This window comes from Erpetoichthys calabaricus, chromosome 7 (assembly GCF_900747795.2).
Source record: "Erpetoichthys calabaricus chromosome 7, fErpCal1.3, whole genome shotgun sequence".
Taxonomy (NCBI): Eukaryota; Metazoa; Chordata; class Cladistia; order Polypteriformes; family Polypteridae; genus Erpetoichthys; species Erpetoichthys calabaricus.
In genome coordinates, this window is record NC_041400.2 from 177,117,309 (window position 1) to 177,250,621 (window position 133,313).

The following is a 133,313-nucleotide window of genomic DNA, read 5'->3' on the forward strand; positions in this document are numbered from 1 at the left end:
GCTAGGTGGCAGTATCCCTGGTTGAAATTACCTGTACAGACACCTGCAAGGCATACTGGGAACTGTAGTCCCAATGAGGCAGCCATATCAGGTTCCATGGGTTGCTGCAAGGTGGTGCCGCATTGGTCTACGATCCCAACTGTGTGAGCTTCCACTTGACTTGAAAGTGCTTCCAATGGGCTATGTCCTAGAACTGTAAGTACTCCAAGGTCTAAGATAAAAGAAGCGGACCTCATCCAGGCAAGTTGGGAATTTGGTGTAAGATGGATAAAGCTTGTCTGGAGGGGTGGATTGTGATTACAAGGAAGCCCTTCACAAGTAAACCTTCTATTTGAATCTGGGACTTGTGTCATGGTGGTTGTGTCTGGGGTTTGGGGTGCTGCAATGCCCCTAGTGGTCACACTATGTATATTTCTATCTATTTTATAATTTCATTTGTGTTTATCTATCTATCTATCTATCTATCTATCTATCTATCTATCTATCTATCTATCTATCTATCTATCTATCTATTGTGGTCAGTAGGGGGTGCTACTGAGCCACAAACCCCCCCGACACAGCAGCACCAACATGGTGCCAGGTTCAATTTTGTTTTTATTTACAGACTACCTTATATCAGGTTCCTCCTTCCAGCCAACAGAATACAAATCAGTACAATTCTCTTTCCACATTCCTTTCACTCGTTCCACACAAGCCTTGTCCACCTCCTCCTGACTCGCACTCCCTGGTCGCAGTGAGATGGCTTCTTGTATGCTGGACCAGGGAGTACTTCTCACGCCACTGCGTTGCACAAGCCAAAGCCCTTCCAGGTCACATGGAAGTTCCATAAAGCAGGGAGGTCTTCTGCTGGCAGTGGCACCCAAAGACACTGACACTATAAATTCCACGTGGTGCCCTCCAGGCAAGGAGCTCTCCCTTCACGACGTGCAGGCCACAGGATCTTTCCCAAATCAATTTCCTCTAATTAACCAGTGACTTCTCTTTTACGACTGGGCTCACTAATTGAGTTTGTAAGAATCCCCCTCAATATCTTGTGTGTACAACGTAGTGTGGTATACCGGTTCCCTTTAACCCTGGGTGAGAGGAGTGAGGCGGTGCCAGATGGTGTGTGTGAGTGTATGAATGGACAAAACAGTTGGGTGCACATGTCTCTGCAGAAGACCTGAGCGACATGGCCGAACTGGTCACCAAAGATACCAATGGTCCTTTTTACTGCCACTCTGCTGGATCAACTTTTGTTTGTTCTATTCCAGGCATTAATAAATGCTGATGGGAGGCATGTCTGCATATTTACTGTATGAAAATGGGAAACAAAGACCTAAGAGATTCAGAAAATATTGCATTGCAAGCAAAAGAAGATGAAGGATGACAAAGTAAGTTTACACCTAAACGAGATCATTTTCCACAGGCCAGCAGACTTTGAAGTGACTCACAGGATTCAGCCTTGACTGCTGTTCTCAGTTCTCAGTAAGCACAGCCTGTTCGCTTCAATAAGTATGTTGTGTAGGACACCTGAAGTGAATCACATTCATAACAGAAGTGCTGCAAGGAAAACTCAAGGCCACTAGGCAACATGAATGTCGACTCTCTCGTGACAGCTGGAAACCATTAAGTGCTGCGGAGCCTGGCATGAAATTGAATTCTGTGACATTGGTGTTTGTCAAAGTTGACAGTAAGACAACGTAACCTTCATTTACCTGTTAAGCTAAACACTTCACACTGGGTCTTTCATTTGGTTGTGATTAACAGGCACGAAGCGTCCAATTAGATTAGGCAAAGCCAGCCTTCACTTTAGGACCACCCTGCCTACTCAATGAAGTTATTTGCTTTACAGCGAAAGCCACTTAGACATGCCAGTGTTTTGGCACAGCCAGGGTTGTTGCTCTGACTCCAGCTTATTTGTGGTCATTTAATCCTTTTGTTGTTATTTTAAAATAATGTTTGATATTACTGTGGTGGGCTGGCGCCCTGTGTTGGCTGGGATTGTCTGCAGCAGACCCCCGTGACCCTGTAGTTAGGATATAGCGGGTTGGATAACGGATGGATGGATGTTTGATATTATGTTATTAATTCTGTGTTTGGGCGGCACAGTGGTAGTGCTGCTGCCTCGCAGTTAGGAGACCGGGGTTCGCTTCCCAAGTCCTCCCTGCGTGGAGTTTGCATGTTCTCCCCGTGTCTGTGTGGGTTTCCTCCCGCAGTCCAAAGACATGCAGGTTAGGTGGATTGGCGATTCTAAATTGGCCCTAGTGTGTGCTTGGTGTGCGGGTGTGTGCCCTGCGGTGGACTGGTGCCCTGCCCGGGGTTTGTTTCCTGCCTTACACCCTGTGTTGGCTGGGTTTGGCACCAGCAGACACCTGTGACCCTGTAGTTAGGATATTGTGGGATGGATGGATTCTGTTTTTGGCTTTCTTTTATCTTTGTACGTATGTAATCTTATTAGTTTGTAACAGCTAACTCGCTCTCCCAGACTGGCAGCTACACCACCAAGACCTGTGGCCTGACAAGTTGAGGACGTTAGACCGAGAAGCCGCACTTCTTCCAAATAAACCTCCCGCAATCGATGATCAAAAATAAGTCAAAAAAACAAACAGTATATAAAATAATAAAGTGAGTATACTGTATATTGATAAAAAAAAAGAAATGAACAACTTCCAAACAATATATACAGTGCATCCAGAAAGTATTCACAGCACATCACTTTTTCCACATTTTGTTATGTTCCAGCCTTATTCCAAAATGGATTCAATTCATTTTTTTCCTCAGAATTCTACACACAACACCCCATAATGACAACGTGAAAAAAGTTTACTTGAGGTTTTTTGCAAATTTATTAAAAATAAACAAACTGAGAAAGCACATGTACATAAATATTCACAGCCTTTGCCATGAAGCTCCAAATTGAGCTCAGGTGCATCCTGTTTCCCCTGATCATCCTTGAGATGTTTCTGCAGCCTAAATGGAGTCCACCGGTGGTAAATTCAGTTGACTGGACATGATTTGGAAAGGCACACACCTGTCTATATAAGGTCCCACAGTTGACAGTTCATGTCAGAGCACAAACCAAGCATGAAGTCAAAGGAATTGTCTGTAGACCTCCGAGACAGGATTGTCTCGAGGCACAAATCTGGGGAAGGTTACAGAAAAATTTCTGCTGCTTTGAAGGTCCCAATGAGCACAGTGGCCTCCATCATCTGTAAGTGGAAGAAGTTCGAAACCACCAGGACTCTTCCTAGAGCTGGCCGGTCATCTAAACTGAGCGATCAGGTTGAGAAGGGCCTTTGTCAGGGAGGTGACCAAGAACCCGATGGTCACTCTGTCAGAGCTCCAGAGGTCCTCTGTGACAGAAGAGAATCTTCCAGAAGGACAACCATCTCTGCAGCAATCCACCAATCAGGCCTGTATGGTAGAGTGGCCAAACGGAAGCCACTCCTTAATAAAAGGCACATGGCAGCCCGCCTGGAGTTTGCCAAAAGGCACCTGAAGGACTCTCAGACCATGAGAAAGAAAATTCTCTGGTCTGATGAGACAAAGATTGAACTCTTTGGTGTGAATGCCAGGTGTCATGTTTGGAGGAAACCAGGCACTGCTCATCACCAGGCCAATACCATCCCTACAGTGAAGCATGGTGGTGGCAGCATCATGCTGTGGGGATGTTTTTCAGCGGCAGGAACTGGGAGACTAGTCAGGATAAAGGGAAAGATGACTGCAACAATGTACAGAGACATCCTGGATGAAAACCTGCTCCAGAGCGCTCTTGACCTCAGACTGGGGCGGCGGTTCATCTTTCAGCAGGATAACGACCCTAAGCACACAGCCAAGATATCAAAGGAGTGGCTTCAGGACAACTCTGTGAATGTCCTTGAGTGGCCCAGCCAGAGCCCAGACTTGAATCCGATTGAACATCTCTGGAAAGATCTTAAAATGGCTGTGCACCGACGCTTCCCATCCAACCTGATGGAGCTTGAGAGGTGCTGCAAAGAGGAATGGGCGAAACTGGCCAAGGATAGGTGTGCCAAGCTTGTGGCATCATATTCAACAAGACTTGAGGCTGTAATTGCTGCCAAAGATGCATCGACAAAGTACTGAGCAAAGGCTGTGAATACTTATGTACATGGGATTTCTCAGTTTTTTTATTTTTAATAAATTTGCAAAAACCTCAAGTAAACTTTTTTCACGTTGTCATTATGAGGTGTTGTGTGTAGAATTCTGAGGAAAAAAATGAATTGAATCCATTTTGGAATAAGGCTGTAACAACAAAATGTGGAAAAAGTGATGCGCTGTGAATACTTTCTGGATGCACTGTATATCATACCCCAACCAACCCCGACATAACATTCAACCCCAAAAGTGTCCGGCGGAAAGTAATAATAAAAAGAAAAAGTGCATCATAAAGTTAATAGACAGCACAAACCCTTCCTTGACTCCACACTGAACACAAACTCAATAAGACACGCAGAAAGCACGAGACGCACATAAAAGTCCAGAAGATTTAACAGATAGTGGATAATGTTTGTGAACCTGTTTCAGCTGGAAAAATAGTCCTATCGAAAGTACACGGATGATAATGATGGCTTGCTCCTCTCCCCAAACAACAAGAAACACTCACCGTGTTTATCCTCGGTACGTGGCGTGATCCAGAACCCCGGGGTCTTGCGGTGCAAAGCTGTTGTTGTCACACATTGAAAGTGGCAGGTAGACAAAGGTGTGAATGATTTGAAGCGGTGCTTCCTCCTGTCTCTGTGACGGAATGGCGGTCTAGTAGAACGAGATGTTTTTTCCTTCCTGCCCTTCCGTTTAAACAGCAAATGATCAGATGCAGGTGATGGAATTGACAGGACCGATTATCACGAGGGACCACAGTTCCAGTGTTCTCCTGCCCCCCATTGTCTCCAGGAGAGCATATTTACACAGATACACACACACACCATGTAAACAGGACAACATTAAGAAAGATGGGACTCAGCATAAAATACATTTACGATGACATTAATCATGTAGCACCGCTAGAAGTTTCATTGATGCATCGTTTAATAATTTAGTTGTTGTATTTTGTGCTCAATATGTACTTAGTGATTTTTTGCAATCTGCCCTGCTTCCTGTATGTGTAGCCAAAAGAGGCGGGGCCTCCTAAATAGCTGGCTGGGGTCCTGGCCGGTCCCTGCAGTATTTCAGCTGAAGCCATTGCATTACATATTGCATCTTTATTTTGAAACCTGTTGTTGAGTATTTTAATTCTTTTTGTTCTTAAATTCTCTGGTTTGGACTTTTATTGGATCTTTATGCTTTTGGTTCTTGCCTTTATGGCAAAACCATTTTTATCTCATGATGTGGATTTTATTTTAGATTTCTCAGCTTCTTCTTGTCCACTAAAAATAATGCATACAGTCAGTTGTCATTACTTGCAAGGATTAGGTTCCTGAAAAACCCAGCAGATATTAAAAACCAGAAATATTAAAGCATTGATCCTATTGAAGAAATGGGACTTGGTTCTGTCGGGACGCTGGCTTCAGGGTCGGACCACCAGGGTAGGTCTCTGTAATGACACTTCCACAGGTTCACCTGCCAGAGCCTTGTTAAGACTTTAACTTCCTCTATAGCCGGGTTTGTCTTCTGTGCACTCTTCCTTTGTGACCGCAGCGGGGCCTATCCGAGGGCTTGACTAAACCATCCAATCAGTGGTGTCTACGTGGGACTTGATTAGTGCGAGCTTATGACCCACACTTACTGGGAATTTCTCGTTTGTGGAGAACAACTGCAAGCCCCAGCCTCCATGACATCAGTCAGTGTTGCGCATCAGGCATCATAGACCTGTTAATGGCCAATCTCACATTTCACTGCTGCACGATTGGCCAATCAGAATTTCTGCTCTACTGTGCATGGCTGCAAATAGGCCCGAATGTTGCAAAATGGATCATACAAATTCACGGACAGCAAGGATTTAAAGTCTATCATTTTAGAGATCAAAAAAATATAATGTTCAGGTTGGATTTCTGATTTAAAATATTTTTGAAGATTTTATTTTTGAAGTACTTCTTGCCACTGTGCTGGTTTGTTTTTATTATGGGCGCTGCCATTATTTGCTGTTTGTAACCCAGCGTTGCCAGGCATTTGCTAATCAAGATGACTGGAATTGTGCAATGTCTGATTTCCTTAAATTTGTATTAACTGTTAAAAGTGCAATCAATCCAAAAAAAATTAAAAGAGCGAGGAACAGGAGAAAGAATGGAGGGCAAAGCAAGGGACAAAACCAAAAAAGAGAAACATCAGAGCCAAATTATAAACTGAAAATCAAAGTCAAGGGACAGAGCTCTGTTTCAAAACAATGGGAATCAAAACTCAAAGTAAGACGTATGCTAAATTTGGACTGGTCCCTTGTGACTATTTTAGGGTGATCTGCATACTGATGTCACAAACAGCATGACCCTGATGTATCATGGGAAATCCCCATTGAAAAGAACAACCCACAACTCAAATAATCGCATAGCCATCACCAAAACAAAATGGTGTCGGAAAAGACGGCAATGTAAACTTCCACACTGGAGCTCTAAACAAAATTTTGATTGCACAATTGGATTCTTTGAGGGTTAAAACCACCAAAAGGACACCGAGATGAGTTTTCTAGCTTCAGAGGAAACCCAAGAAAATTTTAAAAGAAGCTCAAATCATAGCAAACGTCCCTGTATGAAGTCAGTGTCATACACTTCCCGATTGTTCAGGTTTTATTATTACTTAAAGCTTTCTCTGGTTATGAATTTTTGCCTGTTCTTCAGCTGTGACTCACGTCTTACATTTTGTCTGTGGCTCGGTGAAGTATTCAGTTACTGACTCTTTCATTATATTTCCTAATCTTCGATTTTGCCTCATGTCCCAGCCTCCTGTTTATGACCTTGGCTAGTTTTTACTATTACAATCCATCGTCTGATTCGACTTTACTTTAACCTGCCAACACCCTGTACAGTCAAACATTTTTGCTCTTTTTTGACTTTCCTTGCTTTTTTTTGTTCTTTTGGATCATCTTTAAAATATCTCTTAAGACCTAAGGAATGTTCTTTAGTTTTCTTTTGCCAGGGGTTTCTCGCAGTTTTCCCTCTCTTGTTTTAATATTTAGGATTTTAAAACCTAAACCCAATTTAGGGCCTGTGTAGGCCACAAAGCCTGTTGTTTGAGTTAGAGATTGGCTGCCTGGGGTGAGGACTATTCCTGGGGTGCAGACCTGAATCAGGGTTGGTCTGGCCTTTTGTGTTAATTTTTGAAGAGCTGTGCCTGTATTTCTCAATTGGAAAACGGTCCTAGGTGGCTCAAAAATCTCAGAGTGATGCAAATTTGAGTATAAGCCAATTACGAATTTGCCTAATTTTAGGAAACTACTCCTAACTTCACCAGGATTTAAAATTGGTGTCAGCATCATACCGTGGGTTGCTTCTCAGCAGCAGGGACTGAGAGACTAGTCAGGGTTGAGGGAGAACTGAACAGAGAAACATACAGAGAAATCTTTAATGAAAACCTGTTCAGGAAAACCCTGGACCTCTAAGTGGGCCAAAGGTTCACCTTCTAACAGGAGGCAGGTCACTCCAAAATTTCCACTTAGCCTTATCCATGTCCTGTTCCAACTTTATGGCAACTCCATTTCAGCCAGTTAGGAGAACACAACATGCAGTGCCATCACAAACTATACAGGGCCCTTCAGTTGTTTACACATGTTGTTATGTGGCAGCCTTGTGCTAAAATCATTTAAATTCATTTCTTTTCTTCATCATGAAACACTCAGTACCCCAGAATGACAAAGCAAAAACTGTATTTTAAGATATTTAGCAAATCTATTAATAATATATAACTGAAATATCACATTGACACAAGTATTCAGGCCCTTTGCTAAAACACTTGAAGTGTGGCTCAGGTGTATCCCATTCTATTGACCGTCGTTGAGATGTTTCTACACCTTATTTGGAATCCACCTGTCGTCAATTCAATTCATTGGGCCTGGAGAGACACACGTGCCTGTCTGAAGAAGGTCCCACAATTGATGATACGTATCAGAGCACCTGCGGTGGGTTGGCACCCTGCCTAGGATTGGTTCCTGCCTTGTGCCCTGTGTTGGCTGGGATTGGCTCCAGCAGACCCCCGTGACCCTATGTTTGGATTCAGCGGGTTGGAAAATGGATGGATGGTATCAGAGCACAAACCAAGCTATGAGGTTGAAGAAATTGACTGCAGAGCTTAGAGACAGGATTATGTTGAGGCTCAGATCTGGAGAAGGCTACAAAAAACAAATCCTGCAGCACTGAAGATTCCCATGAGCACACTTGTCTCCATAATTCTTAAATGAAAGGTGTTTGTAACAAATACAGCTCCTACTAGAGCTGGCTACTCCACCAAAATGACCAGTCAAGTGAAAAGGGTAAGAGAGGCTGCCAAGAACCCAAGTTGCAGAGAACCTGCGTGGAGATGGGGTTACCACTGCAATACACGACTAATCTGGACTTTATAGAAAGGTGGCTAGACAACACATGAAAGCCAGCCTTCAAATTATGAGAAACCAGATTCTCAGGTCTGATGAAGCCGAGATTGAACTCTTCGACCTTAATTCTAGATGTCACGTTTGGAAGAAGCCAGGTACCTCTCAACCTGTGCACAATTGCATTTCAGGCGGTGATTCATGGTAGTGGTGGCATCATGCTGTGGGGTTGTTTTTCAGCACCAAGGACTTTGTGACTAGACAGGGTTGAGGATAAGCTGAATAGAGCAAAGTGCAGACATACACATAATGAAAACCTGTTATAGAGTGCTGTAGACCTCAAACTGGGCCAAAGGTTTACTTTCCGACAGGGCAATGGCCACAAGCACAAAGCAAAGATCACACAGGAGGGGCTTTTGAACATCTATCTGAATGTTCTTGAGTGGCCCAGCCGGAACTCAGACTTGAACCCAATCAAACATCTCTGGAGAGACCTGAAAAGAGCTGTCCATCGATGTTCTCCATCACAACCTCACAGAGCCTGAGAGGAACTGCAGAGAAAAATGGCCAAGAATTCTCAAATCCAAGTGTGTAAAGCTTGTGGTGTTGGACCCAAGAAGGCTCCCAGCTAGAATGGCATGCCAGAGGGGCTTCAGCAAAGTACTGACTGAAGGGTCTGAATACTTGTGTCAATTTCAGCTTTTCAGAACTTCTAGAATCCTGCTTTCACTTTGTCATGCTGAGGTACTGAGTGTTGTTTAATGAGGGAAAAAAATGAATTTAAATGATTTTAGCACAAGGCTACAACATAACAAAATGTGTAAAAAAGTGAAGGGGTCTGCATACTCTCTGAAGGCACTGCAATAATTTTGTTTCTTTCCTTTTTGACATGGAAATTATGTTGATTTTAAAAGTCATTTCATTTTTAAAGTGATTGAGATTATGGGTTTGATAATTGCATATGTGGATTGTGAGCTTCTGGTGATGAGGTTGAATGACTGCTGGATGGATGTATTTTTGTTTTAAATAAACAGAATTTTTTTAAAAGTACTCTTTTGCATTTATTGTTTTTTTTCCTGTCAGTACAAGCCTACCATTTGTACTTTCTCGTATACATAGGAGTATAGGAATTGTGAAAAAATGTGACCTCGAGATTTTGATGAATCTTGACGTTTAAGACCTTCCTAAATCCGAAAATATCATTTTTGAAATCCTGTCTGTTTGTGTGTCTGTGTGTAAACACGATAACCTCGGTCACCTGCTTTATATCAAAAATTAGGAATCCTATCAACTTTTGGGTCACTTCTGGCAGCTGGAAATGGTGCCTTAACTGAATACTTTTGTGAATTTTAAAGTAAACTATGGTTATAATTACGAATAGGTGATTCAAATTTTGTATAGATATTTATAATGATAAAAAGGAAACATAGGAAATTTGAGAAAAGTATTTCATTTACACAACCATCTGAATTTTTGTATCATGGAAATATAAATGTGTCTACTTCTTCTTCTTTTGGCTGCTCCCGTTAGAGGTCGCCACAGCGGACCATCTTCTTCCATATCTTTCTGTCCTTCGTCATCTTGCTCTGTGACACCCATCACCTGCAGGTCCTCTCTCACCACATCCATAAACCTTCTCTTAGGCCTTCCTCTTCTCCTCTTCCCTGTCAGCTCTATCCTTAGCATCCTTCTCTCAATATACTCAGCAACTCTCCTCTGCACATGTCCAAACCAACGCAATCTCGCCTGTCTGACTTTGTCTCCCAACCTGAGCTGACCCTCTAATGTCCTCATTTCTAATCCTGTCCATCCTCGTCACACCCAATGCAAATCTTAGCATCTTTAACTCTGCACCTCCAGCTCTGTCTCCTGTGTTTTGGCCACCATCTCTAGCCCATATAACATAGCTGGTCTCACTGCCGTCCTGTAGACCTTCCCTTCCACTCTTGCTGATACCCGTCTGTCACAAATCACTCCTCTTCACTCTTCTCCACCCTGCCTGCACTCTCTTTTTCACCGCTCTTCCATAATCCCCATTACTCTGTACTAATATAATATAAATATATAAAATATAAATGTGTACACGATATTAAAAACTGTATTCAATTTAACACATAGTCTTTCAATATCCATCCATCCATCCATTATCCAGCCTGCTATATCCTAACTACAGGGTCACGGGAGTCTGCTGGAGCCAATCCCAGCCATCACAGGGCACAAGGCAGGTACAAACCCTGGGCAGGGCGCCAGCCCACCGCAGGGCACACACACACACACACACCAAGCACACACAAGGGACAATTTAGGATTGCCAATGCACCAAACCTTCATGCAAGGGAGAACACGCAAACTCCACGCAGGGTGGACTTGGGAAGCGAAACCGGGGCTCCTAACTGTGAGGCAGCAGCGCTACCCACTGCGCCACCGTGCCACCCATTCTTTCAATAACCAATATTCATTTTATTTTAATTTATACATCATCAGTTTAACAATAATGTGTAAACATTGAACATGCCATGTAAATACAGTACATCCAGAAAGTATTCACAGCACATCACTTTTTCCACATTTTGTTATGTTACAGCCTTATTCCAAAATGGATTAAATTCATTTTTCCCTCAGAATTCTACACACAACACCCCATAATGACAACGTGAAAAAAGTTTACTTGAGGTTTTTGCAAATTTATTAAAAATAAAAAAACTGAGAAATCCCATGTCCATAAGTATTCACAGCCTTTGCTCAATACTTTGTCGATGCACCTTTGGCAGCAATTACAGCCTCAAGTCTTGTTGAATATGATGCCACAAGCTTGGCACACCTATCCTTGGCCAGTTTCGCCCATTCCTCTTTGCAGCACCTCTCAAGCTCCATCAGGTTGGGTGGGAAGCGTCGGTGCACAGCCATTTTAAGATCTCTCTAGAGATGTTCAATCGGATTCAAGTCTGGGCTCTGGCTGGGCCACTCAAGGACATTCACAGAGTCGTCCTGAAGCCAATCCTTTGATATCTTGGCTGTGTGCTTAGGGTCGTTGTTCTACTGAAAGATGAACCGTCGCCCCAGTCTGAGGTCAAGAGCGCTCTGGAGCAGGTTTTCATCCAGGATGTCTCTGTACATTGCTGCAGTCATCTTTCCCTTTATCCTGACTAGTCTCCCAGTCCCTGCCGCTGAAAAACATGGCCACAGCATGATGCTGCCACCACCATGCTTCACTGTAGGGATGGTATTGGCCTGGTGATGAGCGGTGCCAGGTTTCCTCCAAATGTGACGCCTGGCATTCACACCAAAGAGTTCAATCTTTGTCTCATCAGACCAGAGAATTTTCTTTCTCATGGTCTGAGAGTCCTTCAGGTGCCTTTTGGCAAACTCCAGGCGGGCTGCCATGTGCCTTTTACTAAGGAGTGGCTTCCGTCTGGCCACGCTACCATACAGGCCTGATTGGTGGATTGCTGCAGAGATGGTTGTCCTTCTGGAAGGTTCTCCTCTCTCCACAGAGGACCTCTGACAGAGTGACCATCGAGTTCTTGGTCACCTCCCTGACTAAGGCCCTTCTCCCCAGATCACTCAGTTTAGATGGCCGGCCAGCTCTAGGAAGAGTCCTGGTGGTTTCGAACTTCTTCCACTTACGGATGATGGAGGCCACTGTGCTCATTGGGACCTTCAAAGCAGCAGAATTTTTTCTGTAACCTTCCCCAGATTTGTGCCTCGAGACAATCCTGTCTCAGAGGTCTACAGACAATTCCTTTGACTTCATGCTTGGTTTGTGCTCTGACATAAACTGTCAACTGTAGGACCTTATATAGACAGGTGTGTGCCTTTCCAAATCATGTCCAGTCAACTGAATTTACCACAGGTGGACTCAAATGAAGCTGCAGAAACATCTCAAGGATGATCAGGGGAAACAGGATGCACCTGAGCTCAATTTCGAGCTTCATGGCAAAGGCTGTGAATACTTATGTACATGTGCTTTCTCAGTTTTTTTATTTTTAATAAATTTGCAAAAACCTCAAGTAAACTTTTTTGACGTTGTCATTATGGGGTGTTGTGTGTAGAATTCTGAGGAAAAAAATGAATTTAATCCATTTTGGAATAAGGCTGTAACATAACAAAATGTGGAAAAAGTGATGCGCTGTGAATACTTTCTGGATGCACTGTAGATAGATGTGTAAGGCACTATATAATAGATAGATAGATAGATAGATAGATAGATAGATAGATAGATAGATAGATAGATAGATAGATAGATAGATAGATATGTAAGGCAATATATAATAGATAGATAGATGGTCAGTTAAATTCATATAACATTTAGTAAACTGGTGACTTTACACTGCCCTGTTGTGTGTGTGTGTGTGACTGTACCCTGTAATGGACTTCATTCAAAGTTGTTTCCCACCTTGTGCTCGATGCTGCTGGATTAGGCTCTGGCAGGTGTGGACAAATTTGTTGGTACTCCTCCACGAAAAAAGAAGAACCCACAAATGTATCTTAATTTTGTATTTAACAAAAATCAGACATTGCTTTAGAGTTTTGATGCAACAGAATATTTCAAATAATAACACAAATGAAAATGGCGTGGACAAAAATGATGGGACCCTTAACCTCATAGTTTGTTAGAGGCCATCACTGCAAACCAGTGATTCCTGTCACTCTCCGTGAGATGTCTGCACCTGTCCACATGTCACTTGTCCTGAGCAATCTGCTCCAGCTGTGTCAGGGTTGAAGGAGGTCTTCTCCAGATGGCATGTTTCAGTTCTTTCCATAGATGTTTGACTGATTCAGATCAGAAGACCGTTTCAGAAGAGTCCAATGTTTTGTTCTCAGCCATTCTTTGGTGCTTTTAGCTGTGTGTTTTGGCTCCTTATTCTGTTGGAGGATCCATGACCTGTGACTGAGACGGAGCTTTCTGACACTGGGCAGAACGTTTTGCTCCAGAATGCCTTGATAGTCTTCAGATTTCATTGTTCCCTCCACAAACTCAACATATCCTGTGCCAGATGCAGCAAAGCAGCCCCAAAAACATGACAAAGCCCCCTCCATGTTTCATAGTGGGTTTGCTGTTCTTTTCTTTGAAAGTTTAATTTTTTTCGTCAGTGGACACAGAGCTGATGTGACTTGCAGTTTTGTCTCATCTGTCCAAAGGACATTCTCCCAGAAACATTGTAGCTTGTCAATATGCATTTAAGCAAATTCCAGTCTGGCTTTTTATACTTTTCTTCCAACAGTGGAGGAACTGAGGAACTTACTGTACGTGGACACATAACACCTCATCACTAATCAAGAAAGCCCAGCAGAGACTACACTTCGCTGAAGCGAGCAAGTCTTCCCCTTTCCATCCTCACCAAGTTCTACAGAGACACCATTGAGAGTGTTCTGACCAGCTGTATCACTGTCTGGTATGGCAACTGCAACAATCTGACCGCAAGCGCCTGCAAAGGATAGTGAAGACAGCAGAGAACATTATTGGGGTGCCTCTCCCTTCACTACATATTTTACAAACGCAGTGTCCGCAAGGCCTGCAGCATTGTGCAGGACCCTTTACACCCCTTACACGGACTTTTCACACTTCTGCCATCCAAGAGAAGATACTGCAGCATCAGAGCCAGATCTGCCAGGCTGCAGGAGAGTTTTTACCCCCAGGCTGTTAGACTCCTTAACACCAGGCTGCCCCCTGGGACCTTCCACACGGCCTCAACCACCTCTAAAAACAGAACTTTTATACATGCGAGCCCCTGTCCTGCAAAGACGAGTGTGCAGGGAGAGAAGAACTGAAGATCTCCTACTGACCTTTAAGTATTTTGACACTCTTGATATCCATCTGCTGTGAAACATTCTGACCTGTCATTGTTTACACGTCTTAAACAACTTTTATCATACACTGATCATTTTTGTATTAACTATATCTATTATTTATTTATTATATTACATATCTTACACATCAATATTGCTGCTACTTCTTTGTCATGTCTTTGCACAATGTCTTGTCTTGTTTGTGTTTTAATTTTAAATTTAAATTATAATTCTATTTTTAATTTATTATTTGCACGTCACATTGGACTGAGGACCCTGAGCTTCGCAATTTCGTCTATCTGTATACTTGTATATGGCTGAGATGACAATGAAGTTCACTTTGACTTTGACTTGAGCCAACTGTCACTCAAAAAGTGATGGATGGTGCAATCAGACACTGATGGACCTTGACCTTGGTGTTCAGCTTGTGTCTCTTTGGAAGTTGTCCTTGGCTTTTTGTCGACCAATCTCACCATTCTTCTGCCAATTCTGGGGTAAATTTTACTCTTGCGGTCACGTCCAGAGAGGTTGGCTACAGTCCCATGGAGCTTCAACTTCTTAACAATATTTTGCAACAGTTGTCACAGGAACATCAAGCTGCTTGGAGATGGTCTCCCAGCCTTTGTCTTTAACATGCTTGTCTTTCATTTTCTTTCTGACCTCTGCAAACAGCTCTTCCCTTTGCTTTCTCTGGTCCATGTCCAGTGTTGGACACACGATGATACCAGCAGAGTGATGACTTTTCTCCAATTAAATAGGCTGAATGGTTGACTGCACAATTGTAGACGTGTGATACTAATAATACAAAACAGCTAGTTTGAAAAATCACTCGACTCCCATTATTTGTGATCTTTTCTAGGGGTACCAACACTTCTGCCCAGGCCATTTTAGAATCTCTCTGTAGAGTATGCAACACCTGATCTCTTTTCATACTCTCTTTGCTTTACTTGATGACGTATCAAAGGCATGCGGGTGGACTTTTCATGTCATCACTTTTCAGGGGGCATAAGCTGTAAGGAGACCAACAAATTCAAGCCTATTGGACACTACTGGAGTACATAGGTTTAAAAATGAGTGAATTATAAAACACTGCAGCTGCACTGAGAAATACGGAGCTCACAGCACCACAGTAATGTGTTCTTTAACACTGTTTAACTGACCTGAGCTTATCGTTAACAGACCTCACTGCTTACCTCGGCAAGTATAACAACGAGATTCTGGGTCAGTGGCTACTGAGACCAGCAGAAGGATAAACAGCAAGAGGTAAGCCAGATATTTTATATTACAACATGACAAATTAGTGAGCTTTTAAAACATCTCATTCAGTTTGCCAATAGTTGAAAATGGAGGTTAAGGAGGAAGGAGGCAGGAAGCAGCGAGGAGAAAGCCGGTGCGAGAGAAGAGCGCGAGCAAGCACAGGCTCACGCTGTATGCAGGCAGCTGTGAAAGGCGAGCCCGAGTGGGGTGTTTGGCCGGCACCTAAGTGCCGACAGCAGTGGTCGCTCCTGCTGAGCGCTTGTTGGGAGCAAGAGTGACCGGGAGAAGGTTGGCTCGCCGCAGCGGGAGTCGGAGATTTGGAGTAGAATCCCCAGTGTGAGTGTCCTGGCCGTTGAGGGAAGCCAAGTCTCGGTCTGGTAGGGGCTGAACGAAGCCAGGGATCGGGAGGCCACCAGACCAGTCGAGCAGAAGAAGGTCAGTTGCATGTAGGGTGACTCCCCTGGTGCATAGCCTGGACGGGAGGAGCAGGGAGTATGGGAGGTGGAATGTGGTGTAGCGGGTCCACAGCTCACGTCAACAAGGCCACTTTTTAAAAGAAATAATCGCCTTAGTGAGGGGGCGCGGTGTGTGTGTGGCCGAGCGGTTCCCGGGGGAGTTTGCGGTCCGGTCCACGTTTAAGTGCACAGGTGAGGAGTCGTCCGCATCGGTGATTGTTCCCGGGAGCTTCTGATTGCCACAGCCGATCCACGTCCTCGTGATAAATAGAAGCGCGAGGCGGCTAGAGAAAAAAAAAAAATGAAAGAGAACGAAGGAAAACAAAGAAATAGAGGTTGCAGTAGAAGAAGACTGAAAGCAGGTAGAGGAAAGCCGGTGCAGGAGAGCGAGCGCAGGTTCGCGGGCAGCTGAGCAGTGAGCCTGGGTGTTTGGCCGGCACCCGAGGAGCAGTCGATTGTGGTCGCTCCCACTGAGCATTTTGACCGGAAGGAGGATGGCTCGCCGCATAAGGCCAGTGAAGGCAGCGGGAGTCGGGACTTGAGATGTGAAAGCCCCAGTGTGAGCGCCCTGGTCGCTGGGGAGCCCAAGTCGCGGTTTTGTCGGCAGGAGAAGGCAGAGAGAAGGTCAGCTGCAGGAACGGTGGCTCCCCTGGTGCATAGCCTGGACGGGAGGAGCAGGGGAGTCACCAGTAGAAGACAGGCACCGTGCGTTGCGTTTTAAAAGACTGCTTCCAGCCATTGTGTTAACCTCATTGTTTTTGAAAGATTTTTTTTATTGGATTTTAACCTTCACTAATTCACTCATTTTAATGGATTATTTATTTAATGATTTCTTGAGATGCACTGCACTATTTATTTGGACACCTTGTTTTGTTTGCTGTTTAAATAAAAGCACTTTTTGCACCATCCTCTTGCTTCATTGTTTGTGCCTCACTGTCCAGCTCACCGGTGACATTACCGACGGTGTCGGGTTCAAGGGCTCCCAGAAGGAAGATGAGAGCATGCAGTGAACCCGCATCGTCACAAGGGGGCACAAGCTGTAAGGGGACCAACAAATTCAAGCCTATTGGACACTACTGGAGTACGTTGGTTTAAAAATGAGTGAATTATAAAACACTGCAGCTGCATTGAGAAATACGGAGCTCACAGCACCACAGTAATGTGTTCTTTAACACTATTTAACTGACCTGAGCTTATCGTTAACAGACCTCACTGCTTACCTCGGCAAGTATAACGACGAGATTCTGGGTCAGTGGCTACTGAGACCAGCAGAAGGATAAACAGCAAGAGGTAAGCCAGATATTTTATATTACAACGTGACAAATTAGTGAGCTTTTAAATCATCTCATTCAGTTTGACAGTACAGTAGTCGAGTTATCGTAATACATTCTATTTCTAATTTCAAATGGGAAATGCACGCACAAGAATAATACATGGCATTGTCAAGGTGCATTTTATAAAAACCAAAAATGCCAAGGGGTTTTAAAAGGGTTCACTCACAATGGTACCCTGGTACTGATTTTTCATTTTGTCCTCAGAAAGAGAGCTGCTCCCACTGTAAACTCCTGACAGATGAACAAACATTAGGATTCGATACTGAAAGAGTTCAATCTTATATAGCCAACGACTAGATTCAATATCAGCTAAACTGCTGCAAGTGTACAATTGTATACAGTGATCCCTCGCTATATCGCGCTTCGACTTTCGCGGCTTCACTCTATCGCGGATTTTATATGTAAGCATATTTAAATATATATCGTGGATTTTTTGCTGGTTCGCGGATTTCTGCGGACAATGGGTCTTTTAATTTCTGGTACATGCTTCCTCAGTTGGTTTGCCCAGTTGATTTCATACAAGGGACACTATTGGCAGATGGCTGAGAAGCTACCCAATCAGAGCATGTATTACGTATTAAATAAAACTCCTCAAATATATTGTGAGCACAGGGGCTGTTCGCATCCCTAGAAGATACGGCCGCTCCTCAAAAAACGCTGAAAGATTACCTTCACATTGCTCTCTTCCTTGCTGGGCTTAAATATGGCTGTTTTGTCAAGCGATATGCTTCCTTCATGGTGCTTCACATACTTAAAAGCTCGAATGGCACGTATTGATTTTTAATTGTTTGTTTTTCTCTGTCTCACTCTCTCTGACATTCTGTGCTCCTGACGGAGGGGGTGTGAGCAGTGGGGGGGCTGTTCGCACCACTAGACGATACGGACGCTCCTCTAAAAAAAATGCTGAAAGGCTACCTTTACATTGCTCCCTTCCTAGCAGCTGCGTTGTCCGGCGGTGCTTCGCATACTTAAAAGCTCGAAGGGCACGTATTGATTTCTGATTGTTTGCTTTCTCTCTCTCTCTGACATGATCTGCTCCTGACGCGCACTCCTTTGAAGAGGAAGATATGTTTGCATTCTTTTAATTGTGAGACGGAACTGTCATCTCTGTCTTGTCATGGAGCACAGTTTAAACTTTTGAAAAAGAGACAAATGTTTGTTTGCAGTGTTTGAATAACGTTCCTGTCTCTCTACAACCTCCTGTGTTTCTGCGCAAATCTGTGACCCAAGCATGACAATATAAAAGTAACCTTATAAACATATGGTTTCTACTTCGCGGATTTTCACCTTTCGCGGGTGTCTCTGGAACGCAACCCCCGCGATGGAGGAGGGATTACTATATTTATATATATACTGTTCAAAAAAGTTAAAGGACCCCTTTTTAATGAGAGTATAAGATCAAGTCAGTGAAACTTCTGGGCTATTGATCTGGTCAGTTAAGTAGCAGAGGGGCTTGTTCATCAGTTTCAGCTGCTTTGGTGTTCATGAAATTAACAACAGGGGCACTAGAGGGGCAACACTGAGACGACCCCCAAAACAGGAATGAATGGTTTAACAGGTGGAGGTCATTGACATTTTTCCCTCCTCATCTGTTTTTCCACTAGTTTTGCATTTGGCTACGGTCAGTGTCACTACTGGTAGCATGAGGCCATACCTGGACCCTATAGAGCTGGCACAGGTAATCCAGCTTCTACAGGATGGCCGGCATATCAATGCGTGCCATGGCCAGAAAGTTTGCTGTGTCTCCCAGCACAGTCTCAAGGTCATGGAGAAGATTCCAGGAGACAAGCCGTTACTCTAGGAGAGCTGGACAGGGCCCCTCGTAGAAGGTTTCTTAACCCATCAGCAGGACCCACTGGTATCTGCTCCTTTGGGCAATGAGGAACAGGATGAGCACTGCCAGAGCCTATAAAATGACCTCCAGCAGACCACTGGTGTGAATGTCTCTGACCAAACAATCAGAAACAGTCCTCTAGTGGGCTCTGTGCTCACTGCCTGGCATCGTGGAGCTTGATTGGCATTTGCCATAAAATACCAGAATTGGCAGGTCCACCACTGGCACAGATAACAGTTCACCCTGAACACATGTGATAGACGGGAAAGGGTCTGGAGAAGCTGTGGAGAATGTTATGCTGCCTGTTACATCGTTCAGCATGACCAGTTTGGTGGGGGGTCAGTGAAGGTCTGGGGGGGACGCACAGACCTCTACAGGCTAGACAACAGCACCTTGACTGCCATTAGGTATCGCAATGAAATCCTTGGACCCACTGTCAGACCCTATGCTGGTGCAGTGGCTCCTGGGTTCCTCCTGGTACACGACAATGCCCAGCCTCATGTGGCGAGAGTATGCAGGCAGTTGCTGGAGGATGAATGAAGTGATACCACTGACTGGCCCCCACGCTCGCTCGTCTGACCTCAATCCAATAGAACACCTCTGGGTGGGACATTAGGTTTCAGTCCAGCCAATGCCTCTGCCTGTCCAGGAGCTCAGTGATGCCCTGGTCCAGATCTAGGAGGAGATCCCCCAGGACACCATCCGTCATCTCATTAGGAGCATGCCCCCCCCAATCCCCCCCCCCCCAACGTCGTCAAGTATGCATACAAGCACATGGAGGGCATACAAACTACTGAGTACAATTTGGAGTTGCTGCAGTGAAATTTTGGCCAAATGGACTCGCCTGCCTGCCGCATCATTTTTTCCATTTGATTTTTAGGGGGTCTTTTAATTCAGCCCTCTGTAGGTTGATGATTTTCATTTCCATCAAACGATGAGGCGTCCTTTCGTTCCTAACACATCACCATATCAGTCCAGAGCAGCAGAGATAGCCAGCAGGATTTTCTTATGCCATTGAGATCTGATGTGTTTTCAAAGCATTCCTTCAATTTCTTTGAGCAGTTTATTTTAAAAGCACGTTTCTGTTAATGGCTTACAATCTTAGCATCACCCACTTCTGATGAGGTTCTTCACACCATCTCCTCTGCTTCCTTTGTTTTAGCCAATTTTGGACCCATCTACCTGCCATTGCTCCATCGTGGGTATGGCATCAATCTGCATCCAGCCCTGCAAGGAGGTCATTCCAACTTGGGGGCCGGTGGCAGGATTGGCACTCCAGCCACTGTAAATTTTTTGGCGTAGTTTATATTACAGTGCCTTCCATAATGTTTGGGACAAAGACCCATTTTTCCTTGGTCTCCCCCTTTGCTCCACAGTTTAAAATTACAAATCAAACAATTCAGACATTGGGATTAAAGTGCACATTGCAGACTTTCATTTAAGGGGATATTTTCATACATTTTGATCCCAACAGATAGAAATGACAACACTTTTTCTACATGGTCCCCTCATTTCAGGACACCATAATGTCTGGGACAATTGGCATCCCAGGTGTTTGTGATTCCTCAGGTGGGTTTACCTTCGCTTGCTTCTACCCTGTGGTTGCCCTTGTTCAACATGAGGACAAGAGCTGTGCCGGTGAATGTCAAAGAGGCCATTGTGAGGCTGAAAAACAAGAATAAAAAACTTAAAGCCATCAGTAAAATCTTAGGATGACCAAAATCAACTGTCTGGAATATCATGAGGAAGAAAGAACACACTGGTGACCTCAATAATCACAAACGGACTGGTAGGCCAAGGAAGTCCTACACTGCTGATGGCAGACAAATCCTCATTATGGTAAAGACAAAGCCCCCAACGCCTGTGTGACAGACCAGAGACAGTCTTCAGGGGGCCGAAGTGTGTGTGTCAGAGACGACTATCAGCAGAAGACTTCATGAACAGAAACACAGAGGCCACACTGCAAGACGCAAACCACTAGTTAGCCACAAAAACAGGACGGCCAATTTAGAGTTTGAGCAAAAGGGAGCCTGCAGAATTCTGGATAAAGCTCTTGTGGACAAACGAGACAAAGATGAACCTCATCAGAGAAGTGTGGAGACAAAAAGGAACTGCCCGAGATCCAAAGGAGACCACCTCATCTGTTAAACATGGCGGTGCTGGGGGTGTTGCGGCTTGGGCATGTATGGCTGGCACAGATCCTGGCACACTTCTCTTCATTGATGATGGAACTGCTGACAGCTGACGCACGATGAATTCTTAGGTGAATAGAAACATCTGATCTGCTCAGTTTCCAGTAAATGCCTTCAAATTCATCGGACGGCGCTTCATCCTACAACAAGATAATGACCCAAACAGACTGCTAAGGCCACACAGGAGTTTTTCAAATCTATAAAATGGAAGATTCTTGAATGGCCAAGCCAGTCACCCCCCCTAACCACAAAACAAGCAGGCGCTGAAGATGGCTGCATTAGGGGCTTGGCAGAGCATCACTAGAGAAGACCCTCAACATCTGCTGATGTCTGTGAATCGCAGACTTCAAGCAGTCATTGCATGCGAGGGATATGCAACAAAGTACTGAATATGGCCATTTTAATGTACCTGCCATTGCTGGGTCTCGAAACTGGAGTCCTGAAGTGGGGGGGACCGTGTAGAAAAAGTGTTGTCATTTCTGCATGGTGACACCAAAATGTGTGCAAATCCCCTTAAATGAATCCTGCTGTGTGCACTTTAATCACATCTGAATTGTTTGATTTGTAAGTTTAAACTGTAGAGCAGAGGGGTACATCGTGGAAAAACGTGTCTTTGTGCCAAACATTACGGAGGGCACTGTACAGCGTGATTAAGCAAATATGCCCAACAGGTGCTAAGGATCAATGAATGATATGATGTGTAGGCTGAAGCAAAGCAATGAACTGAAACAGAAACAGCTGTGTATAAAGCTGGGGTGCCAACCAGGCCTCCCCATTTAATGCAACAGAAACAAACTCTCGGTGGCGCAACAGAAAACAGGCTTCTAATAAGCCATCTTAGCCAACTAGGCTTCATAGAAAATGGGGCTCATCTGAGCGGGTCAGCCATGGGCAGCTCTCACCTGCGGAGACTTCCTCCTGAAGTGAAGCACCTTCCTCTGGGAACGTCTCGGTGTTATGGGGTCCCAGTCCACAGGGGCAGAGCCTTTGGGACATTGTTGGCAGAGTTCAGTTACCCTCATGGGGCAGAAATGAAAAGAGACATCATGGTTAGTGACCATGCCCCCTCTTGTTCCAGGGTGGTATTACACACCTTAGTAGAGTCCAGAAGGTGATCCGCAGATGCCCATGTTTGACAACAGCCATGTTAAAAAGATGAGGTTGTGGTAGATGTGACCTTCAAAGTGCACATCATGGCAAATATGAACATCGTGAGGTGATCATCAGGTTCTCTCTCAAGCAGAAATTTCTGTGGTCCACTGTCATGCAGTTTCTGAAGGTCCTCATATGATTGGTTGTTCCAAGCCTCTTGAAGAATTTGCCCCAGTTCCATTCCAGTATTTTTTTCTCCATGAACCCGAGGTTGTCAACATATAATAACATAAATACAGCAAAACCCCCGTATCTGGGGGTGATACACTTGAAGACCTACTTACCGCAGGAGTCTGGGACGGCGGACAATAGCGAACCCTGTATATCAGTCGTTTTTCATTTAAATACATCCATCCATCCATCCATTATCCAACCCGCTGAATCCAAACACAGGGTCACGGGGGTCTGCCGGAGCCAATCCCAGCCAACACAGGGCACAAGGCAGGAAACAATCCTGGGCAGGGTGCCAACCCACCGCAGGACCATTTAAATACATAGCTAAGATAAAGTTGAATTGATAAACTACGCACAATAAGACATTACCGACATTAAATAATAATCGAGTACATTGTGCATTATTGTATTTGTGCTCTCTCTCTCTCTCGAATGAGCAGCATTCTGACCTTTTAGTTTAACCCTTAAGGGACAATGGAGCAATGAAAAATATCTTGTACACGTGCATAATTCAAACACGTTTTTAAATTGCATTTTTAGATTTATTTCTTAAAGAAATATCTTAACCTATTGTGGGTACTCACCGCCTTCTTCGTTCTTTGCTGTTTTCACTGATGGGGAGCATTTGTTGGCTTCTCTTAGGCTTTGAAGGACTGCCAGCATCACTATATGTACTTTCGCAGTTTGGGGCCATTATAAAGAAAAATTAAAGGTTATTTTCACAACGACACTAGGAATGTGGACAGTGGGAACGCTAGAGGCTAAAGGCTGGTCTTGTATTTTACTCGACATGTCAGCCTAGCGAAAATGATGTCAGACACATAGGCACGGCCCCTTGTGGTAGTGGCGCACATTGGATGTTGGCACAGAATGTGGCAATCATTTATTTCTATCTTTCTATCTCTTTGGGCCACGGTAAATAGCGAATAATTGAAACCTAGGAAATCAAAGTCAAGGATATGTGGGTTCTACTGGATTTATGTATTATGGCAACTTGCAGTGTCGCAGAGTGGTTAGATTGGTTGTCTCACAGACCTAGTATCCTGTGTCGGAGTCTCAAGTAAAGACTCCATTGGTGAGGAGTTTCCATGTTCTCCCCATTATTCCAATGGGTTTAACATCCACCACCCATGAGGTGCATATCAGGCTACTGGGCAATTTTAAATTGACCCTCTATGACTAAGAGTGGGTGAGTGTGTGTGTGTGTTGATGTGTGAGCGAGTTGACTCTGTGATGGACATTTGTCCCATCCAAGGTCGGGGTACTACCTTTTATCTGATGTTCCCAGGACATGCTATGATCCTCATAAACCTGAATTGGATTAAGTAATTAGTAAATATTTTTTTTCAAAGTATACTTGGAAATGGGGGCTGCATAGGAAATGAAGTTGTTATTAATGGTGAAAGTACAATAGACAACTGTGGACTTCAACAACAGCCATCTTGGAGTCCTTCAGTATCTTGTAGGACCACCCTTTACAGCCACCACTGCTTGACACTTCTGACACAGAAAGCCAAGAAGCCTCTGAATCTACACTTGTCAGGTGTCATTCTACTCCTACAGATGACCTGACGAAGATGCTGGCCATTGGCTGGTAGAGGTCACATCATATTGTGATCCTGGGCACCCTAAAAGTTCCCCATGAGGTTAATGTCAGCAGAGAAGGCAGGCCAAGGCAAATAACATTCATTCCTCAGGACAGCTGTGATCTGTGTGTGATCTGGCATGGTGCTGCTGTAGGGTCAGGTCACGTAGGAGAGGGGCCGCAGATGACCCCTGACAGATGACATTGCTGTAAGGCCAGCACTACAGCCTCTCCTGTTACTGTTTGCTATTGACATGTGTCTACCAACAGTTTCAGCAGAAGTATGGGTGGCAGATTTGACATGATCTTTAAGATAGACCAGTCTGTTGTGGTCACTCATTGGCTGCCTAATCATTGATGGTCATCTATCCTGCTGGTCTGCTAAAGCCCTGTCTGCCTCTGGAGACAGTGGACTTGTGTAACCCATTATATTTAGCAATGCAGCATGACAGCGGTCCTGGTAAAATCTGAGACATTCTGGATTGCTTAGAAAACTGATGAAAGTGTGGCCTTTGTCTTGTTGCGACCCAAGCTTTGTGAATTAAGGCCTTCTCAAACCTGACCTGATCAGCCATTGTTCCAAGTAGACCTTATCAGTTAAAGTGCAGTGTGTGATGGGCAAGTTACAAGGCCTCACTGCACAAGCTGGATTGTTGGTCAGGAGGTTAAAACAAATGATTAGCTTTTTGGTAAAGTACACAAGCTAGAACTAGAACTAGAGATTCTCATTTGAGAAAATGTTCTGTTTAGTTTTTCCAACATGTGAAAAAGGAAATACACCCCATGGAAACTGTTGAGTTTTTTTTTTTAACATATTTGAACAGGCAAACAGTAGATTTCCATACAAATAGTGCATACAGATAAAGGAGATATACTTGAATAAATGACACATACAGTTAGGTCCATAAATATTTGGACAGAGACAACTTTTTTCTAATTTTGGTTCTGTACATTACCACAATGAATTTTAAATGAAACAACTCAGATGCAGTTGAAGTGCAGACTTTCAGCTTTAATTCAGTGGGGTGAACAAAACGATTGCATAAAAATGTGAGGCAACTAAAGCATTGTTTTAACACAATCCCTTCATTTCAGGGGCTCAAAAGTAATTGGACAAATTAAATAACTGGAAATAAAATGTTCATTTCTAATACTTGGTTGAAAACTCTTTGCTGGCAATGACAGCCTGAAGTGCTGAACTCATGGACATCACCAGATGCTGGGTTTCCTCCTTTTTAATGCTCTGCCAGGCCTTTACTGCAGCGGCTTTCAGTTGCTGTTTGTTTGTGGGCCTTTCTGTCTGAAGTTTAGTCTTCAACAAGTGAAATGCCTGCTCAGTTAGGTTAAGATCAGGTGACTGACTTGGCCATTCAAGATTTTTCCACTTCTTTGCTTTAATAAACTCCTGGGTTGCTTTGGCTGTATGTTTTGGGTCATTGTCCATCTGTATCATGAAATGCCGCCCAATCAATTTGACTGCATTTAGCTGGATTTGAGCAGACAGTATGTCTCTAAACACCTCAGAATTCATCCGGCTGCTTCTGTCCTGTGTCACATCATCAATAAACACTAGTGTCCCAGTGCCACTGGCAGCCATCACACTGCCTCCCTCCACCTTGTTTTACAGATGATGTGGTATGCTTTGGATAATGAGCTGTTCCACGTCTTCTCCATACTTTTTTCTTGCCATCATTCTGGTAGAGGTTGGTCTTGGTTTCATCTGTCCAAAGAATGTTTTTCCAGAACTGTGCTGGCTTTTTTAGATGTTCTTTAGCAAAGTCCAATCTAGCCTTTCTATTCTTGAGGCTTATGAGTGGCTTGCACCTTGCAGTGCACCCTCTGGATTTACTTTCATGCAGTCTTCTCTTTATGGTAGACTTGGATATCGATACGCCTACCCCCTGGAGAGTGTTGTTCACTTGGTTGGCTGTTGTGAAGGGGTTTCTCTTCACCATGGAAATGATTCTGTGATCATTCACCACTGTTGTCTTCCGTGGACTTCCAGGTCTTTTTGCGTTGCTGAGTTCACCAGTGCTTGCTTTCTTTCTCAGGATGTACCAAACTGTAGATTTTGCCACTCGTAATATTGTAGCAATTTCTCGGATGGGTTTTTTCTGTTTTCGCAGCTTAAGGATGGCTTCTTTCACCTGCATGGAGAGCTCCTTTGACCGCATGTTGTCTGTTCACAGCAAAATCTTCCACATGCAAGCACCACACCTCAAATCAACTCCAGGCCTTTTATCTGCTTAATTGATAATGACATAACGACGGACTTGCCCACACCTGCCCATGAAATAGCCTTTGAGTCAGTTGTCCAATTACTTTTGAGCCCCTGAAATGAAGGGATTGTGTTAAAAAAATGCTTTAGTTGCCTCACATTTTTATGCAGTCGTTTTGTTCACATCACTGAATTAAAGCTGAAAGTCTGCACCTCAACTGCATCTGAGTTGTTTCATTTAAAATTCATTGTGGTAATGTACTGTGGGAGAACTTGCACAATTGGTGGCTGACTAAATACTTTTTTGCCCCACTGTACCAATTCAATTCAACTTTTGTGAGGGTTGTAAGAAGCTCCTATAGACTATGCACTAATAATTAGCAAATGGCTCTTATACCTTCTCAGAATTACTTCAAGGAATTGCTCTAAAAGTCTCACTACAGTAGGATAAGGAGGACATGTGAAGTAGTTATGAAGCATCCTACACTTACAAAGATGAGAAGGAATGACGTCACAATTTGACGGCACTCATGAAGTAATTTTGTAGTTTCCTTGGAACTCATGATGATCCTTTGGAACGCTTAAGGTTCTCCACAAAGATAATAATAAAAGTCAAAGACAAACAAGAAGAAGAAGTAGGAAAATGTAAGAAGATAGGATATAATAAGCTGCACATAATTTTGGTCACTTCTCTACAATATTAAGATTAACACTGTAATGAGCACGAGATGGAAAGACTGACACAGAATAAGTGTTAAGTCCAATAATGGGCACGTTTATTTGACAATGAATGATCCACAGCTGTACTTTTGGGAAAATTACCTTCCCACTGGCCACAGGAAACGCCAGTTATACAGACGCTAACCACAGCCATTCCTGCTCTGATTCTGAAGTTGCGTTCACTCCTCCAGTGTGTTGTGGCGTACTGTGCCAAGACCCTCTCTGTGATCCCCTCCTTATATTCTCCTAGGCTCTATTCATCTAATGCCCCAGAAGTCTCCACCTGGAATCTTGGACCTTCCCGGCCTTGTAATGCTTAATGTTCCAGGGGTTTGTGGAATGTAGAGTTCAGCGTATCTGTGTGACATTTCCCTCTCAAACATCCATCATCTATCTTCAGGGCAATATGCTGGCTACTACAGTACAGTTTGTATCCATGACCACCTGTGTGTTGATGCTATGATATCACCTGGGGCTCACATATACTGTACGTGGTCTTCCACATTTGAGGCAAGGATCTTTATGTGTGTGCAGATCTGTATGAATAGTCTGCCTTAGCATCCTCTCACGTGGAGAAGTTCAGAAATGTATGAATCTGTGTGTTACCTCTTGTGTTGTAAGGACTTTCAAAATGTGGTGCAAAATTTGAGAAACGTTTGGGTGTAACAGACCCAGAGTATCACTATTGCCAAGCTGCATTTTCCCCGGGGCCAAAAAACTTAAAGTTGCCAATACTTTCATTTCGGCTAACAGTGTATAGCTTCTCTGTGTAGATGGAGCAAATGTGTGACATACAAGATTTGTTACGAATATTATTCCATTTCTGTCAAACTGATATCTTTTCACAAGGTCGTTGTTGTCCTAGTTGTACAAAACATTCCGCCTTTCCCAATGTATGCATGCCGATCTCTGCCTGAGCTCAACCTTCTGGCAGCTCCTAGCAAATTAGGGAAGCTCAGAAGCTCTCCTACATCCAGATGAAGTTAGAAGTAGTTTCCTAAATTTGTAATATTGATACAATGCTATTACACCTGCTCCTGAGAGTAGGGCCATCACTCTGAAATATTTGACCCAGTTAGAACCATTTTCCTACTCTAAGAAGCTTGATTAATAATGGCATCGATTCAAAATTGCATTCATTTTATTTCTTCTTGATGTCCATGACAGGGGAGCTGACAATAACATCACAAAGAACATGAGCAGCACATCTGTGACCTTATCATCTGGAATGAACATGCCAATGGTGGGCCTAGGAACATGGAAGACCACTCCTGAGCAGGTAGTAGAAAGAATTAGGCTGAGCACATACAGTACATTTCACGCTCCACTGTCTCTGTCATTGTAGGCACTGACTTTTATTGTTTATTGTGCTTATGAATTTCCCATTGGGATTAATAAAGTATCTATCTATCTATCTATCTATCTATCTATCTATCTATCTATCTATCTATCTATCTATCTATCTATCTATCTATCTAATATCACTCTTGTAATGGACAGTTTTGAAATTCAGCAAGTAAACATTTCAATGCATGTTTTTGTACTGTCTAACTTGAAAAATACTTGTTATTAAAGACATTTTGGATGGAGGCACTATTATGATAACCATTTTGTTTCATATAATACAGGTTAGAGAAGCTGTGCTGTGTGCCCTGGATGCTGGGTACAGGCATATTGATTGTGCTGCTATGTACGGAAATGAAAAGGACGTGGGAGACGCCTTGAAGGAAAGAGTAGGACCTGGCAAGGTATTTTATGAAACGCCTAAGGAATAATAGAGACAGATGTTATTATAAATTCATGGGGAAAGATTAACAACATGTTTAAAAATGGCAGACACGTACATTATGTCATTTTTCAACCATGATGTTGAATCAAAATAATTACAAATAGTTATTGACTCACTGACTTGTTGTTACTTAAGATGGTACCTGCATAGAACTGCGGCTACCATTACTAGACAGACCTGCTATTGTTAATATGCACTAGAGGAAGAAGGTGAAGAAAATGGACCTACAGTAAACGAGCATTATTTATTTCAACATTGTTCATTTTTAAAACATGTATTGTGTTCTTCACATTTATATGATTAACAAGGTTCTTTCCAGAAGATTTTTTCACTGTAAACAGTTCATCGTAAACTGAAGCTTGTTGCCTGTCGGACCAGGAGAACGAGAGACTTTTCGAGTGTTGACAGTTCATCATCATCAGAAGCTTGTTGTTTGTCAGACCCGATGAACGAGAACAGCCCCGACCTCTGCAGTTCAAAATCACCGCCCCTACTTTGAGCTCCGCCTTCACGAGGCACCGGTTGGTTTAGAAATGTGACACTCAGTGAGCCAACTAATTGTTCCCACCCAGTTTTAAACAAAATTCACTCGTCTCAAAACGTATATATTGCACATCTGACTTCAGTGAGACTATGGTTCTCAAGAACTGTTTTAAGTAAATGCTTCTGAGGGAAGAGACGAAACAGTTAGCAACAGCACCCCCATTTCATTCTGGAATAGTATCACGCACCTCAGCTGAGCCATGAAGGTGATCCTCAGGTGCCCATACATGACACATTACAGATATAAATCTTGTTTATGTTGCTCAAGTATTTGCAAGAAAGTTGCTACCATGCAGCTGTTGCTGGCGTATAACATCAGACAATAGAATAGGCTGATAAGACCAATTTTGTTATTGTTAGAGACTTATTTGGTATATTTATTATCTTGTTTATGCTTCTGCACGCTTCCTCTACAAGTTCTGCCCATTTTTACATTTTTTTAAACTCTTGCAACCTGATGGACACACACATAGGGTTAGGCGTTAGGGTTAGCCTGGGTACACTAGTTTCATAAATAAAATTTTATTTAAAGGTATATGCACCTATTCCATAAAATGTCTAAAAACATACTCTAAAAAATTGCCCTAAATCTAACGTATATATAAAATATATCTAAAATTTCCATTCATTTTTGTTTAAAAACTCCAATCCAAAGTAGCGGGTGCAAATGTCGTGCCCCCTACTGGTCAGTTTAAAAAGTACATAAAATTTGGAATACATTAGAAATTTAAATACTACTATAAATAGATATTAAAAGAACACTAAAATTAGGGTTCTCTCATTATATAAACACAGCTAAAAAGGTACTAAAACTTATATGAAACAGCAAGTCAAGTCATGTCAAGTTGGGGAGCATGCACTGGTACAGCATGTTGCCGCACCCACTACATGATGAAACCATTCAGGATCCTGTTTGGCAACCCCCTAGGCAGACACGCAGTCCAGTCCCACCCTCCGCAAATGACCCTCTATCTGCCACAGCCAGGTGTTACGTGGGCGACTCCTTTGCCTGGTCCAGCCGCTCAGGTCCCCAACAATGAGGATCTTACGAGCTGGATCACCATCAGGGAAACGCACCACATGGCCGTAGTGCCGTAACTGACGCTCCCTCACAATGCAGGTAATGTGCCTCAATCGGGACTCCATGAGCAACACAAAGTCAAACCAATGGTACCCAAGGATTCTCTGAAGAGACATAGTACTGAGTGAGTCCAGTCTTCGTTTCAGGTCACTGGATAGCGTCCATGTCTCACAACCAAATAGCAAGACAGGAAGCACTAGGACTCTAAAGACTTGGACCTTTGTCCCTTTGCATAGATATCAGAAGCGCCACACACCCCTTTCCAGCGACCTCATGAGCCCCCATGCTCTCCCAATCCGTCTACTGACTCCATAGGAAGAGTCACCAGAGACATGAATGTCACTACGGAGGTAAGTAGACCTCTCAACGAAGTGGACACTCTCTCCACAGACAGACACACTGCTGATGGCCTTGTCCAAGGGGTCATTAAAGGCCTGGATCTCAGTTTTTATCAGGACACTCTCAAGCCCAGACACTCAGACTCCTTGCTCAGTCTCCCAATCAGAGCCTCCATTGACTCCACGAAGATCACAGCATCGTCAGCAAAGTCAAGATCCATGAATCTTTCTTCATCAACAGATGCCCTACAGCCACTGAACCCAATAACCTTGCCCAACACCTAGTCCATAATTAAAATAGAACCTGAAGACGAATTTTAACATCAGGTCCCAGAATATTAGTTAACATTAGGGATTATAAACAAACATTAGGGTTAAAATTAGGAATAAGGATTAAACATTAGGATAGGGGCAACCTTAACATCAGGGCACTAGGTAATTAATTATTTTAACCTCAGGGCCCAGTTACAGTGGGATAATGGGCGTGGGCAGGACAGTCGATATAAAATTAAAGATAGAATTAAAGAATAGGGTTAAACATTAGTATAGGGGTAACCTTTAACATCAGGGCTTCAGGTAGTGACTCTTTTAGCCTCAGGGCCCAGTTACATTGAGGTTAAGGTTAGGGTTAGGCATTTAATCTTTTATTAAGGTGCATGTGGGGTAGGTTCTGGGCATAAGGTTATTTAATTATTTGTTACATTTCCTGATAGTTTCTCTAAGATGTTGGCTTTTTGTTTCTTTTAAAACTCAGGACTTTCCTCGCTCATCCTCTGCTTGAGTGAGTTTGATGTTTACTTTGCTTTAAAGCAAACAAACTCTTTAATTAAAGCCAGTCTTTCATCATGTGTAAAATAACTTCTGAACAATGAGGCTAATTAACACTAATAAACCTTAATTGACTTTTAAATTCCCACACTAATTAGGCAAATAGGCCCACAGAATGCTTGCCATTAATTCAACGAGCAGGAATGCAAAAATAAGACCATCTCTTAATAAAGAAGTAAAATCATTTACAAGTCACTCATGCTAATGTCGATTCTGTAGAACAATTTTCTACTTAACGCTGACGTTAAAGTTTGAAAATTATTGCATTAGCATCCTAGATAACTGCTAAAGAATACTTCCGATCTACAGTTAATCTTTCATTTTAATTTGTAATATTCCGGATGAACTGAAAGTCACGTAATGTGCTCAGTTATCAGCGTTTCATGCTTCTGGTCACAAACTACATACAGTGGTGTGAAAAACTATTTGCCCCCTTCCTGATTTCTTATTCTTTTGCATGTTTGTCACACAAAATGTTTCTGATCATCAAACACATTTAACCATTAGTCAAATATAACACAAGTAAACACAAAATGCAGTTTGTAAATGGTGGTTTTTATTATTTAGGGAGAAAAAAAAAATCCAAACCTACATGGCCCTGTGTGAAAAAGTAATTGCCCCCCCTGAACCTAATAACTGGTTGGGCCACCCTTAGCAGCAATAACTGCAATCAAGCGTTTGCGATAACTTGCAGTGAGTCTTTTTACAGCGCTCTGGAGGAATTTTGGCCCACTCATCTTTGCAAAATTGTTGTAATTCAGCTTTATTTGAGGGTTTTCTAGCATGAACCGCTTTTTAAGGTCATGCCATAGCATCTCAATTGGATTCAGGTCAGGACTTTTGACTAGGCCACTCCAAAGTCTTCATTTTGTTTTTCTTCAGCCATTCAGAGGTGGATTTGCTGGTGTGTTTTGGGTCATTGTCCTGTTGCAGCACCCAAGATCGCTTCAGCTTGAGTTGACGAACAGATGGTCGGACATTCTCCTTCAGGATTTTTTGGTAGACAGTAGAATTCATGGTTCCATCTATCACAGCAAGCCTTCCAGGTCCTGAAGCAGCAAAAACAACCCCAGACCATCACACTACCACCACCATATTTTACTGTTGGTATGATGTTCTTTTTCTTGAATGCTGTGTTCCTTTTACGCCAGATGTAACGGGACATTTGCCTTCCAAAAAGTTCAACTTTTGTCTCATCTGTCCACAAGGTATTTTCCCAAAAGTCTTGGCAATCATTGAGATGTTTCTTAGCAAAATTGAGACGAGCCCTAATGTTCTTTCTTGCTTAACAGTGGTTTGCGTCTTGGACATCTGCCATGCAGGCCGTTTTTTGCCCAGTCTCTTTCTTATGGTGGGAGTCGTGAACACTGACCTTAATTGAGGCAAGTGAGGCCTGCAGTTCTTTAGACGTTGTCCTGGGGTCTTTTTGACCTCTCGGATGAGTCGTCTCTGCGCTCTTGGGGTAATTTTGGTCGGCCGGCCACTCCTGGGAAGGTTCACCACTGTTCCATGTTTTTGCCATTTGTGGATAATGGCTCTCACTGTGGTTCGCTGGAGTCCCAAAGCTTTAGAAATGGCTTTATAACCTTTACCAGACTGATAGATCTCAATTACTTCTGTTCTCATTTGTCCTGAATTTCTTTGGATCTTGGCATGATGTCTAGCTTTTGAGGTGCGTTTGGTCTACTTCTCTGTGTCAGGCAGCTCCTATTTAAGTGATTTCTTGATTGAAACAGGTGTGGCAGTAATCAGGCCTCGGGGTGGCTACGGAAATTGAACTCAGGTGTGATACACCACAGTTAGGTTATTTTTTAACAAGGGGGCAATTACTTTTTCACACAGGGCCATGTAGGTTTGAATTTTTTTTTCTCCCTAAATAATAAAAACCATCATTTAAAAACTGCATTTTGTGTTTACTTGTGTTATATTTGACTAATGGTTAAATGTGTTTGATGATCAGAAACATTTTGTGTGACAAACATGCAAAAGAATAAGAAATCAGGAAGGGGGCAAATAGTTTTTCACACCACTGTACACATGTGGTGCTCTGAAGTGCCACCTTAAAGATAATAAAATAACTAGCTGGGGTTGTGTGTTATTGGTGGATAAACGAATACATTTGCTAAAAGAAGATGACGGATAACAAGAGAAACTTTATGGCTGTTTTATTAACTAACTTCAATTTGCTGTGTTTTACTAATTTCAGGGGAAGTTCTGGAATGAAAAGTATGGCAGGGTTAGAAAAGGGCTGTTGGAAGGAGCAGGGCCATCATGGGCAGCCGTGTAGAGAGTGTGTGAGTGAGGGAGAGTGTCAAGGCCCTGTCACGTTAAGCAACCTTTCCAGCAATTTTCATTCATAGCCTTCGATTACATAATCTTAGTGAGTTGGCGACAGTGTTGTGCCTGAACTAGTTCAAAAGAGCGCGTTCATTGAACAAGCTCACTTTTCTAAGAACGGTGAACTTAACGTAACGTATTTGCAAGTGAAGAACTTGAACGTGAGCTAGTTCAGTTTTAGGTGACATTCTGGATCTGGTTTAGGTCTAGATGAAACGTTTTGCCTTACCCTGTAATGCAGGGGTGGAACCGAATCTGAATATGGTATTTCGATGAGCACAAACAGTGTACTTTTACAAATATTTATTTTACACAAATTTATTTGTATTCAGAAAAAATAACGTCAAATCAAATAGGCACTGTGTGTATCTGCCTGCTTGTGCTTAAGCTGCACCCCCGCCAACATGAGCACACGGTGGAGCTCCACTCTCGCTTTTAGGAAAATGTTGGACTTCACAAGGCCACTTTATATTTTTCCTCGTTGGACATGCAATATCAAGCAAAGTCAAGTTGGGGATCATGCACTGGTACAATGCGTTGACGTACCCACTAGACGACAAAACAATTTTGGATCCCGGTTTGCAACCCCACAGGCAGACACTCAGTCCAGTCCCACCCTTCCAGAAATGACTCTCTATCTGCCGCAACCAGGTGTTATGTGGGTGACCCCTTGGTCTGGTCCAGCCACTCGGGTCCCCAACAATGAGGATCTTACAAGCCGGATCACCCTCGGGGTAACGCGCCACAATGCAGATAATGTGCCTCATTCGGGACTCCATGAGCAACACAAAGTCAAACCAATGCTACTCAAGGATTCTCCAAAGAGACACAGTACTGAAGGAGTCCAGTCTTCATCTCAGGTCACTGGATAGCATCCATGTCTCACAACCATATAGTAAGACAGGAAGCACCAGGACTCTAAAGACTTGGACCTTCGTCCTTTTGCGTAGATATCTGGAGAGCCACACACCCCTTTCAACTGACCTCATGACCCCCCATGCTCACCCAAACCATCTACTGGCTACATGAAATATGTGACACAAATTTTGACTGGCAGCATTATAGGTTAGTTCCAAAGTCACCATTTGTGTCACACTGTTGGAAATAGAGCAGTAATTTATATGTATACTTGCATCTATTTAATTTCTTTTTTGACCGGGCGGATATTAGCATAGAGATCAGCCTGAAAATCATGCTAGGGCTTATTTTCGGGAGTAGGTCGTATGTTTGGGGAAACACGGTAATAACACAAGCGAGACGAGCACATCAGCAAAATGAAACCTCCGAAGAAAGACAAAGTCGCTTACCCACTAACATCAGCAAAACAGTATCCCTTTTACTTTTCTTCCCGCCGCTGATACACAAGCGATGCGAGCACATTGGCAAAACAAATCCTCCTAGGAGAGAGACGTCCAGAGTAGTTCCTTTCAATTACCTGACATCTCTACATTTCAATTTTTTTTTCTCACAATTTCAATAGTTTCTAGGACCCTGGTCTTTTTACAGCACGGGCTTACACAGCTAGTTATTAATATTATTAGACGTACCAACAATGCTTTGAGTGGCTTCAGCACAAAACAGATGAGAATTAAGTGAATAACCATAGCCATGCTTCTTCCTACCAATTACTACTAATTGCAGCATCAGATGATGACAAGTGAAAGGATCGTTCACATATTTACTTGCAGTACCACATAAGACCAGTAGGTGGCTAAATTCAGTATTCTAAATACAGAGCTTAACTAAACGGCACACAACAACTAGAAGTCGTGTAATGTGACAATGGCTTAAGAGAGAGAAATGACTGAGCACTTAAAGAGGATGACTTACAAGATCTGATGGGATGTGAAACAGATGATGCAAATGTGCAGGCAGTGCATGCAGAAGAGAAAAGATTATTGAAGCCATGTGTAAATAGCTGGGAAAAGATCAAATCTGAACAACAGCATTTGAAGGCAGAGAAGGATGGTGGCGTCTTACACTGTAAACCTCGAGTGAGGGAGAAACACGAAGTTTCATAACATATTAGGCTATCAGCACTAGCGATGATAAAATGCCTGCTGAATAATGGCATAAAAACAAACACACATACACAATTAAGATCTTTCAACACGTCATTTTGCAATACAGTTCAGCCACCCGTCACACATGTGTATCAGAGAGTCACCATCTGGCTTGCTCTCAGGTATGTAATACCACTACACGCCGAGAGGGGGCACTGTTGCCAACTGTGTCATCGTCCTTTGCCTCCACAGGGCTGAAAACGCCCAGATAGATAGATAGATAGAAAAGGCACTATATGATAGATAGATAGATAGATAGATAGATAGATAGATAGATAGATAGATAGATAGATAGATAGATAGATATGTAAGGCACTATAGAATAGATAGATAGATAGATAGATAGATAGATAGATAGATAGATAGATAGATAGATAGATAGATAGATAGATAGATAGATAGATAGATAGATAGAAAAGGCACTATATGATAGATAGATAGACAGATAGATAGATATGTAAGGCACTATAGAATAGATAGATAGATAGATAGATAGATAGATAGATAGATAGATAGATAGATAGATAGATAGATAGATAGATAGATAGATAGATAGATAGATAGATATGTAAGGCACTATAGAATAGATAGATAGATAGATAGAAAAGGCACTATATGATAGATAGATAGATATGTAAGACACTATAGAATAGATAGATAGATAGATAGATAGATAGATAGATAGATAGATAGATAGATAGATAGATAGATAGATAGATAGATATGTAAGGCACTATAGAATAGATAGATAGATAGATAGATAGATAGATAGATAGATAGATAGATAGATAGATAGATAGATAGATAGATAGAAAAGGCACTATATGATAGATAGATAGATATGTAAGACACTATAGAATAGATAGATAGATAGATAGATAGATAGATAGATAGATAGATAGATAGATAGATAGATAGATATGTAAGGCACTATATAATAGATAGATAGACAGATAGATAGATATGTAAGGCACTATATAATAGATAGATAGATAGATAGATAGATAGATAGATAGATAGATAGATAGATAGATAGATAGATAGATAGATAGATAGATAGATAGATATGTAAGGCACTATATAATAGCCAAAGAAGCCTTGATAGGCAGCAATTTTTTTGTTAGAATGGCAGAGGGAGACATTTTCTTTTGTATTTGGGCCATTGAGCGCTGTTTCATTTGCCGAGTATAACTAAATGGAGAACGCCATCAACGCCTCAACACTTATCGTAGTTTTCAACCCTTCATTACCTTCGATGACAACACACCAAAAGACATCATTAAAAAATATGTCATTGAGACATGAAATACTCAACACTGAAAGCAAACATGCAAAAGAATATTAATAAATTTCCAATTTTTTGTGCAATATACAGTAATAATGAACATGGTTTATATGTGCATTTTGTTTTTTTGTGTTTTATTTTTGGGGGCCATTTTCTATGGTTTATTGATTGCTTTATTTTAATATGGGTTATTTTGTTTACGCAACACATTTGGATATGCCACGTAGGCGCGACTGTCGCATCAACTGCATCACAGACATGACGGTACAAATCTGGCAGCTGTTTATACCTCGATGGATGTTCATTTTGAATTTCTAAAGACGTAACGACAGTTAGGTTTCATTTCAAGTAGGCTCTAGCGTCAGGTTTTCTTTTTGACTTCCGATTCTCACTTTACCCTTGCATGTTGGCAGTCAGCTTGTTAGTCTTCCTGCTTCTGACTTTTACTTTGCCCTGCCCTACAGTTCTTGCCTTGAGTTTTTCCACCTACCAAATTTTAACTTGGGTAGTTGGATTGACTCCATTTTAACTGTCCTGCCCCCCCACCCCCTTAGAATTTCAGATGCCCTCTTTCAGATTTTTCCCTCTGGCGCCAGGCCTGTGCCAATGTTATAGTGAATGACACAATAATGGGTACTTTTATTTCAGAATCCATAGCCGTAATAATTTTAATTTATATTTCAGCCCATCCCAAGAGAAGAATTGTTTATGACCTCAAAACTGTGGAACACAAAACACCACCCTGATGATGTTGAACCAGCATGCAGGAAGACCCTGGAGGACCTTGGACTTGCCCACCTGGACCTTTATCTGATGCACTGGCCTATGGCTTTTGAGTAAGTTGTGAACAACAGACAACTGTATAACAAGAAAGCAAGTGTACTTCAGTTTCACCAAACACTATTTACAATGACTAGACACAAGTGGCCGGAGTTCTGGAGGTTCCTCCACATATTTGTGTGATATTTCTGTTTTGTTTTAGGCCAATGGTTTGGGTTCTTTAGTTTGTTTTATTTATGTTTCAGCATTTGTTTATACTGTAGATAACATCACTGCATGTGCTGTGGGTGTACGCTGCCAAAACCTGTACACCACTGCCCAGGACATTTGCACGTCACATTAAGAGTTGACATTGTCCTAAAGCAGGGCTGGGCAATGTCAGTCCTGGAGAGCCGCAGTAGCTGCAGGTTTTTGTTCCAACCCACCTTCTTAAAGAGAACTCAATTATTGCTGATGATACACTTATTGCTTAAGTGATGCTTCATTTTAGTGGTCTCACTTGTTAATGTCACCCACCCTTAATTGCTTATTTCAATCTTAAACAGTTGCATTCAGTGTTTTCATGGCTCCTTATTAACAATAAGATGTAAAAGACAAAGCAGACCACAGTTCTTCATCTAGCTCGTTTCTGTTTACATCTGTGTGTGTTCATCATGTACTGTTTGATTTAATAAAAAACGTGACAGACTGAAAATTATACTTTTTAGGCTTCAAATCATTTGGATGATATCCTTGGAAAGGAAAAAATCTACGATATAAGAACCTAACATTGCAGATTAACAAGCCACAAAATAAAATAAGGTCTGAGACTGGAAAGTACTGGTTTTAATTTAAGCTGCTGGGTTAGAATGAGAACCTGCAGCCACTGCAGCTCTACAGGACCGACATTGCCCACCCCTGTCCTAAACCAAGGTAGCAAGCTCAGAGCTCTGGCTGTGTTTTTTTGTTTTTTAAGTAGGCAGAAGGAAAGATAATGCTAAATGCAAATCAAATAAATTAGATGATGTATGCAAGGAGTAACATAAGAATCAGAATCAGAATCACTTTTATACAGGAATTTGACTTGGTAGATTTGGAGCTGGGAAAGATGTGCAGCAGGTTAGGGTGATAAAGGATAAAGATAGAAACGTACTCACAAGTGAGGAGAGTGTGTTGAGAAGATGGAAAGAGTACTTTGAGAGGTTGGATGATGTGGAGATAGTGAATCAAAAAGTGCAATGGATTAGCAAGGAGGAAGTAAGGACAGGTATGAAGAGGATGAAAAATGGAAAGGCCGTTGGTCCAGATGACATACCTGTGGAAACATGGAGGAGTCTAGGAGAGATGGCAGTGGAGTTTTTAACCAGATTGTTTAATGGAATCTTGGAAAGTGAGAGGATGCCTGAGGAGTGGAGAAGAAGTGTACTGGTGCCGATATTTAAGAATAAGGGGGATGTGCAGAACTGCAGTAACTACAGGGAGATAAAATTGATGAGCTACAGCATGAAGTTATGGGAAAGGGTAATGGAAGCTAGGTTGAGAAGAGAGGTGATGATTAGTGAGCAGCAGTATGGTTTCATGCTAAGAAAGAGCACCACAGATGCAATGTTTGCTCTGTGGGTAGTTGATGGAGAAGTTTAGAGAAGGCCAGAAGGAGTTGCATTGCATCTTTGTGGACCTGGAGAAAGCATATGGCAGAGTGCCTCGAGAGGAGCTGTGGTATTGTATGAGGAAGTCGGAAGTGGCAGAGAAGTATGTAAGAGTTGTACAGGATATGTACGAGGGAAGTGTGATAGTGGTGAGGTCTGCAGTAGGAGCAACGGATGCATGCAATGTGGAAGTGGGATTACATCAGGGATCGGCTCTGAGCCCTTTCTTATTTGCAATGGTGATGGACAGGTTGACAGACGAGATTAGACAGGAGTCCCCATAGACTATGATGTTTGCTGATGACATTGTGATCTGTAGTGATAGTTGGGAGCAGGTTGAGGAGACCCTGGAGAGGTGAAGATATGCTCTAGAGAGGAGAGGAATGAAGGTCAGTAGGAACAAGACAGAATACATGTGTGTAAATGAGAGGGAGGTCAGTGGAATGGTGAGGATGCAGGGAGTAGAGTTGGCGAAGGTGGATGAGTTTAAATACTTGGGATCAACAGTACAGAGTAATGGGGATTGTGGAAGAGAAGTGAAGAAGAGAGTGCAGGCAGAGTGGAATGGGTGGAGAAGAGTGTCAGGAGTGATTTGTGACAGACGGATATCAGCAAGAGTGAAAGGGAAGGTCTACAGGACGGTAGTGAGACCAGCTATGTTATATGGGTTGGAGACGGTGGCACTGACCAGAAAGCAGGAGACAGAGCTGGAGGTGGCAGAGTTAAACATGCTAAGATTTGCATTGGGTGTGATGAGGATGGGCAGGATTAGAAATGAGGACATTAGAAGGTCAGTTCCTGCTGGACGGTTGGGAGACAAAGTCAGAGAGGTGAGATTGCATTGGTTTGGACATGTGCAGAGGAGAGATGCTGGGTATATTGGGAGAAGGATGCTAAGGATACAGCTGCCAGGGAAGAGGAAAAGAGGAAGGCCTAAGAGAAGGTTTATGGATTTGGTGACGGAGGACATGCAGGTGATGGGTGTAACAGAACAAGACGCAGAGGACAGAAAGATATGGAAGAAGGTGATCCACTGTGGCAACCCCTAACGGGAGCAGCCGAAAAAAGAAAAAGAAGATTTGGAGCTGCTAATAACGGAACATAATATCACATACAAATAATATAAATGTTATAAGTTAAAAAGAAAAGCTTCAAACAATGTTGCAGAATAGTACAATTATAAAGGAGATGTGCAAATAATGATGAGCAAGTGAGAGAGTATGGTGTTTATGCACATGCACCATACAATGTCAACACTCACATATCTTCATATAATATATGACAGAACGCATGAATATACAAAGAAGACAGGCTAAGTTACCGGTTTGACAGGGCTGTGGCTCTGAGGTGTCTGTTAGTGTTGACTTGAAGTGATTCCCAGAGGGGAGTTTTTGGAATAAATGTGTCTTTTGACATGGTTAGTGACATGAGATGCAGTTGCGTTCGATGGCTAAGTTAACTGATATGAAAACTGGAGCAGTTCACATTTTTTATTTACTTCATCCAAGAGTCAGATATTATATTTTTGTTTATTAAATAGTTTGTTAACAATGAGTTATATTCAAAAGTAATAATGGTAACAGAATACCATTCTTTGTGTTAGTAGATGACATTAAATATGAGCTTGTGGTGGCTCAGTGACATTCATAAACGGTAGACTCCAATTCAAGTAATGTGAAAATGGCAATGACTGATACGTGTTAGTGGTGGAGGATCTGTGACTTATTTAATTTTCTTAAAACATAATATTTTTGAAAGTATACCCAGTAGAGTAGTATCCAATGATTAGCAATTGAAAATTATCTGTTAATATAAAATGACGAATTCTAGCACAAAAATCAACATTACCATTTGAAAGGAGAAAAGCAGTTAAAGTAAGTTCCCCATCTAGCTATTACTATTAGTTAAATCACAGTAATGCGTTAACATTCTAAAAATAAGTAAGGAACTGATTTATTGCATAACAGGAATGCGAAAGGTGACGGTAATCTTAGCAAGGCTGAAGAATAAACTGAGAATACGTAGCCAACTCCTGCCTCGTGTAGTTTAATTCCAGTCTGATAATTCCTGTACACAGAAGTAAAAGCAGCTCTTCAGGTATGAATAAACCACAAATGCACGCTCAGTCTTTTGTGTATCATACCGCTAAGAAATCAGCACCAGAGCGAACCGTAACCTTGCTTCATCCTCGCTATTACTGCTCCGATCTTCTTCCCACAGATCAACTGCAGTTCCATTTCCAGTGGTGTCTGTAGGATTTACTGGAATCAGGGTCTTACCCCCCTCTTGGCCAGTCCGAAAAGCAGATTTACTTTGATGTTTAGGGTCATTGTCTGTTGCATCACCCAAAGCCTACTGAGCCTCAGCTGGCGGACAGCCACCCTGACATTATCCTTTGATACTTTGATAAACTTGGGAATTTACTTGCCCCTCGATGATGACAAACTTGTCCAGACTCCGAGGCAGCAATGCGGCCCCAAACCGTGATACTCCCTTCACCGTACTCCACTGTTGGAATGATGTTTTCATGCCTTTTTTATGCCACATGTAATTGCTTTGTATTCCTCATGAGCAATTGAATTTTACGTTCTTACAAAATATTTTCCCAAGATAGCATTGTGGAATGTCAATATGATCTTTGGCAAATTTCAGTCGTACTGTTTTTTTTTGGTTTTTTTGCACAGCAGTGGATTCCTCTTTAGTTGTCCTGCCTTTTCAATGTTTTGAGTATGGTCGACTCATGAATAGAGATGTTAACCTGTTCCAATGGTTTCTTCAATTCTTCAGCTGTTACTCTAGGGTTGCATTGCATCTTTTGAGTCATCTTAGCTGGGTGCCCACTTCTAGAACGAGTAGCCACAGTACTAAATGGTCAGTTTTTCTAACAGTGGACTAATGAATATCCAAACTCTTTAAAATTGCTTTGCAAACTTTTCCATCTTTAACAAATACCACCTTTATCATAGATCTTCTGAGATCTCTTTTTTCAGAAGATGCTTCTTGTGTATAGCAAACTCAAAAAGTTTGCATGTATTTTTATTCGTGTCTAAGCCACACCTCCAGTCTCGTTTCATTGGTTGGACTCCAGGTTTGCTGACTCCTGACTTCAGTTAGCTTTTGTTGAAGTCATCAGCCTAGGAGTTCACAGACTTTCTCCAGCTAAACACCTTTGAATGTTTGAATGATGTATTTAATATGTACAAGAACAGCATGATAATATGTGTGTTATTAGTTAAACCAGACCGTGTTTGCTTATTCTTGTAACTTAGATGAAGATCACACCATATTTTATGACAAATCTATACATAAATGTGGTTACTTCCAAATGGTTCACATAATTTTTCTCACCACTGTAAATTAATTAAACACAGCCAGACTAACTGGTGCTGTCATGTACAGTGAAACAACCCACCAATGTGTTGATTTGAACAGCATTCTCCCTGGCACATGAGGCCCATATCTCTATTGACTACAGAGCACACAATATTACTTTTCAATGGCTTCTACTGTCCTGGATATGCATATAGAATAAACATAAGTATGAACACGTAGGAATTTATTCTCAGAATCTCCACTGAAAAATTCTAATCTTCTCCACAGTTCTAAGAAACAGTAACTACACGAATTTGTCACCCCTGTTTCGTTTCTCAGGACTTGTGTCCTTTTATCTAGTAACAAGTTGTGTTCACACTTTGCTTTTTATAATGCTCTAATGCCCATCTAATCCACACATTACAGACAGAACTGCTTTTCATTTTGAGTGGCTTCACCATGGGAGATGAAAATCAATACAGCTCTGTACTGCAGTTAATAATCACGCAGCAGGCTTGGAAATTGCCTGCTTGTATGGCTTCAATTGTAATCCCATTGAAATGTCTACTTGGGTGGCACGATGACAGACCCATTAGCGGTTTTACTAATTATAAGCTTGTATCAAAAAAAAAAATCAGCTAAGGTACATGTGTTGCTTTTTTTAGCTTACCCCAAAAAAAATGTGTTTCATCAAATGTAAATGTGAATCATGTACAAGAAATGGATTGCAATGTTCTTTTGCATACATTAAAAGTCATCCAGCATTCTTGGAAATCTAAAAGCAGGCAAGAATGAACATGCCAAGATACATTTATATACACAGAGACTACAAAAGAAGTTGACTGTATCAGTAGATCGTGATAGCAAAAGATTGCTAAGAAAAGTGAAGTTGTAATGTACTGTACATTCATCATCGTATCTATGGCATGCACTTGCTTAAGACCTTCTGAAGTTGCATGGCAACAGTAAAAAAAAGTAAAGATAACATTAGAACAATCTAGACGTGAATAGGCCATTCAGCCCAACAAAGCTCACCAGTCCTTCTTCTTCTTCTTTCGGCTGCTCCCGTTGGGGGTTGCCACAGCGAATCATCTTCTTCCATATCTTTCTGTCCTCTAAATCTTGTTCTGTTAGATAGATAGATAGATAGATAGATAGATAGATAGATAGATAGATAGATAGATAGATAGATAGATAGATAGATAGATAGATAGATAGATAGATACTTTATTAATCCCGATGGGAAATTCACATTCTTCAGCAGCAGCATACTGATACAATAAATAATATTAAATTAAAGAATGATAATAATACAGGTGAAAAAAAACAGACAATAACTATGTATAATGTTAAATATTAACGTTTACCCCCCCCTGGTGGAATTAAAGAGTCGCATAGTTTGGGGGAGGAACGATCTCCTCAATCTGTCTGTGGAGCAGGACAGTGACAGCAGTCTGTCGCTGAAGCTGCTCTTCTGTCTGGAGATGACATTATTTAGTGGATGCAGTGGATTCTCCATAATTGATAGGAGCCTGCTGAGCGCCCTTCGCTCTGCCACAGATGTCAAACTGTCCAGCTCCATGCCAACAATAGAGCCTGCCTTCCTCACCAGTTTGTCCAGGCGTGAAGCGTCTTTCTTCTTAATGCTGCCTCCCCAGCACACCACTGCGTAGAAGAGGGCGCTCGCCACAACTGTCTAATAGAACATCTGCAGCATCTTATTGCAGATGTTGAAGGAAGCCAGCCTTCTAAGGAAGTATAGTCTGCTCTGTCCTTTCTTGCACAGCGCATCAGTATTGGCAGTCCAGTCTAATTTATCATCCAGCTGCACTCCCAGATATTTATAGGTCTGCACCATCTGCACACAGTCACCTTTGATGATCACTGGGTCTATGAGGGGTTTAGGCCTCCTAAAATCCACCACCAGCTCCTTGGTTTTGCTGGTGTTCAGTTGTAGGTGGTTTGAGTCGGACCATTTAACAAAGTCATTGATTAGGTCCCTATACTCCTCCTCCAGCCCATTCCTGATGCAGCCCACGATAGCAGTGTCATCAGCGAACTTTTGCACGTGGCAGGACTCCGAGTTGTATTGGAAGTCCGATGTATATAGGCTGAACAGGACCGGAGAAAGTACAGTCCCCTGCGGCGCTCCTGTGTTGCTGACCACAATGTCAGACGTGCAGTTCCCAAGACGCACATACTGAGGTCTGTCTTTAAGATAGTCCACGATCCATGCCACTAGGTATGAATCTAATCCCATCTCTGTCAGCTTGTCCCTAAGGAGCAGAGGTTGGATTGTGTTGAAGGCGCTAGAGAAGTCTAGAAACATAATTCTTACAGCACCACTGCCTCTGTCTAAGTGAGAGAGGGATCGGTGTAGCATATAGATGATGGCATCCTCCGCTCCCACCTTCTCCTGATATGCAAACTGCATTCATCAAATGTCAAGATAAATAAGCTCACAAGCTCACCGTCCACTGAAACATGTCTTTGGACTGCTTAGTCACGGGCAACTAGAATCTATACTGGCAACACTGAGGTTAATGCAGGAACCAACCCTTGAGAGGACTCCATAGTAGCAGTATGTTAGTGTGGATACATTATAAAGAAAGCAGAGTAAGGCTGTAAGTGTTAGTGAGGTTTAAGATATAAAAATATGAAGGATCAAAGTTTAAAATGTATCAGAAGAAATGAGGTGGTATGCATCTCAGGCTAAGTCCACACTACTGCGTTTTCATTTAAAAATGCCATTTTAAACAAAAACGATCCCTGCCATATCATTTAGGTCATCCCACACTAAAATGACTGAAAACACATATTATGTAAGTACACTCGTCATGCGTGCATCGGCAGAAACAGAAAAAGGAAGTATTCTTCTTGCAGGGGAGCAACTGGACACAAGATTGAATGCAAAACTGTAACAACTAGTAAATTATTTGTCTGTTGCACGTGTGTGCAGAATTTAAACTGTACAAAGCACAATTTCAACGCGTAAAGGTAAGCAACACAATAAAGCACCATGGAAAGCAACTCCTCTATGCCTGCCATGTTGGAATGTGGATTTCCTTCATGAAGGGCAACCGACCAGGGAATGAGATTTTGTAATGAGTAGGAATCAGGAAAGGATCACATAATAGACACAAACCAATCAGAGTACGATTACAGTCTTTGTTTTCACCCATTCACATGCTGTATATATATATATATATATATATATAAACATATGTTACGGCCAAAACCCGAAGCTCAGCCAGTTCCCGAATTGACCGGCCATTTCACATTTTGGCCACGAGGTGTGGCCAAAGTACTAGAAATGACCAGCATATACAGTATGCTACTTTGGCCAGCCATTTCGCGAAGTGGCGAGAACTCCCTGGTCAAAATCCGATGTGCTGATGTAAGACTGTCCGCTCAAGGTGCGAAGATGCTTAAAAATTTTCAGACGCAGATTCAGAAGTGAGCTTTCCATGCTGCACGAGAAACTGCTCAAGGCGGGTCTTGTTCAGCAAAGCGGACACCACTTGAGACGGCCTTCCCCTCGCCCAAACACTTACCTTAAGGTCAATAAAATAGGTCCCTGATGTTAAGTCACTATTTTATTGCTAAAATGATAACAGAAATGTGAAATCTACTTATATACCTGATCTTAATTATTGTGAAACAACCAAGTGGCGCCCGCTTTCTGAATATGAGCTGCCAAGGCTACACTCAACGCAATTGCACTACTAAGTGCGCAACAAATTGCTGCTCATGCCTTTTTCCTTCTGACTTTGGCCGATCACCCCATGCCATTTCGCAAACTGGCTGGCCAAATCCCGAAATCGAGGAAAAGATCGGACATTGGCCGGTCAATTTACAGCGACATTGGCCATTTCCCGATTTGGCCGGACATTTCCCGCTTTGGCCAATTTCGGGTTTTGGCCGTAACATATATATATATATATATATATATATTGTGGGGAACAGCCTGGACACAGACAGGTAGACACGATGTTATCACCACACACACGTTTATTCATCATATTTACACTATGTACAGTGCACAATCCCAGTGCCTCAGCACCAATCACCCCTCAAGTCCTTGGCCACACTCACAATGCCTTCTCACAGTCTCTGGTCCGCCTCCACTCCTCTCCACCAAGCTTCCACCCGACTCTTGCCCCTGACTGGAGGGAGGTGGCCCCTTTTATACACCCCGGAAGGACTCCAGGTGCATCCTGAGGGCTTCTGTAGCCACACCCCTGTGTGGCAGAAGCTCTAGCGGTGTAACCGGAAGTCCACCTGGTGTCCCCAATCCTCTTCCCCCCAGCACTTCCGGGTGTGGCGGAAGTACTGAGGTCCAGGGCTCCCAAGGCATCAGGGCGCCCCCTGGCGGTGACCACGGGCCACTACAGGGTTGAGCTTCCAAAGCAACCAGGGAGGATGTCCCCTTGTGTCCTGGAGGAGGCACAAGCCCTCCTCCGCTCCTCCTGGGCATCCCGGCCGCAGGCATGAACCCCCGCCGGGTACCACAATATATATATATATATATATATATATATATATATATATAATCACACTTGGTTGAGGATCACCAACCAAACTCTTCCCAGGGCTGAGAGGGGGCACTGCCACTAACAGCCTTGTCATTTTCTTCCTCCACAGTCTTGTGAAACAGCCCAGTGAGGGCAACTGACCACCACAGCTTAAACAGGATGACCATCTGGAAAGAGCTGTTATTGACCATGGGGACGAACTTAAAAGAGAAGCTCCAAATTTTAAGAATCCAACAGAGGCCACTTGGCTATGTGCCACTTGTTTTTGTTTTAAGGTTTTCATGTCATTGAACGTTGTTTTTGTTTCAGACTGTTACTAAACGGGGAGAGCTGTTTTGGCACCCTAAACTACTCCTGCTTTTTTTCTACCCTTCTTCCCTCAACCATCATGGTGTACATATGTGTATTGTGAATCTAGAAACTGTCTAAGTCATTGCAATATTTGGAGTATCAACCCAGCCAGAACCCCATTTAATGACAGACGGTCCAACAAAATAAACAGTCCCATATTGGACATGAATAAGGCAAAAGTAACTGGTGCTCCTCGCATATATCATTAGCCGGTTCACTGAGAGCTCTGTCTCAATGTCTCGCTCAGGTTAAAAGATGACCTCCATCTCTGGGTTTCCAGTTTATACTAGCAGGGGCAGTGTTTTCCACACCCAATGAGGACGGGGTTAGGCGTCTTCGCCAGGTTATGGCTCCACACTGTGGAGACACGGTTAGCAGTGGCCCCCAATTCTGTCTGGTGGTGGTAGTACTCAGCCATCCAGAAGGTCCACAAGATGCATGTGACAAACATATATACTGTATATACCGTATATTAGACAACAGGCAACAGGCTGGATACTTTAAAAGTGAAAATCAGAGATTGTGACACATGTAATTTGGGCTCAGTTACTGACTTTCAGCAGTTCTAGTTCCTAGTGCTTCTTCTTAAGTGTTTTCTGATCTAGTTTTTTTTTATCTGTACCTGTGATTTTGCCATGTATCTTTGCCAGCTCGACCTCCTCTATTAAATTTACTTTTTCACCTTTTCCCACCTAGACCACAAAGCTCTTTCTTTGTTAATATTGCCAGTTATTTCAGCCAATGTTTTCGTGGTCATTCTCCAAGGTATGGCTGGTGGTGAACCCTGAATGCCAGCGGGAAAAAAATGATTTCGTTGGGTGACAGTTTAAACAACATTGCAAAAGAATTGGTATATTTTGTTTTACATCTCTCTGTTATAAAAGGAAATCCTGAGACAAGACTTTCTCGGAGATAATTTCAGGTCCTGCGAGACGAGACTTTTTGCCAAGAGATTTTGACAAGCCCCGCCCTCCTCTCAAACATTTACAGCCATGCCCACAGTCGACTCATTTCTCATTCGTGTGAATGCTATTGTCAGACACAGTTCCTGCACTCTCAGATCCAAACGGGGTTGGAAATAAAACACAAAGAGTAGAAGATAAAGTAGAACATCGTAAAGAGGTTCAAAAATGTTGGAGTGATACACATGCAGAGCAGGTTAGAGATTATGAAAGTACTAAAATTCAAAAGTCTCAAACAACTGATAGTAAAGATCGCATTACCGCTAACAAACGGAGATTATTATTTGGTGAAATAATGGAACAGCAAAAACAGAATAAATATATGGACATAGGTGATATGACAGAAGTATGTAGATATTGTTCGGCTTTAAACTTTAAGTCGGAAACTTGTAGATCGTCTAATTTGTGTTGCCATCAGGGATAAGTACTGTTTCTTCCCAATGAAGAGGTGTACCCACGAGAATTAAAAGATTTGTTGCTTGGTGAAAGTGAAATCCCCATACGCAAGTGGCAGAGATGCGAAGTGGCTGGCCGGGGGTTGGTGAGCAAAGCGGGCAGGGGGCAAAGCCCCCTAGTTGTAAAAAAAAAAATCATCAGGCTTGTCCATTAGTTAATTTTGTGGCTCACCCATTTAGCATTTAGCTTCACCACAGGTCCTTTGTTTAGGAGCAAAAAAATGTAAAAGTTGCAGGTGGTTGCACTAAATTTCTTAATGCATCAAAATCTTTAAGTTGTTGCTTCATATGTTTTTGATTGCTCAAAAGGAAGTCTCTCATGAGCTTCAGATTCTCCTTAATTGGGTAGCATAATGGAACAGTGGTAGCACCGTTGCCTCGCAGTAAAAAGACCTGGATTTGCGTCCCAGGTCCTCCCTGTGCATGTTCTCCTAGTTCTCCATTTTTCTATCATAGTCATGCAGTTTAGAAGGATTGGTGACACTAGGATGTGTGCATTTAACCTGCAGTGGACTGGCACCCTGTCCAGGGATTGTTCTTGCCACACGTCCTATGTTTACTGGGTTAGGCTCCAGACCCTCAAGACCCTGCTCAGGATTAAGAGGGTTAGAAAATGGCATGGAATTGTATACTGTTTAATGCATGTGGCCATCTTATAGCTCTGTCCACTGTGATGTCACTGGCCACATGGGTTAGGTAGCAGGTGTCTAAAAACCATCATAGTGACCAGAATCTAGACACACAAAATGGTGGACCCATACAAACACACAAAATTGTGAAACAATGACTGAATCACTAAAAAAACAATTAAAATCTAAAGAAATGAAGAACATTTTGAAATTAAACACTGACTTAAATTCAATTCAGTACAACTTCATTTACTGTGATTGCGGTGTGTTTAGCATTAGTTTCTTTTCAATGTTGGATGCAATTATAATTTAAATATTACTAACCTTTTTCACTCATCATTCTATCCACACTGATGCCATCTTTAAGTAAAAATCTCTAGAACATTTTAATGAGTTCCAGACAATACAGTAGATTAAAAATATCACTTTGTGGAAGAGATTCATGATAATGGATGTTATATATAACCTTCTTAACATTCTGTTTGCTTCTTTCCTCATAGAAGAGGGAACTTAGAAATGCCAAAAAATGATGATGGAACCATGCGTTATGCTGACATCCACTATAAGGACACATGGCGGGCTATGGAGAATCTCGTGACAAAGGGCCTGGTCAAGGCGATTGGCTTGTCCAACTTCAACGCCAGGCAAATTGATGACATTTTGTCTGTTGCTAAATATAAGCCAGTGGTGAATCAAGTAAGTGAACGCGCTGTTTACTTGACATCTCCAGACAAGAATATATTGCGGATTACTCCACACTTCTTATGTTTCTGTGTTAACTCTCTCATATAAGTACTGGGCACAGTACCTTTCAAAGACAGGTAATAGAATAATTTCAAAATATTTGCTATCATATCTCTTTGCTCTATTTGTACGTTCTGTGCCTTTCCTCATTATCTATGTGTGTCTGAACGTCTCATCACCAGCGCTCCCTTCACAAGTGCGTTCCCATAAAGCCTACTTTTCAGATTCAGTCATCAGTTATCGAGGTGCTTATCTCGCCTCTTCTATGGTTTTATACTTTCTGTCTTTGAAGACGACTCTTTCAGCGTGCATCTTTAGCTCCCCCTTGTACATGTCACACTCACACCTCCACTTTTCGACACATCACCAAAGCCAAACTGACCAATCAGATTGCACTGAGGGATCTGACACACAGACCTTAGTGTTTTATTATAGTAGATATCATTGGTACCATGAAAGGAAAGAAGTTACGTCAGCTCCAAGGGTTCTCAAAAATATCCATCCATCCATTATCCAACCCGCTATATCCTAACTACAGGGTCACGGGGGTCTGCTGGAGCCAAACCCAGCCAACACAGGGCAGGAAACAAACCCCGGGCAGGGTGCCAGCCCACCACAAGGCACACACACACACACCAAGCACACACTAGGGACAATTTAGAATCACCAACGCACCTAACCTGCATGTCTTTGGACTGTGGGAGGAAACCGGAGCACCCCCACGCAGACACGGGGAGAACAACAACAACAACATTTATTTATATAGCACATTTACATACAAAAAGTAGCTCACAGTGCTTTATATAATGAAGAAAAGAAAAATAAAAGACAAAATAAAAAAGTAAAATAAGACAACATTAGTTAACATAGGGGCGGCACGGTGGTACAGTGGGTAGCGCTGCTGCCTCGCAGTTAGGAGACCCAGGTTCACTTCCCGGGTCCTCCCTGCGTGGAGTTTGCATGTTCTCCCCGTGTCTGCGTGGGTTTCCTCCGGGCGCTCCGGTTTCCTCCCACAGTCCAAAGACATGCAGGTTAGGTGGATTGGCGATTCTAAATTGGCCCTAATGTGTGCTTGGTGTGTGGGTGTGTTTGTGTGTGTCCTGCGGTGGGTTGGCACCCTGCCCGGGATTGGTTCCTGCCTTGTGCCCTGTGTTGGCTGGGATTGGCTCCAGCAGACCCCCGTGACCCCGTGTTCAGATTCAGCGGGTTGGAAAATGGATGGATGGATAGTTAACATAGAAAAGGAGTAAGGTCCGATGGCCAGGGTGGACAGAAAAAACAAAAAAAAAACTCCAGAAGGCTGGAGAAAAAAATAAAATCTGTAGGGGTTCTGAGGCCACGAGACCACCCAGTCTGGGCATTCCACCTAACATAAATGAAATAGTCCTCTTTGTAGTTAGGGTTCTCACGGAGTCACTTGATACTGATGGTCATACAGACTTCTGGCTTTTAATCCATCCATCACTGTTGGAACATCATGGTGCTTTGGGTAGACCACCAAAAGGACACCGGAAAAGGAAACAGAAGAATGCAAACTCCACACAGGGAGGACCCGGGAAGCAAACCCGGTTCTCAAAAATATTGGAACACAATTTTAGCAGTTGTAATTGGCAATTTAAAAGCTAATGGTTTGGTATTGTGACGTCACTGAAGTTCTAAACCTCAAAACACAATTACACAGCTCCATCCTGGGTGCAAGCAGAAGATATTTTCTTTTACAATACCTTCACAGACCTCCAGATCCTTTTCCACAACAGTATAATACATTATGTTCTCTTGTCTCCTTCCGCACCTCCCTCGTAGTCTCATCCACTCTCCTCCTGACTCGGACTCATTCAGGAAACTCAGTTTCTTTTATATCAGGCCCAAGAGTACTACACACTGGAAGCACTTCTGGGTCAGAGAGAGGCCCTTCAAAGAGGGTATAATGATCCCCTGCAGCTCCCCCTGGTGGTACCGAAGATCCCCAAAAGGGCCGTTACATGGGACTGCTATTCTCAGCTTGCCCTGTTTGGGGGGGTATCCATATGGCAGTACCACTAGTGGGATGCTTGCAATTGTGTGCATGGGAAGAGAGACATAATTCCTGTGAGCAGCCACCTTCTGTCCTTCCATGCAGGCCTCCTGTCCTGGCACCCTTCCTGACTGGGAAGCCAGACCATCCTTGCCCTTCCATTATAGCCTCCCACCCTAGGAAGGAACCTGCCTCCAGTCTTGAGCAGGACACCAGTCCAACAAAATAGCACTTACACTATTTTCTTGTCTTTTGGCCAAAAGCAGCCATCCAGGCAGTGCTGTGATGTCCAGCTTGAAATATTTTTGTATAAAATCCTGTGTTGTTCCAATTACTCTGTAATTATAAACTTTTGACACCAAAAGAATTCAAATATGGGGTTTGATTTTGTTTATAACCTGTTTTGAGAAAGTTCATTAACTAAACTCATTTGTTGCAATGCCATGCTCCTGTTTAAGTTTCTGTGTCTGCTGTTTCTGTGGGGATCTTACCCAGAATTCCCTGGGGGTGCACTTATTTATGAGGTGAAATTGGCAAAGATACAAACATCATCCGGGAGTTTCTAGGGTATCTATAGCACTTTGAGCTACTTTTTGTATGAAAATGTGCTATACAAATAAATGTTGTTGTTGTTGTAGGGTATCTGAGCTTTGAAGCTGCATTCGAAGATCTTGATTTAGTTTTTCTGGTTATTCAGCTCACCGCTATTGTTTTTCATAACAACTTTTCCGATCGCATTTTAGCTTTGACAAAAGATCTCGACTGCCGATTTTGACCTTTAGCATGTTCTTCGACTTATGATTCTCCTGTTCATTTTCATTTCTGTTCTGTTGTCTCTTGCAGGTCAGTATGGGCAGTCTCCATCTTGTCTTCCCACCCCCTTTCAGCCAGAATGGTTCGGCCCAGTGCTCACATGCTTGAACCTTTGAGTGGTTATCCAAACACATGCTAGCCAACGTTACATGCACATTTGTTTTGCATACGTTGAAATGTCTAAGCCAAAGTCCAGGTTGCAAAAGCTTGAAAAACGAGAAGTGAGGGCATCAGTCGGTCACCTACTTTTTCTCAAAGAAAGTTAAGTTCATTAACGTTAGCCGATTCACCATAAGTGGTGCAAACTTCAGTCTAATCCAATAATTAAAAGATCAAAAAATCTAATTAGAAGCCAATTTAAATAAGACATGCAGGCACATGTTTATTAATAAATAAATAATCCGCATTACCACCTGAGGCTGATTGTTAATGATGTGGATTGAGGACCAAACAAAATGTCAAGTCAAGTCAATTGGCTACATTGTCATACCATCCATACTGAGTATTTCTGCATACAGTGGCATAAAATAACATTCCCCAGGACAGTGGTGCAACATACAGTGGTGTGAAAAACTATTTGCCCCCTTCCTGATTTCTTATTCTTTTGCATGTTTGTCACACAAAATGTTTCTGATCATCAAACACATTTAACCATTAGTCAAATACAACACAAGTAAACACAAAATGCAGTTTGTAAATGGTGGTTTTTATTATTTAGGGAGAAAAAAAAATCCAAACCTACATGGCCCTGTGTGAAAAAGTAATTGCCCCCTGAACCTAATAACTGGTTGGGCCACCCTTAGCAGCAATAACTGCAATCAAGCGTTTGCGATAACTTGCAATGAGTCTTTTACAGCGCTCTGGAGGAATTTTGGCCCACTCATCTTTGCAAAATTGTTGTAATTCAGCTTTATTTGAGGGTTTTCTAGCATGAACCGCCTTTTTAAGGTCATGCCATAGCATCTCAATTGGATTCAGGTCAGGACTTTGACTAGGCCACTCCAAAGTCTTCATTTTGTTTTTCTTCAGCCATTCAGAGGTGGATTTGCTGGTGTGTTTTGGGTCATTGTCCTGTTGCAGCACCCAAGATCGCTTCAGCTTGAGTTGACGAACACATGGCCGGACATTCTCCTTCAGGATTTTTTGGTAGACAGTAGAATTCATGGTTCCATCTATCACAGCAAGCCTTCCAGGTCCTGATGCAGCAAAACAACCCCAGACCATCACACTACCACCACCATATTTTACTGTTGGTATGATGTTCTTTTTCTGAAATGCTGTGTTCCTTTTACGCCAGATGTAACAGGACATTTGCCTTCCAAAAAGTTCAACTTTTGACTCATCAGTCCACAAGGTATTTTCCCAAAAGTCTTGGCAATCATTGAGATGTTTCTTAGCAAAATTGAGACGAGCCCTAATGTTCTTTTTGCTTAACAGTGGTTTGCGTCTTGGAAATCTGCCATGCAGGCTGTTTTTGCCCAGTCTCTTTCTTATGGTGGAGTCGTGAACACTGACCTTAATTGAGGCAAGTGAGGCCTGCAGTTCTTTAGACGTTGTCCTGGGGTCTTTTGTGACCTCTCGGATGAGTCGTCTGCACTCTTGGGGTAATTTTGGTCGGCCGGCCACTCCTGGGAAGGTTCACCACTGTTCCATGTTTTTGCCATTTGTGGATAATGGCTCTCACTGTGGTTCGCTGGAGTCCCAAAGCTTTAGAAATGGCTTTATAACCTTTACCAGACTGATAGATCTCAATTACTTCTGTTCTCATTTGTTCCTGAATTTCTTTGGATCTTGGCATGATGTCTAGCTTTTGAGGTGCTTTTGGTCTACTTCTCTGTGTCAGGCAGCTCCTATTTAAGTGATTTCTTGATTGAAACAGGTGCGGCAGTAATCAGGCCTGGGGGTGGCTACGGAAATTGAACTCAGGTGTGATACACCACAGTTAGGTTATTTTTTAACAAGGGGGCAATTACTTTTTCACACAGGGCCATGTAGGTTTGGATTTTTTTTCTCCCTAAATAATAAACACCATCATTTAAAAACTGCATTTTGTGTTTACTTGTGTTATATTTGACTAATGGTTAAATGTGTTTGATGATCAGAAACATTTTGTGTGACAAACATGCAAAAGAATAAGAAATCAGGAAGGGGGCAAATAGTTTTTCACACCACTGTAATTGCAATTTTACCTTTCTGTTTTCTCTCAGTGTTCCATTCCTTTTCTTTTTTCCCGTCTTTCCATACCTGTTTTATGTATTTTTCTAATACTTGAGTAGAAATGGAGAACTGAAACCAATAACATTTAAAATGTGGAGGAAACTGGGGTCAGCTTTTTAGGACAAATCTCTGTGGGTGAAGCCTTTTCAGTGGTGATTCACTACAAACTGTCCTGACTGCACACAAACATGCAAATCTTTTGTGAAAAACCAAGAGCGGCACAATTAAACAGAAACATGTCGAAGCCTGAAGGTCAATTCAAATAAAACAAAACTAGAGCATGAGACAAAATTAGGGTCAAAAAGTCTAAGCAAAAAAGGTCGGTACCAGAGGAGAATAGCAAGACAGAATTTTGACAAAAAGTTGTGAGGGTTTTTAGGATCTACACAGTGCATGAGGAAGTGCATCTATGGCCGACCTATTAATTCATCACGTTGATTACTAATGGGTCACGACCTCTGAGGCCACGCCCCTGAAAACACAGGAAGTGTAGCTAGCGAAAAGTAGCAAAAATAACCGAAACAGCTTATTGTATTCAAAATGTTACAGAAATTGCACAACTTCTAAACATTTTTGTAGAACTTCAAAATAAATACTAGAAATTGATTTATTTCTTTATTTTCATCTATGTGAATTAGATTCTACTTTGTTTTTGATATATTTGAACAAATACAACCACCCATATGTGGTGGCTCTGTGTTTAGTGCAGCGTTCCTCAACCTTTAAGTATTTACGACCCGAATTTTCATAACAGTTTTAATTGCGCCCCCCTAACGTTTTTTTGAAACCCTAATAAAATGTATTCCTATATTTTTTGCTGCCGATACAACGCTACAAGTTTTAAATTTCCCTACGAATAGCGAAATTACGCTACGTATGGCAACATTCACGCCCCCTTTTTTATTACTTCAGGCACACTCCACAGTTTGAGAACCGCTGGTTTAGTGAATGGTATAATCTGTTCTTGCATTTTGCCTTCAGAGATGTCTTGGCTCTCTGCTATACTTGGTGAGGAGTTTATACTGTTGTATAATTGTATTTCTGAGGTGGCCATGATAGGTTGGCCATCTAGCTCTGTGAAGAGGATGACTTGTGGTTTTTTATGTGTATTGTGTTTACCCCATTTTTTGAAACACATTGCATGTCCTACCTACCTGGAAGGGGGTCTCTCTCTGAACTGACTTTCCCAAGATTGGGGACAGGGATTTTTTTCGTCTTCCTAGGGAGTCAAGGCTGAGGGGCTGTCAGAAAACCAGGGCCGGTTAAAGCCCATTGAGGCATTCCTCGTGTGATTTTGGGCTAAACAAGAAATACATTGTTACTGTTGATTCTCTGACTTAGAAATCCCCAAAACCAAACAGTGAACAATATTGAATAAAAAATGAATAACATAACAAATAACATAAAACAAACAATTCAGCTAGTAGTCCCCAAATGTGAGCGCTTGTTCAAGAATCACATATTGTCCCAGCAAGACTAGACTTCCAAAATCAATTAAAACAAAAAAAAACAATTTCTGGACCTAATAGTTGGAGACAAATAAGCCCAATTGATACCAAATTCTATGGAATTGCACATTTTGCCCCTGAGGGTAAGCATTATGGTAGATGTTCGTGTGATGCCACATAACACCCAACAGTTTATACACGATGCTGCTCTGTATTACACACACATACCAATTCACTGAAAACTTTTGTAAAAAATTTTGCTGCAGTCTTCAAGAAATCTGAAACTTGTGTACCAGGAGCTAAGATGACCTAAAACAATATAGATAACCCCACATAGAAGAGACATGGTTTGGTCTGGGCTCTGCTCATGGCGCATCATCTTTTGCCATCTTAGGTCTAAACCTGATCTACTTTTGTCTGCATTTCGTTTTAGACTTTGTCCAGTATAACAATTGTTTTTTCAATGAATTACATCTCTTTAAGGGACCTCATTGCTCCTCACCTGGACCCTTCTCAGGTGGATGTTATGTGAATTAATGTTCATCTATAACATAGCAGACAGGGGCCTGGACCATAACGAAAAGAACAATTTTGGCATTGCTGTAGCCGTGTCTCCTGTGGTGTCTAAATTCTGAACGACACTTGCCATCTCTTCTAGTGCCAGTTATTGGGTGGTGTTGCAGCCAAAGTTTAAGGCTTTGCCACTGTCTGTGAACATTAACTGTGGTTGCCATTAGTTACCACATGATATGCCAGCTAATGCATTGCTTCTTGTATTGCTGTGATCAGAGTTACAACAATGTGTGCCAGTTGATGGAGTCACTGTGATCAGAGCTACAACAGTTTACGTTTTGTTAAGTCACTATGGCTTGTAAATGTGAACATGATTATTATATGTGTTAAAGTTTTCAGACCCTTTCACTTATTTTTTTTTACACATTTGGTTATGTTGCACTCTTGTGCTAAAATAATTTTAATTCATTTTTCCCTCGTCAAACAACACTCATTAGCCCAGAATGATAAAGCAAATGCAGGATTTTTCAAAATTTTTGCAGATTTATTAGAAAATTTTAAATAAAACAAATCTCATATTGACACAAGCATTGAGACCCTTTACTCAGTAACAGTGTTGTTCGGCAATATGTGCCAAAACGAATGTGCAAGTGACCTTGTTCACTGAATATTTTCCTGAGTGTTTTTTGAGCGGCCGGTTTGGATGAACATTTTTTCCAAGCGTCCCCTGATGCTTTGCAAAGCCAGCTTGACATCTGTAGGATCGCTGTCTGATCTGCTTGGTGTATGCGTGATATCACAATTTGTCACAAGAAATTTCCTTTAAAAACACTAGGGGGCTTTGCCCCCTGCTCGCTTTGCTCGCCCACCCCCGGGTTTGGTTTACCGGATAAACAATTTAAAGAGATTGTTAGTTTCATGGGAATAGTTACATATGCATTATTTTCACTTTTATTTTAAAACTTTTGTAAAAACAATACTTTATTTCCAGCCCCGGGCGTGGTTGCATCTCTTTCTCGCAGGACGTATAACGCTGCTCGCGTTGTGAAGGGGGTGCGGCGGAACGCACGCTAAGGAGATGTCGTCGGATCATCTGCTGTCTTTCTGCTGCTGACGAGCTGTCTGTTCTACTTGTCTCACTGCCCGATCATTTCAAAGCCTGTACAGCAGCTGTCCTTTTGCCACTTTGCATCTCTGTCACTCGTGTTGTGAAGGGAGTGGGGGTGGAGGGGTGGCGAGGGTTAGGTTGGCTGAACGCACGATAAGGAGAAGCAGTCTGATTATCTGCAGGCTTTTTGCTGTGTGTTTTGCTTGTCGCATGTCGTTGTTTTAAGAGCTAGGAGCACATGAAGCGTGTCTGCCAACAGCAATCCAACAACTGCTAGGTTAGATGTCCGTGGACTTGTTTTAAATGATGTCTCACTGCCTTGTCTCGCGTGATGTGGTAAAAACAGTACTTGTCCTTTGTTTCCGGCCCCGGGTGTGGTTAAATCTCTTTCTCAAGATGTATAATGCTGTTCGCGTTATCGGGGGTTTGGGCGCGGCTGAACGCATGCCATCGGATCATCTGCTGTCTTTCTGCTGCTGTTGCGCTGCTATCAGTCTTCCGTGCTGTACTCCGCCTTCCCTCAATCGGACCTAACAGTCACTTAAAACAAAAAAGGCTTCAACCTGGCTGGGACGCTACAATACTTTTGAATTTTACTGCTTTCATATTTGTTACCTTTCTCTGCATGTGTATTGCGCCATCATTTGTTTGAGCCTTTCAAATCCCACTGCCTTCATAATCTCTTATCTGCCTTTTTTTCTCTCCTACGCTTTTGGGTCTCTTTTCTCCACGCTGCTCTTTCTTCTTTGCTTAACGTATTGTCCTTATACGCTTTATATGTGCTGACAGCACAGGATCTGTGTGTGCTACGTGCCTTTACATGACTGAGTGTTCCGTGCTCTTATTTGATATTGTTTGCGTCTCGCAGGTCTTTTAAGTGTCTTCTGAGAACTTCCGAGAAGATCACGTCTCGTCGACCTGGGTTTTTTTTTTTTTATAATAGCGACATGATGTCAAGTTTCAACAAAGCTGGTCTACTAGGAGCCAAGATGTTTCGTGTGGACAGATAAACAGACAGAGCGATCACAGCAGGCGCTTTACACATTACTTACGAACGCATCTAAAAAGAAAGAGAAGCTGAATGTAACCCTTAATTTTAATTTGCTGCCTGGAAACCAAATGTATTACATGAAAAGAAACTAATTTAATGGGGGCCGGCTCCCCTGCTCGATACAGGTTGTCCTCTTGACAGTTGTGTTGAGTTTGGAATTTATGCTTTGTTTGATTAAATTCTCAGCCTTTCTGATAATAATTTCTGGAATAATTCTAGTTAAAGAGTTTCTGTATTTCTGTTTGGATTTCAGAGTATTGTGGTCCTTCTTTTTGAAAACTGAAGTATTTAAGTTTTCAGTTATTATTCTTGAAGTGTCTTATTCTTTAATATTTATTCTTGATGTGAAATGTTCATTTAACTAATCAATTAACTGAACTAGAAGTATATTTTAATTTTTCAAATTTTGTTTGTGCTGTGTATTGTCATTTCCCTGTTTAATACATTTTGTTTAATTACTTTATATGTTTCTGAAGTGCCTTCAATTAAGGTCAGGCTAATGGGATTCATTCAGTTGCAGCTGAGGTGCTTGTTGAAGGGTGTGCCTTTATTATGTCCCGTCTACAGGTTGGCCGCAGAGTATCCACTCTCCTGGAGTGGCCAGATCAAAACCTCAATCAAAAATGTGCATCCAGAATTGAAAAGACCTCTGAACAGAAGTGGCAAAAACTTTTTGAATGTGCAGAGAGAAAGTGAACTGAAATGTATGCAAGGTAGCAATTGTGGGAAAGGAGAGGTAGGGAAATGCTGATGAGCTCATCCATTTAGTTGAACTTAAGCATTACACCTCTCTCTGCAACAGCATTGAGGGTTTAACTGCTTTTAGAAGATACTGTCCTAGGCATTTATAGCATTTTAATTTATTAACTTTTAGATTTGCTTCTGCCTTGCCCTCTTCCTGGATACTGTTATGAATTAAAGTGTTCCCAAGCACACAAAGTCCAAGAAAATCTCAAAGTGCCCACTAGAGGGGGAAAAACTGTCAAACCCCAGCAGCTAGTCAGAAAAAGGGCAAACATGGAATATTTATAAATAAAACATTTATTATACTAGTCATTTAGCCCATTACAATAACGGGCGCTAGAACAGTAGTGCATAAACATTAGTAGGAACAGTCTATATTAAATGGCAAGGGACTTTGACCTCATTCTTTTTGTTGGTCTTATTTTTCTTTCTTTCAGCCTTTCTTTTGTTGATGTTTACTTGCTGAGCTGACCGTACTTCGTGGGTTGCCGCCGTGTATTGTGTGTCTTTAATTTTCTGTGACAGTAATACTGTCTTGTACGGTCTATTCAATAAGGGCGCACACAAAAAGGCGAGCTTCAAAAGGGAGACCTCAATTGAGCGTGGCGAATAAAGGCATTCATAGATAATTTAGTTCAAATGCCAGAGACATGCTGGAGGGACTATGTCTCCCGGCTGGCCTGGGAACGCCTCGGGATTCTCCCGGAAGAGCTAGAAGAAGTGGCCGGGGAGAGGGAAGTCTGGGTATCTCTGCTCAAGCTGCTGCCCCCGCGACCCGACCTCGGATAAGCGGAAGAGAATGGATGGCTCTGGAATATGTGAAGAGCAACAAAGGTGCAGATCTTTATTCGCTGCGCCCAATTGAGGTCGCCCTTTTGAGGCTCGCCTTTTTGTGTGCGCCCTTATTGAAGGATATCGTCTTGTACGTCCGCTGGCTTGTACGTCCGTAATATACCTTTAATTTTCTCTGGCGGTAATACAGGCATGCGTCGGTAATATGCCTTTAATCTCCTCTGACAGTAATACTGGCTTGTATGTGGCTGTAATATGCGTCACTGTATTGTGTACCTTTAATTTCCTCTCGCAGTAATACTGGTTTGTATTTCCTTAAAACGCCTCGAACTTTCTCTGACAGTAATATCGCACATCACACCGTGCCCAGCGCATGCGCACTTCATCAGAAGACACCCACACACGGACACCTGGACGCACACAGGGATTTTATATATATAGATATTCAGAAAACAGAGCATAAAAAACACAGAAGGCAAAGTCCCAAAATGAAATCTAAAGAATGAACAAAAGGCAGAGTGGAAGCTCACAAAAATCTGGAAATTCACAATAATTAAAAAAGAACAATATGGAGTGGAGAGTCTTCAAAAGGGTATGGATTCTATTGTAGATATTGCATACAATTGTTTTATTTACTATATTTGAAGTTTTCCATAAATAACTGAAAACAAAAAAAGAGCAATAGACAGAGGAGAACTCAGCAGCATCATGACGAGTGCATTCACAATGAATCGCAAGGGACTGTGGGTGTTCCGCAGCCTTTATTGGGCTGAGGGAAGTCCCTTGAGGTGATGAACAGGTCGCCTCACCTCTTGGGGAACCACCCACAAGACACACAGCTACTTAGACATAAAGAAACTAAATGATCAACTACATTAGCATAAAAAATGAACAAAATACATAAAAGAAGGAAGCCTGACTGACACACACCAGATATGCTTGAAGATTGATAAGAATATAATATCTAACAAGCATGGTGAAACCATTCACTGTGCACCCCCTTGATTTACAGTCAACAGTTTTTATAAAATATAGTTTTACCTGTCTTTTTAATAGTTTCTGCACTTTTCCTGAAAAATGAAAAAGATGCATTGATGTAAATCCCTAAATCCTTTTCAGAGATTGCTCCATCTTCTACTGTATTTTCTTTACCTTTGTCGACAGTGGTCTCCTGATGTTAGACTTATAACAAGGTAACTGAAGGGCACTCATTTTAAGAAACAGAATAATAAAATGTATTGATAAACAAGTGGATTACAGAAATATGTTAACTGCATATCTATACAGTCATGCTCATAAGTTTATATACCCTGGCATAATTTGTTAAATATTAGCCATTGTTTGGAAAATATAAGTAATCATGCAGAAAGCTTTCCTTTTAATCAGGGAGTTTGCTCAGGCAAATTAATTTATTATCACATAATTGTGTGTGTCCTTTATAAATCATAATGATAACTGAAATAGACCTGATCAAATGTTTACCTACCCTTGAATGTTGGGGCTGTTAACATACACACAAGTTGACACACAGAGGTTCAAATTAAGGCTAATTAAGGGAGAGGGTCCACATGTACCCTCTTTGATTGTAATCGGTGTCTGTGCATAAACAGTCAATATAAAATCAGGCAGAGCTGCGCTGACTTTGCTGGATACCAAACTACAGGGAAAGCAAAAGAACTACGAGAAAAGGTTCTTGATTTGTATAAATCAGTAAAAGGATATAAAAAGATATCTAGAGATCTTAAAGTGCCTGTCAGTGGTTAGTTAGGGAAGTTAGGGATTCTGTTGTTACCAGGCCACGGTCAGGTAGACCAACCAAGATTTCAGCTACAACTACAAGGATCATTTGTCGAGATGCCAAGAAAAACCCACAAGCCACTTCAGCACAAGTGATGTTGCTGTTTCAAGCTGCACAATACGGAGGTACCTGAACAAAAATGGGCTGCATGGTCAAGCTGCAAGAAAAAAAAGCCTTTATTGTGCCAACGTCACAAACTCAAACTTTCATAAAAGGGCACATCAAAATTCAGAATACCAGAAGAATGAGAAACGAAGGAAATATTTTGTTTTTTTAAAGAATTGAATTCAACCACAGATACCGGGAGTTACATCACCATGGTGTTTATAGTGTTGTGCTAATGACGCCAACTGCCGAGTTATGGAGAGCATCAGCAAAGGGAAAACAAAATGATGACTACTACTACTAATAACAATAATAATAATGAACTTTTACTAAATAAAAATTACAAATCCAAGCAGAAAGATACTTAATAAGGAAAAACATAATTCCTCACAATCAAAATTTATATCAGCCCCAGGATGGATGAGAAATGAATTTTAAAAACTGATACCTCACAACGGGAAGAAAAGGTGTGAGCTGGACAAGAAAACAGTAAAAATCGATGAAAGAGGAAAGACAAGAGAACTGCGTACTGGTCACAGAATCAATAGGGAGATTGGAAAAGAAGTCCAAAGAAGGAAAGGCAGACAGAATAAGCACAGTAAACACAGTAGAACACAAAGAAGAACAATCACACTGAGGTAAGGGAAATGTGGAAGAGAATAAGTGGAGCAAACAAGGAAAGATGTAAGAGGCATGTAGAACATTAACAGACTAAGAAGAACGAGACAAGATTATGTATGATAATGAGTTCCAGCTGGTGGCCTAGTGAATAAATACAATTAGATTGTGAAAAATAAAAGGAGAATGAAGAAGACAGATGAGCTAGTTGGGTGAATATGGATACTAAAGTCTCTTAAATGAATAACAGGATCAAAAAATGAAGAGATTGATGACAGGGAAAAAGTGAAGTTCACCTATGGAGTTCTCAGTGGATGGAGAATCAGAAGCAATGACAGTGCAGACATTTTGAAGTTCAGATCATGTGACAATGTGGCTGCATTTGTAGTACTCAGTAAAGGGGATAAAGGATTTCTGTCACAATTAAAAAAGATGGGATACCTAACCAATGAAGGTGTCAACTTTTCCTTCAGTCTACAAGTTAGACGGAGTTAACAACATGAAGAAACAATGGAAGTGGGGTGGGTATAGAAAGAAGATGTCGTGATTAGTGTAAAGAAGAGATGGTATATATTTTCTCAGACAGAAACAGCGTCTAAAACAGATTTGCAGCTTTGGCCTATTAAACTAAAACAGGCTAATTGAGGTATGCAAAAAAAGCAGACTCCTGCCATGCCAAATCTGCATCAAACTGCTGCCTCATGTGTCCATAATGTACATGTAAGCTACTCCTCTTTAATTTATTATTATGATAGTAAATGCTTCCTTTCTTTTTTCTTCCTCATCTAGGTTGAATGTCACCCTTACCTGGCTCAGAAGGAACTTATGGCTCACTGTTCAAGAAACAGAATCCAACTAATTGCATATAGTCCACTGGGTGCCCCATCCCGTCCTTGGGCTTGCCCCGATGAGCGATCACTACTAGATGATCCTCAAATTCTTAATGTTGCAGAAAAACTCAAGAAGACTCCTGCGCAAGTGATCTTAAGGTAAAAATGCATGTAACAAAAATGAAATGGTTAGCTTAAGACTGAATGTGTCATTGTCATCTTTAAAGTCTTATTAGGCACATTTGAGAAGTCACTTGAGGAAGGAGAAGTACCTGAGGACTGGAAAGGTACATATATAATTCCATTCTACAGAAAGGGTTACGACATGGATTGTTGTAATTCCAGGTCAATAAATCTTACTTCTGTGCCATGACAAATTATGGAAACTGTGGTAAGGAATAAACTAGAAAACTACCTATACGAAAACTTCTTCTTCTTTCGGCTGCTCCCGTTAGGGGTTGACAGAGTGGATCATCTTCTTCCATATCTTTCTGTCCTCTGCATCTTGTTCTGTTACACCCATCACCTGCATGTCCTCTTTCACCACACTCATAAACCTTCTCTTAGGCCTTCCTCTTTTCCTCTTCCCTGACAGCTCTATCCTTAGCATCCTTCTCCCGATATACCCAGCATCTCTCCACTGCACATGTCCAAACCAACGCAATCTCGCCTATCTGACTTTATCTCCCAACTGTTCATGTTGAGTTGACCCTCTAATGTCCTCATTTCTAATCCTGTCCATCCTCGTCACACCCAATGCACATCTTAGCATCTTTAACTCTGCCACCTCCAGCTCTGTCTCCTGATTTCTGGTCAGTGCCACCATCTCCAACCCAATAACATAGCTGGTCTCACTACTGTCCTGTAGACCTTCCCTTTCATTATGAAAACAATGTATTAAATTCAATCAGTATGAGTTTATGAGAGGGAAATCTTACCAAACCAATCATTTATATTTTTTGAGCAGGATACTGCAATAGTTGACACAAGCAAAGCATGCAACATAATTTACTTTCAAAAGCCTGTGATACATTTGTCCCACGTCGAAGATTTATTCTGAAACTAGAAGCTGTAGGCATCAGAGGTAACCTACAAAACTGGAGCTCAAGTTGGTTAACGGGCAGAAGACTAAAAGTAAAGGAAAGAGAAGACTGTGCCACATGGAGTGAGGTCTTTAGTGGAGACCCTCAAGATTTCTGTTCTCAGAGTGTTACTTTTTCTGATTTGCACTATTGTAGTTAAAAGACTGGAGAAATTCACAGATGATACTAAAATTGGAGGAATGGTAGACACCGAGGAGGAAGCAAATACAATTCAAGAAGACCTGGACAAGCTACAGAACTGGGCAAATACTTGAAAAATGCAAAGTGCTACATGTGAGCAAAAGAAATGTCAATTACAAATACAAGATGGGCGACAATGTCCTACAGAAAGCCACCTCTGAAAAGGAGACTTACGTTGATGAATTTTCATCATCTAATTTGCAAAAGCTATTAAAGAGGAAAATAAAAAGTTATATTATACAAACAGTTGAATTTAAACAGAGAGACATTATCCTTACACTTTATAACCCACTAGTGAGATCACATCTAGAGTAATGTGTGCAGTTCTCGACACCACACTACAAAAAAAGTCGTAGCAGCACCTGAAGCTGTGCAGGGGAGAGCAGCCAAGTGCATCCAAGGACTTTAAGGACAAGTCCTACTCTGACAGACTCAAGAGAAATTACCTGCTTAGCCTTCAGCACAGGAGACTGCGTGGAGACGTAATCCAAGTCTCCAAAATTCTCAACGGCATCGATCAAGTAGATCCAGCAGAATTCTTAAAACTATACAGTGAGTCGGATACTCGAAGACACCAATGGAAATTAAGGAGAAGCGCATGTAGGAGTCAAGCCAGGAAGCATTTATTAAGAGTTGTGGGAGTCTGGAACCAACTATCAAGTCATGTAGTTGAAGCAGAAACTTTGACAACTTTTAAGAATTATGTGGATGACATATTGGGCCAGCTTAGTTCTTAGCCAAACCAACAAGCCTGATGGACTGAATGGTCTTCTCTCGTTTGTGAAATTTCCTATGTTCTTATGATCCAGAAAATAACTAAAAGTAGCTGGAAGTGTACAACGTGGCAGGGGAAAACACTAACCAGACTTTACAAAACATTTAAATGGCACAGAATAAAAAAATTGTATGGACTTTAGCGAACGGGTGACACCAATCCTAAAATCAAGAACAAGCAAAATCAGAAACATCTGAAATTCTTCATTTTTATTAAATATTTATTTTACGGAACATGAAGAGTCCTCATTTTTTTACCACACTTATATTAACTTCACCTGTTTGTTGTCTGGTACAAATCTTGTAATCGATACTTCCTATTGTCCAAATGACTTGAAATTTTGCACACTTACTCACTCCCGATGACAATACATGAATCAATAATCAGTTTCATTAATTGATCAATTAATCCATGTTAATTAAGAAATGAAATTTTCATATGAAGTATAGTTCAAGATTTCACCAATAGATGGCGCTAGTAACGGACAGAACTAAAACAAACCGAAGACTAAAAAGTTGAAAATAATATATATATAAAAAAATACTTTTTAAAAACCACGCTTATATTAAGTTAAAAAGTGAACTAAAAACTAAAAAATAAGTCTCTCGTACATCACTCGTAAAATACAGTAAATGCGTGGGTGCTTTTCATCAATCAACATTCAAAAAACACTTCTTAAAATCTTAGCAAAAGCGCCCACCTTTTATTTTATGAGTGATGTATGAGAGACTTATTTTTTACTTTTTAGTATACTTTTTAACTTAATATAAGCGTGGTTTTTGAAAAGCATTTATATATATATATTCTTCAAGATCAGAAGAATATCTACGGAAAACCCTCATTCTAAAATAACTTGGAAACTACCCAGCCATCCATTGACACATATGCACCGATGAACCCTCACTGGGATCTTGAGATGTTGGTACATTGTCAATACTAAATCACATCATCAATGATGCAATGAATAGAACATGAAAATAAAATGAATTACAAGAAAACAAAACCAGACTTAAAGCAGCTGCCGATCCTGCCAGGTGCCACAGCAATGTGGCGTCTGGTGTGGCCTGTTAGGCTCCACCCTGGAGATTCTTAAGGAGGTTCCACAGAGATACTACCACTGTAAGCAAGAAAGCAACCTTAAGGACCAGGGATACTTGTGATCCTTGGATTGTAGTTAAAGGAGCAGATGCCCAGAGGTACACTTGGCACACTTGTCCTACAGCTTCTACATTGGCTTCCGCATGTTTTACCTTTTCTCAGATTGCCGTTGTCATGCCACACTTGTTCTTCATTCTGTGCTTTCTCAATTCCCCTTTTTCCCTTGTTATCCTTCTACTACTACAGACTGGAAAAATGTCTATGAAGGACTTTAAGTATAAATTAGGTTTCCATGACTAGGTCATGGGGTGTTAGAGCCTATCCAGGCAACATTTGGCATAAAGTAAAAAACATTCACAGATAGGACAACAACATATCCCATGACACTCATGTGCAACCATCTATTTTCACTCTTATAAGGCTAATTTATAGTCTCCAATCAAGATAACATGCCACCTCACTTCCTCATACAGGGGCATGCTGACTTGAATCCCTTCAATGTCACTCCAGATTTTCCACTCACTCTTCTTCCTGCTCAGCCTTATCCCTGTCCTGTTTTAATCCTCACTTTATGACATCTCCCTTCTGGCCAGTTAAGCTAACACAAAATGCAATGGCCTTCAGAAGTTATCAGACCCCTTTATTTTTCACATTTTGTTATGTTGCTAAAATAATTTCACTTCATTTTTTCCACCTCAAACATCACTCCATACCCCACAATGACAAACTGAAAACAGGACTCCAGGAATTTTTGCAAGTTCTTAAAAATAAAAAAGATGAAATCTCATATTGACACAAGTACTCAGTCAGTCAGTCATTTTCCAACCCGCTATATCCTAACTACAGGGTCACAGGGGTGTGCTGGAGCCAATCCCAGCCAACACAGGGCGCATGACAGGAAACAAACCCCGGGCAGGGTGCCAGCCCACCGCAGGGCACAAACACACACACACACACCAAGCACACACTAGGGACAATTTAGGATCGCCAATGCACATAACCTACATGTCTTTGGACTGTGGGAGGAAACCAACGCAGACACGGGGAGAACATGCAAACTCCACGCCGGGAGGACCCAGGAAGCGAACCCAGGTCTCCTTACAGCGAGGCAGCAGTGCTACCACTGCACCACCATGCCAACCCACAAGTATTTAGACTTTGTTAAACACTTGAAATTTGGCTCAGGTGCATCCCATCCTATTGATCATCACTGAGATGTTTCTAATCCTTGGTTGGGAGTCCATCAATGGTCAATTCAATAGCCTGGACATGGTTAGGAAAAGCACACACCAGTCTATAGAAGCTTCCACAATTGACTAAGCTAAGCCATGAGGCCAAAGGAATTGCCTGCAGAGCTTAGAGACAGGGTGGTGTTGAAGAAAAGATCTGGGGAAGGCTACAAAAAATCCTGCAGCACTGAAGGTTCCCAAGAGTACAATGGTCTCAATAATTCTTAAATGGAGGAAGTTTGGAACAAATACAGCTCTTCCTAGAACTGGCTGCCTGGCCAAACGGTAAGAAAGAGGTCAAAGAACCTGAGCTCCAAAGAACCTGTGTGGAGATGGGAGAAATTTCCAGAAGGAACAACTACCATTGCTGCAATCTACTAATCTAGACTTTATGGCAGAGTTGCCGGACAATGCATGGAAGCTAACTTGGAGTTTGCAAAAAAAAATAATCTTGGGACCTTCAGACTATAAGAAAACAGATTCTCTGGTCTGATGAAGCAATTGTTTGACTTCAATTCTAGGTGTCACGAATGGAGGACACCAGGTACAACTCATCATCTGCACAATTCCATTCCATGTTATTTTTGAGCAGCAGGGACTTTGTGACTAGACAGGGCTGAGGATAAGCGGAACAGAGCAAAGTACTAAGATATACTTAATAAAAACGTATTCTAAAGCACTCTGAACCTCAGAACCTCTGAACCTCAGACTGGGCAAAGGTTCACCTTCACCTTAGGGCAATGGCCCTAAACACAAGACAACACAGGAGCGGATTAGGGTCACCTTTGTGAATGTTTTTGAGTTGCCCAGCCAGAACTCATACTTGAACCCAATCGAACATCTCTAGAAAGACCTCCATTTAGCCTGACGGGGCTTGAAAGGAACTGCAGAGGAGAATGACAGATAATCTTCAAGTGCAGGTGTGCCATGCTTGTTGCATCATACCCAAGAAGATTCCAGGCTGGAACAACAGCCAAACCAAAGCTGCTTCAACAAAAGTACTGAGTAAAAGAGTCAAAATCCTCGAGTCAATATTACATTTTAGTTTTAATTTTTAGAATTTTGCAAAAATTCCAAATATCCTGTTTTCACTTTGTTATTCTGGAGTACTGAGTGTTGTTTGATGAGGGAATAAAATTAAATGATTTTTAGCACCAGGCTGCAACATGACACAATGTGCAAAAAGTGAAGGGGTCTGAATACTTTGTGAAGGAAATATATAATAAATAATATTGGATCGACACTCCTGGCAATGCACCTTTACAAAGGAGGAGGAGGAGGAGGTTAGGAGCAGACACCGATACAGCGCACTGCCGCATCCACCTCATGACAAACCAACTCGGGATCCCAGACTGGGACCCGATTTGCAGCCATGCGAGAGGTGACACCTCAGCACTACACAAGTACAGAGGGAATGGGACCAGTGTGAAGTTTTTTATGGTGGCTGGAGTGCCAATTCTGCCACCAACCCCCTGGTGTTTCCCCTGCAGATTTTTTTTTTGTAATCTGAGAATGGCTCTCTGCAGGTTTGCCAGCTGCTGTCACCTATGAGACCACACTTGTGTTGTGCATCTGATCAGTGTAGTCTGCGCAACAAAAGTCGTCCACTTAGAGGTGAATCAAGGGAACAAAAACATTCGTCTAATGTGGGAAAGTTGCTGCCACTATCCGTAAAGGTTTCATTTAGGAGCAACTGACGTTGTGTTGGCTTGTCTGGGTATGGTATGATTCCGGTTTGACTTTGATTCTTCACTCTAATATTTCAGTACAGAGTTTAAAAATATACAGAAATAGAGATCCATAGGGAGACTATATTCAGCCTTTATTTTTCAGGTGGCAGGTCCAGAGAGGGGTGGCGTGCATCCCAAAGAGTGCCAAGCCATCCAGGATCAAAGAAAATATCCAAGTAAGTAGATGGGTATTGACAAACTAATTATTGCAATGAGAATAAAAAAAATAAACTTTTTACAGTTTGTTAAATATGACTCATAATATTTAATTTGAATGTGTTTTTATTTTAAGATTATTTAGACAAGATAAGATAGCTTTTCTGCGGTAGGCTGGCACCCTGCCCGGGATTGGTTCCTGCCTTGTGCCCTGTGTTGGCTGGGATTGGCTCCAGCAGACCTCCGTGCCCCTGTGTTTGGATTCAGCGGGTTGGAAAATGGATGGATGGATAGATAGCTTTTAATTGTATAAAACGGGAAAGCTAGCATTACTTTCTATACTGTATATTTAAACGAGTGTGGCAGGAGGTGCCTTTTGGACAGAAGGTTTGATGAGCATGACAGGGACTCATAGGAATGACAAGAGATAAAGAATTCTGGGGAGTATGCAAATAACACAGAAGAATACTGGGAGATATGCAAATGTAAAAGCAAATACAAAAAAAGAGTGTTTGGCACTGACTGATCGATCTCAGGAAGGGGAAGTAAAGGTGTGTACACCAGATGAGCCCTAATTAGGGCGAAATACGTGTCAGTGTACTCTTTATATTATCTGACAGGTACTCTAAAACACGCCTATGATCCACTTCTCACAACTGAGAGGGCATGGTGGATGTTTGCCAACTGGCCGACCAACCACAAGTGTTATCTGGTAGGTGACCACCCAAATAATCAGATTGCGATTCAGACCTGATCTACATCCTGTCAAGTAAGTCAACCAGCCGCTGTGGCACAACATCTGAGGCTTTGCATCAGGCGCTGATGTCCAAGGTTTGATCTGCACAAGGGAAGCAAAGGTGCATACATCTGATGAGCCCCAATCAGGGAGAACACGTGTCCTGTACGCTTTGTATTATTTGATAGGTGGTTAATAATATATATATATATATATATATATATATATATATATATATATATATATATATATATATATATATATATATATATATATATATACTGGGAAACAGGCCGGACAAAGACAGGCAGTCATTGTTTTGTCACCCAACACACGTTTATTTACACTATATACAATGGTTAACACACACAAACCCAGTGCCACAGCACCAATCACCCCAAAGTCCAGGCCCTTTCACAATGCCTTTCTCTTCTCCTGACCGCCTACACTCCTCTCCTCTGAGCTTCGTCCTCTTCCACCTGACTCCAGCCATCGAATGGAGGGAGGTGGCCCCTTTTATAATCACCCGGATGTGCTCCAGGTGTCTTCCGATGAGCTTCTGCCGGCACTCCCCAGTGTGGCGGAAGTACCGGCTCCACACCCAGAAGCACTCCGGGTGTCCCTGATCTTCTTCCCTCCAGCACTTCCGGGTGTGGCGGAAGTGCTGCGGTCCAGGGCTCCGTAGGCATTGGGGCGCCCCCTGGCGGTGACGAAAGGCCCCAACAGAGTTGAGCTTCAAAGCTCTGTACCCATGGTCCCCATAGCCACCAGGGTGGTCGCCCCCCACGTGGTCTGGGGGAGGTGTAAGCCCTCCTCTGGTCCTCTAGGGTGTCCCAGCCGGGTCGCCCCCCCAGCCACCTGTGACAATATATATATACAGTGGAACCTCGGTTTGCGAGCATAATTCATTCCGGAAACGTGCTCGTAGTCCAAAGCACTCGTATATCAAAGTGAATTTCCCCATAAGAAATAATGGAAACTCAGATGATTTGTTCCACAACCCAAAACTATTCATATAAAATACAAAATATAAAGTAAAAATGCATAAAACAAATTAACTTGCACTTTACCTTTGAAAAGAATCATGGCTGGTGTGAGTGAGTTTCTAAACTCTTGTGGGATTGCACCCAACGGGATGACATGCTGAAGAGCGTCCCAAAGCAATCGGCAGTCTCCCAGCGCTGTAGCAGTTCTCCGTAAAAGCGAATCCGAAAAGATTGCGGACATGCTATAAGCGCCTGCCGTCAATGGGTGATACAAGGAACAAGGAACATTATAAATGTGCAGGGCCCTGCCTGACTGCTGTGTCTGTGTATAAATAACCGCGCTGTTGCTGTTTCAAGCTGAATAAAGCTGGTGTTGCTAAAGTACTGAGACTCAGCTTCTTGTTTTAGGGTGCAAGACGGGGACTCACACGTCACAGCACGCATGCACACACACACACACACACACACACGAGCGTGTGCGAGCACACATACACACACACACACGAGCACGTGCGTGCACACACATGAGCGCGCGCGCGTGCGCACACAGTCACAATGCTAATGCTGTAGTAAACACTATATGCTCGTATGGATGTTGACTATATGAGTGAGGCACGCCGACTCAGACAGAGAATAGGAGACAATTGCCCAGACAGACGGACAGACACAAAGCACAAGTCCACATTTATTGAAATGGGGATATGCTTTTCCCTTAATCCCCACAGCAATACACAGTACAATTAAGCACAGCACAATATGCAGCACTAAAGCACACTTCTCTTCTTTCTCTCTATCCCAGTCATTCCATTTCCACTGCTCTTCTGGCAAGCTTCGTCCTTCTTCCTCCCGACTCTGGCTCCTTTTAAGCCACACCCGGGAGTATTCCAGAAGGCTCAATAGGGAAGTCTGGAATTACTCCTAGGTGTGGCAGAAGCCCAAAGTAATGCTCTGCAGCTCCCCCTGGCAGCATCCACGGAGCCCAACAGCCCTCAGCCGACAAACAGTAAGCCCCATATAGCCCTGTGGGAATCAGAGGTGCCTTTGCAAGGCTGCCAAGTAGCAGTTTGGGGGAGATAGTGCCCTTCATAAGCCATCTTCCCCATCCTTCCATTACGGAGGTGTCCCAGCAGGGTAATGGCTCCGGCCACCATCCACCACTATATATATATATATATATATATATATCTATATACACACACATATATATATATATATACTAGCTGTGTAAGCCTGTGCTGTAAAAAGCCTGGGCTCCTTCAAATCATGGGGGATTCTGGCACTTCAATTAATCAATTGCATTGGTTGTGCATTAGCGGCTAAGCAAGATTCTCTTTTCTTGGCGGTTTTGTTTTGCTGATGTGTTCGCCTACATTGTCTGTCAGCGGTTAAGCAAGTTTTTCTCTCCTCTGAGGTTTTGTTTTGCCGATGTGCTGCCACTGATTGGTTCTTTCATCATTACAACGCTCCATCTCACACTGCTCTCAGCATTTGCCAATTTTTGGCAAAAAACGGTATGACAACCCTGAACCATCCACCCTACTCACCGGATTTAGCTCCGCGTGATTTCTTTTTGTTCCCTCGGATGAAAAAAGACTTGAAAGGAAGGCGTCTTGCTGACATCGAAGAGGTAAAACAAGAAACGACCAGAGCATTAATGGGCATTACTTCAGACGAATTTGAAAAATGTTTCGATCAATGGAACAAACGGTTTGATAAGTGTATTTCCGCCAATGGAGAGTACTTTGAAGGAGATTAATTGTAGTTTGTACATAAAATTAAATTAAACATGTTTTAAAAATATTTCCGGTTATTTTTGGGTCCCCCCTCGTATATATATACTTTATATGTTTAAGATCAGATCAACTAACCAGTGTGTATAGGTGTTATGTTTTTCGCAGGGTTCCCCTACTGGTTGGATTTCAAATTCCTCTTTCATGTCTGATTTGTTCATTTTTGATTCTTAATGTTTCTGTTTCTAGGCGCAGCCAGGGTGTTGAGGGGGTCCAGTTTGGTGGGTTCAGGATTGGGTCACTGCTTTTTGCAAATGATGTTGTCCTGTTTGCTTCATCAGGCTGTGATCTTCAGCTCTCTCTGGATCGGTTCGCAGCCGAGTGTGAAGCGGCTGGGATGAGAATCAGCACCTCCAAATCCGAGACCATGGTCCTCAGCCGGAAAAGGGTGGAGTGCCCTCTCAGGGTTGGTAGCGAGATCCTGCCCCAAGTGGAGGAGTTCAAGTATCTCGGGGTCTTGTTCACGAGTGAGGGAAGAATGGAGCGTGAGATCGACAGGCGGATCGGTGCGGCATCCACAGTAATGTGGGCATTGCATCGGTCTGTCGTGGTGAAAAAGGAGCTGAGCCGCAAGGTGAAGCTCTCAATTTACCAGTCGATCTATGTTCCTACCCTCACCTATGGTCATGAGCTATGGGTAGTGACCGAAAGAACGAGATCGCGAATACAAGCAGCTGAAATGAGTTTCCTCCGCAGGGTGTCTGGGCTTTCCCTTAAAGATAGGGTGAGAAGCTCAGTCATCCGGGAGGGGCTCAGAGTAGAGCCGCTGCTCCTCCGCATCGAGAGGAGTCAGATGAGGTGGCTCGGGCATCTGATCAGGATGCCTCCTGGACGCCTCCCTGGTGAGGTGTTCCGGGCACGTCCAACCGGGAGGAGGCCCCGGGGAAGACCCAGGACACGCTGGAGGGACTATGTCTCTCGACTGGCCTGGGAACGCCTTGGGATTCTCCCGGAAGAGCTAGAAGAAGTGGCCGGGGAGAGGGAAGTCTGGGCATCTCTGCTCAAGCTGCTGCCCCCGCGACCTGACCTCGGATAAGCGGGAGACAATGGATGGATGGATGGATGTTTCTGTTAATATTGTTGTTCAGTTTCTGTGTCTTCTACTATGTTCTATGTATTTTATGGGTGATCCCCAAAGAAACAGGGTCACCTGCCCATCCCTATCAAAGGACTACACTCCCTTGCAGTTCCCCAAATACACTTGATGGTTTTTGTGAGTTATAGAGATCTTTTGTGTCTTTTGTGATTTCTGGAATTCATGACCTTAATGCTTTTTTTTTACCATTCCTGCTGGATTTGTGTTTATTTTGGGATTGCCTTTCAGACGTCTCCTGCTGTGCATTTTGCACTCTTTGAATTTGTTTGTCAAAAGAGCATTTTCTTTTTTTTTATAGCAGGTCATTCTATCTTAAAACTTGGAGAGAAACTCAGCAAACAGGGTGCCAAAAATACTTCAAATGTGAGAGGGGGAAATCATCAGGCCCTGGCTAGTATTGAAAGGACAAATAAAGGATCTTTATAAAGAAAAGTTTTATTGATCAAAAAAAAAAAAGACTCTCTTGTGCTGTGATTACAGTCATAAGAAAAGGTTTGGGCACCCCTCTTAATTCTTTGGATTTTTGTTTATCATTGGCTGAGCTTTCAATGTAGCAACTTCCTTTTAATATCTGACATGCCTTATGGAAACAGTAGTATTTCAGCAGTGACATTAAGTTTATTGGATTAACAGAAAATATGCAATATGCATCATAACAAAATTAGACAGGTGCATAAATTTGGGCACCCCAACAGAGATATGACATCAATACTTAGTTGAGCCTCCTTTTGGCCTCTAGACGCTGTCCTCCTATAGCCTTTGATGAGTGTCTGGATTCTGGATGGAGGTATTGTTGACCATTCTTTCATACAAAATCTCTCCAGTTCAGTTAAATTTGATGGCTGCTGAGCATGGACAGCCTGCTTCAAATCATCCCATAGATTTTCGATGATATTCAAGTCGGGGGACTGTGACGGCCATTCCAGAACATTGTACTTCTCCCTCTGCATGAATGCCTTTGTAGATTTCAAACTGTGTTTTGGGTCATTGTCTTGTTGGAATATCCAACCCCTGCGTAAATTCAGCTTTGTGACTAACGCTTGAACATTATCCTGAAGAATTTGTTGATATTGGGTTGAATTCATCCGACCCTCGACTTTAATAAGGGCCCCAGTCCCTGAACTAGCCACACAGCCCCACAGCATGATGGAACCTCCACCAAATTTGACAGTAGGTAGCAGGTGTTTTTCTTGGAATGCGGTGTTCTTCTTCTGCCTTGCAAAGCGCTTTTTGTTATGACTAAATAACTCAATTTTTGTCTCATCAGTCCAAAGCACTTTGTTCCAAAATGAATCTGGCTTGTCTAAATGAGCATTGGCATGCAACAAGCGACTCTGTTTGTGGTGTGAGTGCAGAAAGGGCTTCTTTCTCATCACCCTGCCATACAGATGTTCTTTGTGCAAATTGCGCTGAATTGTAGAACGATGTACAGATACACCATCTGCAGCAAGATGTTCTTGCAGGTCTTTGGAGGTGATCTGTGGGTTGTCTGTAACCATTCTCACAATCCTGCTCATATGCCGCTCCTGTATTTTTCTTGGCCTGCCAGACCTGCTGAGTTTAACAGCAACTGTGCCTGCGGCCTTCCATTTCCTGATTCCATTCCTTACAGGTGAAACTGACAGTTTAAACATCTGAGATAGCTTTTTGTAGCCTTCCCCTAAACCAGGAGGCTGAACAATCTTTGTTTTCAGATCTTTAGAGAGTTGCTTTGAGGATCCCATGCTGTCACTCTTCAGAGGAGAGTCAAAGGGAAGGAAGCACAACTTGCAATTGACCACCTTAAATCCCTTTATATCTCATGATTGGACACACCTGTCTATGAAGGCTTAACCAGCTCATCCAACCAGTTTGGTGTTACAAGTAATCAGCACTGAGCAGTGACAGGCATTCAAATCAGCACAATTACAAGGGGACCCACATTTTTGCACAGCCAGTTTTTCACATTTGATTTAATTTCATACAACTAAATACTGCGTCACTAAAAATCTTTGTTGGGAAAACACCGCAATACTCAGATGTTCGTAGGAAATGAAAGACATACCACTGTTATCTTTTTTGTTGAAAGTAGAGAAAAGTATTATGCAGGCTGAGAGGGGTTCCCAGACTTTTTCATATGACTGTATCTCTCTAATTGTTAATGGTTTTCATGCGAGGTTCCTAGTAGCTAAGATTAACTAGTCGTGTGTCGCTCTGTTTGGTTTAGAGCTCTTCACTTGTGATGATCAAAGTTACACCCTTGTCCTGTAGCACTAAAGAGTGTCCAGGCTGCTGTTTATTTGATTATGTTGACCTCTTTTGGATAAAAGTGTCTGCTAAATGAAAAATATGTAAATACATTTTGAAAAATATTTAACATACAAGAAGTATCAGACAAGAACCAACCAGGCATAGAACAGTCATAGACTCTACAGGAATGAGTTCGGCAAGGGCTTTAGAAATTCATTTGTTGATACTGCCCACAGGAAGGAAACAAAAAAAAAAACAAAAACCAGTGAATTTCATAAGACTACAATTGCCTTCCAGTGATCATAAACAAGTATTTGAACCTGAGGGTTAGGATTTTTATACAAAATATGAAGTGGGTGCCATCAATTAATTTGACTCAGTCATTCAATCAACCGAACGATTCAGATTCAATAGTTCACCTAACACACACATCTTTGAAAAGAATACCTCAATAATCAAAGAAAATCCTTGGAGACACTGGGGAAAGCATAAATAAAACATAAATAGAGACTGAGTGGAGACTGAGCTTGGGTCCTTTGAGCTGTTTGACAGCAATGTTAACCATAGTGTCACTTCTGATAAAACCAGCAAGCCCGCGATTCTCGAAAGAATCGCAAATCCAAGAATGGCAATCACCTCATGGAGGGTGGGTGCGTCCTGGGAAATGTCATTTAATTAAATAAACATTTGTACTAAAGGGGTTTCTTTTTGGAGCTGTGACTCATGTGGTTGTGGTGTTTCAGGAGCGCGTTGTAGGCGCCTTGTTTCCATCAGGACGTAAATGCATGACAATATCACGGTGAAACGGAGGCTCATCGTCATCACTTTGAAACCCAATTGCCACTTCATTAACGATGGGAACATTGTATCGTCTCGGATCCTGTACTTTGTCCTTTATTAGCACTAAGGCAATTGTAGATGGTGCCACACCGCCTCTGCTTTTGTATTGGCTTCTCTTTCAACCTCATGTAGCATTTTTATAGAGTTTGCTAATGGGTGATTGTTTATGACTTCAGCTACGTTTCTCATTATTGGCTCTGTGGTTGATATACTGCGTCATCTAGATGTAACACGTACATTTGGGCACATTTGCGGTGGTGATTTGGCTCAGGGTGTACTGTTCCAATCCGATGCAATATTTGTCAACATACGCGAAAGCAGTATGGGCCATTCCCAGGGGGGAAGCCGGTGCGTGATGAAATATCATGGAGGGTGGGTGCATCCTGGGACAGTTCATTTCAACGCGCTTCTGTTATTGTTTTTCTTCATGCAGTCTCGTTTTTGTTTTTTTATGGCTGTGTCGTCGTATATGCAGTGGTGTGGCCGGGCGTGTCCGGGCGGCTGTACAACCTGGCGTGCACGCTTTACCTCAGGTTTAGTTCACAGGTCGTAGGCATGGTAAAGTTTCCATTTAATTCAATAACCCCATTTGAACTAAAGCGGTTTCTTTGTTGCTTGGGCGCCTTCGTTCATTGTTTTTATCCATGTTGTTTGGGCGCCACCTACTGACTCTGGGAAGCCGCTGCGTTTGACTCTGGGGTGGGCGCCACGGCGCAGCATGTTGTGTTATTTGGTTTTGGGCGCCCCCTACTGACTCTGGGAAGCCGCCGCTGCGTTTTGGGATGCCGCTGCGTTTGACTCTGGACTCTGGGGCGGGCGCCAAGGATGCAGTGCGCATGCGCCTCGGTGCGTCCGCCGTGCATAAATTAACTGTGGTTTAGTAAGATAGATAATCTTTCGGAATGTAACACAACATTCTCAGGCAGGCTCACTGTGCCTACAATGGATTCATAAAGTATTCGGACCTCTTCACTTTCTGTAGTGTGAGATAACCAGCCGGGATACAACCAGACGGACACCGGCAGTTCTTAAAACACACACGTTTAATAAACATAGGTCCCAAAACCCAAGACCCGCACACACACAGTGCTTCCAGCACCACAACACCCTTCTACAGGCCTTCAATGTCCGTGGGCCACATCTCTTCCTCCTGTCTCTGGAGCTTCATCCACCTCCAGCTCCTCGACTGTAGGAAGGATGTGCTCCAGGTGCTTGCTGATGACCTTCCGGCGGCACTTCCTGGTGTGGCGGAAGTGCCACACGAGCATCCGGAAGCACTCTGGGCGTCCCTGGAAGGTTCTTCCTCCACCTGCCCAGGTGTGGCGGAAGTGCAGATTTCCCGGGCTCCATGATAGTCGGGGCACCCCCTGGTGGTGGCCACGGGCCCCAGTGGGTTTGAGCCTCCTGGCTCCATCCCCGTGGTCCCCTCATTATCCAGAATGGTTGCCCCCTCGTGGCCCGGGGGACATAAAAACTGCCTCCCGGTCCTTCCAGGCGTCCCGGCTGGGTCTGCCCCCCAGCCTCCTGCCACAGTAGATTTAATTTTAAATGGATTCATGTTTATAGAAAGATTGGAAAATGTATTTAAAATTAAAAACTGAAATCTCTTGTTCATGTAAGCATTCAATAATTTGTAGAAGTTCCTTTGGCAGCAATATCAGCTTCTAATCTTTTTGAGTAAGTCTCTGCAAGCTTTGCACCCCCTGATTTGAACAGTTTACCTCATTCTTCTTGGCGGATTCTCTCAAGTTCTATTAGGTTGGATGGGAAGTGTCTGTAAACTGCCATCTTCAGGTCTTTCCACACATGCTCTTTGGGGTCTTTGGCTGGGCTACTCAAGGACACTCAGAGACTTGTCCTGGGACCACTCTAGTGTTGTCTTGGTTGTTTGCTTTGATTCATTGTTATGCTGAAAGGTGAGCCGTCACCCTAGGCTGCAATCGCATGCACTCTGGAGCAGGGTTTCTTCAAGGACCTTTCTGTATGTGGCTGTATCCTTCCTTTAATTCTGACCAGTCTCCCAGTTCATACAGCTGAGAAGCACCCCAGTAGCAGGCTAGTGAGTACTGCCCAGCGTGCCCATGTGTTAAGACAGCCCTGCTCCAGTCTTCTGCCCACACCTTCAAAGACATACAGGTTAGGTTATCTGGCAATATCAAATCGGCCGAGTGTGCCTGTGTGCATGAATGGACCTGCAATGGAGTGGCACTTCTAATAACCTGATTTCTTTTGTTCTCCTGTCTTCACTGAGCTCCTGGCCATAGAGAGAAAAATTCAAGGTTTTTACTTCACATTTTACAAAACTAGAAAATAATGGAGGAATCAAAAATGCTTTAAAATATTAAGTGCATAAGCTGGAAAAAAAAATCAAAGCCCCTGTTGCATTTGAAGGGAGTTTGAAAAGCCACGTGTAAGCAAGGTATCTATTTGTGACATTTTCTTTCCTGCCATTTCTAAACAGGTGTTTGATTTCACTTTGTCAGATGAGGACATGAAAAAAATGGAAACCTTGACCTGCAACAAGCGTTTAACAGTCCCACCCATTAAGGTACTGTACATTAATTAGACTTTTATACATTAGTTTTTAATTCAAAGCTCTTGTTATAATATTCTTTCATTTGTATGAGATCTTGGCTTTGATAAGGTGAGTAACGCAATTAATGCAGAAACTTAGTGTCTTCAAAACCTGTGTCCAACTATGGCAAAACACTCCAACATTATTAAATTGTGCCAAAAAAGAAGAGTTAAACATTCTCGTCAGCCAACGTGAATCCGAAAACAAACATGGACCCTGTGTCTCTGGAACAGTGTGGGGAAGTTTACTTTTAGAAGCAGCTTAGTCATGCAATGGGCGGCATGGTGGCGCAGTGGTAGCACTGTTGCCTCGCAGTTAGGACCCAGGTTCACTTCCCAGGTCCTCCCTGTGTGGAGTTTGCATGTTCTCCTCGTGTCTGCATGGGTTTCCTCCCACAGTCCAAAGACATGCAGGTTAGGTACATTGGCGATCCTAAATTGTCCCTAGGGTGTGCTTGGTGTGTGTGTGCCCTGCGGTGGGTTGGTGCCCTGCCCGGGGTTTGTTCCTGCCTTGCGCTCTGTGTTGGCTGGGATTGGCTCCAGCAGACCCCCGTGACCCTGTGTTAGGATATAGCAGGGTGGTTAATGGATGAATAGTCATGCAACTCGTTATTCATAAAAAAAAGTATCTAAATAAGTTATTATAAAACTAGACATTAAGCCCGTTACAATAACGGGCGCTAGAACAGTAGTCCATAAACATTAGTAGGAACAGTCTATATTAAATGGCAAGGGACTTTTACCTCATTAAATTTTTCCCGTAAAATGCCTGCAATTTTCTCTGACAGTAATACTGGCTTTGCTGTCCGTAATATGCATTTAAATTTCTGTCACAACAGTGGGCAATCAGCAGATTCTCCCCAGCAACTGATGTAAATCTACTTTTAAAAGTCATCGTATTGTAATATCATGAAAATTCGTATATTTAGGAAAACCCCTTCAACGACTGACACTTTACAGGGCCAGGCTTCTTAATCGCAAATCTGACATCCTCAGAGTGAACACTTGCACAACAATGGGGAAGCTGGTCTCCGCGTCTCAGTACCGATTGGATTTTTCGTGTTTTGTTTTAGGTCTTACCTCATTTACCAAAATCCGATTGGATCTGCCACGCGATATTTTATAGGTCCCACCCTCTCTGTCTTGTGTGACGCGTCAGGCGGCCTTTGAAGCGTCACACCGTGCCCCGCGCATGCGCACTTCACCAGAAGACACACACACACAGACACTGGACGCACACAGGGGTTTTATTAAAGAGGATTTAATGCTTAAATAGTGAAACTCTGAAAAACTGCACATTTGACTGGGCAACATTTGTTATTAAACGCTAAGCCGATACATGAAGGTAAAATCGAAAAGTAAAAGCAATTTGGAAAATCACGCAGTAACTGCAACAGACAGATTCTTGCAATGGCTTATGGGTAGTTCGATCACGCACAGCACAGCACTCTGCAATTAGTCTTGGTCTAAGGTTCCCAACGGGGGCGGTACCACCCACCGGTGGGCACTGAAGAAATCTAAGGGAGCATTTCTGGTCCAAGACATATTAAGGGGGCGTTGGGGACCAGCCACTTCCCCCTTGGGCAATACTCGCAAGAACGCACTGAAAAGTTTGCTTAATACTAAAAATCATTGAATGCATGTTTCAACAAATTATTCAAAATGTCCATTTAGAATGACCCGTCCGTATTAAATAGTAGGTATTGGTACATTATATTTACAAGTTTGCACAAGTCGTGCATTCTCAGATCACACAAGTCCTTACAAGATTAACGCACGTGCAGAGGACCGAATCTATGGATGTTCTGACAGGTTCATTGAACATTACTATAAATATGTGAGAAGTTTTCTTATCAATACCAGATTGTTTAGGAATTCCTTCAGAGCAAGTGTAAACCTAAAATTACAGTGTGGTACCTACAAAAACATACGTGGACCTACTTATTAAAAACTAGGGGGCTTCGCTTGCCAAACCTGGCCTGCTCTACGCGCCAACAACTTCGCTGTGGATTTCACTTTCACCAAACAACAAATCTTTTATTTCTCGTGGATACGCCTCTTCATTGGGAAGATATTACTTTTCCCTGATGGTAACATGAATTATACGATCTACAAGTCTCCCATCATTATATTTAGCTGAAAGAGGATTTAGCATGATCAACAATCTATTAACAAAGAAAAGAAACAGATTGTCAATAGTGGAATGCGGCAATTTAAGATTGCTGATGACAAAAATGGCACCAAACATTGAAAAGTTAGTGCCATCACACCAAGCTCAGTCCTCTCACTAATAATATTATATTCATTTTTTTAATAATATATTTTTTAATCATACTTTGAGCAATACACCAATATTGTTAATATCTTCTAATAAAATGGGGATGGACAGGATTAGAAACGAGCACATTAGAGGGTCAGCTCAAGTTGGATGGTTGGGAGACAAAGTCAGAGAGGCGAGATTGCGTTGGTTTGGACATGTGCAGAGGAGAGATGCTGGGTATATTGGGAAGAGGATGCTAAGGATAGAGCTGCCAGGGAACAGGAAAAGAGGAAGGCCTAAGAGAAGGTTTATGGATGTGGTGGGAGAGGACATGCAGGTGATGGGTGTGACAGGTGGATATGGAAACAGATGATCCGCTGTGGCAACCCCTAACGGGAGCAGCCGAAAGAAGCAGAAGATGTATTTTACAAGTTTACCTTTTCATTCCTTTTAAAAAAAAATTATAAAACAATCAATACACTTTCTTAATCACCTTAATCCAGCACAATGTCATAAGGGAACCATGGCCTATCCCAGCAGCAACTAAGTGTGGATGTAATGAACACAGGGTCACATTATACCGAGAAGAAAATCCATTCCAACACAGGCTAACATGATCACTCTACATAGTGTGTGACCAGGTCAAGAATCAAACCAGGGTTTTTGAAAGTACAGTGGATTCAGAAAGTACTGATCTACACCCTGTCAAGTATGTCAACCAGTTGCTGTGGCACAACATCTGAGACTTCACATCAGGCGCTGACGTCCAAGGGGAATCATAGGTGCGAACATCTGTTGAGCACCACTCAGGGCGAAACACGTGTCGGGTACTCTTCGTATTATTTGACAGGCACTCTGTAACAATAACTTTCTGTACACTATGTTGGATTGTAGGTTTAATTTTATATTGACAAATTTGCCATTCTTATCCACCAATCTGCACTCAATAACCCATTATCACAAAGTGAAAACATGTTTTCAGAAAGGTTTGCAAATTTAAGAAACAGACATCTCTCATTCATATAATATTCAGACCCTTTGCTGTGGTACTCCAAATTGTGGTCAGGTGCTTCCTGTTTGCTTTAATGCTCTTTGAGTTGTGTCCAGAACTTGATTGGAGCCCACCTGTGAAAAACTGAATTGATTAGACACCATTCAGAAAGGCACACATGTACTGTACCTGTGTACAGAAGGTCCTACAATTCACACTGAAGGTCAGGACAAAAAACAAGCATAGATCAGGCCAAGGGTATAAAACCATTCCTAAAGCTTTGGGTGTTCCCAGGAGCCCAGTGGCCTTAATAATTATGAAATGCAAGAAGTTTGGATCCACCTTGAGTCTTCTTACAGTTGGCCATCTAAGTAACCGGGCATGAAGAGAGATGAATGAACCTGTCAGAAGGAAAGTCATCTCAGCGGCACTCCATCAATGAGCCGTTTATGGTTGAGTGATTAGACAGAAGCCAGTCTTGCCAAATGACATTTAAATGCCTCTGAGAGCATTAAGAAACCGATTTCCTAGCCTGATAAGATAAAAATTGAACATCTCAGCAGATTTCCAAGCAGTATGTCCAACAAACATTAGGCACTGCTAATCACCACTCTCATGGAGAAGCACGGTGATGACAACATCATGCTATGGGGTGCTTCTCTGCAACAGGGGCAGGGAGACTGGTCAGAACTGAGAGAAGGATAAATGCAGCCAAATACAGAGAGGACTTTGAAGAAAACCTGTTCCAGAGATCATGCAACCTCAGACTGAGGTGACAGTTCACCTTTCAGCATGACAATGACCAGGAGCATACAGCCAAGACCTAGCTGGAGTGCCTTCAGAACAAGTCTCTAACTGTCCTTGAGCGGTCCAGCCAAAGTCAACACTCAAACCATTCCAGTCTAATGGAGTTTGAGAGGATCTGCCAGGAAGATGGGATAAACTGCCCAAATCAAGGTGGACAAAGCTTGTGCAGAATTACCCAGGAAGACTTGAAAGTGGAATTCTTACTAAAGGGACTTCTACAAAGTACTGAATAAAGGGTTAGAATACTTCCATTTTCAATGTTTAATACATTTGTAAACCTTTCTAAAAACATGTTTTCATTTTGTCATTATAGGTTATTGAGTGTAGACTGATGGGCAAAAATGGAAATGGTATCCATTTTACAAAATGTCAAATTTATGCATTTAAAATTAAACTAACAACACAATAAAGTTTACAGAATATAAAGGGGTGTGAATACTTTCTGAATGTATGGTATATATTGTAATAGCACTAAATACTACACTAGCATAATTGAAAGATATTTCTTCACATGCATAACTGCTAACATACCTGTTTCAATTCCTGGCTCTGTCATGGTCTCTGTGTTGTCTTCACTTTGCTTTTTTCTGGTTACTCTGGTTTGTCCTATGTAACCAAAGAGCCAAATTCATGGTTGGAGATCCTAAGTTTGTCCAGCATGAAAGAGTCCAATGGCAGAGGTGCCTCCTGCTGGAACAGGGTCAGACTTCTTATGACTCTACAATGAAAAAGCAGGGTTACGAAATGAGCTGACAGACAGAAAATCTACATAAATCATGTCTTCTAGGTCATGATTACTGACATTATAAAGAAAGGGTTATACAGATAATTTGGTTATTATTTATGCCATATATTATTACTACAAAGTTTTGTACTACAGGAAATACTTTGCACACTGTTTTGTCTTGTAGAGTAATATATAACTCTTACTTTCCCCTTTTGTATTATTAATTGTAGTCTTTGTCAGAATGCCTCAAATCTCCAGACTTACCACTGTTTATAAGGTATTGTACCATATAATTTCTCCCTACCATCCCTTATACATGTGTAACCTCAGGCAATTAGGTGTAGTAAAGACAAGCAGGGAGTTAATTTACAATTTAAACAATGTATATTGATAATATTAATAAATAATAACCATATGCAAAGTACATTTGAATATGGGCAACCATACAACACATAAATTGTGATGTGTAGTTTCAGACGGCACACAGACTTGTTAGTTACTTAAAATGTCTCTAGTTTAAGGCATCATTTTCTGGTCAGAGCTTTCTCAGAACAGCTTTAGATACATCTCGCCTGAAGAAGGGGGCCTGAGTTGCCTCGAAAGCTTGCATATTGTAATTTAGTTAGCCAATAAAAGGGTGTCATTTTGCTTGGCTTTTCCTAAATAAAGGACAAACAAAATATTTATCAACTTGTTTGCAAAATATCACATCACAGACACTCCTCCCCACCCCGATAAATCTTTTGTACAATGTCTTTATAATTAAACAGTCTTAATTGTTTGAAGAGTCTGTTGAATAACTTGTGCTTTGGTTTGCAGTATTTGCTCTCCCAGTGTTAAAAGTTGTGCATGACTATTTGTCCATTACATATCTTCTTTAATTCAAAAGACAATCTGAAGAACTTGGATCGATCTCCTGATTACTTGTATCTGCCCCGGCTTGCGTCAACTGTTTGTTTAGCTTTCTGCAGTCTACATATGTCATCAGATCCACATCTTCCACTAACAAACTTACTTGACTGCAATTTAAGGTCTATTGTAGTGAATTCTTTTCGTAAAACTGTACTGGATTTGTGTCTAATTGCTAATTAGACCCCTGTCTCAAAAACTATCCATTTAAGCATATGGCAGCTGTACAACTAACTTCAAAATTTGAAGGCAACATACCAGCGGTGCCAGTACAAACCACTTCTGCTCAAGTGAGGACCACATGTGCCATTGCATAAACTGTTTACAAACCAACATGTGTGGCCCCTCTTCACACATTTGGGGTTGACTTAGTTGCCTCTTGTGCTTTTCCAACCATGGTGTAACCTTGACTGCCTCAGGCCTTTACCAGTTGTGACAGTTTAAAGGGTCTCTGTGACCCCTTGAACCCTCAGACCAGACGTTAGACACCAGATAAAAGTCCAAGAATTGACTTTACTATTATAAATAAATGCACAAAAGCACCACCACTCCACTATACCCTCAATAACAATCAATAATCAAATAAACAATCCTCCAATCTCCAGACACTTAGCCACCCTGCCTCCCAACTCAGCTCAACGCTCTGGTCTCTCCATTCCTTTATATAGTCCGTGACCCTGAAGCGTTTCTCTCTCTTTCTCTTTCCATGTGACCGTGAACACTTCCGGGTCAGATAAAAGCTCCTTTTCTTCAACCTGGAAGTGTGTTATTCGCTCTGTCGCCGTGACTAAGACGCACTTCCGGGTTATAGGTGAAACAAAAGTCTCTGGGCCTTCCTGTAACGTCCCCTGGAGGCTCCCATGGTATCCAGCAGGGCTGTGATGAAAAACTCTACTGTCCATGATGCCCTGCTGGAACTCGGGGCACCTCTATGTTGCAGACAGGGCTCCACCTGGTGGCTTGGGGGTATTGGCCGGGATGAACGGCCGGCCATATTCCACACAGTTTAGGCTGGCATGTCATGTCATGAGACATCACAGCTATGCAACTCTCATCATTCCCCCTGTAGGCCACCCCTAGAGGGGACATGAATGCTTCTTACTAATGTAACATTAATATTACATTGATTTGCCTAAGTTACAAATAAAGACATACAAAATATTTATCAACTTGTACACAAAAATTCACATCACAACACACACAATAACTTATATTTCATCCATCCATTGTGTAACGTCCTTTTCAATTTAAGGGTCATGGGGAGATAAACTGAATACAAGGTACAAGTACTGACACTGAATGAGGCAACAGTCTATACAACGGGTTGTAAAAAGATCTGACTCGAGACACTTGAAAAGGTTTGGGGCAGTTATCCATACATTATCCGTGGCTGCAATGGGTTGATTTTGTACAAGAGATGTTTCTCTGTTGGAGACCAGAATTGAACTGCTGAAGGTTTGCAAAGATGGCAGCTTTAAGGGATCAAACCAGAAGTGATGTATAGGAACCAGAAGTGATGTTCTTCTGATGTCAGTTTGTGCATCAGAACCGGAAGTGACATCACGCTGGGCACCAGAACTGGAAGTGGCATCATCTTGGACATCACCGTTGAGCAGACAGGTTTTTCCGCAGCTGGTCTGCAGAGATAACAGGAGAAGGTTTAGTGTACCCTGCCACCCTTTTGGCCTGGCGTGGAATTACCTTCGCTTGGTCCATACAACGTCCTTCTACTCGCACATGCGTGACAAGGTACACAACGTGCCAGCACCATGATGATGATGATGTATTTGATAATGATGGTTAAACTCACTGCCATTCCATCAGAATAAAACGACTGCTGTTGGCTGCATTCAAGGGCACAAAAGGTACTCTAGTAACACCATGCAAAAAGTGTACATCAAGATTTTCCACCATATTACAATGATGTGTGTGTTGTTAGGATCTCTGATTTTTATAGGTTTTCTAGACTCAGTTCTGACTGATCACATATGGAATATGGGGTTTTAACACTCAGAGATTTTAAAGTTCTTCTTTTAACGTATAAAGCCTTGCACGGATTACTTAGCTGAGCTAGTTACACCATATGCTCCGGTACATCTTCCTCGATCACTTAATGCTGGTCTTTTGGTCATTCCCCCGGTTAAGACAGAATCATTTGGCCACTGAGCATTTGCCTACCGTGCACCTTTGGAATGGCCTTCCATTATGTGTAAGAGAAGCAGACTCAGCTGATGTTTTTAAATCAAAAGTAAAAATCTACCTTAACTCCATTCGTTACAAGCTGCCTTAGAATTCAGTCAGGTCTATCATCTTTGAAATAGTCCTTAAATTATTTTATTTTTTACTTGTTGACAAACTTTAACTTACAATGTTTTAATGTCCTTTTATTATCCATCCATCCATTATCCAACCCACTATATCCTATCTACAGGCTCAAGGGGGTCAGATGGAGCCAGTCCCAACCAACACAGGGTGCAAGGCAGGAACAAACCCTGGGCAGGGCACCAGCTCACCGCAGCATTTTATTATTATTAATTTTTAATTCAATTATTATTTTTATTCCTTCAACATTACTGTTTTCATTTTATTTTAATTTCTGCTTTTATATCCTTACTTTATATCTTGTTCCATGTATTCTTCTTATTTGTATAGTATATTTGGGACCATGCTGCATGGTGATTTTGCACTTTAGATTGATTGATTCTGAATTTAATGTCATTTTGGTGTATATTGCTTTATTATAAATTCATGTCATGTTCTAATCAGCTTAATCCAGACCAGGGTTGCTGGGGCCTATCTCAGCTATCATAGGGTGCAAGGCAGGAACAAACCCTGGACAGGGTGCCAGTCCACCACAGGGCAAACACACACCCATGCACCAAAGAAACACTACAGCCAATTAGGCGTTGCTAATTCACCTAACATGCATGTTTTTGGAGACTGGGAGGACACCTACTCAGACAAGCGAAGAACTTGCAAACTCCGTGCAGGGAGAACCCAGGACATAAACCCTGGTCTCCTTACTGTGAGGTAGTGGTGTTAACACTGTGCCAACGTGCCACCTGCATCTTTTATAAAGTCCAAAATTTATTAACATTTTGCAGCAATGCCAATTTGTTTTTCCAACGAATGCCATTAATTTAAGCCAATTGTACTAGCCATTCCCACAGGAACTGATCCCTGAATTCCATGGTGTCATGTTTCAGCCAGCATTTCTACCCTGGCGGGGTTCAAAGTCGTGCGTTTTGTCAAATTTTGCATCACTTACTTGTATTAATGTTTCTTTTGTTTATTATGTACATCAATCCCTGTGTTTATTTGATTATGTCCCATGTGTTTTGTGGGTGGATCCCCAAGGGGCGGGTCCACCTGCCATTCATTGCCAGGAACTGCCCTCCACCCAAATTATTGGAGAACCTTCCATAATTGCTGGCGGTTCATTTCAAACACACTAGGGAGTGGAGTGTCATTTGTGTTTTGCTGGGCCTTATTGCTTTTCGTGATTCCTGGATTTTTGAACCTGTGCTCTGTATTTGACCTCACCTTTGGATTCTATGGACTTTGTTTGCATTGGATTGCTTTGCCTTCTCGGGTAATTATTTTGTGCTCTTAGTAGTTTCATGGATATTGAGCCTTTGTTTAAAATAAGCCTTTTATTTTATAAAGATTTTCCTGGTTCCATTAGTTTCTAGTTGGGAGTTTGGACAGTAATCCCCCAAACTTTGAAAGTATTTTGGGACGTTTGTGCTTTTGGGATCCCCGAGTCATGACACAGGGTATCCAAGTCTGACAAATAACTTTGAATCGCAGTGCAAAAGACTTTCTCCTTTTAAGTTTACCCGTTTAATGAGTTTCTGCCTGCTTTTTGACTCACATTCAGGTTTTTGGTGAAAGATCTTTGTGACTCTCAGTATCAGACCTTGGCCCACTTTTCGACCCACACATCTTCTGGGGGTGGCGCAGTGGTAGCACTGCTGTTCCTTGCAGTAAGGAGAACTGGGTTCGCTTCCCAGGTCCTCCCTGCGTGGAGTTTGCATGTTCTCCCCGTGTCTGCATGGGTTTCCTCCCACAGTCCAAAGACATGCAGGTTAGGTGCATTGGCGATTCTAAATTGGCCCTAGTGTGTGCTTGGTTTGTGGGTGTGTGTGTGTCCTGCGGTGGGCTGGCACCCTGCCCGGGGTTTGTTCCTGCCTTGCGCCCTGTGTTGGCTGAGGTTGGCTCCAACAGACCCCTGTGATCCTGTGTTAGGATATAGTGGGTTGGACGATGATTGACTGACATCTTCTGGTCATTTCATTTTTCTCTTCATTACCTTTTTCAAGTCAATACATTTGTGACGCTAAATGTAATTTGTAAATCATACTGATTTGGGCAACAATACCCTGTGATGAACTGGCATCCCATTAAAAGCTGGCTCTAGTTCTTCATGACATTGTAATAGGAGAAGTAAAAAAAAATGGATTGTTAGATATGACATTTCAGAAGTACAGGACTTTAAAATTCAAAGCATCATTTCAATTGTAATCCTACTGTTTCTTTATTGCAGGTAAATGGCCAGTCAGTGTGGAGAGATGCAAAGAACCCGTTTTTTCCATTTCATGATGCATACTAGCAGTTTTTAAAGCGGACTATGGAAAGTGTAGGTGTAGCACAGAAACATGGATATTATTTTCAACGTCTCATATAATTATTGTAAATTTTATATCACTTTAGTTTTGCTATGCTTTCATTCAGACGATTTTATGCAACAATTGTCACTATCCAGAAAATTCTTAATTAAGATGATCACCAAATGATATTTTCTCAACACCTTTATAATAAAAGTTTTACAATTACAGTTTGTATGGTCCTTTTTTACTGCAGCAGTATTCAAATTATATCATTTTCTGTTTCCAATAGTTTTGACACTAAAAAGGTTAGCACTGCCCGCTCTCATCCTCTGTACAATTCACCGCTAGGCCATTCTCGGTGTGGAGTATGTACTGGACATTTCCTCTTTATATGTGTTGGCTTTTCCCAGGTGCAGTAGTTTCCTTCCAAATCACCAAAACCAACATGTTAGTTCAACTGTGTTAGATATTTTCTGTTTATTAAATAATCAGTTGAAGCTCTGAATGAATCAAACGCTCCCTTATTTACACCAAGGGAGCCCAGCACAGATACCTAAAGTACGTTTCATGCCGAACTGAGGCAGTACATGACTATTTACAATTATTGGACATCCTATGGCACTCGGGTTAATCAGTATATAACTGTTAGGTAAGGACACTTCTTTTGTTATATGAGTCTTCTATTTCAACTTCAATTGTCCCCCTTTGTCTCAGACAATCACATTCTAAATCATACCAGTATTCACATGAGGCAATTCTAACAATCAATAAATTCTAGCATAATCTGAATAAGGGGAAGAAGGATCAACCAAGCCAGAGGTGGTAGCCCCTAAACCTACTAGATTATTAACTGTCTTCTGGCATTAAGATTACAAAGAGAATGACTATGTATATGGTTACAGTAAAAAATCTTCAGCAACAAGGTTGGTATTATGTTTATCAAAGAGAGAAACTACTGATCAATGTCTTCATTTCCATCAAAGATGGGTTTCTTTAAATCGTCTGAAGCATGTCAGATATGATTCGTCAAGGAACTGGGATTGAACAAAGAATATAGTTGCAACATTTTACACCTATTATAGCACTGGTACCGCCTTGACTGGCATACCCAATGCAACCCGAATCTGCTGTTCATATAGAAACCATGTCAGCTGACAGTCCATCCACAGATTTGGCCCTGAGCTGAGACTGTGTGAGACTTTGTGCCAGTTCTTTTATTTTTGTCGCTCACATTTCCCACACCCTTTAGCCCAACTCAATTACCATAAGTAGGTTTCAGGCTGCGGCACAGTGGCGCAGTGGGTACCGCTGCTGCCTCGCTCCCACAGTCCAAAGACATGCAGGTTAGGTGCATTGGCGATCCTAAATTGTCCCTAGTGTGTGCTTGGTGTGTGTGTGTGTGCGCGCCCTGTGGTGGGCTGGAGCCCTGCCCAGGGTTTGTTTCCTGACTTGCGCCCTGTGTTGGCTGGGATTAGCTCCAGCAGACCCCCCGTCACCCTGTAGTTAAGATGGATGGAGGTTTCAGGCTGAACAGAGACAGCATTGAATGCATGAGTATTTATATTTCTTGGACATCCTATTTCACTTGAGTTAATCAGTCTTCTTCTTTTGGCTGCTCCCATTAGGGCTATCCACAGCGGATCAACGTTTTCCATATTTTCCTGCCCTCTGTATCTTGCTCTGTTAGACTTCCTGCATGACATCTTCTCACCACATCCATAAATCTCCTCTTTTTCTCTTCCCTGGCAGCTGTATCCTTAACATCTTTCTCCCAATATACCCAGCATCTCTCCTCTGCACATGTCCAAACCAATGCAATCTCGCCTCTCTGACTTTGTCTCCCAACCGTCCAACTTGAGCTGACCCTCTAATGTCCTCATTTCTAATCCTGTCCATCCTCGTCACACCCAGTGCGAATCTTAGCATCTTTAACTCTGCTACCTCCTGCTCTGTCTCCTGCCCATATAACATCTGTCATAAATCACTCCTGACACTCTTCTCCACCCTCCACCATGCTTGCACTCTCTTCTTCACCTCCCTTCCACACTCCCCATTTCTCTGTACTGTTGATCCCAAGTATTTAAACTCATCCACCTTCACCAACTCTACTCCCTGCATCCTCACCATTCCACTGACCTCCCGCTCATTTACACACATGTTCTGTCTTGTTCCTACTGACCTTCATTCCTCTCCTCCTCATATCTCCACCTCTCCAGGGTCTCCTCAACCTGCTCCCTACTATTGCTAAAGATCACAATGTCATCAGCAAACATCATAGTCCATTGGGACTCCTGTCTAATCTCGTCTGTCAACCTGTCTATTACCATAGCAAATAAGAAAAGGCTCAGAGCCGATCCCTGATGTAATCCCACCTCCATCGCTCCTACCACAGACCTATATCCTGTACTACTCTTACATACTTCTTGTGATGATGCAGGTTCACTCCATGCTTCCATTCAGCTTCTGGGAGCTCTTGAACCCAACACTGTCGGTAATGTCACCGATGAGCTAGGCAGTGAGGCACAACAAAGCAAGGGGATGGTGCAAAAAGTGCAAAGTGCTTTTATTTTAAAACCAACAAAATCAAAGTGTCCAAATAAATAAAGTACAGTGTATGAAAAGTCTTCATTAAATAAATAATCCATAAAAACGAGTGACAGGTGGAGGTTAAAATCCATTAGTAAAAATAAAAACGAGGTTAAAACAATGGCTGGGAGCTGTCTTTTAAAAATCAACCCGGTGCCTTTCTACTGGTGACTCCCCTGCTTCTCCCGTCCAGGCTATGCACCAGGGGAGTCTCCCTACATGCAGCTGACCTTCTTCTGTTTGACTGGTCTGGTGGCCTCCCGATCCCTGGCTTCGTTCAGCCCCTACCAGACCGAGTCTTGGCTTCCCCCAACGACCAGGACGGTCACGCTGGGGATTCCACTCCAAATCTCCGACTCCCGCTGCCTTCGGCTGTGGCGAGCCAACCTTCTCCCGGTCACTCCTGCTCCCAACAAGCACTCAGCAGGAGTGACCACTACCGTCAGCCCTCGGGTGACAGCCGAACACTCCACTCGGGCTCGCCTTTCACAGTTGCCTGCATACAGCGTGAGCCTGCGCTTGGTCGCTCTCCTTCTCTCCTCCACCAGCTTTCCTCTACCTGCTTCTAGCCGCCTTCCTCACTCATAACCTCTGTCGTTTTTTTCTTCTTTTCCTGTATATTTCTAGCCGCCTCGCGCTTCTATTTATTACAGGGATGTGGATCAGATGTGGCAATTAGCCGCTCCCGGCACCAATTACGGATGCTGACAACTCCTCACCTGTGCACTTAACTAAGGACCATCCGCATCACGCATCACCAGGGAACTGCTTTGTCCACACATACCACGCCCCCTTGCTAAGACGCGAGTGCAGCGATTATTTATTTAAAAAGTGGCCTTTTTGATGTGAGCTGTGGACCCGCTTCACCATACTTCTCTGCCACTCCCGACTTCCTCATACAATACCACAGCTCCTCTCTAGACATCCTGCCATATGCTTTCTCCAGGTCCACAAAGGCACAATGCAACTCCTTCTGGCCTTCTCTAAACTTCTGACGCAAACATCGCATCTGTAGTGCTCTTTCCCGGCATGAAGCCATACTGCTGCTCACCAATCATCACCTCCCTTTATAACCTAGCTTTCATTACTGTTTCCCATAACTTCATAAATTTTATCCGTCTGTAGTTACTACAGTTCTGCACAAAATGAGCTCAATCTTATAGCCTTTCTTTTACAGCTTCCACATTTTGATCCTTGGCTCTGTCCTCACTCTCTTCCTATTCTTCACATCCAATGTCATCTTACAGACCACCATCCTATGCTGCCTAACTATGCTTTCCCCTGCCACCATTTTGCAGTCTCCAATCTCCTTCAGACTGACCCTTCTGCATAGGATATAATCTACATGTATGCATCTTCCTCCCTCTTCTTAAAATACATATTCACCACAGCCATGTCCATCCTTTTCACAAAGTCCACTACTATCTGACCTTCTTAATTCCTCTTCTTGACACCATACTTATCAATCACCTCCTCATCTCCTCTGTTTCCTTCACCAACATGTCCACTGAAATTTGCTCCAATAACCACTCTCTCTCCCTTGGGTACCACTTTATTCAACTCATTCCATAAATTTTTCTCATCCATCACACACCCAACTTGCAGGGCATATGCAGTAATAACATTCATCATTACACTTTCAGCTTCCAGCTCCATAATCATCACTCTGTCCAACACTCTTTTCACCTCCAAAATACTCTTGACATACTGTTCCTTCAGGATAACCTCTACCCCATTTCTCCTCCTATCCAAACAATGGTAGAACAATTTTAACCTCCGGTACATCTGGTCTCTTGTACACACAATATATAAACCTTCCTTCTTTCCATCATATCAGCTCTTACCAGTCATACTGCCAGCATTCAAAGTTCCTACCTTCACTCCAACTCTCTTTACCTTCCCATTCCCCCTCTTCTTCGACCAACAGTAGCCCAATGTCTGCTAGCACCCTGTTGGCTAACAGTATGGAAATCTGCATTGTCGTCTGCATATTGATCTGGAAAAATTACACCAGATGCCCTTCCTGACGTAACCCAACCCATTTATCCGAGCTTGGGACTGGCACAAAGAAAAACAATGGTTTGTGCATCCCCTGTGGCTGGGTTGAGTTAATAAATATATATTGTAACTGTAAGTTGAAGGAATATTCCACCCAAAAATAATATTTTTTATGGTATTTAACACATGTATTTTTGTAGTAGAATGCAGAGAAAACAGTTTCTGATAAATGGAGACCCATTCTGACCAGCAGCAAATGATGTGAAAAATGTCCATGGATAAAAGAAAAACATTCTTGTTACTTGTGTCACAGAATCCAAAAAGTTAAAAATATGCAAGTATTTTTTCCTAAAATATTAATAATACTTCTAGAAAAATCAGCATAGATCACAGACAGTAAAGGTGCACTCCTGTAATTCGGTGCTTCTGAATTGAAGACATGACTTTTAACCAGTGAGAGAGGGTGAGAGACAGGTCTTCAATTCAAAATCACAGAATTATGGGAATGTGCCTTTCTGGCTTACATTCTACACTGATTTTTCTTAAAGTATTAATAATATTTTTTGCAAAGACTACATGAATTTGGAACATTTGACTGGCTAATGGATACGTGGATTATGCAACATGAGTAACAATTTTTTCTTTTTTCCACTGACGTTTTTCACATCGTTTGCCATTGGAAAGCAATGATCACTGTTGGCTTCTGTTGTGATATGAAATTTTGCATACATGTTGATAAATATTTTGTATATCTTTATTTGTAACTTAGACAAAGCAATGTAATATTAGTGTTACATTATTGATAATAACAGCAATGGTTTGATGGTTTAAGAACCCCTTACCCCCTTTTAGGAATTTTACGACAGGGTTGGGTGAAGTGCTTCAGACAAGTTTGGCTAATATTTCTCTGCTAAAGTCTCTCAGTCAACTCCTACAGGAAAGCCAGGCTGCCTAACTGCCAAGCTTCACGGGGGCAGGTGTGAAGGTATTCTCTGCCCCGTTGGTCTGAAGTATGGCTGCTTAGAACTGGCTTGTATCAGAAGCCTTTAAGTCCCACAATGCCCAATTGGCTGTAGGGGTTGGACAGAAAACCTATAAATGTGCTTGCTTTACCTCACCCTCTCTCTCATACCAAACTGATGATGTAAGACCATCACACACCATGAACTGAAAAGGACAACACAATGGAGAGCACAGCTCGGCAGCCATATTGAGACAGGCATGCGGCCTGTTCTGAAGAAAGCTGAGGATAGATGACTGTGGTCTTGTTTGAAAATAGTTTTAAGTAGAGCGTGACTTGAAAGAATCTCATGTTAAAAGTCTTCATCTCACAGGACTTCATACTGCGCCAACATTTTTGGAATTCTCGCTAGCAACATGAATTAGATGATCTACAGGTCTCCAACTTAAAGTTTAAATCCGAACAATATATTCGATCTCTTTTCGCTGTTCCGTTATTTCACAGAGTAATAATTTTCATTTGTTTGTGCTAATGGGATCTTTACTATCATTTTTTTGAGACTTTCAAATTTTAGTACAGGGGGTCCTCTGGTTACAATGTCTCGACATACGACGTTTCGAGTTTACAACACTCCCTCCCATAAAAACTATTAAAAATTGAGACATGAGAAGGAATAAAGGTAAGGATTTGTTTTTACACTCATTTTTTCTGTTACTACAGTACAGTGCACAGTACAGTATATTTATGTCATTTTCCTTTTTCTGTGGCTTAGTTGTGTTTTTATGTTCTAGATTATGATTTTACAAATGTGTTAGGATAAGTAAGTGACTTAGGCTAGGGTGTGTTTCGACTTACACCAAAATTCGGGTTACATCACTGTTGTAGGAACGGAACTGTGTCGTAACCTGAGGACCCCCTGTACTTTCATTATCTCTAACCTGCTCTGTATGTGTATCGCGCCAGCATTTTGGAATTCTTTATAACATTCTACTTTGTCATCTACTCTTTGTCATTTACTTCCAGCCCTGGGCGTGGACTTGTCTCGTGGGACGTATAAGTGTCTCTCCGAGAAAATCACATCTCGTCTCCTTCCAAGATTTTTTTTTTATAATAGAGAGACATATGATATATATATATACTTGCAGTTCAGAGATGCTTCTGAACAGCACTATGCAGCACAATTTATTCCAAATATCAGCAAGATATAAAATATTGAGTAAGCTATAGAACAAAGTACAGTATACTGATTTTTAGAGGAGCCTCAGCAAGAATCAGTTACAGACCATTTTGTTTGAAAGGTTTTTGATTTTCGGCACACGGCCTTTCAAAGCAGAATTTTTGATTTGGCAAGTTAGTATTAAAGACACTGACAGAAGCACAAGTAATCTGAATTAAATGAGACACAATCTGCAGGAGATCCAAAAAATTATGTATGGAAGGACAAAAAGGAGATGTCCACCATCAAGTAGCATGGTGTAACAAATAAGGAACTGGACTCTGAACCACAAGGCCTGAGGCTGAATTAACACTTCTGACTCTGACCAAGTCACTTAACCTGCCTCTACTCAACTATAAAATGTGTATGGCATGAAGCACTTTATCAAGTATCCATGTTGGTAAAGTGACTTGGGCTGGTGTCCACAATATAAAAGTGATAAACAAAATAACTGCTGTCTACCTGCATATTATGAATAGTTTTATTTTGTCTCATTTTAAATGTTTTCTCTCAACATTTCTTCTTTCATTGATTTTTCAAGTTTATTTTGGAAAAAGCACTTGAAGATAAGACAGAAGGATATAAGAGAGCAAAATACCCCTAAACTCTAACGGAATTAAAACATCTGGTTAAGTTTGACTTGATTGTATGGAACGTTACATGCTTTAAATAAATTCAAAAAAAGTTCAAAACAAAAACTTCTGAATACTCTCCATGTGCAGTGCCTTTAACAGAGAAAGTAGCTAGGCATGAAGAACATGGAAATATCTTTGGTATGTGTTATACAGGAAGTGTCTGAAATGCATAATAAATAATGAGGCCTAGCAATATAACATAATGTTGAGTTTGAGAACAATATGAGTATACAGAGAGTCTGGGGCCACCAATCAATCAATCAATCTAGATAGCTAGAAAAGGCACTATATAATAGACAGACAGACAGACAGACAGACAGACAGACAGACAGACAGATAGATAGATAGATAGATAGATAGATAGATAGATAGATAGATAGATAGATAGATCTTGAGGACAGCTCTAGTAATGGTAATTCCACAACAATCCACAGAGTGGCACTGTATTCTAATGCCTCTTCTCTTCCCCCCTCAACAGACTAGATGATTGACAATCTCAACACCTCAGACATTACTTTCTATGTCCATCCCCCAGAACCCACCTCTTCGTGCCTGGCTGGCATTTAACCGGAAGTGTCGGCACTTTGGATAGTCTGACCCGAGATTTGCGTCCTTAGTGACATTTCTTTTTCCTGAAAAGCTGTATTTGCTTTAGCCTTATATATGGGGTCACAGTGTCACCCCAACTCTTTATCTTTGACTTGTCCACTGTTATAATAGATAGAAAAGGCACTACAGTGGTGTGAAAAAACTATTTGCCCCCTTCCTGATTTCTTATTCTTTTGCATGTTTGTCACACAAAATGTTTCTGATCATCAAACACATTTAACCATTAGTCAAATATAACACAAGTAAACACAAAATGCAGTTTGTAAATGGTGGTTTTTATTATTTAGGGAGAAAAAAAAATCCAAACCTACATGGCCCTGTGTGAAAAAGTAATTGCCCCCTGAACCTAATAACTGGTTGGGCCACCCTTAGCAGCAATAACTGCAATCAAGCGTTTGCGATAACTTGCCATGAGTCTTTTACGGTGCTCTGGAGGAATTTTGGCCCACTCATCTTTGCAAAATTGTTGTAATTCAGCTTTATTTGAGGGTTTTCTAGCATGAACCGCCTTTTTAAGGTCATGCCATAGCATCTCAATTGGATTCAGGTCAGGACTTTGAGTAGGCCACTCCAAAGTCTTCATTTTGTTTTTCTTCAGCCATTCAGAGGTGGATTTGCTGGTGTGTTTTGGGTCATTGTCCTGTTGCAGCACCCAAGATCGCTTCAGCTTGAGTTGACGAACAGATGGCCGGACATTCTCCTTCAGGATTTTTTGGTAGACAGTAGAATTCATGGTTCCATCTATCACAGCAAGCCTTCCAGGTCCTGAAGCAGCAAAACAACCCCAGACTATCACACTACCACCACCATATTTTACTGTTGGTATGATGTTCTTTTTCTGAAATGCTGTGTTCCTTTTACGCCAGATGTAACGGGACATTTGTCTTCCAAAAAGTTCAACTTTTGACTCATCAGTCCACAAGGTATTTTCCCAAAAGTCTTGGCAATCATTGAGATGTTTCTTAGCAAAATTGAGACGAGCCCTAATGTTCTTTTTGCTTAACAGTGGTTTGCGTCTTGGAAATCTGCCATGCAGGCCGTTTTTGCCCAGTCTCTTTCTTATGGTGGAGTCGTGAACACTGACCTTAATTGAGGCAAGTGAGGCCTGCAGTTCTTTAGACGTTGTCCTGGGGTCTTTTGTGACCTCTCGGATGAGTCGTCTCTGCGCTCTTGGGGTAATTTTGGTCGGCCGGCCACTCCTGGGAAGGTTCACCACTGTTCCATGTTTTTGCCATTTGTGGATAATGGCTCTCACTGTGGTTCACTGGAGTCCCAAAGCTTTAGAAATGGCTTTATAACCTTTACCAGACTGATAGATCTCAGTTACTTCTGTTCTCATTTGTTCCTGAATTTCTTTGGATCTTGGCATGATGTCTAGCTTTTGAGGTGCTTTTGGTCTACTTCTCTGTGTCAGGCAGCTCCTATTTAAGTGATTTCTTGATTGAAACAGGTGTGGCAGTAATCAGGCCTGGGGGTGGCTACGGAAATTGAACTCAGGTGTGATACACCACAGTTAGGTTATTTTTTAACAAGGGGGCAATTACTTTTTCACACAGGGCCATGTAGGTTTGGATTTTTTTTCTCCCTAAATAATAAAAACCATCATTTAAAAACTGCATTTTGTGTTTACTTGTGTTATATTTGACTAATGGTTAAATGTGTTTGATGATCAGAAACATTTTGTGTGACAAACATGCAAAAGAATAAGAAATCAGGAAGGGGGCAAATAGTTTTTCACACCACTGTATATGATAGATAGATGGATGTTAGGGCCTTATTGTAACCTAAAAAGGGCACATTTATAACTTTAGCAGAGAACTTTTGTAACTCTGCCTAGGGAACATTTGTATGGTACATTTGTAACATGAGTCAGGCACTTTTGTTCCATGCCAAAAAAAGGCCATTTTTGTATCCTGAAATGGTGACATTTAATCAAATGTTTAGCTGTACAGGTTTGTTTTCAGCCCCCCTCCTAACACTCCTATATATTTATTTTAAGCCCATTGTCCCCATAGTAGGCTGCAGCTCCCAATGCCCTCATACTGGACAAAGATGTCTCATATAATCAATGGACTGATGTCATTAATAAGCCAGAAGGATGAAGTCACACAGTATAGCATTAGATTAAAATGCTCTGATAACTGGCAATATGTATTTTGATTTCTTTTGTCATCCTACTCTTAGTATTTCTATTTGATGTATTCTGTATGTCTGTACAGTACTCTATATGATGCTTGTTCATTTAACGTTTGAATATATATATATTTTTTTTTTTGCTCACATTAGTCATTTAGGTTTGTTGTGTAGTTGTACTCAGTCCTTTATCATTGCTGCATGTTTATTCAGAAGCAGTTCATAAATTTTAATTTTTTTTGTTGAATTATATGGCATAGTGACAGTAGATGACAGAACTGCCCAGGGCTGCCCAGCTGACATTGGACTGCAAGAAGCAAGCCCCCTGTGAGAGTGGAAGCAGGCATGATGAGGGTCTCACTACCAACTCAGCACTGTTACATGTTACTGTACTTAAAAGAAACTCAGCAGACCACGGCCTTCCCAGTCAATGTGATTTTTTTTTTAAATAAATAATCAGAAGACAGAAACACTAGAAGAATATCACAGACCACTGACCAAACACTATTGTTGTGGTCCAGCATTCCGATGGGCTGTTAGTGGTCCACTTTGACCAATTATTCCTGAAAGTTTGCAGTTATTTGATTTGAAGGTCCGTCTCTGTCGTGTTTTCATGTCCCCCATATGCCTGTATGTCTTTTTGTACCACACTGCTGTGACATGCCGGTCATTTTAAGTGTCCCTTCAAACTGGAACAGCACATCTCACTGCAGGTGTCGTCTGGCTGCCCTGTCTGTGACTGCTGAATGGACAACATCTGGTGCTTTTGATGCTGAGTGGGAGGGAATAAGCAGGACAAAAATAATTAAAGTAATCAATAAAGCATATACACTAATAATTATTCACAATGCATTAGATAAAATGCTGAATTTTTCTTGAATTTAAATAGAGACGTGTCTTTTGATGCAATTTACACATGAAGTGATGACACTCCCAGACCATCTTCCACAAAGATTGTTTTTAAAAACAGGAAAGTATTTGCTATTTTCTAATTCCAGATTTTGGGATGAACTTGTCCTGCGTCCTGTGTAAATGTTTTTAAAGCAGCTCCACTGCTCTTTGCTCTCTGTCTTCACACCTAAAAGCTTATTCCAGTTTATTCCTTTCATGCTCTGCCACATCTGTTTCTCCTTGCTCTTCGAAAACACCGAGAATTGTATGATATGCTGGTCACCTGACCCCAGTGGTCCAATCACATGCACACCCTCAATTATATCCTGATTATTACAAACTGCAGACAGGCTCCCACCTCACTGATGGCTTATTAAACAGTTGCTGATTACGTTAGTTAGTTAGTTCATATTAGTAAATTAAATTGGTGACTGCATTTGGGGGGAGTCTATAACACACTCCTAAAATAAGGCCTCATCCCTGAATGGTTTCCAGACAAATCCAGACGACCTCACTAAGGTGGGCACATCGTCCAAATGAAGAGGCCTTGAGTTTAAATTCTGTTTGACAAAATGAGCAACACCCTCCGGCCCCCCTTTTCAGTTCTGACCTTCCTGTTAAACGTCTGCCCCTCCATGTCCTGCTCATCCCCATCAGGTTTCTGTTATTGCTGTAATAGTATAATTATGCTTAGCTACATATTATTACAATTTATTTATTTTACTCATTATTGATAGCATTCAGGTAAGCATTTTAATGTGATGCTTATTTCAGTTTTGCACTTTAACCTTGGGTTAGAATTTACACCAGCAAGCCCGCGATACTCGAAAGAATCGCAAATCCACGAATGGCAATCACTTGTTGTTCCCTCTGATACGTGGAGGGATGATATATCATGGAGGGTGGGTGCGTCCTGGGAAAGTTCATTTAATTAAATAAATATATTTGTACTAAAGCGGGCTCTTTTTGGAGCTGTGACTCATCTGGTACAACCTGGCGTGCACGCGTCACCTCAGGTGTATCTCACAGGTCGTAGCCATGGTAAAGGTTTCATTTAATTAACTACACATATTTGTACCACAGCGGTTTCTTTGTGTGGGTGCCTTCATTCATTGTTTTTATCCATACGGGCGAAGCGCGTTGTGGGCGCGTTCGTTCATTGTGTTTATCCATACAGGCTCGTTTTGTATTTCCGTTATGCCACCTACTGACTCTGGGAAGCCGCTGCATTTGACTCTGGGGCGCCGCGGCGTATTTGCTGAATTTCCTCCATTTGTACACAATCTGTCTGACTGTGGATTGGTGGAGTCCATACTCTTTAGAGATGGTTTTGAAACCTTTTCCAGCCTGATGAGCATCAACAACTCTTTTTCTGAGGTCCTCAGAAATCTCCTTTGTTCGTGCCATGATACAATTCCACAAACATGTGTTGTGAAGAGCAGACTTTGATAGATCCCTGTTCTTTAAATAACATAGGGTGCCCACTCACACCTGATTGTCATCCCATTGATTGAAAACACCGGACTCGAATTTCACCTTCAAATTAACTGCTAATCCTGGAGGTTCACATACTTTGCCACTCACAAATATGTAATATTCGATCATTTTCCTCAATAAATAAATGACCAAGTATAATATTTTTGTCTCATTTGTTTAACTGGTTTCTCTTTATCTACTTTTAGGACTTGAGTGAAAATCTGACGATGTTTTAGGTCATATTTATGCAGAAATATAGACAATTCTAAAGGGTTCACAAACTTTCAAGCACAACTGTATTTACTGTATAACATTCATAAATGCAAACAAATGATTTTAAAAGAGAGATGGCTCTTCAGGACTAAGTGGCTGAGTGAACTCGCTGTACTAGTGTGTGCGCCTTTATATTTGCTTGGCTATCAAGCTAATAAAACACTTTGAACAGAAAAATCCACTGAATCTCTCACATTTCACAGCAACCATCAATCAATCTTTTCTTTACAAAACGCTTTCCATAAAGATTACCTTCCCCAAGTGCTTTCAAATCTACTTTTCCACCTGATGATATAAGTGAGAAGGCCACACAGGGAGAGTCAGGTGGGCTGTACACCTGCTTCCTCGTGCTTGTAATAAGCACACCATATAACTAGTGCCATATGAGAAACATTTTGTCTTTTCCAAAAGGAAAAAGCTGCTAATTATTTTGTGAGTGCCTTATTTTATGTCCAAACTGCAGAACTTACATAATCTGCTGAAGGCACCACAGTCTGTCGGCGTAGCAGCACATGCATATTCATGAGCCTATTGCTGAATCTCACTAAGTCTATCGCATCAGCCTGTTTGTCTGTGTTTGATGAACACATGAAGGCCATGGGGGTTTGAGGGGCAAAACAAAAATGTGGTCAGTGATGTAAGAGCTAACTATTATAATTATCCATTCCTGACAGCATCTTGCTGAAGCTCTAGCAATGGCACACCTGTCTATTACATAAGGTTAAACAAGAGGGTTTGCTTTTACAATGCATGTAATCAAAATAGCTGGCATTTCAAGTGGCTCTTCTTGGTGATGTACTCAATAGTTAGCTTTTGTAATCACCAAGGTGGTCGACACCCTGCTGTAAAAAAATGGGAATTAAGTATTTACCAGAAATATGCATTAGAAAAATAAAAGGTCATGTAGCCAAGAGCCTCTAATCCAAAGCTATGAAAACCCCAGGAACACCAATCAACTCTATTACACTGTATACTACCAAAATGGATTCTAGAGATGACACCAGCAAAAGTGCACTACTTAGTGCTACATATGGCCTTATCCCTAACATATAAGAATAAGGAGCTTTGAGTAGTGAGAAAAGTGTTATACACTGTAAATGTAAAGAATTATTCTTATTAGGAGGAGTGAGAGGCCCTGCTTACTGCTGTCCTCCAGCAGATGTGCATGTAGAATTCAAAGTGTCCAGCTGACCAACTAGACCAGTTGGCAAAGTTCTCTAATTTAAAAGTCAATATACAGTGGAATCAGACAGTATTCAGGCCCCTTCACATTCTGCACACTTTACTGTGCAATAAACTTAATTTTAAATAGATACAGTGCATCCGGAAAGTATTCACAGCACATCACTTTTTCCACATTTTGTTATGTTCCAGCCTTATTCCAAAATGGATTCAATTCATTTTTTTTCCTCAGAATTCTACACACAACACCCCATAATGACAACGTGAAAAAAGTTTACTTGAGATTTTTGCAAAGTTATTAAAAATAAAAAAATTTAGAAAGCACATGTACATAAGTATTCACAGCCTTTGCCATGAAGCACAAAACTGAGCTCAGGTGCATCCTGTTTCCCCTGATCATCCTTGAGATGTTTCCGCAACTTAATTGGAGTCCACCTGTGGTAAATTCAGTTGACTGGACCTGATTTGGAAAGGCACACACCTGTCTATATAAGGTCCCACAGTTGACAGTTCATGTCAGAGCACAAACCAAGCATGAAGTCAAAGGAATTGTCTGTAGACCTCTGAGACAGGATTGTCTCGAGGCATAAATCTGGGGAAGGTTACAGAAAAATTTCTGTTGCTTTGAAGGCCCCAATGAGCACAGTGGCCTCCATCATCCGTAAGTGGAAGAAGTTCGAAACCACCAGGACTCTTCCTAGAGCTAGCCGGCCATCTAAACTGAGTGATCAGGGGAGAAGGGCCTTAGTCAGGAAGGTGACCAAGAATCCGATGGTCACTCTGTCAGAGCTCCAAGAGGTCCTCTGTGGAGAAAGGAGAACCTTCCAGAAGGACAACCATCTCTGCAGCAATCCACCAATCAGGCCTGTATGGTAGAGTGGCCAGACGGAAGCCACTCCTTAATAAAAGGCACATGGCAGGACGCCTGGAGTTTTCCAAAAGGCACCTGAAGGCCTCTCAGACCATGAGAAAGAAAATTCTCTGGTCTGATGAGACAAAGATTGAACTCTTTGGTATTAATGCCAGGTGTCACATTTGGAGGAAACCAGGCACCGCTCATCACCAGGCCAATACCATCCCTACAGTGAAGCATGGTGGTGGCAGCATCATGCTGTGGGGATGTTTTTCAGTGGCAGGGACTGGGAGACTAGTCAGGATAAAGGAAAGATGACTGCAGCAATGTAGAGAGACATCCTGGATGAAAACCTGCTCCAGAGCGCTCTTGACCTCAGACTGGGGCGACGGTTCATCTTTCAGCAGGACAACGACCCTAAGCACACAGCCAAGATATCAAAGGAGTGGCTTCAGGACAACTCTGTGAATGTCCTTGAGTGGCCCAGCCAGAGCCCAGACTTGAATCCGATTGATCATCTCTGGAGAGATCTTAAAATGGATGTGCACCGACGCTTCACATCCAACCTGATGGAGCTCGAGAGGTGCTGCAAAGAGGAATGGGCAAAACTGGCCAAGGATAGGTGTGCCAAGCTTGTGGCATCATATTCAAAAAGGCTTGAGGCTGTAATTGCTGCCAAAGGTGCATCGACAAAGTATTGAGCAAGGGCTGTGAATACTTATGTACATGGGATTTCTCAGATTTTTTATTTTTAATAAATTTGCAAAAACCTCAAACAAACGTTTTTCACGTTGTCATCATGGGGTGTTGTGTGTAGAATTCTGAGGAAAAAAATGAATTTAATCCATTTTGGAATAAGGCTGTAACATAACAAAATGTGGAAAAAGTGATGCGCTGTGAATACTTTCCGGATGCACTGTAAATTTGCCATTGTTGCCCACCAATCTACCTTCAATAACCCAAAATGAGAATGTGAAAACATGTTTTCAGAAAGTTTTGCAAATTTCTTTAAAATCGAAAACTGAAGTCTCTCATTCACATTAAGTATTCAGACTCTTAATTTAGTACTTTGGAGAAACCCCTGTGGCAGCAGTTACAGTTCTGAGTCTTCTTGGGAAAGTCTCAACAACCTTTGCACACTTGGATTTGAGCAGTTTGGCAGATCCTCTCAAACTCCGTTAGATTGGATGGGAGGTGTCTGTAAACTGCCATCTTCAGGTCTCTCTACAGAGGTCCTATGGAGTTTATGTAAGTCAAGACACTACAGACTTGCCCTGATGCCACTGCAGCATTGTGCTGGCTGTATGCTTCAAGTCATTGTCTTGCTGAAAGGTCGCTTATTGTCCCATTCTGAGGTTGTGTGCACTCTGGGGCAGGTTTTCATCAAGCACTGCCCTGTATTTGGCCACATTCATCCTTCCTACAATTCTGACCAGTCTCTCTGTCCCCATCACTGAGAAGCACCTCCATAGCATGATGCTGCCACCATCATGCCTCACCATAGGGGTTATATTACGCTAGTGATGAGCAGTGCCTGGTCTTCATCAGACATAGAGATTGGTCTACACAAAGCATTCAGACCAGGGAATCTTTATCCTTACGTTCTTAAGAGTTCAAGTGGCATGTCATATTCCTTTTACTCAAAAGTAACTCCTCACTAGCCACTCTACCATAAATGCACGATTGATGGAGTGCTGCTGAGATGGCTGTCCTTCTGACAGATTCTCCCATCTCAGTAGAGGACTACTGAAGCTTTGTTAGAGTGACCATTGTGTTCTCAGTCACCTCCCTGCCCAAGGCCCTTCTTGCCCATTAATTCAGTTTGGCCAGATGGAAGTGTCCTGATGGTTCCAAACTTCGGTTTCACAATTATTGAGGGCACTGTGCTTCTGGAAACACTCAAAGTCTTACACCTTTGTCCTGATCCATGGCTCAAAACAATTTGATTCCAGAAGTCTACAGAGAGTTCCTTGGACTTTATTGCCTGTTTTTTTTGTCATGCCGTGCAGTGTGAATTGTGAGACATTTTATACACAGGTGTGTGCTGTCTAAATAATAATGGTGGAGTGGTACTCCTACCCCCAAGGGTCATGAGACATGACAGTTATTAAAATATATCAAATATCAACTCAATTTGCAACAGGTGAAATCCAATCAAGTTCTGTACACATCTCAAGAAGAATTAAAGAAAACAGGACGCACCTGACCACAATTTCAAATGCAATAAACGTTAACATTTAACATTATACAAAGTTATTGTCTGTTTTTCACCTGCATTACTATCTTTCTTTAATTTAATATTATTTATTGTATCATTATGTTGCTGCTGGAGAATGTGAATTTCCCATTGGGATTAATAAAGTATCTATCTATCTATCTATCTATCTATCTAACAGCACAGGGTCTGATTACTAATAGGAATGAGTAATACTAGGGGGCTATGCCCCCTGCTTCCCCCCCCCCCCGGGCTTGCTGCCCCTCACGTTGTGAGGCTGGGGGGCTGAATGCATGCTAAGGATATGGGGTCGGATCAGCTGCTGTCTTGCTGCTGCTGAGCTGCGTGTTCTGCTTGGTGCGCTGCGTGTCGATCATTTAAAAGCCTGTGCAGCAGCTGTCCTGTTGTCTCACAGGACGTTAAAGTGTCTCCGAAAAAATCATGTACTGTCTCCTTCCAAGCCTTCCAAGATTTTTTTTATAATACAGACATTTGCATTCCTTCCTGAAAACCTGTTTTCCCTTTTTCATTATGGATTATTGAGTGTATACTGCCGGGCAAATTTATCAATTTAAAAATTACATCTACAACACAATAAAGTGATTTGTGATCAAAAACCTCGAAATAGTGCAAAATGACACTCCACACGCCTCTATTACCAATTTCCATTTTTTCAAAGTTTTGTAAAAAGGAGTGACTTTGACCCCTTGTGCCCCATCAGGGTGGCATGCACAGCTTTAAGACCTACTGACCATTTTTGCTAAAGAGACCGTTTGGTTTATTCTTAATAATAATTCTTTACATTTATTTATATATCTCTTTTCTCACTACTCAAAGCGTCCTCCACACATGGAGGACCCGGGAAGCGAACCCACAATCTCCTTACTGCAAAGCAGCAGCACTACCACTGCGCCACCTGTGATTATGTGACACCTTATTCTTAACGGGTATAACCTCCTGTACAAAATATGGTCCACACACGGGCCTAAAAATGAGGGTTTTTAGGATCTAGACAACCAAAATTAGGGGGACCCCCAGCAAGCCTGATGTCTTGAATAAACAGATATCAAGATAAACCAAAAGGTACATCAAAGTGTGGCTGTTGAAAGACTTTTGGGTCTGACAAAAGATGTGGAGAGCTGTGCAGAGGGTGGGCTGTCATGTAGTGGATTGACACTGAGAGGAAGAAAAGAGGGAGATACCTTAACATCATAAAAAGGACGACAGGGCTTCTGGAAGGACACAAGGTGAAGTGAAAAATGGTCTGACAGAAAATTCTGGGGAAAAAGTCAGAGGAGCCAGAACTGTGAGTGTTTTATAGCTTGCTCAAAATAATTCCTATTTAATTTTTTTGATAATTGTGTTACACTCATTTATTTTTAATTATTAAGAATAACAGTTTTCTACAACCACTTCTGTTTGGAATGCAGGGACCGCTATGATACTAAGGGAAACAGGTTTTATTGTATTTCAGGAAGGTTTTTAAGACAGTGGCAACACCAGGAATGATGTATGGGCAGTATAGGGAGTGTAGCAAAAAGAAAAAGTTAGATGTGGCACAAACGAGAATGTTGAGATGACTGTGTGAAGTTACAAAAAAGGAGAGAATAAGAAATGAGACAATCAAAGTGGGACAGATATCAAAGAAAGTACAGGAAAGTATAGGGTTGCCAGATTAGAAAATTAGAAATACAGGACACTCTTTAAAATCTCTCTCTATATTACTATATATATATATATAGTACTAGGGTGTTGTACCGTGTTAGCCATTATGAATGTAGAGAAAAGCCAAGCAAAATGACACCTTTTATTGGCTAACTAGAAAGATTACAATATGCATTGTAATCTTTCTAGTTAGCCAATAAAAGGTGTCATTTTCCTTGGCTTTTCTCTATATATATATATATAAATTTATACTGTACATACCCCTACACACCCAGACCAATATATTATATAAAAGTAGAGACAGAAGTTAAAAACAGAATGCAAGGATTTTAATGGGTTATGACGAAAACAAAAGTAAAATCATTTGAAAATGATTTAATACAAGCTAAAAGATATTCCGTAAAAGTGAAATCATTTGAAAATATCTATTTAATACAGACAACTGAGAAATATTATTATTTAATACAGGCAGTTGGAAAAAAAAGTGGGCCGTGGCAAGTAGTAACAACACACGTTGTTGACAGTCACTGTATGTCACAATGCTGATACAGAACTGCACAGCAGCGCGGCTGGAGAGCAAAACGGTAAGAGTGTCGCCATCCTCAGCCAACCATAGCAACTGAACAAGCTGCAAACAGGCAGCAAACACTCGTTTCCTCGCTACATTTGGGTTATTTTCATCAAGAGAATCTGAGAAAAGAAATTATAATTACTTATAAAGTTACAACTAAGTACCGTAAGAAGGTAGTAAAAATATATTTTTTATTACGAAATTTGAAAATGAACTAAATACAGGACATTTGGAGGTCCCTGAAAGGTCAGTACGGGACAGGGGACAAAATGATCAAATATGGGACATGTCCCATATATAAGGGACATCTGGCAACCCTAGGAAAGTAGGCTGAAATGGTCTGGACAAGTGATGAGATGAGACAATGAATATGTGATGAGCAAAAGGGTGATGGGAATAGAAGTCCAGGGGAAAAGAAAGTGAGGGATGGCTAAAACGGAGGTCTGAAGGAAATGGGCTTGACTGGTGAGGAGATGAAGGACAGACCTGTTGGGAGGATGTAGTATCCTGGACAGACTTAAGAAGCCATATTAAAAAAAAAAAATAAAATCTGCAGTTCCAGTTGATTTGATCAGTAGGGGTGTTGCTAAGTTAATTAGTGATAAGGAGTGCAAGAACAAATCAATTCTTTTGTACAAGTCTTGGCCACTACAATTGAGGTCTCTTGTTCAGAAAGCGGACGCCAAAAACGCCACTTGTTTTTAAGATTGGGCACCAACTCTAAACTTTTAAGATTAGGGACCCGGGTGTACCTGGCCTTTAACCATGTGATGCTGGACAAAACATTACCTGCCGTCTCCCAGTATGTGGACTGTAACACCCAGGGAAATAAGACTATTGATTTACTGTATGCAAACGTTAAAGATGCATACAGCGCCACCCCGCTGCCTGCGCTTGGGAAAGCAGATCATAACCTGGTTCTACTTCAGCCTCACTATAAACCAAAAGTGAGAGTCCTACCTGTAACCACACACTCATTCAGGAAGTGGACCCCGGAGGCTGCTTGAGAGAATGTTTTGGAACTACAGACTGGGATATCCTGCAGGGATCTCATAGTGAGAACATTGAGGAAGTTGTTCTGCACTACTGACTACATCAACTTCTGTATGGACATTGTAGTTCCAGTAAGAACTGTACGCTGCTATGCTAACAACAAGCCATGGATTACAAGTGACATCAAGGGCCTTTTGAACCAGAAGAAAAGGGCTTTTAAAGACGGTGATCAGCATGAGCTCAAGTGCGTACAGAAGGAACTCCGAGTCCAGCTCAAGGCGGCGAAGGAGCAGTACAGGAGAAAGCTGGAGCAGAAGTTGCAGAATAACAGCATGAAGGAAGTGTGGGATGGGATGAAGATCATCACTGGCTGCAGCTCAAAGCGGGGTACCACCATCGAGAGAGACGTGAAGAGAGCAAACCAAATGAACAACTTCTTCAACGGATTTGACCACCCTAACCCACTCTCACTCTCACTCTCACCTCGGAGTACTGCACCCTCCACACATTCTTCTGCTGATACCAGCATAGGAGAGACATCCCCACCCATAATTACAACAGCGCAAGTGAGCAAAGAGCTGAGGAGACTTCGTGCCAGCAAAGCAGTGGGTCCAGATGGAGTATCGCCACGACTGCTGAAGGTCTGTGCATCGGAGCTGGGGGGTCCTCTGCAGCGCATCTTCAACCTGAGCCTGGAACAGGGCAGAGTCCCGAGGCTTTGGAAAACATCTTGTATCACCCCAGTCCCAAAGGTATCACATGATACCTGAGTGAGCTGAATGACTTTCGGCCTGTTGCTCTGACATCACATGTGATGAAGACCATGGAGAGGCTGTTGCTTCACCACCTTAGGCCACAGGTTCAACACGTCCTTGACCCTCTGCAGTTTGCATATCAGGAGAAGGTGGGAGCGGAGGATGCCATCATCTATATGCTACACCGATCCTTCTCTCACTTGGACAGAGGCAGTGGTGCTGTAAGAATTATGTTTCTAGACTTCTCTAGCGCCTTCAACACAATCCAACCTCTGCTCCTTAGGGACAAGCTGACAGAGATGGGAGTAGATTCATACCTGGTGGCATGGATCATGGACTATCTTAAAGACAGACCTCAGTATGTGCGTCTTGGGAACTGCACGTCTGACATTGTGGTCAGCAACACAGGAGCACCACAAGGGACTGTACTTTCTCCGGTCCTGTTCAGCCTATATACATCGGACTTCCAATACAACTTGGAGTCCTGCCATGTGCAAAAGTTCGCTGATGACACTGCTATCGTGGGCTGCATCAGGAATGGGCTGGAGGATGAGTATAGGGACCCAATCAATGACTTTGTTAAATGGTGCGACTCAAACCACCTACAACTGAACACCAGCTAAACCAAAGAGTTGGTGGTGGATTTTAGGAGGCCCAGACCCCTCATGGACCCCGTGATCATCAAAGATGACTGTGTGCAGATGGTGCAGACCTATAAATATCTGGGAGTGCAGCTGGATGATAAATTAGACTGGACTGCCAATACTGATGCTCTGTGCAAGAAAGGACAGAGCCGACTATACTTCCTTAGAAGGTTGGCGTCCTTCAACATCTGCAATAAGATGCTGCAGATGTTCTATCAGACAGTTGTGGCAAGCGCCCTCTTCTATGTGGTGCTGTGCTGGGGAGGTAGCACTAAGAGGAAAGACGCCTCACGCCTGGACAAACTGGTGAGGAAGGCAGGCTCTATTGTAGGCATGGAGCTGGACAGTTTAACATCTGTGGCAGAGCGAAGGGCGCTCAGCAGGCTCCTATCAATTATGGAGAATCCACTGCATCCACTAAATAGTATCATCTCCAGACAGAAGAGCAGCTTCAGCGACAGACTGCTGTCACTGTCCTGCTCCACTGACAGATTGAGGAGATCGTTCCTCCCCCAAACTATGCAACTCTTCAATTCCACCCAGGGGTGTAAACGTTAACATTTAACATTATACAAAGTTATTGTCTGTTTTTCACCTGCATTATTATCATTCTTTAATTTAATATTATTTATTGTATCATTATGCTGCTGCTGGAGAATGTGAATTTCCCATTGGGATTAATAAAGTATCTATGTATCTATCCTTACCCCCCACGAACCTTAAGTTCAGGGTTTTATAGTACTGGTAGGCCAGTCTAAAACAAACAACAAGAAGGAGATGGCTTCCGCTTTTTGAACAAGGCCCCAATCGAGATGTAAATGTATTCAATCTCAGCCTAAAGAAGGGGGTTGAGTTGCCTCGAAAGCTTGCATATTGTAATCTTTTTAGTTAGCCAATAAAAGGGGGGCATTTTGCTTGACTTTTCACTACATATAACTCTACAAAATAAGTATTTTAAGTACGTTACTTTATATTGAAAGATATGACCTCAGCTTTTGGGTACACTGAAATATACTTCATTTTTGTAAGACAGCTGCGCGCCCCACTGTAGCGTTTCAACTGTGCAATTATGGGGAAAGACGTTAAATAACTCAAAACACGCATGTTAGGTTTGCAATTCGGTTTTGAAATATAAAAACGCATAAAAACGTTTATGCTGATGAAAACCGATCTTTTTTAACTGTAAAACGTGTCCTTTTTAAGAGTACTCGCCTGCCGTCTTGGATCTCAATGTCAAGTCGAACGAAGAGTCGGCATTAATTGACTTCCAGCTCCCCGCTTCGGAAATCGACAGATCCCCGCTGAAAACGCGAGTACGGGTGGCCTAGCCAGACAGTAGAAGTTGGAGGAACTGTCGAAGTTGTGTTTTATCGTTTCTTTTAACAGATATTTTATTTTTTCCCACGCTTACCGGATGCTACTAAAATTGTGAACCGGACCAACGCCATGTCTCTAGTGGTGCCTTCCGCCTCCGCGCCGATCCTGGACGACAGGCTGCCGGTGACCCACGCGACTCTCCTCCTCGCGCTGCTCCTACCCTGTGTCGTCCTGCTGCTTGTCCTGCACTGCATCACTCTGCTCTTGAAGCTGCGGGGCTACCGGAGGAAATGCCGCAGGCGACGGCGCCCCAGGAGCACCTCCTCACAGTCCTCGGACAGCGGCGTGCAGCAAGATGAAGACTACAAAGTGTCCGAGACGCCGTCGTTTCCCAACCATGAGAGCGTCCCACCACCTGGCCCGGGGCCTGGAGCTGGCCACGTACTGCCTGCGTCAGCGTTCAATACCCTGCAACAGCCCCCCAGTCGCCAGTCCGGCGCAGCCGGGAGGACCTACAAACCGGACGGAACCGCCGGGGACGGCTCGGCATCGTTCAGACCGCCCAGCACCATCCTGGCCGCCATGTCTACTACGGCGTCCACCACCAGAGCCGAACTGCCTCAACGAACCAGCGCGTACACCCACAGTTCAGCCGAATGGCGACGTGTGCTCATGCAGGGAATCCCAATAGGCTCAAGCGACTCAGAGGTGGAGCGGGCACAGAGGGTGCCGCCGAATTCTCCGGCGGTCCCGCTGCCACTACCGCCACCGCCGCATCGGGTGAGTAGGTTGGCAGACACTGCAGTCACGAGCAGCAAGGAGGTCACCCCCTTTGTGAAAATTTGTTAACAGCCTGTATTTGGAGTCATTTTAAAAAACGTTACGCAATAACATGTCAGCTTGGTGCTACTTTAAGGGTTGCTGGGAATGTCAGTCAGAATCCCCCCCTTCTGAAAAATTAATTCTTAAAGTTGTCTTTAGTAGTTGACACGATTGAAAAATGGAGCAGTCTTCTGTTATAAAGAAAAGATCTGTCACTTGTACAAGTAAACTATGCTGCCAAAGACTTTTCAAAATCAAGGTGCCAAAGTGGGCCTTCAGAGTGATGTCCTGAGGGTGGTGGTGGGTGGGACCATTTTGGGTTCAAAAATGAAACATACCCATGAAGGTTCCAGAAAGAATTTGGTACTTATGTACTAAACGGACAGTAGTGTTGGTCTCCGTGGGGGAGGCACTCCGGTTGCTTAATTTTTGGAGTTTAAATTATTAGACTGACCTACCCCAACCACAAATATTAACCTTAAACTTAGTGGGGGCGGAGCATAGTTGCCTATAGGTCCCTAATATTAATGTCCCCTTTGGGTGCCTAATGTTAAAAAACGAAAATCCGATTTGCGTCACGATAAAAGAAAAGGATACTAGCCGTCCATTTAGTACACAAGTACCGAATTCTTTATTTGTTGCGATCTGCAGATCTGTAACTTGGCACCAAAATTAACAAATATGTGAAATTCAAATGAGTTCCTGGTTTTGCACGTCCCGGCACCAACTTTAAAAGTAAGTGGTTGCTAAGCATCAATTTTTACTTGCCAAAATGGAAAAGTTGGTTGTCATTTTTTCAGCCCATGTTTGGAGTCATTTTTAAAAATGCCATGCAATAACATGTCAGCTTTCTGCTCCTTTAGATAGATAGATACTTTATTAATCCCAAGGGGAAATTCACATAGAGCATTTCACTTTAAATTCACTTTAGAGCATTTCAGTCATGGTGGCCAAGAACATCCATCAAAATCCCCTACATCAACATGCCAATCTCCCCTGCTTTTCTGAAAAATTAATTTCTGAAGTTGTGTTTAGTAGTTAACTAGATAGATAAATTCACATACTCCAGCAGCAGCATACTGATAAGGAAACAATATTACATTAAAGAGTGATAACAATGCAGGTATAACAGACAATAACTTTGTATATGTTAATATTTACCCCCCGGGTGGAATTGAAGAGTCGCATAGTGTGGGGGAGGAACGATCTCCTCAGTCTGTCAGTGGAGCAGGACAGTGACAGCAGTCTGTCGCTGAAGCTGCTCCTCTGTCTGGAGATGATCCTGTTTAGTGGATGCAGTGGATTCTGTATGATTGACAGGAGCCTGCTCAGCACCCGTCGCTCTGCCACGGATGTCAAACTTTCCAGCTCCATGCCAACAATAGAGCCTGCCTTCCTCACCAGTTTGTCCAGGCGTGAGGCGTCCTTCTTCTTTATGCTGCCTCCCCAGCACACCACCGCGTAGAAGAGGGCGCTCACCACAACCGTCTGATAGAACATCTGCAGCATCTTATTGCAGATGTTGAAGGACGCCAGCCTTCTAAGGTAGTATAGTCGACTGTGTCCTCTCTTGCACAGAGAATCAGTATTGGCAGTCCAGTCCAATTTATCATCCAGCTGCACTCCCAGGTATTTATAGGTCTGCACCATCTGCACACAGTCACCTCTGATAATCACGGGGTCCATGAGGGGTCTGGTCCTCCTAAAATCCACCACCAGCTCCTTGGTTTTGCTGGTGTTCAGTTGTAGGTGGTTTGAGTCGCACCATTTAACAAAGTCTTTGATTAGGTTCCTATACTCCTCCTCCTGCCCACTCCTGATGCAGCCCACGATAGCAGTGTTGTCAGCGAACTTTTTCACGTGGCAGGACTCCGAGTTGTATTGGAAGTCCGATGTATATAGGCTGAACAGGACCAGAGAAAGTACAGTCCCTGGCAGCGCTCCTGTGTTGCTGACCACAATGTCAGTTCCCGAGACGCACATACTGAGGTCTGTTTGTAAGATAGTCCACGATCCATGCCACCAGGTATGAATCTACTCCCATCTCTGTTAGCTTGTCCCTAAGGAGCAGAGGTTGGATTGTGTTGAAGGCGCTAGAGAAGTCCAGAAACATAATTCTTACAGTTGACATAATCATGTATAGTTGACATGATTGAAAAATGGAACAGTCCCTGGAGGGGTCGTAAAGAAAAGATCTGTCACTTGTACAAGAAAATGATGTTGCGCAACACTCTTCAAAATCAAGGTTCCAAAGTGATCCGTCAGGGTGACACCACCAGGGGAAACATTTTTGATTCCCCAAATGAAACATCCACATGAAGGTTCCAGAAAGAATTCATTACTTGGTTTGATATGCAGATCTGTTAGTGGGTATAAAATTAACAAATTTGTGAAATATTAATGAATTCCTGGTTTTGCTGGGAACAGCACAAAGTTAAAAAGTATGAGGTTGGCAAGCATCAAAGTTTAGTTGCCAAAATGGAACATTTGGTTGTCATTTTTCACAACCAATATTTGGAGTCATTTTTAAATGGCTATGCAATAACATGTCAGCTTGCTGCTGTTTTAAAGAGTTTCAGTCAGGATGGCCAGGAACTTCAGTCAAACCCCCCCCCCCCCATCAGCAAGCATTCCCCCCCTTTTTCTGATAAATTTATTTCTAAATTTGTGTCTAGTAGTTGAAACAATTGAAACAATGGCACAGCCTTGAGTTGTAAAGAAAGGATTTACCACATTTTTTACAACCCATATTTGTCGTAATTTTTAAATATATAAATACTTTTTAAAAACCACGCTTATATTAAGTTAAAAAGTGTAGTAAAAAGTTGAAAAATAAGTCTCTCATACATCAATCGTAAAATAAAAGCGTGGGCACTTTTCATCAATCAACATTCAAAAAACACTTCAAAACACCCACGCTTTTATTTTACAAGTAATGTATGAGAGACTTTTTTTTTTTTTTTAACTTTCTACTACACTTTTTAACTTAATATAAGCGTGGTTTTTAAAATGTATTTTTTATATATATATTATTTTCAACTTTTTAGTCTTGGGTTTGTTTTAATTCTATCCGTTACTACCGCCATCTACTGGTGAAATCTTGAACTATTCTTCATATGAAAATTTCATTTCTTAATTAACATGGACTGCGGTGGGTTGGCACCCTGCCCGGGATTGGTTCCCTGCCTTGTGCCCTGTGTTGGCTGGGATTGGCTCCGGCAGACCCCTGTGACCCTGTGTTCGGATTCAGCGGGTTGGAAGATGGGTGGATGGATGGATGAATTAACATGGAGTAATTGATCAATTAGTGAAACTGATTATTGATTCATGTATTGTCATCGGAAGTGAGTAAGTCTGCAAAATTTCAAGTCATTTGGACAATAGGAAGTATCGATTACAATAAATATTGGATTACATGATTTGTACCAGACAACAAACAGGATAAGTTAATATAAATCGTGGTAAAATGCCATGCAAATAACATGTCAGCTTTCTGCTCCTTTACAGCTTTTCAGTCAGGTTGGCCAGGAATTTCCGTCAAAATCCCCCACCTCAACATGCCAACTCCCCCGCCTTCCTGAAAAATTAATTTGTAAAGTTGACACGATTGAAAAAAATGGAGCAGTCTTTTGTTGTAAAGAAAGGATTTGTCAATTGTACAAGTAAATTATGTTGCCCAGTACTCTTCAAAATCAAGGTGCCAAAGTGGTCCTTTCAGAGTGATGCCACTGGGGGGGGGACCATTTCGGGTTCCCAAATGAATCATCCACATGAGTGTTCCAGAAAGAATTCTTTATTTGTTGCAATCTGCAGATCTGTAACTGGCTCCAAAATTAACACATTTGAGAAATACTAATGAGTTCCTGGTTTTGCAGGGCTCAGCACCAACTTTAAAAGTAAGTGGTTGCTAAGCATCAACTTTTAGTTGCCAAAATGGAAAAGTTGGTTGTCATTTTATGCAACCTGTATTTGGATTCATTTTTAAAAACACCATGCTTTCTGCTCCTTTACAGCTTTTCAGTCAGGGTGGCCAGGAACTTCTGTCAAAATCCCCCACATCAACATGCCAACCCTCCCTTTTTAAAAAATGAATTTATAAAGTATTATTTAGTAATTTACATAACTGAAACAGATGAAACACCATTCAATTGTAAACTATGGCACCTGGTACTTTTAAAAATCAAGGTTCCAAAGTAATCCTACTGAGTGACGCCATTGGGGCAACCACATCCATATGAAGGTTCTAGAAAGAATTCTTTATTTATTTAGATCTGTAGATCTGTAACAGACTCTATAAACAGATGATGATAACAGATTTGTGAAATACCAATGAGTTCCTGGTTTTACAGGGCTCAACACAAATTTTTAATAATAATAATTATAATTAATTACATTTATATAACGTTTTTCAAGGTACTCAAAGTGCTTTACACAGTGAGTGGGGAACCACTTCAACCACCACTAATGTGCAGCATCCATCTGGATGATGCGACGGCAGCTAATTTTGCGCCAATATGCTCACCACACATTACTGTTAGGTGGTGAGAGTTAGTTAGCCCGTCGGAGACGGGATGATTAGGGGGCAGAATGACTATTGCCATGGAGGGCAATACACCCTGCTCTTTACAAAGGATACCCTTGGATCTTTAATGACCACACAGAGTCAGGACCTCGGTTTTATGTCTCATCTGAAGGACTGCACCATTTGTACAGCACAGTGCCCCCTGTCACTGCACTGGGGCATTGTGATCCACATTTGGACCACAGGGTAGGAGCTCCCTGCTGGCATCACCAACACCTCTTCCAGCAGCAACCCAAGCTTTTTCCCTGGTTGGTCTCCCATCCAAGTACTGGCCAGGCCCAAATATGCATACCTTCAGTTGAGTGACCTGTTCTGAAGTGCATGTGGTATGGCTGCCAAGCATCACATTTTAGTGGTCAGAATGGAAAATATGGTTGTCATTTTTAACAGCCTATATTAAGAGTACATTTAAAATGCAATGCAATAAACTGTCAGCTTGCTGCTATTTTACATTGTTTCAGTCAGGTTTGCCAAGAACTTCAGTCAAAATGCCCCAACCCACACACCTACCAGCAGGCCAAATTTCTCCCCTTTCTGAAAAAATAATTTCTAAAGTATTTACACGACTGAAAAAACGAACCACTGTTCTATTGTAAAGAAAGGTTTTGTCACTTGTGTAAGTAAACTGTGTTGCCCGACACTCTTAAAAGTCAAGGTGCCAGATGCCATAGGGGTGCAGCAAAGTGGTTGCAAGCATCAACTTTTGGTTGCCAAAATGAAAAATATGGTTGTCATTTTTTACAACCAGTATTTGGAGTAGTTTTAAAAATGCTGTGCAATAATATGTTAGCTTGATGCTGCCTTACAAAATGTCAATCAGGGTTACCGGGTATTTAAATCAAAATCCCCATCAGCAAGCCATTTTGAGAATTTACAACCCATTCTGAAAAACTAAATTACTTAAGTATTTTTGTAGTACTGTACTAGGGTGTTGTACCGTAAGTATTTTTTAAGTAGTTTACACACTTAACTAAGGCTGTGTACGACTTATACGAGTAACATGTGTTGCCCGAGCTAGATAACTAACCAAGTCAGGCTACAGTTACAGTAAAATATTTTAAATTACTCAGTTGAAAAGTAATTTCCAACTATCATGCACATTATTATTTGCCACCTGCTAAAGAAAGGAATGGCTCAAAAACAGAAAGGTGAATGTTCTGGAATGGCCAAGCCAAAGCCCTGGGGCATCAGGATTATTGGGATACAGCTTCCAGTCCTGGAGGAGATTTATAGCACATGCTGCACATAAAGCCACCAGCATCTGCATGGATTCCACTCAGCCATGCCACAGTCTGTTCAAACATCTCCCATCCAGCAAACACTTCAGAGCCTTTCTTGCATGGACCTGGAGGCTCAGAAACAGTTTCAACCCAAGAGCTATAAACGTACTCATTCAGTTCATCAAGTAGAACTGCTTGTACTTAAAATTACAATTTCCACACTGTAAATTTGCACTACAACTGTAACATTGCATAACCTGAGCCACTTCTTGAACCATCTGCACTATATTCATCCATCCATTATCCAACCCAATATATACTAACTACAGGGTCACGGGGGTCTGCTGGAGCCAATCCCAGCCAGCACAGGGCGTATGGCAGGAAACAAACCCTGGACAGGGCGCACACACAGACACACACCAAGCACACACTAGGGACAATTTAGAATCGCTAATGCACCTAACCTGCATGTCTTTGGACTGTGGGAGGAAACCGGAGTACCCGGAGGAAACCTACGCAGACGTAGGGAGGACCCGGGAAGCAAACCCAGGTCTCCTAACTGCGAGGCAGCAGCGCTACCCACCACCGTGCCACCCTTCTGCACTATATGTACATGTATATTGTACTTATGCTTTCATATTGTATATTTTGAATCTGCCTTGTACCATTCAATAACAATAAAGGAACTCAATTCAGTAGAAGATGGCGCGTATTTACAGAGTCAATTTAGATTTCCAAGAGTTTTCCTCTTGGAGCTGTAGTGCTGTTAGAATACCAAGACGTATACTTGATATCATTTTTATGACACAATGCAGTAAAGTATGTATATTATATTTTACAGATAAATTATTAACTTATTTAAATAATATATACTGTTATTAATTAAACATGTGGGGGGCACGGTGGTACAGTAGTAGCGATGAGCTGGCGCCCTGTCCAAGGATTCTTCCTTCTTCACGCTGTATGCTTCCTGGGTCTGGCACGATCCTGGATGGATGGAATAATTAAACATGTATAATGAAGATTTTTCAATGTTCCTTTAAAAGTTTTGAAGATTCTACACTTACAGCTGGTTTAACATTTATTATAGACGCTTATTGTGTAGTTACTTGGAGAAAGAAAACGGAAGGACAGGATTTGGGGGTTGGTGCATTTGACACTGAGACAATACTGATGCAATAATTATTCCATCCCAGAACAGTCCCTGGAGGGGTCGCCGGCTCACTGCTACCGCTGCGCCTCCATGTACTCCACGTTTCATACATGTGTTAATACATTTCATCATGAAAATGATATCAAGTGTACATCTTAGTATTCTAAAATGTTCAGAGAGCTGTAATCTCATGAACATAATGTATTCTGTGTGGCGATCATTGCCTGTGGGCTCTTGTCCGTGTAAGAGAAAGCCAATTTAAAAAGCACGTAGCGATTAATGACTGGGTCGGGGAACACCTAGAATCCAAAGCATTTAATGTGCTACTTTAGTTATGATGGGGTTTGAGAAACTCTAGTAAATTGTACATCAATTTTAAGAGGACGTTTACGACATTCTAAGTTAATGACAGAATAAACTACAAGATTAAAGTCAACATTTCGACTTTATTCACAACATAGACCTGTTTTCATCACTGTGTCCCTGTGTTTTTCTTTTTTTCTTTCTTTCTTTTCTTCTCTGTGGCTCTAATATGCTTCCGTATGACACTCAGACACTCGCCTTTTTACGTCCACTTTGACATCTGACCACTTCTTTTTTTATTTCGGGCACTGTACAACTTTCTGAACTTGAACTTTTGAGTGCCACTCCAATAGTTTCCCTTTGTTGCTCATACCACTGCCTAAGCCACCAAATAATGTTTATCCTTGCCTCCACTTCACTGAGTAAGACCTCCACTTTGCATTCAGTGAAATTCTTCTTTTTTACACATGCTTTTACCATTGTCTTTTAACAAAACAGTGAACAGAAGGGCCTAGTTATGTTGATTTGCATATTCAAGTACATGAAATTCTGGGAGGAGTTGGGGCGGGGCTGTAGGTGCATGCATGTGTGTTGAAATTCACATTGATTGGGGTTTATAAAGGGGAAGTGTGTGGAACTTTCCTTATGCAAAGTTTTATGCATCTGAATTTTTTTTGTGCATACACACATTTCCATTTTTGTCCGTATGCCATGTTTTAGTTTGAATTGTACGCATGACGTACAATTGAGAATCTATTGAGAATCTGTAGCATTATTTGAAACCTGCTGTCCAGAGGTGCCATCCCACCAAGCTAGAGAATCTCAATAAATTCTGCCTAGAACATAGGCAAAAAATCACTACTGAACAATGTGCAAAACTGGGATATACCTACCCCAAAAGAATTTAGGCTGTTATTGCTACAAAAGTGTTCTTGACAAAGTATGAATATGTAGGGCTAGAATATCCATCCATCCGTTATCCAACCCGCTATATCCTAACTACAGGGTCACGGGAGTCTGTTGGAGCCAATCCCAGCCAACACATGGCGCAAGGCAGGAAACAAACTCCGGGCAGGGCGCCAGCCCACCACAGGGCGCACACACTAGGTACAATTTAGGATTGCCAATGCACCTAACCTGCATGTCTTTGGACTGTGGGAGGAAACCCACGCAGACACGGAGAGAACATGCAAACTCCACACAGGGAGGACCCGGGAAGCGAACCCTGGTCTCCTAACTGCAAGGCAGCAGCGCTACCACAGTGCCACCATGCTGCCCAGGGCTAGAATACATATGCAGAAACTAGCCTTTCAGTTTTTCTTCTTCAGTTAAATATCTACAGAAAATGGTTTAGTTTAATAATAATAATAATAATTAATTACATTTACATAGTGCTTTTCTCACTGTGCTACCACACAGGGAGGACCCAGGATGTGAACCCACGATCTCCTTACTGTGAGGCAGTAGTGTTACCACAGTGCCACCTGTTGACTTTGGAAATGTATTGTTACAGCATAAGAGTTCACATTAAAAATACTGATTGGATAAATAGGTGTACAAATCTTTTGCCATGCAGAAGATTATGCTGAGTTTCAATTTACACCACTGTATTTCTTACTTGAACTATTATCAGTGTGTTACAATGATCTACAGAAATCTGTTAGATCTCCAAAACACTGCAAAGAAGTCAAAATTGCAGTGATGGTACAGGGAACAGACAAAGGAGAAAGCCACCCACCACGAGTCATTCTGACAGGAAAGTATCACTAAAGTAATTGAATTAGGCCATATCTTTCATTAAAAAACTGCAAAAGACATAATGTGCCCAATTCATGGTAATACATACAGTATGTGCACTGCAGAGCTAAGGCTTCTATCGGGTAATTTGATGTGGCCGTGAAAATGTGCTGTACATATTGTTCCAGTTTTTTTTTCTTTCTCAACACCAACCTTTGTTGTCCATAAACTGATTGAAAAGCATTTTATGAAAAGTACATTAGTACTTCAAGAAGAACTTTTGTTTCCATGTCTCTTCTGTAGGATGAAGTAAAATGAGGTCAAATGACTCATTATGAGTCAGTCAGTGGCTGAGTTGGAATTGAAGGCCCAGAGCCACCTGGATTCAAGCCTTTAGTAACTACTGTGCTGTAGACCTTTAAGTCAGATCTGTCTTTTCAGATGCGTGTCTCCGTGATGTTTAAACCCTTGACTATTTACTTTTGCTAACCTTATGATAGATTAGTTGTTTTTAATAATTAAATTGTAACATATTGTCAGGTAGGCAATATTTGTCCAGCAAGAGTGTAAAATACAAACAGAAAATAATTGGTTGATTCTTCATTAGTATTACCATAAAAATACTAAGCCTATTTTCATTTATTTCAAAAATGTTGATCTTTCGTTTTTTTTGTTGTTGTATATTTTCTTATTTATCTTGTATTTAGATGATTTTGAATCCTTGAGTAATGTGTGCTTCTGACTAATGTTTATGACACTTTTCTTTTAAGTCACTAGGGGGCTTTGCCCCTCGCTCGCTTCACTCGCCAATCCATTCCTCCCCCTGCCAGCGGCCGCCTCTCCTCAAAACCCCTCTTAAATGGCGATACAATGGGAAACAAGTAACAGTTGTTTTTATCACCTCCTCTTTTGCTCGATCAGCTGTTCGCTTGCTGCTGCTGCGTGCCGCATGATCTGCATTTCGTTTGGAGCGTCAAGCGTTTAAAAGCCTGTACAACACCTGAATCTCTTTTCACTGTTCCGCTATTTCCCCGAGTAATATTTTCAGATTGTTTGCACTCCTGCGATCTTTACTCTCATTTTTGGAGATTTTCGAATTTTCCTACTTCCATTATCTCTAACCTGCTCTGCATGTGTATCATGGGACTTGGGTCGGAAGGTTGTAAGTATGATGTGACCTGTTCGTCTCGCGGGAAGTGAAAGTGTCTCTGTCTCTGTTCAAACGATCACGTCTCGTCCCCGGGAAAAAGTCTCGTCTCGTTGCAAGTTTTTTAAATTTTTTTTTATATAATACAGAGATATGACAGATTCATAATATTTATTTTTTTTGAATAATTTCGAATGATTTTTGAATAACTTTCTTATTTAGCAAAAGAATTTTGACATTCAAGATAGGCAATCTAGGAATCCGGAACAAACTACCAATCCATGTAGTTGAAGCAGAAACCTTGACAGCCTTTAAGAAGATATCAGGACAGTTTGCTTGTTGGCTGGTCTCTTCTTATTTATCACATTCTCTTATGCTCTGTTGTCTTCTGGTATTCTTTGTATTGTATCATTTATGTTCATATTGGTGCAGTTGTTTCAAATATCCCTTTTCTTTTTTCTTTGATATTCGTATCCGCCTTAAAATTGATTTTCCTTTATTTTGCAGTCCTTTTCAGAGATGCTTAATTTGGGGTATGTTAATGTGAACTCTGTGCACATTATGAAGACTCTACTTCTTTAAAGTAGTTTATCTGCAGACTCAAAATATTTTCAAATTACTTGAAGTGAGGACGGACTGGCCACCAATCTAGTGTTGGTTTCTGTCAAATACAGGCCCAGGCTTTCGTGACCCTGAACTAGATTAAATAGCTTTATAATGGATGGATGTAAAAGGTATAGGTAATTTCTCCATGTCTGAACATCAGTCTGAGGCGATCATACCTACAGGGCAATATGTAGGCAAGCCTAGTAGTGTCTCATCGGAAGCCCCTACTCTCAATCTGTTTCCATCATCCAAGCAGTGTTCATGCTGACTTTACACTTTGGTGAGCTCTAGGTTGCATGAACATGTAACTGGCAATGATGGTCCAGACTGTTCATCATGTGCCACCACTGTAAACGTTTTATTTACTAAGTTTGCTGAAGAAAAGGGTATATCCATAATTGTGTGGTGTGCACAAGAAGATGGCACATCTGTCAACGTGTGGTTTGTTTGTCAATCAGTTACATCTCACCAAGGACATGAGATTTTCTTGTCTGTGACAGACTCTGAGAATTAAATCTTTTTATTCTTAAACAGAGGAAACTGCATGGGGACCTAATCCAGGTATTAAAATCCTCACAGGTATTGATCAAGCAGAATCAGGATGAATCACGTACTTGAGGACATCAGTGGAAATTAAGGGGACGTGTATTTAGGACTGAAGTCTGGAAGTACTTTAGACAAAGAGTTGTGGGACTCTGAAACAAACTACTGAGACATGGAGTTGAAGCAGAAACTTTGAAAACCTTTAAGAAGAATCTGGAGGAGACATCAGGACAGCTTAGCTGTTAGCTAAACAAACAGCCTTGATGGGCTGAATGGTCTCCTCTCATTTGTCAAATTACGTATGTTATCTCCTTGGGTTTTTTCCCCTATAGATCAATGAGAAATTCATTTATAAAAGTAAGAGAACTTTGCTGAAAAATGCCTTTAATATTTATTCCCACTTGTCTTGATTAAACAAAAACAGATCTCATTCTTTTGTGATTTATTTTATGTCATCCCCACAAATAGCACTTTTTTTTTAAATTACAGTATCTGTTGTCAGAATACCTTGTTTTACATTATTGGGAATAACTCTTTTTATACTTTCATTTTGAACATTCATTACTTGAGGAAAAGAGGAAGGCCTAAGAGAAGGTTTATAGATGTGGTGAGAGAAGACATGAAGGTGGTCGGTGTAACAGAATGAGATACAGGGGACAGAAAGATATGGAAGAAGATGATCTGCTGTGGCAACCCCTGACAGGAGCAGCCGAAAGAAGAAGATGATTAATTGTAGAATTCAGCTCTCTCTGTCTTACACATTGAATGCATTGGTTTGCTTTAGTACAGGACAGCTCCCTCAATTATTTTGTAACTAGTCTGATCACCTATTTATACATATACCGTAATTGAAAAATAAAAATCCAAGAGTGTCTTCCAAGACTTTAAACAGAATTTCAACGCAGCCAGCTTGTGATGTTCTGTTTAGTGCTGCCACGAGTTCTCCATTTATTTCCAAAATAACTTCATTAGTCTGCACTCTTCATCTCACTGACTCAGCCATCTGTCCTATCATGACTCTCCTCCTACTTCACCCACTTCTCACAGACTTCTGGCCTGCATCTCAGACCTCTAATTATCCTATGCAGTCTGTGCATTTCTTCTCCTTTCCTTGTGATGGTCATGATATTTTCTTCATTAAAATTAAGATGTCAGATAATCCTTACGGGTTTTTTTTTTTCTGTTTCCATAATTATTAAATCCTCTTAAGTTGTCCAGACTGGGGGAAAAGTACAACCCTGTGCTCTCCTAACATCCTTCACATTGGAAGTTATTTACTACCAGTAGCGGTGCACTGCACGAATACACTTGACTTGAGTATTCCTTGTTTTCCTCCTCTTTCTCTGTACGTTTCTCATTCGTTTGCTCAGAGGTTAATGTGCTTGCTGTTTCCTGAGCAGCCCTTCTTTTCTTCACCCTAGCGGTCTGCTTCTTCTCTTCTTTCATCAGCATCTTTTCACGTTAAAACTGATTAAGTTAGTGTTTGTGTTACAATTATTTAGTACATTTTCCTTAATTTTTCACTTAAGCCGGCACTTAAATGTTCAATCTGCCTCAACAATGATTTAAGATCTGAAGAGGATGAGGAAGTGACGGCGAAGGTGGTAGGGATGAGAATAGTGTCCGTATGCATGCGCCGCATAGCCACCCTGCTGGCCACTGCCGAGAGTTGATTCTACAAGAAAATTAAATATAAAGAGGAATAACCTTGGAGGTCAGTCATCACCCTGAAAGCGGACAGTAGACGTCACGTAGTATATGTGTACCAAATTTCAGGTCAATAGTTCAAACGGTTTGCGAGCTACGGGTGATTTAAAATCCTGGACAGACAAACGGACAGCCGTATTATATAAGAAGATGGCAATAAATGTATTATATCTCACCGACTCAAAGTCAATCTTCTACTTTGTTTGGGTACTGCTAAATTAGGACTAGGCCCCAGTTATACCCTGATACTAACTTGCTTTGAATTCTTTGTAACCTGCACCTGCATTTTGATACCTGGGCTTGCTGTTTTGTCTGTTTCACTTCACACTGTTATCCGTGTCATGTGTTGGTCTCCATGCAGTCAGTTTATTTATCTTTTGATTTTTTTGATTTGTCTTTTGAGGGGTTAGAGTGCAGGGTCAGTATTTGTACAACACCTTTAGAGCAATTTTCAGGTTAAAGGCCCTGCTCAAGGCCTTCTAGTAGTAACGGGTTTTGAACCGCCAACGTTCCAGATACAAGCACTGATTGTGTGAACAGACTCCGCTGTGACCACCGACTACTCTTTCCCAGTGATGTTCTTCGAGGTTCCCCGTAATTGGAATTTTGCACCATTGGCAGACACCTTCTCAGCTTTTCTCCATAGAACAATCTTAATGTTTTACACGCACTGTGACGATATACAATATTAGTCTGCTTAAACAAGACATGTGAACTATGGCTGCAGCTTTACTTGGGTAAAGTTAGCAATACAAGCTGCATGATTTTGAGATGTAGATGGAGACGTTAATACTGAGAAAACGCAAATGAATAACAAGTGATATGTAACGATACAGACAGTTATCAGGCAGGGAACTGAGAGCCGGTCCCGGGATCCATCATGTCACCTGAGTTTTCTTGCTGTTGGTGTATTTATTTCTGTTTGTTCCCCTATTGAAGACATCCTATCGCCAAAACATCATTTCTGTAATCATTATTTTTAGAGTGTGTTTGCCACGTGGTGGGTGTGCGGCAACACGCTGTAGTCAGCGCATGTTCCCAACCTCCTCCTTTTCAGAAAATGATTTTAATCTCCTTTTGAATAATGTCGGCTGTAAGACACCTTTGTAAAGCAGAGTAAAGGTTTATGGAATGTTATATATGCTCGTTTTTTTAATAGGTGATGATTTTGTTATTATTGTTATCTTAATTAGGACAAACCTAAAAGAAGGGGTATGCGCAGGAGCAGTACAATGAGCCTGCAGAACGAGAGACATATTGTCATCATGAGTCCGGTAGACTCGATTCGTTTTGAGTACGCAAGCAGCATTCCTCACGAGGAGACGCAGTTCATCAACTCGGGTAACGCGTCCACGCTGGGCCCGGGCTTGGACAGTGACTTCGGAGCTAGTGCAGGTGAGACATAAACACTTCTTTTACACTACACTCGGATTTTATGTCTTGTCTGATGTTTAAAGACGTTTCCAATTTGGGACATTAAAAAAAACAAAAATCGTAGTCCACTTACCAAGATATTTATCAGGCCCTATAGCTGCAAGATGCTTGTCCTGTGAAATTTTGTGATGTGAAATGTTAAAGCAGGAGGTATTTCAACAGATGTAGTCATTTCACACAAACTACTGTGGGCCATGAGGTCTGAGGTGACAGGGCAAAGGGAGCCTATGAGTTATTTCTCATTGTGGTACCAAGTTTAAGGGGGCTGTGAACCTGAGGCCAAGTACCGATCCACCTAGAACAACAACATTTATTTATATAGCACATTTTCATACAAAAAGTAGCTCAAAGTGCTTTACATAATGAAGAAAAGAAAAATAACAGACAAAATAAGAAATTAAAATAAAACAACATTAGTTAACATAGAAAAGGAATAAGGTCCGATGGCCAGGGTGGACAGAAAAAACAAACAAAACTCCAGATTACCTATTACTGGGAACGGTTTCAGTTAATGATTTAAATGTATTTGAAGACTTGATGTATTATTACAGTTATATTTTGAGGAGTGTAGATTAGGACGGGTTTATCCATTCCCAGGAATTCGGGAATCCCGGGCTCCCAGGGATGACACAGTGTACAGTGCACATGCATCTCACATGTGAACGGTTTTAGAACGACCGACACTTATTTTTAATAAAACCTGCTGCAATATGTTGACACAAATAAAAGACTAACCTTATCTATAAGCAGTTCATGCTGTCATATAAGTACATGTATCTTTAGTTGTGGTAATAAGAGCGTAGAAAGCACAACGTCGTCACAGGTGGCGCAGTGGTAGTGCTGCTGCTTTGAAGTAAGGAGACTGTGGAAGATCGTAGGTGCGCTTCCCAGTTCCTCCCTGTGTGGATAGCGCTTTGAGTACTGAGAAAAGCACTATATAAATGTAATGAATTATTATCGTTATTATTAACGTGTCCAGCATATGGTCGTCCAGGCAAGAACGCACCTTTGTGCAGAAGTACGCCAGCCGCTGAGAAAGCACGCTCTGCCTCCACAGTCATCAGATACTGATACACTTGTTCTAAACAACACCCGCGCTTGCCGTTGCGCTGAAACACCGCCATTTCAGCTTTTACTGATGCATCCAGTTTCATGTCATCATTCTGTGATGGCAAGTTTTTTGGCACAGATAAAGTGAATGCAACAGACTAACGCATTGCAATTTCAAGTTGCTGTTCAAAGCTGTTGTCTGATGAAGTGCAAGCTGCAGCAATGGCGCCACCTTAATTATTTTCAACTATAACTGTTATTTCTTGATCGATTTTTACACTTTTACACGAGATATATATGCGAGCTTGGCCGTTCCCTTTTTCCCTGGGAATTACAGCAGTTTCATTCCCGGGAATCAGGAGCCCGGGAATGGATTCTCTAGTGTAGATTGTATTAGTATAGTCACAGGTGTTTGGGATTTCTCAGGTGCGTTACTACAGTGTGCGACCTAAACGCACATTTAAGGGATTGACAAAGGGTGTGAGAGAGAGAGAGCGAGGAAAGGAATTGGGTGGAGAACTTTGTTTCTTGGTGCAGACATGATTGTCTTCAGCTTAACATTAACAAACCCAATCAACTGGTCTTTTATTTATGTCTGGAGTAGATGTGGTGATGGTGCACTGCTACAAGTTAGAGGTCCACATCAATGACCAGCTAAACTGGGATCTGTAGAGGAAAGGGAGGGAAGAGCAGGCGTTTTTTTCCTAGTAGATAAAGACAGAGATAGTCAGTCATTCAATCAGTGATCGTCCAACCTGCTATATCCTAACACAGGGCCACGGGGGTCTGCTGGAGCCAATCCCAGCCAACTCAGGGCGCAAGGCAGGAACAAATCCTGGGCAGGGTGCCAGCCCACTGCAGGGCACACACACACAAACACACACGCCAAGCACATCCTTCATATATTCTACAACTCTGCGATGGCCAGTGCATTTTTTTTGTTTTTCCTCTGTGGTGGCAGCATCACTTCAAAAGGGCAGGCTCAGTTATAGGACACACTGTGGAACCCCTCGAGGTTGTAGCAAAGGAGAGAAACGGAGTGCCTTTATGCACAACGCTGCACATCCTCCCTCTGACACTCTGAGGACTTTCACACAATAAATCATTCAGCAGGGGTGTGTCAAGAAACACTAGGGGGGGCTCCATTGTACCTACAGTAGTACACCATTGTCACTGTGACTGGGACTTCTTTTATCATTAGCCAAGTCAGATATTTTCTTTGAGTTATTCTGGTGTGTGTTTGAGAGGTGGGTGTTGTTTGTCACGATGTAATGTGTATGTACAGTGGGTATAGAAAAGAATCCCTCGCTTTGAAATATTCCCTTTTTGTTTTGTAGGTGTATATATGTGTATTTTTTATTGAGCTTCCATAAAAAGCTGAATGTTCCTGTTTGCTAATTAACAATCAGACTGACCAAAATAGCATCTAGTGTGCTTTATTACTGTTTAGGTCTGGCACGTACTGTGCTTGCCGTAGACGACTGGCACAATTTCCTTCATTTTATGAACTCCCTGTACTCTGTATGTGTATGGCTTTTGTAATTTGCTAGACACAACGTTCAAATTGATTTAATATTTGCCTTTTGTTTCCTTCTTTCTTTAAGGGATTTCTTTACGTATCTTATCATCGGACAGTGAAGGCTGTGCCAATGCACTCTGGGCATCAGGACTAGAATGGGATTACTATGACCCAAACTATAAGAAGCGCAACCACATGATAAAGCAGATGCACCATCAACTTCCCGTCGTCTGCACTAAACAGTACTGGGTGTAGCCGTGCGTGGATCACAGGTGTTATGTTGTGACATTCTGCACTGTCACTTGGGACAATGTGACACTTGAGGACCAGAAGAGCACACACACAGTTGGACCTACTCACACAAGCAGAAATATGATGTCACTGAGAGGATGTACAATACGTTAGGAATAACAATGGAGTATTTGTTTTTGCCGGCACTGTTCTTTTTCAGTCACTTGAAGTTTTGATTTATTCTGTAACTATCTGATTGTGTGTTCGCAGTCACAGGTTTGCATTTCTTTTCACAGTTTTCTGTTTATTTCATACGAGTACAAATATTTTCCTTTTGTGCCACTCACTTTAGTTGTATAGCAAAACAGATCTGCGAGATTTTCAGTATTAAGAATTTTTTGTTGAGCACAAAAAAAAAAATAGGATTTAAATTGCATAAAACGTCACGGTTTTATTTTCAGAAAATTGGCAAAAGCAGTGATAATTTAGTAATTATGTTCACATAATGTTTATGTCGGATTTGTTTTTTTTCACTCTTCCATGAAATATGAGGGGGTTTTTTTTCATTAATGTAGTAGGTGAC

The 133,313-nt window shown here is 42.0% G+C and overlaps 2 protein-coding genes across 2 annotated transcripts; both read left to right on the forward strand.

Moving 5' to 3' along the window:
* The first annotated feature begins 15,391 nt into the window (after positions 1-15,391).
* On the forward strand, positions 15,392-91,930 carry akr1a1a (aldo-keto reductase family 1, member A1a (aldehyde reductase)). The gene is made up of 9 exons (XM_051930051.1): positions 15,392-15,508; positions 28,334-28,445; positions 28,795-28,914; positions 38,115-38,266; positions 50,583-50,778; positions 64,837-65,036; positions 71,096-71,168; positions 81,287-81,373; positions 91,640-91,930. The coding sequence occupies exons 2-9, from the start codon at positions 28,362-28,364 to the stop codon at positions 91,703-91,705; spliced, it is 978 nt and encodes a 325-aa protein (XP_051786011.1). The 5' UTR covers positions 15,392-15,508; positions 28,334-28,361; the 3' UTR covers positions 91,706-91,930.
* A 22,440-nt stretch (positions 91,931-114,370) lies between these two features.
* Positions 114,371-133,218, forward strand: hwa (huluwa). The gene is made up of 3 exons (XM_028806025.2): positions 114,371-115,456; positions 129,690-129,891; positions 132,585-133,218. Exons 1-3 carry the CDS (start codon positions 114,806-114,808, stop codon positions 132,752-132,754), a joined length of 1,023 nt encoding a protein of 340 aa, XP_028661858.1. The 5' UTR covers positions 114,371-114,805; the 3' UTR covers positions 132,755-133,218.
* The last annotated feature ends 95 nt before the right edge of the window (positions 133,219-133,313 follow it).

What these genes read in the sequence shown, in the direction of transcription:
- akr1a1a (XM_051930051.1), top strand. Translation starts at nt 28,362, where the DNA reads ATGAGCAGCACATCTGTGACCTTATCATCTGGAATGAACATGCCAATG. An exon ending in GGATCAAAGAAAATATCCAA is followed by an intron (nt 71,169 to 81,286) that starts GTAAGTAGATGG and finishes ATTTCTAAACAG; the next exon opens with GTGTTTGATTTCACTTTGTC. An exon ending in TAACAGTCCCACCCATTAAG is followed by an intron (nt 81,374 to 91,639) that starts GTACTGTACATT and finishes TCTTTATTGCAG; the next exon opens with GTAAATGGCCAGTCAGTGTG.
- hwa (XM_028806025.2), top strand. Translation starts at nt 114,806, where the DNA reads ATGTCTCTAGTGGTGCCTTCCGCCTCCGCGCCGATCCTGGACGACAGG. An exon ending in TACCGCCACCGCCGCATCGG is followed by an intron (nt 115,457 to 129,689) that starts GTGAGTAGGTTG and finishes TATCTTAATTAG; the next exon opens with GACAAACCTAAAAGAAGGGG. An exon ending in TGACTTCGGAGCTAGTGCAG is followed by an intron (nt 129,892 to 132,584) that starts GTGAGACATAAA and finishes TCTTTCTTTAAG; the next exon opens with GGATTTCTTTACGTATCTTA.